Source organism: Tursiops truncatus, chromosome X, assembly GCF_011762595.2.
Source record: "Tursiops truncatus isolate mTurTru1 chromosome X, mTurTru1.mat.Y, whole genome shotgun sequence".
NCBI lineage: Eukaryota > Metazoa > Chordata > Mammalia > Artiodactyla > Delphinidae > Tursiops > Tursiops truncatus.
In genome coordinates, this window is record NC_047055.1 from 62209493 (window position 1) to 62353671 (window position 144179).

Here is a 144179-nt window from a genome sequence, read left to right on the forward strand (position 1 = left end):
CATTTCATGATAAAAAAAAAAAAAACTCTCAGTAAACTAGGACTACAAGGGAAATTCTCCAAAATGATACAGGGAATTTATTAAAAACAACAACAACACATTGTTAACATCATTCTAAATTGGTAGAGACTGAAAGCTTTCTCCCTAAGATCAGAAACAAGACAAAGACGTCTGCTTTCTCCACTGCTATTCAACAATTTACTGGAAGTTCCATCCATAGAAATTAGATAAGAAAAAGAAATAAAAGGCATCCAATTTGGAAAAGAGGAAGCAAAACTATTACTACTCACAGATAACATGATCTTATATATAGAAAATCTCAAGGAATCCACAAAGAAGCAACTAGAGCTTATATTAATTCAGCAAAGTTGCAGGGTAAAAGATTAACAGACAAAAAGGCAGTTGTGTCTCTATAAAAGAGCAATGAAAAATATGAAAAAAATTTAAGACAACAATTCCATTTACAGTAGCATCCAAAAGAATAAAATAACTAAGCATAAATGTAACCAAGGAGATGAAAGACTTATACACTTAAAACTGCCAATTACTCATGAAGGAAATTAAAGACCTGAATAAATGGAAAAACATCCTGCATTCATGGAATGGAAAACTTAATGTTAAAATGGCAGTACTGTACCCAAATCAATCTACAGATTCAATTCAACCATATCACAATTCCAACAGCCTTTTCTTGCAGCAATGGGCAAATTGATCCTCAAATTCATATGGAACTGCAAGAAGCCCCAAATAGCTGAAACAATCTTGAAAAAGAAGAACAAAGTTGGAAACTCACAATTCTCAACTTCAAAACTTACTACAAAGTTACAGTAATCAAAACAGTGTGGCAATGGCATAAGGGTAGACATATAGACCAATGTAATTGAATTGAGGGCTCAGAAATAAAACCTATATATCTATGATCAATTAATTTTTGATGATGGTACCATGACTATTCACTGGGGAAAGAACAGTCTTTTTTTTTTTTTTTACATCTTTACTGGAGTATAATTGCTTTACAATGGTGTGTTAGTTTCTGCTTTATAACAAAGTGAATCAGTTATACATATAAATATGTTCCCATATCTCTTCTCTCTTGTGTCTCTCTCCCTCCCACCCTCCCTATCCCACCCCTCTACGTGGTCACAAAGCACCAAGCTGATGTCCCTGTGCTATGCAGCTGCTTCCCACTAGCTATCTATTTTAGGTTTGGTAGTGTATATATGTCCATGCCACTCTCTCACTTTGTCACAGCTTATGCGTCCCCCTCCCCATATCCTCAAGTCCATTCTCTCGTAGGTCTGTGTCTTTATTCCTGTCTTACTCCTAGGTTCTTCATGACATTTCTTTTCTTAAATTCCATATATATGTGTTAGGATATGGTATTTGTCTTTCTCTTTCTGACTTACTTCACTCTGTATGACTCTAGGTCTGTCCACCTCATTACAAATAGCTCAATTTCGTTTCTTTTTATGGCTGAGTAATATTCTGTTGTATATATGTGCCACATCTTCTTTATCCATTCATCTGATGATGGACACTTCGGTTGTTTCCATCCCCAGATCATTGTAAATAGAGCTGCAATGAACATTTTGGTACATGATTCATTTTGAATTATGGTTTTCTCAGGGTATATGCCCAGTAGTGGGATTGCTGGGTCATATGGTAGTTCTATTTGTAGTTGTTATTTTTTTTATTTTATTTTATTTTTTTTTTTTGCGGTACACGGGCCTCTCACTGTTGTGGCCTCTCCCATTGCAGAGCACAGGCTCCGGATGTGCAGGCCCACCACCCATGGCTCACGGGCCCAGCCACTTCACGGCATGTGGGATCTTCCCGGACTGGGGCACGAACCAATGTCCCCTGCATCGGCAGGCGGACTCTCAACAACTGCTCCACTAGGGAAGCCCTATTTGTAGTTTTTTTTAAGGAACCTCCATATTGTTCTCCATAGTGGCTGTACCAATTCACATTCCCACCAGCAGTGCAAGAGTGTTCCCTTTTCTCCACACCCTCTCCAGCATTTAATGTTTCTAGATTTTTTGATGATGGCCATTCTGATTTGTGTGCCATGATATCTCATTGTAGTTTTGATTTGCATTTCTCTAATGATTAATGATGTTGAGCATTCTTTCAAGTGTTTGTTGGCAGTTTGTATATCTTCTTTGGAGAAATGTCTATTTAGGTCTTCTGCCCATTTTTGGATTGGGTTATTTGTTTTATTGTTATTGAGCAGCATGAGCTGCTTATAAATTTTGGAGATTAATCTTTTGACAGTTGCTTCATTTGCAAATATCTTCTCCCATTCTAAGGGTTGTCTTTTGGTCTTATTTATGGTTTCCTTTGCTGTGCAAAAGCTTTAAAGTTTCATTAGATCCCCTTTGTTTATTTAAGTTTTTATTTCCATTTCTCTAGGACGTGGGTCAAAAAGGATCTTGCTGTGATTTATATCATAGAGTTTTCTGCCTATGTTTTCCTCTATGAGTTTGATAGTTTCTGGCCTTACATTTAGGTCTTTAATCTATTTTGAGCTTATATTTGTGTATGGTGTTAGGGACTGATCTAATCTCATACTTTTACATGTAGCTGTCTAGTTTTCCCAGCACCACTTATTGAAGAGGCTGTCCTTTCTCCACTGTACATTCCTGCCTCCTTTATCAAAGATAAGGTGACCATATGTGCGTGGGTTTACCTCTGGGCTTTCTATCCTGTTCCATTGATCTATCTTTCTGTTTTTGTACAAGTACCATACTGTCTTGATTACTGTAGCTTTGTTGTATAGTCTGAAGTCATGGAGCCTGATTCCCCAGCTCTGTTTTTTGTTCTCAAGATTTCTTTGGCTATTTGGGGTCGTTTGTGTTTCCATACAAATTGTGAAATTTTTTGTTCTAGTTCTGTGAAAAATGCCAGTGGTAGTTTGATAGGGATTGCATTGAATGTGTAGATTGCTTTGGGTAGTAGAGTCATTTTTACAATGCTGATTTTTCCAATCCAAGGACATGGTATATCTCTCCGTCTATTTGTATCATCTTTAATTTCTTTCATCAGTGTCTTATACATTTCTGCAAACAGGTCTTTTGTCTCCTTAGGTAGGTTTATTCCTAGACATTTTATTCTTTTTGTTGCAATGGTAAATGGGAGTGTTTACTTGATTTCACTTTCAGATTTTTCATCATTAGTGTATAGGAATGCCAGAGATTTCTGTGCAGGCCAATATCACTGATAAACATAGATGCAAAAATGATCAACAGAATACTTTCAAACAGAATCCAACAACACATTAAAAGGATCATACACCATGATCAAGTGGGGTTTATTCCAGGAATGCAAGGATTCTTCAATATATGCAAATCAATCAACGTGATACATCATATTAACAAATTGTAGGAGAAAAACCATATGATCTTCTCAATAGATGCAGAGAAAGCTTTTGACAACGTTCAACACCCATTTATGATAAAAGCCCTGCAGAAAGTAGGCATAGAGGGAACTTTCCTCAACATAATAAAGGCCATATGTGACAAGCCCCCAGGAAACATCTTCCTCAATGGTGAAAAACTGAAAGCATTTCCACTAAGATCAGGAACAAGACAAGGTTGCCCACTCTCACCACTCTTATTCAACATAGTTTTGGAAGTTTTAGCCACAGTAATCAGAGCAATAAAGGAAATAAAAGGAATCCAAGTCAGAAAAGAAGAAGTAAATCTGTCACTCTTTGCAGATGACCTGATACTATACATAGAGAATCCTAAAGATGCTACCAGAAAACTACTAGGGCTAATGAATGAATTTGGTAAAGTAGCAGATACAAAATTAATGCAAATAATTGTCTTTTAAAGAAATTATGCAGGTACACCTGTCTATCTACATGGAAAATAATTAATATGGACCTCTATCTCAAACCATATACAGGTACAGAAATTAACTGAAAATGGACTAAAGACATACGTGTAAGATCAGAAACTATAAACCTCTCAGAAATAAGCATAGAGTTAGATCTTTGTGTCTTTTGATTAGGTAGTAGTTTCTTGCACCAAAACAGAAGCAACCAAACATAAAAAAATAATTGGATTTCATCAAAATTAAAAATATTTGCACCTTAAAGGAGACTATCAAGAAAGTGAAGAAACAGCATACAGAATGGGATAGAATATTTGTAAGTCTTGTATCTGGTAAGAGTGGAGTATATAGAATATATAAGGAACTCATAACTCAAAAACAAAGAGACAAACAATCCAATTAATAAATGGGCAAGGACTTGAATAGACATGTTTCCAGAGAAGATATACAAATGGCCAACACACAGGTAACGATGTTCAACATCATTAGTCATTTGGGAAATGCAATTGAAAAGCACAATAAGATACCACCCCACACCCATTAGGATGGCTATTATCAAAACAAAAAAAATCAAACAAACAGATATTAACAAGTGTTGGAGAGGATGCGGAAAAATTGGGACTCTGTGCACTGCTGGTAGAAATGCAAAATTGTGTAGCCCTGTTGGAAAACAGTTGATCAGTTCCTCAAAAATAACATAGAATTATCATATGACCCCAAACATATACTCCTAGATATATATACATGTACTCACATGTTCATTGTAGCCCTAATCATAATAGCCTAAGGTGAACACAGCCCAAATGTCCATTAACAGATGAGTAGTTAAATTGGTATATACAAACAATAGAATGTTATTCAGTCATAAAAGATTAAAGTACTGATACGTGCTATATCATGAATAAATCTCCAAAACATTATGCTAAGTGAAAGAAGCCAGACACAAAAGGTCACATATTGTACGATTCCATTTATATGAAATGTCAAGAATAGATAAATCTATAAAGACAGAATGCAGATTTTTGGTTGCCTGGTGCTTGGGGGAGTTGGAATGGGAATAAACTGCTTAATGAACAAGGAGGTTTAATTTCATAAAATAAACAAATAAGGAAACAAACAAAAAGCTGCAGCATTACCTCCTATCTGAGTTTCTAGATTGCCAATCTGCTCTACAAATTCCAGACTTTCCAGTCACCATTATCGTGTGAGTCAATTCCTTAAAATAATTAATATATATTTATAATTCAGATATAAAATAATTCCTACATATATATAGGACATATATATATATCCTAGATATGCATATATATCCTATTTGTTCTTCTGTTCTGTTCCTCTGAAGAACCCTCACTGATAGAGATTTTGGTACCTAGAGCGGTTTTACAGGAACAGAACCTTAAAGATTGAGTTTTTTCTCTTTTGTTTCTGAGGTTTCTGCAATTGTCTCTCTAAACTTATCAGATTTAAATGCATTAATGACTCTATTTTCAATGGTAAAATGGGAATCAATAGTCCAGGAATTATGTGTTAATAGAGAAATGCAAAATATTGCCATTGGAACTCCTAATAAAATACTTATAAAAGGCAAGGTTCTGGGTGACTATGTATTTGATGCCTTAGAACATTTTTGTCAAACTCACAAATATAATGAGATTGGTAGACTCTTCCTAATTGCATTAGAGAAAGTGGGGAAAGGAAAAAAATACTCTTTTGTAAAATTTATTTTCCAGTTATAAACATATATGGAGAAATTGATTACATGTATATAAATGTGTATATAGAGAGATAGGTGTAGACAGAGGTGCATACACATATAGATGTGTATTCATTTATTTATTATCATGATTTAGGATGTGTGTGTCACTGGAGATCATAACCAACAAAGTTGGAAAGCCATTATTGTAATGGGTTGAAACAGATGACCCAAACCTAAAATTAAGGCTTTTTTACATTCTTTTTTTAAAAAAATATGCATTTTTTCAGACTGTGTGTGTATGTGTGTGTGTGTGTGTGTGTGTGTGTGTGAGAGAGAGAGAGTGAGAGAGAGAGAGAGAGAGAGAGAGAGAGAAGGAGAGAGAGAGAGGCTGGCTAAAGAACATTTGGATTGTTCTGAGTCCCTTCCTTCTATGACAGGGGCGTAATAATGAGATTAGAATATATTTCAAGTTAGTTTTTAAAAAACAGAAGTATTGTGTATAACATAGCATAAGTAAGCAAGGTATATTTCAATAATCTTACCTTACTTATACAGAGATAGTCTCCTATAGCAGCTTTGACCTGATTTAATTATCTAATATGAAGTCTGTTTATTAAATCAAGTACATTATAAAGATGAGTCATTAATAATTTGTTGGAATAATTTGGGGAGATAATCGATACATCAGTCTATGAGCCTTTGTGTTAAGAAAAGATATATGGTATCTGAGATGTGGAAATATATTGTAAAGTATGAATATATACAGTTAATAATTCCTTAGGCATAAATACTTGTTCCTCTAGTGCAAAGGCTTTCAAACTATTCTTGTTAGAGTCTTAGGAGTTCCCTAGAATTATTTGATGTTTGGCAGAGTACGGGGGAGAAAGTAGAGCCAGCATGACTCATATTCCCCCAAATACAAATATAAACACACACCTATTTTAATCAGAAAAACTCCACGTGCATGTCTTCCATACCGGGCACCTACTTCATATTTACCTTGAAGAAAAAGTTGTACCGATCAGCTTTAAAAAGCACTAACTGGTGATTGCTTCGTAACCAGAAGTGATCAGTATTGGAAATAGAAATGCATGTTTTTGAAAAAAATCTTGAAGTATGCCCTTTATAATGATTTTTTTGTCACTTCACCAACTTCTTTTTCAAGATGACCCTAAGAGAGGCATAGTAGAAACATCACTGGATTGAGTAAGAAACCCTAGACTCTTGAATACGTAACTTGCAAAATATTCTTATTTTGCAAGTTACCAGCTTTGTGTCCTAGGGTAAATCAATTGAGTTTTCTGGATTTCAATTTCCTTTTTGGTAAAATGAGGTTGGTTTAGAAAAGATTAAAGTAGCAAATAGGTTTTAACTCTTGTGCCAAATCTGGTGAGTGTTATTGCCTTTCTAAAGTAATGTGTTTAGAAGGATTCTGACGCACAGTAGGAAAGAGCACTATGATCCTTTAACAATATTTTCCATGGACAATGGAATGGGTAAGGAAAACTTTTGGGCAATTTATTTAACATCCCTGGACTACACGATCTCTTAAAATCCTTTCCAATCTTAAGGAATGTAACATTTTTTTAAAAAAGTAAAAAAGTACATCAAGTAAAATGTAAAGCATATGAGTAAATGAGTAAATGCAATAAATTTCTGAGCAGATAGAAAATCAAATGACTTGAATGGGGCAGGGAGGGAGGGATGAATAGGTGGAAGAGAAGGGACTTTTAGGGCAATGAAATTATTATGTTACTGTAATGTAATGTAACATTATAACACTCTAATGGATATGACATTACACATTTGTCAAAACGCATAGAATTGTAAAATACAGAGTAAAGCCTAATGTAAGCTATGAACTTAAGTAAATAATAATTTATCAATATTGGTTCATCAATCATAACAAAATATACTCCAATAATGCAAGATGTTAATAATACTGGAAACTGGGAGATGGAGAGGAATATGTGAGAACGCTCTGTGCTTTCTGCTCAATTTTTCTTTAAACCTAAAACTGCTCTAAAAAGTAATCTATTAATTAATTTTTAAACTGAAAAAAATTACATGGACCACTCATTACAAAAGCAGACTGCCAAATAATGGCAGTAGGAAGTTTCAAAGAAGAATAAAAATATATTAAAGGGATTTCCTTGGTGGTCCAGTGGTAAAGAATCCGCCTTCCAATTCAGGGGACATGGGTTTGATCCCTGGTCCCAGAACTAATATCCCACATGCCGCCGCAGAGCAACTAAGCCCGCGCACCACAACTACTGAGCCCACATTCCTCAACTAGAGTGCCTGCGTGCAGCAAACTACACAGCCCGTGTGGTCTGGAGCCTGCACACTGCAACGAAAGATCCCACGTGCTGCAACTAAGACCCAACGCAGCCAAAACAAACAAACATATATATATAAGACTTGCCTACCTCCCTAGCTTCTTATCACAAGCACCCTCACATTTGTAATATGTGTGCTGACCACGGATAGTCTCTACCTTAGCCATGCTGATGTACTTATAGTTTCTTTAATGCTCCATGATGTCTCTCGCATCCAAGCCGGGGAACACACTGCTGCACTCCCCTTACTTTTATACCTAACTCCTTCTTAGCCTCTATGTCTTAGTTTATATATCACTTCCTATAGGAAAGTATGCCTGATCACCTCCTACATACAACACATAATGAGGTATCGCTCCTAAATCTTCTCTTAGAACCACTTACCTTTCTGTATTAGAAATGTCTAGCAATTTGTACATCATCCCACACTACACTATTAGTTTCTTAAAAGTAGAGATAATGTCTTGTTCATGGCAGTATTCTCACCCCTAAAAATGTGCCTGCTATCAATATACAGTATGTGACTAAAAATATGGGTTGAATGATTAATTATAATTACCCCTCATAGTAGCACCTTAAAATTTAGACATTATAAAATGTAGAGAAAAAGATTTTTAAAACAAAGTTCTTTGATGACCAGGAATGCATTTTTTATTTCCTCAGAGCATATCAAATCCATTGCAGCAAACAAAATATGTAGAATGGAGTTGGAAAGGCTATTTGCCATCAGCTACGTAGACTGATGTACCACTTGCTGAGGTGTCAGTCACTATACCAGGTGCTTACTTTGTGGTTTTTCCCACCTCCACTTCAAGCTAGTTATTATAAATTTAATGCACAGTCTTCTCCAATGCTTTCACTTAATATTTTACTAATACTTAGAAATAGCTAAAACCACATGTGATTTGCATATGTTTCCTCTATTGAGAGTAAAATGAAAAGAAATGGAATTATCCATAATTTATCCCAAGCTCCATCTATATGAACAAACCTGCTTGTTTTGACTGACTTAATCAATTGAAGTCAGGCCAGAAGCTGTCAATCCAATACCTTATTTGACTTTTTCACCTGAGTGAGCTGATAAAGTCAGCATAAGAATCAAAATGCTTTGTGAGTGAAGAGACAGATTTAAATTGGACAAGCAAAATCGTTGAAGTAAAATCTATACTTCCTCTTTGTTTTTCTAAATTGCTTGCATGTATTTGCCTCAGAATTCCATTTCACAGCTCAGACTTTATGCTGTCATAGCAACAGCAATATTCAGTAGGACCAGGATTTAATTTTTAAATGTAAGTAAATTTTACAAAAGTATTCAAGCCCCAGAATTTGACTTTATAGTCAATTTTTCAGAGATGTATTTATTTCATATATGGGCCCTAAGAGTAGAGATGGGCAGAAAATGAAGATTCCTTTCATGATAATTTTTAGGGTGACGAAAAACTACAGATGTTAGAGTTACTAAGACTTAGGTAACTACCATTTCCCAGCTGTGTGACCCAAGCAAGTTATAGAACTTCAGTTTTTCCATAAAAAATATGGAGATAATAATATCTACTGTATTAGTTAGGGTTCTCCAGAGAAACAGAACCAATAGAAAAAACACATACATCCATTTAAAATAATTGGTTCATGTGATTGTAGTAGTTGGCAAGTCTGAAAGTTTGAAATTTGCAAAGCAGGACAGCAAGCTGGAAATTCCAGCAACAGTTGACGTTGCAATCTTGATTCCAAAGGCAGTCAGGAGGCATAATTCCTTCTTCCTCAGGAGGTCTAGATCTTTTTCTCTTAAAGCCTTCAACTAATTTGAAAAGGTCTGCCCACAGTATGGAGTGTGACCTGTTTTACTCAGTCTGTTGATTTAAATGTTGACCACATCTAAAAAAATACTTTCACAGCAACATCTAGACTGGTGTTTGACCAAATATCTGGGAATTTTAGCCTAGCCAAATTAACACATAAATTTAACCATTACACCTACTTCTCATGACTGTTGTGAAGATTAAGTAAAATTATGTAGGCATATGACCTAGCAGAATGCCCAGAGTTGATTCACAGCCTTCACTATGCCCAGTCACAATCTAAATAATTAGGATTCAAGTGAAGAAAAAAGTGAAGAAGGAAAAGGTGCTCTATATGCTCTGTAGCTCTTTTTTCTTTACTTAAAAGTGGGAGAGTAGAAATTAAGTTGCTAAAACAAGTACCCACTTCTGTCTCTCTGTCTCTTCTCCTACATTAATTCAGCAGTAATGCAAATTAATTACTCCAGTAGTAATATGAATTAAACTCAAGGTCTTCAAGAATCTCAATGACTTGAACAATTTCTGAAATTGAGACCTTTTCTTTGTCCTTTCATTTTTAACTTTGGTCATGAGGTTAACCTTCCCACAGTATATTTTTATAAGAAACCTAGGAAGATCACCTACTTTTAAGGCTGTGTCATTTTGCTAAAACTTTGAGGAAACTTATTTTTCTCATAAATCCCATGGCATGATAGGTTGGAGGGACTGAAGGCATACTATATTTCCATGTACATTCCAAGCATGTTAGAGCCAAAGAAAACTAATGTTAAAATGTTTTAACTTGTGGAGGAAATGAGAAAATGAGATATATTTTATCATGAAAAACAATCATGCTGTGCTTTTGTAATGGTGTAGTAAGGAGTATGGCAGAAATTCCCCCATCAAAACAGCAATTTGACTGAAGAAAATTCAAAAATAACTGAAAGTTCTGGAAGTTGTCCTAAGGGCATATAGCTATACTGGAATAAGAAATGACACCAGATGTTAACTTAATTCCACAGGAAGAAATAAAGAGACCCAAAATTATAAATAAGGTTAATATGCATATAAAACCCCTCTGTATTTATACAGTCCTCTTCCTTGGGGTACTAACATTTATCCCTTTGCATATAAGACCCCTCAATTGCAGGGTTTTTAGATCCTTTTTTTTTGTCCAGAGGAATCCCCTTTATATTTCATATAGTGGTTTTAAAAAATGAAGCATAAAGGTTATGGGGTGTCATAACAAGGGTACTGAAGAGCACTTCTTCTAGTACAAGTGACAGAAGTGGGATGGGAGAAACGCTTAGTGGTCTGTCATCTTATGCTGAAAATAATCTTAATTTAAAAGGCTGCCTAGCAGAGTAAGATGCCTGCTCCCGCTCTCCAGATACTTCTTGCATGATCACCATTAGGTTCCATAATCTGGAAGCTTGAATGAGCCATTAGGAAATGAAGGCATTTCCCACACCAGCTAGAATAGTCACGTGATACAAGGAATTCCATTCAATCCTGGGGTTCCTGCCTGTCAGGAGGAAGTTAGGAATTTTTCTCCCTGCTTCCAAAAACCTCTTCCCTTATGGGCATTTCTGGAAAACCTTAGTAGAGCAAAAAGAATTTTGCAATCCTGCTTAACTCCCTAACATACCCCAAGAGTCATAGTAGATGGTGCTGTGTGAATATATATATATATATATACACATATATATACATATATATATATACACACATATACATATACATACACACACACACATCTGTATCTATATTGGTTTAATTTCATACATACAAGTAGATGGTTATATATTGTTCCCTAAATACTACTACTACTACTACTAATGAAGCTGTTTCTAAAGCTTCTTGTTTCTTGGTTCTGGAAACCAAGAGAGCTTTAACAGTGGGGAACCATGCTACTACCCTGCTTAGTGTGCTGCTTGGTAATTGGAGGGAACAGAGCAGACCAGCACACCGATGGAGGTGGAGACTTTGGGGAGTAGGTATCTCAGAAAATGAGTATACACTCCCAACCTCAGAAAGTTGAATCAAGAGCAATCTAGGAAAGCAGGGGCTCTGTTGCTCATGGAATACCAGAGACCCAAACCCCACCTTCCCGCTGCTTTGCTTTCAGGCTTGTGTACTGGTTTCACTGGCTTAGTTATTGCAGCTTCCTACTATCTCTTGGAATTTAGTGTGTCTTTAGGACAGTGCAACATCTTTAGTCCTTCTTAAAAGAGGCCTCAGGGTCTTCCCTGGTGGCGCAGTGGATAAGAATCTACCTGCCAATGCAGGGGACACAGGTTTGATCCCTGGTCCGGGAAGATCCCACATGCTGCAGAGCAACTAAGCCCACGTGCCACAACTACTGAGCCTGCGCTCTAGAGCCCATAAGCCACAACTACTGAAGCCCACACACCTAGAGCCTGTGCTCTGCAACAAGAGAAGCCACTGCAATGAGAAGCCCGTGCACCACAACAAAGAGTAGCCCCCGCTCACAACTAGAGAAAGCCCATGTGCAGCAATGAAGACCCAACACAGACAAAAAATGAATAAATAAAATAAAAATTTTAAAAAGTGGGGGGGGGGCCTCAGCATAGCCTTGAAGGCAGCTCTCTAATATTCAGAATTTCACTTGCTTTTCTTGTATCTACAGGACATATAGTATTCAGCTGACAAAAAGAAAGATTTCAATTTGGCAAGACTCAATAAAACATTTTACTTTAAATATACATATATGCTAATTGTAAGGTATAGTCTAGTAGATATACACATCTCAAAAATGTCATCTGTTTTTAAAGAATGTCTATTTTTGACAGTGTTAACTTATTTGATATTAAAGTAAAAATGCCCACATAAAATATTGCAAGTATCATCATCTGCATTTGATATAGCTCAGGAGAAAATATTGAAAAATGTTTTAGCATTTTCCAGAATTTATTACAAGATACCTTGTTTACTTTAGAGTTCTCCATAGCATATTTTTGTACACAAAAAAATGGATTAGTTGTTTGATTCTAGTGTGTATTGCAAAATTCAGAGTCCTAAATAGGAAATTTAGAAAGTTTATTCAAATTGTTTTCTTTCTATTATTTTCTCTTTTCTCCTTCCCCACCATCTAAAAAATATATTACCCTTCTAAAATTATTATTACACTATTTAGAAACTCCATGAACACGAACACAAAAATTATGTTTCTGACAGTACTGAGTTTATTTTAAAGCATTGCATCATGTTTGAATCTCAGTAAACAAAGCCATGTCTTCATTGTATATTGATTTTGGCAAAGAGCACAGACTTGCATACATCAAATGATATGATAAAGTAATTTAAAGTAAAAGGTGTTTGCTTTTAGTAATGTGAAACTAAAGTACAATATTAATGTGGAACTAAAGTACAATATATGTGTCTTCTGGGTGATTTAGGCCATAATGTTTCTTATCTTCTTAGAAGTTTTCAAAATTAACATTTTTAAATTGATCCTTTTATCTGATACTTACACTATTCACTGGAATAGAGGCATAGAAAAGATTTTCTCTGCTTAGATTAATGTACTCATACAATATATGCCTAAGCTGAAACCAAAAGATCAAATATCTGAGAGATAGTGGCATTCGTGATCACAAGTGGTTTTAAAAGGGGAAAAATGAGTTCCAACCTATTTTAAAATATTTAATTAAAAGTCTGAGCTCTGGGGCTTCCCTGGTGGCGCAGTGATTGAGAGTCCGCCTGCCGATGCAGGGAACATGGGTTCGTGCCCCGGTCTGGGAAGATCCCACATGCTGCAGAGTGGCTAGGCCCATGAGCCATGGCCACTGAGCCTGCGTGTCTGGAGCCTGTGCTCCGCAACGGGAGAGGCCACAACAGTGAGAGGCCCACGTACCACAAAAAAAAAAAAAAAAAAAAAAAAAGTCTGAACTCTTTGCAAAAGGATGCCGTTTTTACTTATTTGCCATCATACTTCCATAGCATACATATGCATATTTCACTGGGGCAAGCAACTTAGTAACATGATTGCATCATAGCTGTGTAGTTAAGCAAGAAATTTGTCAACTGAATACATCTTTATTTTGGTGGGAGGTCATCTGTTCCGATCACTGAAACATGCAATGAAAGGCTACATTTAGAAGCCTAGAAAACCTGTGGTTCAGTACATAGAAGTTTTAACTACAAAAGAATGTAAATGTTATAATTACCATCAGAAATTACAATGTCTGACATATCATAAACATTATCTGCAACTACTTTTTAATCACAATAATTTCACATCAAAAAGGTACATACTTTTGTTCACTAAAATTGAGGCAATTTGGGAACAAGAGACAGATTCTTTCTTTCTCACTCATCTTTTAAAGTTACTTAATGTAGAGTTACAGATATACTTAAGCTGCAATAATAATATCAAAAAAGGGAACAGGTGTTTGCTTTTTAAAATCACTGAAGTACATAAAATGCCTTAGCAGACAACAATACTATTCCATGACACCTCTTAAAATTTTAAGTTCATCTCCCATTCTCCTCATCATAATGTTCACATTTTAATTATGTATTCATTTTGATTGTTTGCATGTGAAAACAACAACTATCTATTATTTCAACATTAAGCCTATTTCATTTGAAGCCAAGATAATTTTGCTATTTTATAAAAAGCAGTGGAGACTCCTTTGTCAGGATGCTTAAGGCAGAATGTTTAAGGTTCATGCTTGCTGCTTTGCCTGAGCTTCTGCTTCCTGAAATGAAAAACAAACAACACAGATTTAAATATCACAAAGCAGGCATCCGTGTGTATTTTGGTTAGACTATATTACCTCAAATTGCTAAGAATATTCAAAATCAGAAAAATAGCCGCCAGAAAAGACTGCTTAAAAATTCTTAATAGAAAAATTAAAAAATAGAAACTTCTGCCTAGAAACAGATGTCATAGAGGACTGTCTATAATTCCATAAAAGCAAGTGATTTACAATTATAGTTGACATTTTATTTAAAAGTAGCTAAGTTCCATTTTGAATGATTTTTCACAAAAATTAAGTGTTCAAAAACATTGTCACCTATAGTTACAGTCACGTGAGTTTTGTTTAAGGATTAAGCTACTTAGAAAATGTGTTATTTGCCAAAGTATTGTTGCTTTTAAATTTCATGGCAGTAGGCTCGAAGAGGTAAGGTTGTCTTTCTATTCCTGTGGATGGTGAGTACTTCTAGCATAGGAACTCTGACCTATAGGTGTGCTCTGGCACTTAATATAGTACTTGACACAAAATACACGTCAAGGAAAGTTTCTGGAAATAAGGATGGGTGGCAAGAGTGACTCTGGTGAAAGAAACCTCAGACTTGAGCTGTAGAAATCATGTATGCTAGACAATGTCACTCTAAACATCTGTCACTAATTGAGTACTTGACAGTCTCAGGAGGAGTGACAGCAGCTGCATATTCCAAAATAAGCCTCTAATGCTAACCCCAGAAGAAGGGGAAAAAACAAACAAACAAAAAGATGCTATATTTTTACCAAAAAAAAAAAGAGAGAGAGGTAGAAATGATAGAAAGATGGAAACCAGAGGACAGTGTAATTCATTCTTAATACATCCTTAACAAAACATATGTAATACACTACTGACTCACCTTCCAAAACTCTTAGTCAAAAACCAAAAACAAACTTCCCTAAGCTCTTTTGAAATTTCTAACATGGTGTTTGGCTGTCTAAATGAATATATCTTAGACCCACATTATGTATTTTGTTTCATTTTATAGAACAAGCTTCCAAAAACTTCCTCACACAACACAGTGAATTTTATACTAAAACCCCTCAGTGGGGCTTTCCTGGTGGCACAGTGGTTAAGAATCCGCCTGCTAATGCAGGGGACACGGGTCCGAGTCCTGGTCCAGGAACACCCCACATGCCGTGGAGCAACTAAGCCCATGCGCAACAACTACCGAGCCTGTGCTCTAGAGCCCGCAAGCCACAACTACTGAGCCCACGTGCCACAACTACTGAAGCCCGCATGCCTAGAGCCCATGCTCCGCAATCAGAGAAGCCACCACAGTGAGAATCCTGTGCACCAAAACGAAGACCCAACACAGCTAAAAATAAATAAATAAATTAATATAAAAAATAAAAATAAATAAAACCCCTCAATAGCATAGCATATATAGGTGGGGAAGCAGTGGTATAAAAATATGAACACATGATAATGTGAAGTCCTTCTTCTTATGAGCACGTAATGCCTCTGAGTAACTAGTATTTTGGAGACAGCCTAGTTCCCTAAAGTTACACTTATCAATCTTTGTTGTAATTTGTCATAAATTCCTTAGCTCTCACTTATCCTTTTTAATGGAAGAAATTACCAGCATAAAAATCCAAAACAAAAGGCAATTCAAACTTCTTTGTAATTTGTATTTAAGAATACATCATATTTAAATTATTTACTTTTCTAATTGTGTTTTATTCATCAAATATGTAAATTGTGCTACAAGCTTTATTATTATCTAAAAGTAAGTAGTCAGTATTTATAGTATCATGAGTTATTTAATCAACCAGAGAGCTCTAGAAACAGGCATATGATGTGTTCTCACCCTCTACTCCCACTATATACATCATTCTATAAATGCATTGGTTTTGAGTTAGATAATCCCGGGTTCAAATTCCATATCTGCTACTGAATTATTATGTAGCCTTGGACAAATTACTTAAATTATCTAATCATTAGTTTCCTCCTCTGTAAAATGGTATTGAGGACACCTAGCTCATAAGGACGAAGTAAAGATAAAATGAGATGAATGTGAACAGTGTAGCTCAATGCTTAGTCCATTGCAGGTATCCAGACTTCTTTCCTAACGTTTTCCTTTCCACTTTCTGCCTAGTCACTAAGACCAACACCACAGCTAAGTGTTATTAACATACAGTTTCTCTTGGAGATGCAATAAAATGGGATGGGCTTACTGGAAATAGGAATGCTTCAAATCTCACAGCAGAAGCAGATTTTCATGGCCCCTCCCTAAAGCTAGGTGGTTTAACCAAAGCCAATAAGAACACTTCTTTAACCAGCATGTTCTATACCCTCAACCTACTAGTGAACATGGCTTTTCCAGAGGAGTGGTATTCCTCTCAACATGAATATCACTGGATTTTTATTTTTTAGTAAAAATATATCAGTTAGAGAATGGAGAGGAAGATGGCGGAAGAGTAAGACGCGGAGATCACCTTCCTCCCCACAGATACACCAGAAATACATCTACACGTGGAACAACTCCTACAGAACACCTACTGAAGGCTGGCAGAAGACCTCAGACCTCCCAAAAGGCAATAAACTCCCCACGTACCTGGGTAGGGCAAAAGAAAAAAAGAAAAAACAGAGACAAAAGAATAGGGATGGCACCTGCACCAGTGGGAGGGAGCTGTGAAGGAGGAAAAGTTTCCACACACTAGGAAGCCCCTTCGCGGGCGGAGTCTGCGGGAGGCGGAGGGGGGAGCTTCGAAGCCGCGGAGGAGTGCACAGCAACGGGTGCGGAGGGCAAAGCGGAGAGATTCCCGCACAGAGAATCGGTGCCGACCGGCACTCACCAGCCCGAGAGGCTTGTCTGCTCACCCGCTGGGGCGGGCGGGGCTGCGAGCTGAGGCTCTGAGGCTCGGGTTTCGGTTTCGGATGGAGCGCTGGGAGAGGACTGGGGTTGGCGGCTTGAACATAGCCTGAAGGGGTTAGTGCACCACGGCTAGCCGGGAGGGAGTCCGGGGAAAAGTCTGCACCTGCCAAAGAGGCAAGAGACTTTTTCTTCCCTCTTTGTTTCCTGGTGCGTGAGGAGAGGGGTTTAAGAACGCTGCTTAAAGGAACTCCAGAGACGGGCGCGAGCCGCGGCTAAAAGCACGAACCCCAGAGACGGGCGCAAGCCGTGGCTAAAAGCGCGGATCCCAGAGACGGGCGGAAGACGCTAAGGCTGCTGCTGCCGCCACCAAGGGGCCTGTGTGCGAGCACAGGTCACTCTCCACACCCCTCTTCCGCGGAGCCTGTGCAGCCCGCCACTGCCAGGTTCCCGGGATCCAGGGACAACTTCCCCGGGAGAACGCACGGCGGGCCTCAGGCTGGTGCAAAGTCACGTCGGCCTTTGCCGCCACAGGCCCGCCCCGCACTCCGTGCCCCTCCCTCCCCGCAGGCCTGAGTGCGCCAGAGCCCCCGAATCAGCGGCTCCTTTAACCCCGTCCTATCTGAGCAAAAAACAGACGCCCTCCAGCGACCTACACGCAGAGGCAGGGCCAAATCCAAAGCTGAGCCCCTGTGAGCTGTGAGAACAAAGAAGAGAAAGGGAAATCTCTCCCAGCAGCCTCAGAAGCAGCGGATTAAAGCTCCACAATCAACTTGATATACCCTGCATCTGTGGAATACCTGAATAGACAACCAATCATCCCAAATTAAGGAAGTGGACTTTAGGAGCAAGATCTATGATATTTTTTTCCCCTTTCCTCTTTTTGTGAATGTATATGTGTATGTTTCTGTGTGAGATCTTGTCTGTATAGTCTTGCTTCCACCATTTGTCCTAGGGTTCTATCCGTCCATGGTTTTTTTTAAAATTTTTTTTCTTAATAATTTTAATTTTAATAACGTTATTATATTTTACCTTCGTTCTTTCTTTCTTTCTTTCTTTCCTTCCTTCCTTCCCTCCTTTAGACAACGAATCATCCCAAATTGAGGAGGTGGTCTCTGACAGCAAGATTTATGATTTTTCCCCTTTTACCTCTTTTAGTGAGGGTGTATGTGTATGCTTCTGTGTAAGATTTTGTCTGTATAGCTTTGCTTCCAACATTTGTCCTAAGGTTCTATCCGTCCCTATTTCTTTTTCTAAATAAGAATTTTTTAATTCAATAACTTTATTATACTTTATTTTATTTTTACTGTATCTTCTTTCTTTCTTTTTTCCTTCTTTCCCTCCTTCCTTCCTTCCTCCCTCCCTCTCTCCCTCCCTTCTTTCCTTCTTTCCTTCTTTCTTTCTTTCTTCCTTCCTTCCTTCCCTCCTTTCCTTCTTTCTTTCCTCATACTTATAATAATTCTCTCTACTTTTTCTCCCTTTTATTCTGAGCTGTGTGGATGAAAGGCTCTTGGTGCTCCGGACAGGAGTCAGGGCTCTGCCTCTGAGGTAGGAGAGCCAACTTCAGGACACTGGTCAAAAAGAGACCTCCCAGCTCCACATAATATCAAACGGCAAAAATCTCCCAGAGACCTCCATCTTAACACCAGCACTCAGCTTCACTCAACGACCAGCAAGCCACAGTGCTGGACAACCTATGCCAAACAACTAGCAAAACAGGAACACAACACCCCCATTAGCAGAGAGGCTGCCTAAAATCATAATAAGGCCACAGACACCCCAAAACACACCACCAGACGTGAACCTGCCCACTAGAGAGACAAGATCCAGCCTCATCCACCACAACACAGGCACTAGTCCCCTCCACCAGGAAGCCGACACAACCCACTGAACCAACCTTAGCCATTGGAGACAGACATCAAAAACAGCGGGAACTACGAACCTGCAGTCTGCAAAAAGGAGACCCCAAACACAGTAAGATAAGCAAAATGAGAAGACAGAAAAACACACAGCAGATAAAGGAGCAAGATAAAAATGCACCAGACCTAACAAATGAAGAGGAAATAGGCAGTCTACCTGAAAAATAATTCAGAATAATGATAGTAAGGATGATCCGAATCTTGGAAATAGAATGGACAAAATGCAAGAAACAGTTAACAAGGACCTAAAAGAAATAAAGATGAAACAAGCAATGATGAACAACACAATAAATGAAATTAAAAGTCTTCTAGATGGGATCAATAGCAGAATAACTGAGGCAGAAGAACGGATAAGTGACCTTGAAGATAAAATAGTGGAAATAACTACTGCAGAGCAGAATAAAGAAAAAAGAATGAAAAGAACTGAGGACAGTCTCAGAGACCTCTGGGACAACATTAAACGCACCAACATTCGAATTATAGGGGTTCCAGAAGAAGAAGAGAAAAAGAAAGGGACTGAGAAAATATTTGAAGAGATTATAGTTGAAAACTTCCCTAATATGGGAAAGGAAATAGTTAATCAAGTCCAGGAAGCACAGAGAGTCCCATACAGGATAAATACAAGGAGAAATACGCCAAGACACATATTAATCAAACTGTCAAAAATTAAATACAAAGAAAGCATATTAAAAGCAGCAAGGGAAAAACAACAAATAACACATAAGGGAATCCCCATAATGTTAACAGCTGATCTCTCAGCAGAAACCCTACAAGCCAGAAGGGAGTGGCAAGACATACTGAGAGTGATGAAGGAGAAAAACCTGCAGCCAAGACTACTCTACCCAGCAAGGATCTCATTCAGATTTAATGGAGAAATTAAAACCTTTACAGACAAGCAAAAGCTGAGAGAGTTCAGCACCACCAAACCAGCTTTACAACAAATGCTAAAGGAACTTCTCTAGACAAGAAACACAAGAGAAGGAAAAAACCTACAATAACGAACCCAAAACAATTTAAAAAATGGGAATAGGAACACACATATCGATAATTACTTTAAATGTAAATGGACTAAATGTCCCACCAAAAGACACAGATTGGCTAAATGGATACAAAAACAAGACCCTTATATATGCTGTCTACAAGAGACCCACTTCAGACCTAGAGACACATACAGACTGAAAGTAAGGTGATGGAAAAAGATATTCCATGCAAATGGAAACCAAAAGAAAGCCGGAGTAGCAATTCTCATATCAGACAAAATAGACTTTAAAATAAGGACTATTAAAAGACACAAAGAAGGACACTACATAATGATCAAGGGATCGATCCAAGAAGAAGATATAACAATTGTAAATAATTATGCACCCAACATAGGAGCACCTCAATACATAAGGCAAATACTAACAGCCATAAAAGGGGAAATCGACAGTAACACATTCATAGTAGGGGACTTAAACACCCCACTTTCACCCATGGACAGATCATCCAAAATGAAAATAAATAAGGAAACACAAGCTTTAAATGATACATTAAACAAGATGGACTTAATTGATATTTATAGGACATTCCATCCAAAAACAACAGAATACACATTTTTCTCAAGTGCTCATGGACCATTCTCCAGGATGGATCATATCTTGGGTCACAAATCAAGCCTTGGTAAATTTAAGAAAATTGAAATTGTATCAAGTATCTTTTCTGACCACAACGCCATGAGACTAGATATCAATTACAAGAAAAGATCTGTAAAAAATACAAACACATGGAGGCTAAACAATACACTACTTAATAATGAAGTGATCACTGAAGAAATCAAAGAGGAAATCAAAAAATACCTAGAAACAAATGACAATGGAGACACAACGACCCAAAACCTATGGAATGCAGCAAAAGCAGTTCTAAGGGGGAAGTTTATAGCAATACAAGCCCACCTTAAGAAGCAGGAAACATCTCAAATAAACAACCTAACCTTGCACCTCAAGCAATTAGAGAAAGAAGAACAAAAAATCCCCAAAGCTAGCAGAAGGAAAGAAATCATAAAAATCAGATCAGAAATAAATGAAAAAGAAATGAAGGAAACAATAGCAAAGATCAATAAAACTAAAAGCTGGTTCTTTGTGAAGATAATCAAAATAGAAAAACCACTAGCCAGACTCATCAAGAAAAAAAGGGAGAAGACTCAAATCAATAGAATTAGAAATGAAAAAGGAGAGGTAACAACTGACACTGCAGAAATAAAAAAGATCATGAGAGATTACTACAAGCAACTCTATGCCAATAAAATGGACAATCTGGTTGAAATGGACAAATTCTTAACAATGCACAACCTGCCAAGACTGAATCAGGAAGAAATAGAAAATATGAACAGACCAATCACAAGCACTGAAATTGAAACTGTGATTAAAAATCTTCCAACAAACAAAAGCCCAGGACCAGATGGCTTCACAGGCGAATTCTATCAAACATTTAGAGAAGAGCTAACACCTATCCTTCTCAAACTCTTCCAAAATATAGCAGAGGGAGGAACACTCCCAAATTCCTTCTACGAGGTCACCATCACCTTGATACCAAAACCAGACAAGGACGTCACAAAGAAAGAAAACTACAGGCCAATATCACGGATGAACATAGATGCAAAAATCCTCAACAAAATACTAGCAAACAGAATCCAACAGCACATTAAAAGGATAATACACCATGATCAAGTGGGGTTTATTCCAGGAATGCAAGGATTCTTCAATATACTCAAATCTATCAATGTGATAAACCATATTAACAAATTGAAGGAGAAAAACCATATGATCATCTCAATTGATGCAGAGAAAGCTTTTGATAAAATTCAACACCCATTTATGATAAAAACCCTCCAGAAAGTAGGCATAGAGGGAACTTTCCTCAACATAATAAAGGCCATATATGACAAGCCCACAGCAAATATCATCCTCAATGGTGAAAAACTGAAAGCATTTCCACTAAGATCAGGAAAAATACAAGATTGCCCACTCTCACCACTCTTATTCAACATAGTTTTGGAAGTTTTAGCCACAGCTATCAGAGAAGAAAAGGAAATAAAAGGAATCCAAATCAGAAAAGAAGAAGTAAAGCTGTCACTGTTTGCAGATGACATGATCCTATACATAGAGAATCCTAAAGATGTTACCAGAAAACTACTAGAGCTAATCAATGAATTTGGTAAAGTGGCAGGATACAAAATTAATGCACAGAAATCTCTGGCATTCCTATATACTAATGAGGAAAAATCTGAAAGTGAAATCAAGAAAACACTCCCATTTACCATTGCAACAAAAAGAATAAAATATCTAGGAATAAACCTACCTAAGGAGACAAAAGACCTGTATGCAGAAAATTATAAGACACTGATGAAAGAAATTAAAGATGATACAAGTAGATGGAGAGATATACCATGTTCTTGGATTGGAAGAATCAACATTGTGAAAATGACTCTACTACCCAAAGCAATCTATAGATTCAATGCAATCCCTATCAAACTACCACTGGCATTTTTCACAGAACTAGAACAAATAATTTCACAATTTGTATGGAAACACAAAAGACCCCGAATAGCCAAAGCAATCTTGAGAACGAAAAAAGGAGCTGGAGGAATCAGGCTCCCTGACTTCAGGCTATACTACAAAGCTACAGTAATCAAGACAGTATGGTACTGGTACAAAAACAGAAAGATAGATCAATGGAACAGGATAGAAAACCCAGAGATAATCCCACGCACATATGGACACCTTATCTTTGATAAAGGTGGCAGGAATGTACAGTGGAGAAAGGACAGCCTCTTCAGTAACTGGTGCTGGGAAAACTGGACAGGTACATGTAAAAGTATGAGATTAGATCACTCCCTAACACCATACACAAAAATAAGCTCAAAATGGATTAAAGACCTAAATGTAAGGCCAGAAACTATCAAACTCTTAGAGGAAAACATAGACAGAACACTCTATGACATAAATCGCAGCAAGATCCTTTCTGACCCACCTCCTAGAGTAATGGAAATAAAAACAAAAATAAACAAATGGGACCTAATGAAAATTCAAAGCTTCTGCACAGCAAAGGAAACCATAAACAAGACCAAAAGACAACACTCAGAATGGGAGAAAATATTTGCAAATGAAGCAACCGACAAAGGATTAATCTCCAAAATTTACAAGCAGCTCATGCAGCTCAATAACAAAAAAACAAACAACCCAATCCAAAAATGGGCAGAAGACCTAAATAGACATTTCTCCAAAGAAGAGATACAGACTGCCAACAAACACATGAAAGAATGCTCAACATCATTAATCATTAGAGAAATGCAAATCAAAACTACAATAAGATATCATCTCACATCAGTCAGAATGGCCATCATCAAAAAATCTAGAAACAATAAATGCTGGAGAGGGTGTGGAGAAAAGGGAACACTCTTGCACTGCTGGTGGGAATGTGAATTGGTTCAGCCACTATGGAGAACAGTATGGAGGTTCCTTAAAAAACTACAAATAGAACTACCATATGACCCAGCAATCCCACTACTGGGCATATACCCTGAGAAAACCATAATTCAAAAAGACACATGCACCCCAATATTCATTGCAGCACTATTTACAATAGCTAGGTCATGGAAGCAACCTAAATGCTCATCAACAGATGAATGGATAAAGAAGATGTGGCACATATATACAATGGAATATTACTCAGCCATATAAAGAAATGAAATTGAGCTATTTGTAATGAGGTGGATAGACCTAGAGTCTGTCATACAGAGTGAAGTAAGTCAGAAAGAAAAAGACAAATACCATATGCTAACACATATATATGGAATTTAAGAAAAAAAATGTCATGAAGAACCTAGGGTTAAGTCAGGAATAAAGACGCAGACCTCCTAGAGAACGGACTGAGGTTATGGGGAGGGGTAAGGGTGAGCTGTGACAGGGCGAGAGAGAGTCATGGACATATACACACTAACAGACGTAGTAAGGTAGATAGCTAGTGGGAAGCAGCCGCATGGCACAGGGATATTGGCTCGGTGCTTTGTGACAGCCTGGAGGGGTGGTATAGGGAGGGTGGGAGGGAGGGAGACGCAAGAGGGAAGACATATGGGAACATATGTATATGTATAACTGATTCACTTTGTTATAAAGCAGAAACTAACACACCATTGTAAAGCAATTATACCCCAATAAAGATGTTAAAAAAATATATATATATATATTAGTTATTTTATTCCATATCAAAACTATCAACTATACTGCAATATAAGAAATGCTAGTGCTATGAAATTATCTTCTGTATTAATAGAAGAGTAAAGAGCAAATATTTATATACCATGTTTAACTGCATCTAATATACAAAAGAATAAAAAAAATTATTTGTCTTACAGAGGATTCCTTGCCTTATAGAAATATTTGCCATTGGGTACTTTTAAATCAAGCTTTCCAGTGCACTGGCTTTCAATAATTTTTAAATGTAAAGAGAATGTATTCTAATTATTTGGAAAATAAATAAATGGAGAAAAAAGAAAAACATTCATATTATTAGCTATGGTTCCTTTCAGTCTCCTTTTGTCCTGTACATAGATTTTAAATGTAATTATCAATAGAATGCTAATTACACAGTAAAAACAGTTCTGTAGCTCATTATAATGTATCTTTTCACAAACTCTCATTTTTTAATGAGAGCATGAGTTCACTCAGTGGATAAATCATTTCTGTTGACCCTATTTTTAGACATTTAACTTGTTTTCAAATTTTTTAAGATTAAAAATAACATTTTGATTTATTTTTTTATCCATAAAGACTTTTCCATGTATGAATTATTTCATTAGGCCTTACTACCCAGTACAATTACTGGATGAAGAAGTATAAACATTTTTGAGGTCCTTGATATATATTTGCTATTTTGGTTTTCAAACAGTAGTACCAATTTATATCATCACCAGTAATATATGAGAGAATATGTTTTAATGCACACTTCTCAGCACTGAGCATTATCACTTTGTTTTATCTTTGTTAACTTCACAGATGAATATTGTATCTCATTTTATCACATTTCTTTTTATTATGAATGCACTTTTCCAATGCGGGTTAATTAGTTGTATTTCTTATTGCGTATACTTTCTTTTCAGCCAGTTCTTTCTGGAAGACTTATTGTCCTATTAAATTAAAGGGGAAAACTCTGAAAGCTGAGCTGAAGGATAGAAAAATCATCCTTCTGATATCAAATTTATCACTTTTAATCTTGGGGAAAACCTATTAAATACTAACATTCAAAATCTCCCTATTACCAATCCACCCTTCAACTCCACTGTCAATTCCAGACCTCTTTTCTTTATCCCGATCTATCAGCTCCCTCTAGTTCAATCCTTGATAACATCTGCTGTCCTTTTACTCTATTCCTACTTCTAGGGTTAAACAAGGATGAAAAAAAAAAAAACACTGTAAACAAGCTGACTGGTTCCACTGTGGGCTCATCAACTCTAACTTCAACAGGGAATTTTATCTTGCTCAGCCATCCTTCCATTCATGATCTTCGCCTACTCTTTAGCTTATTTTCAGCAAATGCATCTTTTCAATTCTCAAATTTCCCATCACTCCTAGCAGATGATCATTCTTCTTACCTCATACTAAAGATAAGACATTTTCAAATGTGAACTTCCCTAACCTCCCCACACATTAAAATTTCTATTTTTATCCTTCTCTCTTCATTCCATCCAGTCTCAGAAGAAAACTGCATGCCCTCTCTTTTCCAAGACTAACTCCTCCCTTGGATCACTCACTTTTCTGTTTCCTCCATGACTTTTGCTTCATTTCCCTATCACCCAGGTTAGAAGCCTCAGAGATAGCTTCAATCCTTCCCAGTTCTTTCCATACATAAACATCTCATAAATTGCCAAATCCTATCACAAGTGATTTTTCTGTGTCTCCTAAATCCATCTTTTCCTTTCTGTAACTGCAGTCCCACTTTAGGCCTTCTCCATTGCTTTTCTGGACTCTTAAGGAACACTCTAATGGGTCAGCCCATCTCTAATATCTCATTTCTCCAATGTTTCACAATCCACACATCTGCCAAATTTATTTTCTTGAGACATAGATCAAATCACATCTTAAAATACAAAGATAATCACATCATTGTCTTCTCTCATTCCCTACCATGGCTTTTAGATGCCTAGAGAATAAAGCCGAAAGTATCTAGCACAGTATTCATAATCTGGCCCCACCCTACCTAGCCAATATTACCTCCTAATGCATCTCCCTTATTTAATATGTTCTATAGTAGATTCATGTTGAATTATACTCTGCTCCCTGAACATACCATTGGGTGCAGGTACATCCCAATGCAGTGGTTCCTATTGCAGCCACTGTGAAAGACGCCTAGTGTTACTTCAGTGTTTTAGAATCCGTAACAGCTCAAATGCCAATTCCTCTGTGGAACCTTCCCCAAACTCCTTAGTAGTAATTTATGATTATTTCCTTTGGATGCTTACTGTACTTTATTCATACCAACCATACAAAATTTACCATACTATATCATAATTATTTGTAGACATATTTGTTGTATAATTATTCATATACATGTTCCTCACTAGGTTATAAACACTTTGAAGGTAGAGATTATGTTGTATTCTCCGTATTTGCCCTATCATCAGTATCAAGTCAATGTTTGACACTCAGTAAATATTTATTGAATGAATAAATGAATGAATGGCTCATACTTTTCACTGAAGGAAAGAGAGTCATCAGTCACAGAAAACAGACTATCTTTCCTTTTATACTTCCTCCAATATGCACTGAAATCAATGACTTAACTTGGGTTTTACTAACTTGTTTAAATAAAAATGCCTTACCTAAGATTTCCTACAACTTAAATTATACAAAGCCTAAAATAAGACATTTTATCCATGGGAAAAGAAAGTTTGGCAAGAAAACGGAATTTCATAGTGACTCAGACAACAATGCCTCTAAACAGTCTCTAGTGAAAATACAGACAATAACACAGACTCTCAAAACTGGAGAAGGAGCTGGAGTTAGAAGAATCTGTTTAACAAAAATTAGCTTCTGAGAACAAAATGTAAAATGATAGAGCAGGGGACATACACTTTGATTAAACCAGCCTTTGTGGAGAAGAAATATGGTAAAAGGCAAACGTATATTTAAAGTCCATAGCTCTGAGACATTTTTTTAAACAGGCAACTTAATTTTTTATATTTTTCTTTGTATGATCTTCCCTGGGAACACCACCACTTGAAAAATTAATTTGTTGTTGGCAGGGGAAAAGCTCCAAATTCAGCCAGCAATTTAGTGATGAGTTTTGATACTCAAATGCTCTTAGTTAATTTGAATAGGTGACTCTAGCATTTGATGTCACACAAGGACAATAGATACTGACAAGAAGATTACTTTGAACTAAGATGCTTTCTGTCCACGTAATACCATACATGGCAACTGGAATAATGGTGTCTTTAAAATTGTTAACCACTTATTTGTGAATGGGTCAATGAGAAATTTGCTGCCTTGGGCAGCTTGATAGGGAAGTCACTCGGCCTACCTTCTATCCACATACTTTATGTATTTAATTATGCACATCTGTCTTCCCTACTAGGGATTAAGTGTATGCGGAGCAGGGACATTTCCTTTTAGCTATGTTGCACTGCCTCTGGCTGAATCTGAGTACTTAATAAAGTGCAAATCTTACTGATTAAACAAACCCAGCAGCAATAAAATGGCCTATAAAGAAGGGGAAAAATGAATCATACCTTTGAACCAGGTGGGGCTGTCAAGCCTAAAAAGGCATACACTGCATTATTTTCTCTGGCTTCAAAGAAGGCATCATAGTCCTTGATAAAAGAAGGCAACAAGAATTAGCAATATACAACCAACAAAGGAAAGAAAAGGGGAAATTAATTCAAAATTATCTGACTGGTCAATATCTTTGAAGGCAAACAGGCTAGCTAACTTCAATAATGCTAGAATTCTGGAAGGAGTAGTAAAGAGTCAAGGCTCATTGGATCTCAACTAATGTGGGTTAGAAGATATGCTGATCTGTGAGACAGAAATAGCAAAAGGACTTATTTCATACTGCATAGAACTTAAATCTGCCTCAGGGCAAGCAGCTTTCTCCATAGCCCAAAGCAGCCAACTATTTGCCAGTAAGATGTTGCTTACTTTTGGGAGGAGGCTATTGTTCCAGTTTGCCATTATTTCTCTTGCATTATTCATTAAGGTAGAGATGCCCTCAGAACCTACAGCAGACCAGATTTTAGCTATCCCATGGCCATAAGAATAGTAAATCTGTGCTGTGTTCAGAGGAAGGGTATGAGATTTTCATGAAATATGACTGGAAGAGCAAACAATCCGGGGATCCAATAAAAGCTTCACGTGACTAAATTCAGTTGGGCTTCCCATTGTCATCCTCTAAACCACCATGCATGCTCCAAAAGTAACAACCGAACTGCCTACATTTGACTATGACATATAATAAATAGCAAATATACTTAGAAAACACAGCCATTGTCTATACCTGGCCTTAGTTTGTTTGACTTAAAACACACAGAGAGGGACTTCCCTGGTGGTCCAGTGGTTAAGACTCTGCCCTTCCAATGCAGGGGGAACAGTTTCTATCCCTGGTCGGGGATCCCAAATGCCTCATGGCATGGCCAAAAAAATTTAAAAAATTAAAAAAATAATAAAGTGTTTCAAAATTTCTCTAAAAAAACGCAAAAACACAGAGATAAGCTTGGCATTTTGGCTGAGTTATTAGAGGTAAAATGAACTCATAATTTGCTGGCTCATAATTTCTGTAGAGATTGCCTCACCAACAGATCACCAATTACAAGGTTCTTTTCTAGCATATATAGTTCCTGGTACTTGGAGGATCTGGAGGTATAAAGTTTACGGCCTCTCAAGCCATTGATGACCCTAAATCTGACCCCTAACTCAAGAAACATCAGAATTTCTCTCATTTAGGGACTCTTTTAACACAGTCAGTATGGTTTAGAGCCACAGAGATCTCCTCAAGGATTGTCTCAAAGCATCTTTTTGTGTACCCTAGATGTTGACAAAGGATTAAATCATAAACAACAGGCATTTATGACCAGCCTCCTATATTCTTTAAACTCACTATTCAAAAGTGAAACTAACTGGATCTTGATACAAAATCCATACTGAGACACATGACCTATAAGTTACTCAAGGTAAACAAGCAATATACATCATATCTATACTCAGCCACTTGGAAGTAACCTCAAAATGCTAGTTAAAAGAACGTAACAGTTATACAAGAGACATTTCTTACTATAATCAAATCAATAAAAACAGTCTGTGTCAATCTTTAAACTCATGTGAAAGAAAGTAGATCTTCAAATACATTGAAATCTGATCATAAAATACTATGTAGGGTAATCTAGTTATCTCTGCTTCAGGTGTTTGGGGAATCACAGTACATTATTTGTTGGCCCTGAACTTAGCACACAGAAACAGATTTGTAGCTCTGAGAGAAAAGAATATCATCTTCTCAATTAATCAGGATTAATTAATTTATTGTACAAATATGTATTGAGCACCTACTACATGCCAATCACTGTTCCTGGTGCTAAGAATACAAGAGTAAACAAAACATAGTCTGCTTCTTCTATAGGAATTCTCTTGAGGAAAATATACTTTATTTACATATTTGGGATTCCAATAACATTAATCCAGAATGTATTCTACCATATATTTGTATCATATTAATTATTTCATGAAAATGTGCTTTAGTTCTTCATATACACAGCATAAGCTCTTTCAGAACATAGATTACCCTTAAAAATTTTGTATCGTTTATAGCAGAGCTTCATTTATGTTGGCAGGGTAATTGTTTCAGTTACATCCTAATCTGGAAATAGAACCTAAGCTATAGCTCAATGATTCTAAAAAAGGAGGTAATTTTCCCCCAGGGATGTCTCGCAAAATCTGGAAACATTTTTGTTTTTTCACAACTGGGAGGGTGCTACTAGCACTCATGGATAGAAGCCAGGGATGCTGCTAAACATTCTACAATGCACAAGGGAGCCCCCATAAACCCAACATATCAGTATTGCCAAGGTTGAGAAACCTTGGGACAGTTTAAACAAGGGAATTTAATATGAAGAACCACTTACAAAAGATTAAAGAGCTGAAAGGCAGACAGGAGACGGTGAGGCAGCCCAGAGACTAGAAATAGCAGGAAGCTGCTACCACAGCTACTGCTGAAGGGAAAAGTGGAGAAGGTAGTATTACAGAGCTGGTACCACAAAGGAGATGTAGCCACTGTCATGGACACCTCCAGAAAAAGGGGGGATACCTTGGCTTTTCCTCTCCTCCTGCCCTCCACTCATCCAACCAGTGCATCCTATTACCGGCCAAACCTAATAGGCAGCCAGTTGGCAATGGACACTGGGAAATATAATTTGCTGAGGTCAGCCTCCCACAATACAGAATGAAACAAGAAAAGAACGAAGATGGGATCTTTGAGTAAACAGGAAAATTAACAGCACAGTGGTTTAATAGAATGAGTAAGAACTTCAGAATAAGACAGATCTAAGTTTAAATTCTAGCTGCATCACTTAATAATTGTATGATTTAGGAAGTTAGTTAACCTCTTCTAGGCCTCAATATCTTCATCTATGAAACAGGAATAACAATCTCTACACCTCATGAGATTAGTATGAGAACTGATTAATATAGTACACATAAAGTATGTAGCACAATAGCTGACATATAATATGCTTTCTATGAACGGTTGCTATACACTTTTCTCCCTAACGTCTGTATAGGGCCAAATCTTAATTATTGTTATGAAACTCCTAACTCAGTGCCTGGCACACAGCAGGCACTCAATAGAGAATGGATTCCTTTTCCATTAACAAATATTTGTTTGATTTGCATCTCACCTCCTGCACCTTCCTTTTCATCTTCCCATTTCTCAGTGATACTTGCCTTTTTTTCCATAACATACTCCATTCCCTTATAGTATGGCTTCCGAGGGAGAAATAAACCAGGTAAATTTGGCTTCTCAAACATCACCTTTATAACCCAAAATGTGTTTCTTTTAAAAAGTCAAACAAATTGAAATTCCTGCTTCAAAAAGGAGAGATTAAGACAATATATGCTGGCTTAGATTGGACTGGATGACCTCTGAGGCCTGTTTCAGCCCCTGAGAGTTGACAATTTGCAGAAATTTCAAATATAGAAGCACTGAGGTTTCAGCATCTAAATGAATAGCCTAATTGTCTTTTCCTTATCTACATAATATGTCTTTACACATTGGCCCTGTTTGCAGCAGCAGAAGAAATCTTCTGGCCCCTCCTCAGAAGTGACAAATTCAATTCACAGAGAAAATATTTTATGCTAATGAACTTCTCAATTTTGCCATACCCTCCCCTAGGTGTTCTCCTTCTCACTCCCATATAAACACATGAGTTAGAAGATTTGGATTGCTGGCTCTAAAAACATTTGTTCCTCAATTATGCTAACTCTGAGGACACAGCAAAGCAAACAGTTCTTTACTGGAAATTCCTATAGCCCTTACATATGCTTTCTGTACCATGTCATCACATGGATGTGGCCTCATAACCACTCTCTCTGTTTCAGGTGTGTTTGATTCTACCCACACAACACTCCCAATCAGCTCTTTAAGAAAAGAGGTTTTGTTTTATACATACTTGTACTTGCCATGGTACCTAGAGTGGCCACAGGCTACAAATGTTACTTAAATACACAGTGAATGAACATTGAAGGGAACTACTTCATGGTGTAAATGAAGGCTAACCAAGATGACAAACTTGAAAGCACCAGTCAAAAAGTAAAAACTCTACTCCTGTTTCCCTCATCCATACATTAGTTCAATTAGCTAACTCAAAATTTTAAGAAAATTCATTAATAATACTCAAATAAAAGTTTTACTACCTTGAAGCAGAAACTGAGATATTCCTCTTTTTAAACTAATTTTAATCTAAATAATCTAAATAATCTAAATAAGTAAAACAGCTCACAGTGGCTTCTTCATGGACATACCAGAAATAATATAAATGCTCTGGTCTGTACTTATACATTCACAGATAATTTTTTGGTGAATGACTCATCCATTTGCCTTCTAGTAGAAGGCAAAATACCCTAGCTGCCTAGGATGGATGTAGAGGATGAACAGGAGAAATGACTGTATGTAGATATGGGGTGGGAGTAAAAGAAAGTGGATGGGTTTGAGGCAATCCATTTTAAAAAAAAAACAAGAATTTTAATTGGTTCCTTACCCCACGGTACTGGCTTTCATTGAAAATTTGAGGTGGCAAGGGGTACCCTGTGGCTGGTCGACTGTTTTCAGGTACATTTTCTCTCATCCACTTCCGATTCTCTTCATTGGCTGCAATATCTTTTTCTTCAAATCCTATTTTGTTAGCTTCTAAGAAACCAAGCACATCTTGCTGTTTCTTCTTAATCTAGGGCCCAAAGGACAAGAAGTTATATTGTTGAACAAACAGCTTTTATTATTTTTATCATATTCAACAAAAAATGTGTTAATGAACTAGCAGAATGAATTCAGACATGGATCAAGATTTGTGGTTTAACAGAAGATATATAGTTTTCCCTCTATTATTTTGTTGTTAATGTTGTCTCACAAGTGGATTGAAGAGCTTTCAGTTCACAGATCCTTTTATCAACCCAACTTTTCCTTTTTTTCACTGAAATGCTCACATCTAATCATGAAGAAGAAAAGATAGCTGATACATAGCAATAACCTCAAGTGCAATTAACTCAAAAGTTTGAGTAGTGGCAAGGTGTGTTTCCCGATTATCTACAAGCCTCTCTTAATTTTAGCCTTTGTTGAAAGTCATTCCAAACGACCTGAGTCTACTTCCTGTCTTAATAAGCATCATACAGTTAACAGAAATGAATATTTCCTTGAGAATGTTACAAGACTCTATGTGTCAATTTTCATCATTTGGAACAGAAACTGAACAAGTAAACAAGAGTCTTTTTCATGAAAGTGCTGAGCTACAACAACACATTTAATCAAGATGGGGCTTTGTCTTGTTTTATAATCAACCTGTCGCATTTTCTCAGCTAACACTTTATTGAAGATCAACAGAGGTTCCAACTGTGATGCACTAAAATCTAAAATGATTGTCCGAAACTGTATTTAATAGCTATTCAACAATATTTCTTTGGTGCCTCTTAAGTATGTAAGAAATTTATCAGGTTCTTTAAAATGTCTAAAGAAAAATAGCAGATTCCCTCCTAAAATTACAATCTAGAGGGAGGTATTAGACATAGATATATTAAAATTTTCAATTATAACATGGTATTTAAATATGAAGCTAAGGTGGTCAGGTGAGAGGAGTCAAGTGAATGACAAAGCCAAGAGTGCAAGGAACTTAAAAGAGAGAGCAAGTGCTTATTGCTATGAGTGATGCCACTTAGACTAAGCTTAATACTGACAGCACACATGCTGCATACTATATCCATCTATATTGCATGCAGTCTATGGTTTTAGTGAAAGCATGATATACTTAGTAAAGTTTAATATAATTGTCCAGCTGTGAAAAATGAGCTCACAAATATTACAGCATATTGAACTAGAACAATAAAGGTACAGTATTACAAAATAAACTTGGAAACTTTCTAAATGGATGCTCATAATTTCTATGACTAAATTCTTACACATAATTGAAGTCTCTAAATGAATAAACACTTGTGTGGGTGTGTATTTTGTCTTTTTAAATAGGTTATAATTTGTGACCCAGTCAACTTCTGCAAAGAGAAATTCAGATATATAAATTCCTTCCAATTGGTTCTGTTTGTTTCAAATGCTGCCACAAGAAGGGCTACACTAATTTGTAGTTAAATAATAAGACTGTCTTTGCCTAGCCAGTGCCTATCGATTTAAGAATGGGGTGAAGGAAGCATGAACAAATAGAATTTAAAGCTGCCTTTTCAGTCTTTTACTAATCTACTTACAAAATACACCCAAAAGGAAAATCAAGTCTGAATCCCCAGTTAGTCTGTTTGGCACTAGACTACTGCAGTGTTGCCACTGTGTAGTCATTTGGTAAACAAAGAGATCTGTGTGCATTTTAAATGAATACTGTCATGAGTCCTTAAGCCACTGGCTTCCTACTGCTTAATCTAATGGTATAACCACAGCAAGAAACACTTGTTTTCAGCTTGCCTGTTTTGAAATATTTTAAAAAATGCTTTGGTCACAATCAGCCATGTAAAGCTTGTAATTCACATCTCTTTACCAACAAGTCTACAACAAATCTAGGGTAAGACTATTAAGAATTTTCTTGTTGATCTCCTGTCTCTACCCCTAGCTCCCTGGAGTTCTCCTGACAGATGTTCCAAGATGTGGCAGCATAAGAGCACAATGTAAGGTTTGCTATTTTACCGCTGTCTGCCTCCCCAAATACTGTTATTACTTTCTTTTTCAGTTGCAATTCTACCACATTATGTCTAGAGAGATGTTAAGGCTCAAGTAATTTCAGTAGAGCCTTGTGTGAAAAGAGGAGTGTAGATATTTAAAGGTAGTTTCTCAAAAACAGCTATGTCTTAAGGTGGTCACAGTAAAGAAAGTACAGTCATGCCTAATTTTCTAGGTTAAAAAGGCTTTTCTTTATCAGTTCTGAAAAATCTCATCTATCCAGCCCATTCTTTTTAAATTTTATCTTTATTGGAGTATAATTGCTTTACGATGTTGTGTTAGTTTCTGCTGTACAACACAGTGAATCAGCTATATGTATACATATATCACCATATCCCATCCCTCTTAAGCCTCCCTCCCACCTTCCCTAACTCAACCCTCTAGGCCTTTGCAGAGCATCGAACTGACCTCCCTCTGCTATGCAGCAGCTTCCCACTAGCCATCCATTTTACATTTGGTAGTGTATATATGTCAATGCTACTCTCTCACTTCATACTAGCTTCCCCTTGCCCTCTGTGTCCTCAAGTCCGTTCTCTACATCTGTGTCTTTATTCCTGCCCTGTCACTAGGTTCATCAGTACCGTTTTTTTTAGATTCCATATATATGCGTTAGTGTATGGTATTTGTTTTTCTCTTTCTGACTTACTTCACTCTGTATGACAGACTCTAGGTCCATCCACCTCATTACAAATAACTCAATTTCGTTCCTTTCTATGGCTGAGTAATATTCCATTGTATATATGTGCCACATCTTCTTTATCCATTCATCTGTCAATAGACATTTACATTGCTTCCATGTCCTGTCTATTATAAATAGTGCAATGAACATCAGAGTGCATGCATCCTTTTGAAGTATGGTTTCCTCTGGATACGTGCATAGGAGTGGGATTGCTGGGTCATATGGTAGTTCTATTTTTAGTTTTTTGAGGAACCTCCATACTGTTCTCCATAGCGGCTGTATCAATTTACATTCCCACCAACAGTGCAAGAGGATTCCCTTTTCTCCACACCCTCTCCAGCATTTATTGTTTGTAGATTTTTGATGATGGCCATTCTGACTGGTGTGAGGTGATACCTCACTGTGGTTTTGATTTGCATTTCTCTGATAATTAGTGATGTTGAGTATCTTTTCATGTGTTTGTTGGCCATCTGTTTCTCTTTTTATGGAGAAATGTCTATTTAGGTCTCCTGCCCATTTTTGGATTGGGTTGTTTTTTTTGATATTGAGGTGCATGAGCTGCTTGTATATTTTGGAGATTAATCCTTTGTCAGTTGCTTCGTTTACAAATATTTTCTCCCATTCTTAGCGTTGTCTTTTCCTCATTTATGGTTTCCTTTGCTGTGCAAAAAGCTTTTAAGTTTCATTAGGTCCCATTTGTTTATTTTTGTTTTTATTTCCATTTCTCTAGGAGGTGGGTCAAAAAGGATCTTGCTGTGATTTATGTCATAGAGTGTTCTGCCTATGTTTTCTGCTAAGAGTTTTATAGTGTCTGGCCTTTCATTTAGGTCTTTAATCCATTTTGAGTTTATTTTTGTGTATGGTATTAGGGAGTGATCTAATTTCATTCTTTTACATGTAGCTGTCCAGTTTTCACAGCACCACTTATTAAAGAGGATCCAGCCCTTTCTAATCTGGAGCTTTTTCCAGAGTCAGAAGGAACTGCAGTCTCTCTCCATTTCCTTCAGACATGGCTGTATGTGTAGACCCAGGAGGCTGTGAAACAAGGAGCACTGGGAGTACCATCTACCCTAAAATTCAATTCTTCTGATGCTTGAAACTCTACCATGACCGGTTTACCAGTTTGGTCTTCATAGAAAGGGCAGTCAGTGTGCATATTTGGAGTGGAGGGAGGGATTGCCCGGAGAGAAGAAAGGCAAGGAAACAGTGACGTTTCTTTGTCTGCCTTAGAATTTTGCCAGAGTTGTCCCTATATAATTCTAATAGAGGGGTACACAAAATGTGTACCAGGAATGGCCTCCCAAGATAATCCCAAGAGGAAATTTCCAAGCCTTATTATATGTTAGTACTGGGTTAAGATTTGTACCAGATAAAGACCTTTAAGGAGAAAGGGAACTAAGACTTGTTGAGTGCTTGCTGAGTACCAAACTCTTTGTGAGGCTATGTACATATATCCCCTGAAATGCTCATAACAATTCTGAAAGGTTAGTATGATTATCCCCATTTTACAACAAAGGAAATTGAGGCTTAGATAGGTTAAGATACCTGCGCAAGAAGAATGATCTCTTAATTGCCTGTACTAAATTAAAAATATAAAGCTATCTGACTGCAAAACCCTGTTCTTTTTCAATACATGCAGTACATATTAGAATTCCCAATCTTGCTGGGGAAATAAGACGGAAATATATGGAAGAGTTCTTCTAAACTATGTGATACAAAATAGAAAGACAACAAAAGCTGAGATATCTTATGTTCTCTTCCAAATAGCCTAATTTACTGAATTTGATTTCCTAGTTATTATGGTCTCTTTCCCCTTGACCAGTCTAAACTGAGTTCCTAAGCCCACCAACTTGTGGGCTTGCTTGCACATGGGCAGCATGCACACAGAAGAACTGAATGGAATGTCATGAGGCCTCTGGTTTGTTGCTGACTACACTGAAAACAATGTAGCCCATGTCTCCCCTTTGTCAAGAGCTCGGTAACTTAATAGTTCTGAGTGGGCAAAGCTGGTATAGAGGCGTATTTCTGTACTTTAAATTTACAGAGAAACAGATGAGAAAGTGCAAGGGCATCAGACCCCTCCCATTCTTTACTTTTTTAAAATAAGCAATGTACCCATCACTTTAAAAAAAGAAAGTCCAACAACCTTTTCAAAGAGCAAAATTATCTGAACACAATGCACTACTCACTTGAAAGTAAAAACAGGGACTTCCCTGGTGGAGCAGTGGTTAAGAATCTGCTTGCCAATGCAGGGGTCATGGGTTTGAGCCCTGGTCCGGGAAGATCCCACATGGCGCGGAGCTACTAAGGCCGTGCACCACAACTACTGAGCTTGCGCTCTAGAGCCTGCGAGCCACCACTACTGAGCCTGTGTGCCACAACTACTGAAGCCTGTGCACCTAGAGCCCATGCTCCACAACAAGAGAAGCCACCACAATGAGAAGTCCGTGCACCACAATGAAGAGTAGCCCCCACTTGCCACAACTAGAAAAAGCCCGCGCACAGCAATGAAGACCCAATGCAGCCAAAATAAATAAATAAATTTTTTTTTTAAAAAAAAGAAAGTAAAAACAAGCTTTTACTGAGTCAGTAACAGCAGGACTAAAGTTCCTTCTGACTCTGGGAAACAGTATGGACAGAGAAAAGTGCCAGGCAAGAAAGGTATTCAGGAATCATTCCCAAATTCTCATTATCTTATAAAGATGAGATTATTCAGAACTGAAATTTCATTTAGTCAAGAAAAGCCCTTTTAATTCAGAAAATGAGCATGACTGTACTTTCATCTCTTGCAGGTGAATTTCATCCCCACATAGTCTTATCAAATGTACATGCCAAGTGAAGTGTTAGCAGATTAATAAATAATAGACAAATTTGACAAAAGGTTGAAAGCCACAGAATCAAAACATATACTGTAATCCTACTGCTGCTACACTGGTTCCCTGTGGCCAGTTTCAACCTCAACCCCTACTGCTTAACTTTCAAGGTTCTGCATAATGTTCTATCTTCTCTAAAAATATGCACTCCCTGGGCGCCCCACAACATATCAAGCTGCCTTTATTTTTCCCTGAGTTTGCTGTGCCCAAGACCTTAGTGCTTTTCTCTTTGTTACCTTCTACTGCAAGTTTCCCCTCTTTCCACTGATACAATTCTAACTTATTCATCCAGGTGCACTCCCTCTGTGAAACCCTTGGTGGCCACTCCAGTCTTCTCCCTCTGACCTCCTACAGTCAGTATCACCCAGTTTGGAGCTTAATCAAATAGTACCAATGATTGCTAATCTTTTCACATGTCAAAGTCTCATCTCTTCAAGTAGTTGCTAAACCACCTGAAGGTAGGGGCCATGCCTTTTGTTTAAGCTTTCCTACATAGTGCTCACCTCATAGGCTGGACACAAAGTAGTTAATACTGATTGATCTAACAACTTCATTTTAAATCCAGGACCTCCAAAATGCTTGTTTTTAGTTTTTTATTTTAATAAACTTCAATTTTGGAATAATTTTAGATTTACAGAAAATTTGCAGATATAATATAGAGAGTTCCCATATAACTGTCACTGTTTCCCCTATTGTAACACCTTACCTCACAGTGGCACATTTGTCACAGCTAAGAAACCAACACTGATACATTGGTATAGTACTATTAGCTAAACTCCAGACTATTTGGATTTCACCAGTTTTTCCACTATGGTCTGTTTCTTTGTTTCAAGATCCCTTCCAGGATACCACATTACATTTAGTCATGTCTCTTTAGTCTCCTCTGGCCTGTGACAGTTTCTCAGACTTTTCTTGTTTCCCATGATCTTGACAGTTCAGAGGAGTATTGGTCAGGTATTTTGTAAAATGCCCCTCAATTCAGGTTTGTCTGATGTTTTTTGGATGATTATATTTCCACACTCTATGTTTTGGAAGCAATTCAATAAATCAATTATACATCAATAAATCTGGAAAAAAATAACTCCAGCTATATAAAGCAAGAAAAGTGTCTCTTTTTAAAACTCTTACAGCATACTGTGAATCTGACAATACTTTCTAAGAAAGTTTCAAAAGAGTCAGGGAAGTTTGAGAAAAGTAGGTAGCTATAATCTAAAACCTATTAAACCCTATTCTAAAGTAATATACATTAGTCTTTGTGGCTGACTGGGCTGGATTTCTCAAAGATTAAGTGTTATCTGGAAATATGTCTTCAAAAGAATTCCCAGGATTAAACATTTCGTGCATCATATTAGATTGATGGGTTCTCCAAAAGGGATTGGAAAAAATGCCATTTAATGGTGGGTTTTAGTTATGTTTTAGCCACTGTTTTCAATATCAGATATTTCCTGAACCCTTGAAGTACTAATGACTGGAATGTACAATATGACAATATAAATTCCAATTACCTAGAATTTGAGTGCAGGGAAATATTGTTGGTTATTACTGTTTGCACATAGACTCTCGTTCATCCCTAACTAGCAAAGTAAGTCTTTATTCTCCAAATTACCACTTGGCAATCCAAGAACAAAGCTGATTATAAAATACAGCCTTCAGAAATCTCCAGACCCAAACAGAGCACCTCATTGCTAGCACATTCCATGGTAGGGAGATAGCAGCTGTTCTAAGCAAAGCTTAGAAGAATTAAAGCTCAAAAATTTCACAAGATTTAGAGCTTTTGGACTCAAAGAAGCTATGGGTTCATCCAGCATATGTTGGGGTATCAGAAGGTATTCAGGAATTATTCCCAAATTCACAGGAATTTTGAGTACAGACAAGACTGGGAGACAGATATTGTCTTATTATTCATACCAGTTATAGAAGGCCAATTAAGTGACAGCTGCTAAAGCAGGTGTTTTGATACATTATTTAACTTAATATTCATAATAACTCTGTAAGGTAAATATTATTACCCTCATTTTATAGATTAGAATATTGAGGCTCAAAAAGGTTAAGTAAATTTACCCAAAGTCACAAAGTTAGTCAGTGGCAGAGCTGGTATTCAAACCTAAATGTCTCTAACTCCAATGATTAAGTTTGTTCCAATATATTGCCCTGTCTAGCTTCAAGATATTTTGCATGGATATTTTTTCTTAAGAGATTTTTATATAAGGTCGACAAGCTCTTACAAAGAGTAATACCACTTTTTGATGTGTTCTTACTATATAATTTAATTCTAAATTCTACTTACCAGACCGTGATTTTGTTCCCATTATCATCCAAGTGAGTATGCACACAATCTAATCAATCTTCAAATTATTATGAGCAAAAAGTGACTGGAATACCCAATTCCAACTCTAGGATCCTCTGCTGCTAGGAAAGGATTAGTGTCAGACTCCTGCCTAGGTGATGTTAGACACTACCATTCAGTCAGGAATGCAGTTCATGGACTGACCAAGATGACAGAGTAGAAAGACTCTGAGTTCACCTCCTCCCTCAGGTACACCAAAATTACAACTATTTACAGAGCAACTGTCAATGAGCACAACCTGAAGACTAGCAGAAAAGGTCTTCAACAACTAAAGATATAAAGGAGAAACCACAGAGACAGGTAGGAGGGATAGAGATGAGGTATAGTCAAAAGACCTATACCCCGGGGTAGGTGACCCACAAATGGGAGGATAAATACAATTGCAAAGGTTCCTCCCAAAGAGTGAGGGATCCAAGATGCACAGCAGGCTCCCTAGCCCCACGGTCCTGCACCAGGAAGATGACCCTTCAGAACATTTGGCTTTGAAGGCCAGTGGGGCTTACTTTTGGAAGAACCAGAATGCTGTAGGAAACAGACACTCCACTCTTTAAAGGGGTACACAGAAGCTCACACACTCTGAGACACAGGGCAGAAGCAGTTATTCGAAAGAAGCCTGGGTCAGACCAACTTTCTGATCTTGGAGAGCCTCCTGGAGAGGCAGGAGGCAGCTAGGAATCACACTAGGACACAGACTCTGGCAGTAGCCATTTCTGTGAGCTCATTCTACTTCAAGGACAATGGTGCCAGTAAATTCTTATTTTTTGTTTCCATCTCTTAATTTTTTTTTAAATTTTGTATACAAATTTTAAAGATTATTTTCTATTTACAGTTACTACAAAATATTGGCTATATTCACCCATATTGTACTTCCCATTCACCCACCCCTGTATTGCCCTTCCCCCCACCCCACTGGTAACTAGTTTGTTCTCTATATCTGTGAGTCTGCTTCTTTTTTGTTGTTGTTATATTCACTTGTATTTTTTAGATTCCACATATAAGTGATATCATACAATATATGTTTTTCTCTTTCTGACTCATTTCACTTAGCATAACGCCCTCCAAGTCCATCCATGATGCTGCAAACGGTAAAATTTCATTCTTTTTTATGGCTGAATAGGATTCCATTGTATATATGTATATATATACCACATCTTCTTTATCTATTCATCTGTTGATGAACACTTAGGTTGCTTCCATATCTTGGCTATTGTAAATAATGCTGTTATGAACATCAGGGTGTGGTATCATTTTGAATTAGTGTTTTGGGTTTTTCTGGATATATACCCAGGAGTGGAAATGCTGGGTCATATAGTAGTTCTATTTTTAGTTTTTTGAGAAACATCCATACTGTTTTCCATAGTGGCTGCACCAATTTACATTTTCACCAACAGTGTACATGAGTTCCTTTGTACACAGAAAAAATAGAGTTTAAAACACAGAATTGGAAGATATAACAATTGTAAATATATATGCACCCAATATAGGAGCACCTAAATACATAAAGCAAATATTAACAGACATAAAGGGAGAAACTGACAGTAACACAATAATAGTAGGAGACTTCAACAGCCAACTTACATCAATGGACAGATCATTCAGACTGAAAATCAATAAGGAAACACAGGCCTTAAAGGACACAATAGACCAAACGGGCTTAATAGACATATATAGAACATTCCATCCAAAAGCAACAGAATACACATTCTTTTAAAGTGCACATGGAACATTCCCCAGGATAGATCACATGCTAGGCCACAGAACAACTCAGTAAATTTAAGAAGACTGAAATCATATCAAGCATTTCTCTGACCATAGTGCTATGAGACAAGAAATAAAATATAAGATAAACAGCTGCATTTTCTTTCTTTCTTTTCTTTTTTGTGGTACGCAGGCCTCTCACTGTTGTGGCCTCTCCTGTTCCAGAGCACAGGCCCCGGATGCGCAGGCTCAGCGGCCATGGCTCACGGGCCCAGCTGCTCTGCGGCATGTGGGATCTTCCTGGACCAGGGCATGAACCCGTGTCCCCTACAACAGCAGGTGGACTCTCAACCACTGCGCCACCAGGGAAGCCCCCTATTTTCCTTTTTTTTTTGATTAATTTTTATTGTAGTAGAGTTGCTTTACAAAGTTGTGTTAGTTTCTACTGTACAGCAAAATGAATCAGCTATACATATACATATATCCCCTCTTTTTTTGATTTCCTTGCCATTTAGGTCACCACAGTGCATAAGTAGAGTTCCCTGTGCTACACAGTATGCCCTCATCAGTTACCTATTTTATACATGGTATCAATAGTGTATATATGTCAATCCCAATTTCCCAATTCCTCCTGCCCCTCTTTCCCCAATTGGGAGATTGGGATTGACATATATACACTACCCTGTGTAAAACAGATAGCTATAGGAACCTGTTGTATATCACAGAGAGCTCAGCTCACTGCTCTGTGGTGACCTAGATAGATGGGATGTTGGGGAGGGCGGTCCAAGAGGGAGGGGATATATGCATACATATAGCTGACTCACTTCATTGTACCGCAGAAACTAACACAATATGGTCAAGAGACTATACCCCAATTTAAAAAAGAAAGCTACAAAAAATAAAAGACAAACACATGGAGGCTACACATTATGTTACTAAACAATGAATCACTGAAGAAATCAAAGAGGAAATAAAAAAATACCTGGAGACAAATAAAAACACAGTGGTCCTAAAACTATGGGATGCAGTGAAAGTTGTTTTAACAGAGAAGTTTATAGCAATACAAGCTTATCTCAGAAAACAAGAAACATTTCAAATAAAAGTCTAACCTTACATCTATAGGAACTAGAAAAAGAAGAACAAAGTTAGTAGAAGAAAATAAATAATAAAGAGCAGAGCAGAAATAAATGAAATACTGAAAAAAAAACAATAGAAAAAGAAACAATGAAACTAAGAGCTGGTTCTTTGAAAACATAAACAAAATGATAAACCTTTAGCCAGACTCATCAAGAAAAAAAATAGAGAGGGTCCAAATCAATAAATCAGAAATAAAAGGGTAAAAGTTACAACCAACACAACAGAAATGCAAAGGATCATAAGAGATTGCTATGAACTATTATACATTAATAAAATGGGGAACCTAGAAGAAATGAACAATGTCATAGAAATGTACAATCTCCTGAGACTGAATCAGGAAGAAATAAAAAATATGAACAGAAAGATCACCAGTAATGAAATTGAATTAATAATTTAAAATACTCTCAACAAACAAAAGTCCAGGACCATATGGCTTCACAGGTGAATTCTAACAAACATATAGAAGAGTTAAAACCTATCCTTCTCAAATTATTCCAAAAAACTGAAGAGGAAGGAACTTCCAAACTCATTCTATGAGGCCAGCATCACCCTGATACCAAAACCAGACAAAGATCTCACACAAAAGAAGCAAATTACAGGTCAATATCACTGATGAACATATATGCAAAAATCTTCAACAAGATATTAGCACAGCAACTCCAACAATATATTAAAAGGATTATACACCATGATCAAGTGGGATTTATCCCAGGGATGCAAGGATTTTTCAATATCAGCAAATCAATTGATGTGATCCACCACATTAACAAATGGAAGGAAAAAACCCATATGATCATCTAAATAGATGCAGAAAAAGCTTTTGATAAAATTCAACATTCAATTATGATAAAAACTCTCCAGAAAGTGGTCATAGAGGGAATACACCTCAATATAATAAAGACCATATATGACAAGCCCACAGCTAACATTATACTCAATGGTGAAAAGTTGAAATCACCTCCTCCTAGATCAGGAACAAGACAGGGATGCCCACTCTCACCACTATTATTCAACACAGTATTAGCAATCCTAGCCACAGCAATCAGACAGAAAAAAAAAAGAAATAAAAGGAGTCCACATTGGAAAGGAAGAAGTAAAACTGTCACTATTTGCAGATCACATGATACTACATATAGAAAGTCCTACAGATGCCACAATAAAACTATTAGAACTCGTCAATGAAGTTGGTAAAGTTGCAGGATACAAAATTAATATACAGGAATCTGTTATATTTCTATACGTTAAAAACAAACTATCAGAAAGAAAAATTAAGAAAACAACCCTATTTACTGTCACATCAAAAAGAATAAAATACCTAGGAATAAATCTAAGTAAGGAGATAAAAGACCTGTACTCGAAAAACTATAAGAGACTGATAAAAGAAATTGAAGATGACACAAACAGATGGAAAGATATACTGTGTTCATAGAGTAGAAGAATTAATATTGTTAAAATTAACATACTATCCAAGGTGATCTACAAATTCAACGCAATCCCTACCAAAACACCAATGGCATTTTTCACAGAACCAAAACAAATAATTATATAATTTCTATGGAAACACAGAAGACCCCAAATAGCCAAAACAATCTTGAGAAAGAGGAACAAAGCTGAAGGTATCAAAGTCCCTGATTTCAAACTCTACTAAAAAGCTACAGTAATCAAAACAGTATGGTACCAACACAAAAACAGACACAGATTACTGGGACCGAATTGATAGCCCAGAGGTGCACCCATTATATGGCCTATTAATCTATGACAAAGGAGGCAAGAATATACAGTGGGGAAAAGAAAGCCTCTTCAATAAATGGTGCTGGTATAACTGTACAGCTAAATGTAAAAGAAGCAAACCAAACTACTTTTTCACACCATATACAAAAATAAACTCAAAATGGATTAAAGATTTAAATGTAAGACCTGAAACCATAAAACTTCTAGGAGAAAGCATGTGCAGTATGCTCTTTGACATCAGTCTCAGCAATACTTTTTAGATATGTCTCTTCAGGCAATGGAAACAAAAGAAATATAAACAAATGAGTCTACATTAAACTAAAAAGCTTCTTGCACAGTGAAGGAAACTAAACAAAATGAAAAGGCTGTCTACTTAATGGGAGATTACAAACAATATATCCAATGAGGTGTTAATATCTAAAATACACAACAAACTCAAACAACTAACATCAAGAAAAACAAGCTGATTAAAAAGTGGGCAGAAGACCTGAATAGACAATTTTTCTAAAGAAGACATACAGATGGACAGGCACATGAAAAGATGCTCAACATCACTAATCATCAGGGAAATCAATACCAAAATGAGATATCACCTCATACCTGTCATAATGGCTATTATCCAAAAGACAACAAATAACCAGTGTTGGCAAGGATATGGAGAAAAGGAAAACCTCATGCAGTAACACTGCAAATATAAACTGGTGCAGCCACTATTTAAAAACAATACTGAGTTTTCCAAAAATATTAAAAATAGAACTACCATACAATCCAGCAATTCCATTCTTGTGTGTTTAGCCAAAAAAAAAATGAAAACACTAATTTGAAAAGAAACATGGTCACCTATATTCATTGCAGCATTATTTACAATAGCCAAGATATGGACGCAACCTAAGTGTCCATCAATACATGAATGGAGGGGCTTCCCTGGTGGCGCAGTGGTTGAGAGTCCACCTGCCGATGCAGGGGACACGGGTTTGTGCCCCAGTCCAGGAAGATCCCACATGCCATGGAGTGGCTGGGCCCATGAGCCATGGCCGCTGAGCCTGCACATCCAGAGCCTGTGCTCTGCGACGGGAGAGGCTGCAGCAGTGAGATGCCCACATACAGCAAAAAAAAAAATAAATAAAAATAAAAAAAATACATGAATGGATAAAGAAAATGTGATATATATACACACTGGAATATTTAATTTTTTTATGTTGTGTATTTTATTTATTTATTTTTAATTTTTGGGGGTGCATTGGGCCTTCATTGCTGCAAACGGGCTTTCTCCAGTTGTGGCGAGATGGGGCTACTCTTTGTTGTGGTGAGAGGGCTTCTCACTGTTGTGGCTTCTCTTGTTGCAGAGCACGGGCTCTACGCACTTGGGCTTCAGTAGTTGCAGCACAGGGACTTAGTAGTTGTGGCTCATGGGCTCTAGTGTGCAGGCTCAGTAGTTGTGGCACACAGGCTTAGTTACTCTGTAGCATGTGGGATCTTCCAGGACCAGGGACTGAACCCATGTGCCCTGCACTGGCAAGTGGATTCGTAACTACTGCACCACCAGGGATGTCCCTACACTCTGAAATATTACTCAGCCATTAAAAAGAATGAAATCTTGCCCCATGTGACAACATGGATGGCCCTAGAGGGTGTTATACAAATGAAATAAGTCAGACAGAAAAAGTCAAATACTATATGATATCACTTATATGTCAAATCTAAAAACAAAACAAATGAACAATCATAACAAAAGAGAAATAGAGTCGTAGATAAGGAGAACAAACAGGTAGTTGGCAGAGGGAAGGGAAAGCTGGGGAGGAGAGAAATAGGTGAGGAAGATTAAGAGGCAGAAAGTTCTAGTTACAAAATAAATGAGTTAAGGGTATGAAATGTACAGTGTGGGGAATATAGACAATTATTATGTAATATCTTTGTAAGGTGACAGAGGGTATCTAGACTTATTATGGTGATCATATTGAAACATATAGCAATATTGAATTACTGTGCTGTGTACCAGGAACTAACATAGTGTCATAGGTCAATTATACTTCAAAACTAAACAGTAAAACAAACTCATAGAAAAAGAGATTACATTTGTGGTTACCAGAGGCACAGGTTGGAGGGAGGGGAAATTCAATGAAGGTAGTCAAAAAGTACAAATTTCCAGTTATAAGATAAATGAGTGCTAGGGATGTAATGTACAACTAAGAAATATAATTAAAACAGCTATATACTATATATGAAAGTTGTTAAAGACAGTAACTCCGCTGCGCGGCCCAGAGGCTGTTGGTTCCGTCCTGCCCGCGCCTCACAACACTGCAGGGCCCAGCATCCCACTTTGGCTGGATTGTTGTTCAAAGAGACCACAAATAGGCTCCTTGGCTCCAAGAAACCAACAAAAAGCGATGTTTTGTTTGATTTTGTTTTGTTTTGTTTTTCCTCGCCATGTTTGGGAAGAAACATCATCAGCCTGAATTGGAATGGTGGAAAAGGGACTTGAACTGAGAGTCCTGAAATCTGGATTCCTGCTTACTAATTTAGATACACCAGAAATACATTTACACGTGGAACAACTCCTACAGACCACCTACTGAACGCTGGCAGAAGACCTCACACCTCCAAAAAGGCAAGAAACTCCCCACGTACCTGGGTAGGGCAAAAGAAAAAAGAATAAACAGAGACAAAAGGATAGGGACGGGACCTGCACCAGTGGGAGGGAACTGTGAAGGAGGAAAAGTTTCCACATACTAGGAAGCCCCTTCGCGGGCGGAGACTGCAGGTGGCGGAGGGGGAAAGTTTTGGAGCCAAGGAGGAGAGCACAGTAACAGGGGTGCGGAGGGCAAAGTGGAGAGATTCCCACACAGAGGATCCCTGCCGACGTGCATTCAACAGCCCGAGAGGCTTGTCTGCTCACCCGCCAGGGTGGGTGGGGATGGGATCTGAGGCTCGGGCTTCGGTGGGAGAGCAGAGAGAGGACTGGGGTTGGCGGCGTAAACACAGCCTGCAGGGGGTTAGTGCACCACGGCTAGCTGGGAGGGAGCCCAGGGAAAAGTCTGGACCTGCCAAAGAGGCAAGAGACATTTTCTTCCCTCTTTGTTTCCTGTGCGCAAGGAGAGGGGATTAAGAGCACTGCTTAAGGGAGCTCCAGAGATGGGCATGAGCTGTGGCTAAAAGCGCGGACCCCAGAGACAGGCATGAGATGTTAAGTGTGTTGCTGCCGCCACCAAGAAGCCTGTGTGCGAGCACAGGTCACTATCCACACCCCCATTCAGGAGAGCCTGTGCAGCCCGCCACTGCCAGGGTGCTGGGGTCCAGGGACAACTTGCCCGGGAGAACGCATGGCGCGCCTCAGGCTGGTGCAACGTCACGCCGGCCTCTGCCGCTGCAGGTTCTCCCCGCACTCCGTACCCTTCCCTCTCCCAGGCCTGAGTGAGCCAGAGTCCCCGAAGCAGCTGCTCCTTTAACCCCGTCCTGAGCGAAGAACAGACGCCCTCCAGCGACCTACACGCAGAGGCGGGGCCAAATCCAAAGCTGAGCCCCGGGAGCTTTGAGAACAAAGAAGAGAAAGGGAAATCCCTCCCAGCAGCCTCAGAAAGAGCGGATGAAAGTTCCACAATCAACTTGATGTACCCTGTATCTGTGGAATATGTGAATAGACAACAAATCATCCCAAATTGAGGAGGTAGTCTTTGAGAGCAAGATTTATGATTTTTTCCCCTTTTCCTCTTATTGTGAGTGTGTATGTGTACACTTCTGTGTGAAATTTTGTCTGTATAGCTTTGCTTCCACCATTTGTCCAAGGGTTTTATCCGTCCTGTTTTTTTCTCTTCTTTAAAATTTTTTTTTTCTTAATAATTATTTTTTATTTTAATAACTTTATTTTATCTTACTTTATTTTATTTTATTTTATTTTGACTTCTTTATGTCTTTCTTTCCTTCCTTCCCTCCTTCCTTCCTTCCTCCCTCCCTCCCTTTGTTTCTTTCTTTCTTTCCTTCTTTCTTTCTTTCTTTCTACTTTTTCTCCCTTTTATTCTGAGCCGTGTGGATGAAAGGCTCTTGGTGTTGCAGCCAGGAGTCAGTGCTGTGCCTCTGAGGTGGAAGAGACAACTTCAGGACACTGGTCCACAAGTGACCTCCCAGCTCCACATAATATCAAATGGCGAAAATATCCCAGAGATCTCCATCTCAACAAAAGCACCCACCTTCACTCAATGACCAGCAAGCTACAGTGCTGGGCAACCTATGCCAAGCAACTAGCAAAACAGGAACACAACCCCACCCATTAGCAGAGAGGCTGCCTAAAAGCATAATAAGTCCACAGACACCCCAAAACACACCACCAGACGTGGACCTGCCCACCAGAGAGACAAGATCCAGCCTCATGAACCAGAACACAGCCACTAGTCCCCTCCACCAGGAAGCCTACACAACCCACTGAACCAACTTTAGCCACTGGGAACAGACACCAAGAACAACGGGAACTACGAACCTGCAGCCGGAAAAAAGGAGACCCCAAACATAGTAAGATAAGCAAAATGAGAAGACAGAAAAGCACACAGCAGATGAAGGAGCAAGAAAAAACCCACCAGACCTAACAAATGAAGAGGAAATAGGCAGTCTACCTGAAAAAGAATTCAGAATAATGATAGTAAAGATGATCCAAAATCATGGAAATAGAATAGACAAAATGCAAGAAACATTTAATAAGAACCTAGAAGAACTAAAGATGAAACAAGCAACGATGAACAGCCAAACAACTGAAATTAAAAATACTCTAGATGGGATCAATAGCAGAATAACTGAGGCAGAAGAACGGATAAGTAACCTGGAAGATAAAATAGTGGAAATAACTACTGCAGAGCAGAATAAAGAAAAAAGAAATAAGAGAACTGAGGACAGTCTCAGAGACCTCTGGGACAACATTAAACGCACCAACATTCAATGTTTAGGGGTTCCAGAAGAAGAAGAGAAAAAGAAAGGGACTGAGAAAGTATTTGAAGAGATTATAGTTGAAAACTTCCCTAAGAAGGGAAAGGAAATAGTTAATCAAGTCCAGGAAGCACAGAGTCCCATACATGATAAATTCAAGGAGAAATATGCCACAACACCTATTAATCAAACTGTCAAAAATTAAATAAAAAGAAAACATATTAAAAGCAGCAAGGGAAAAACAACAAATAACACACAAGGGAATCCCCATAAGGTTAACAGCTGATCTCTCAGCAGAAACTCTGCAAGCCAGAAGGAAGTGGCAGGACATATTTAAAGTGATGAAGAAGAAAAACCTGCAACCAAGATTACTCTACCCAGCAAGGATCTCATTCAGATTTGATGGAGAAATTAAAACCTTTACAGACAAGCAAAAGCTGAGAGAGTTCAGCACCACCAAACCAGCTTTACAACAAATGCTAAAGGAACTTCTCTAGGCAAAAAACACAAGAGAAGGAAAACACCTACAATAATAAACCCAAAACAATTAAGAAAATGGGAATAGGAACAAACATTTTGATAATTACCTTAAATGTAAATGGACTAAATGCTCCCACCAAAAGACACAGATTGGCTGAATCGATACGGAAACAAGACCCATATATATGCTTTCTACAAGAGACCCACTTCAGATCTAGAGACACATACAGACTGAAAGTAAGGGGATGGAAAAAGATATTCCATGCAAATGGAAACCAAAGGAAAGCTGGAGTAGCAATTCTCATATCAGACAAAATAGACTTTAAAATAAATACTATTAGAAGAGACAAAGAAAGACACTATATAATGATAAAGGGATGGATCCAAGAAGAAGATATAACAATTGTAAATATTTATGCACGCAACATAGGAGCACCTCAATACATAAGGCAAATACAAACAGCCATAAAAGGGGAAATCAACAGTAGCACATTCATAGTAGGGGACTTTATCACCCCAATTTCACCAATGGAATGATCATCCAAAATGAAAATAAATAAGGAAACACAAGCTTTAAATGGTACATCAAACAAGATGGACTTAATTGATATTTATAGGACATTCCATCCAAAAGCAACAGAACATACTTTCTTCTCAAGTGCTCATGAAACATTCTCCAGGATAGATCATATCTTGGGTCACAAATCAAGCCTTGGTAAATTTAAGAAAATTGAAATTGTGTCAAGTATCTTTTCCGACCACAACACTGAGACTAGATATCAATCACAGGAAAAGATACATAAAAAACTCAAACACATGGAGGCTAAACAATACACCACTTAATAACAAAGTTTCCACTGAAGAAGTCAAAGAGGAAATCAAAAAGTCCCTAGAAACAAATGAAAATGGAGACACGATGACCCAAAACCTATGGAATGTAGCAAAAGCAGTTCTAAGAGGGAAGTTTATAGCAATAAAATCGTACTTAAGAAACAGGAAACATCTCTAATAAACAACCTAAACTTGTACCTAAAGCAATTAGAGACAGAAGAAGAAAACAACCCCAAAGTTAGCAGAAGGAAAGAAATCATAAAAATCAGATCAGGAATAAATGAAAAAGAAATGAAGGAAACGACAGCAAAGATTAATAAAACTAAAAGCTGGTTGTTTGAGAAGATAAACAAAATTGATAAATCATTAGCCAGACTCATCAAGAAAAAAAGGGAGAAGAATCAAATCAATAGAGTTAGAAATGATAAAGGAGAAGTAACAACTGTCACTGCAGAAATACAAAAGATCATGAGTGATTACTACCCGAAACTCTGTGCCAAGAAAATGGACAAATTGGAAGAAATGGACAAATTCTTAGAAATGACAATCTGCCAAGACTGAATCAGGAAGAAATAGAAAATATGAACAGACCAATCACAAGCACTTAAATTGAAACTGTGATTAAAAATCTTCCAACAAACAAAAGCCCAGGACCAGATGGCTTCACAGGCAAATTCTATCAAATATTTAGAGAAGAGCTAACACCTATCCTTCTCAAACTCTTAAAAATACATAGCAGGGGGAAGAACACTGCAAAGTCATTCTAGGAGGCCACGATCACCTTGATACCAAAACCAGACAAGGATGTCACCAGGAAACAAAACTACAGGCCAAAATCACTGATGAACATAGATGCAAATATCCTCAACAAAATACTAGCAAACCAAATCCAACAGCACACTAAAACGATCATACACCATGATCACGTGGGGTTTATTCCAGGAATGCATGGATTCTTCAATATATGCAAATCAATCAACGTGATAAACCATATTAACAAATTGAAGGAGAAAAACCATATGATCATCTCAAAAGGTGCAGAGAAAGCTTTTGACAAAATTCAACACCCATTTATGATAAAAACCCTCCAGAAAGTAGGCATAGAGGGAACTTTCCTCAACATAAAAAAGGCCATATATGACAAGCCCACAGCCAATATCGTCCTCAAAGGTGAAAAACTGAAAGCATTTCCACTAAGATCAGGATCAACACAAGACTGCCCACTCTCACCACTCTTATTCAACATAGTTTCAGAATTTTTAGCCACAGGAATCAGAGAAGAAAAGGAAATAAAAGGAATCCAAATCGGAAAAGAAGAAGTAAAGCTGTTACTGTTTGCAGATGACATGATACTATACGTAGAGAATCCTAAAGATGCTACCAGAAAGCTACTAGAGCTAATCAATGAATTTGGTAAAGTAGCAGGATACAAAATTAATGCACAGAAATCTGTGGCATTTCTATCCACTAATGATGAAAAATCTGAAAATGAAATCAAGAAAACACTCCCATTTACCATTGCAAAGAAAAGAATAAAATATCTAGGAATAAACCTACCTAAGGAGACAAAAGACCTGTATGCAGAAAATTATAAGAAACTGATAAAATAAATTAATGATGATACAAATAGATGGAGAGATATACCATGTTCTTGGATTGGAAGAATCAACATTGTGAAAATGACTCTACTACCCAAAGCAATCTACAGATTCAATGCAATCCCTATCAAACTACCACTGGCATTTTTCACAGAACTAGAACAAAAAAATTCACAATTTTTATGGGAACACAATAGACCCCGAATAGCCAAAGCAATCTTGAGAAAGAAAACGGACCTGGAGGAATCAGGCTCTCTGACTTCAGACTATACTACAAAGCTACAGTAATCAAGACAGTATGACACTTCTACAAAAACAGAAAGATAGATAAAGGGAACAGGATAGAAAGCCCAGAGATAAACCCACACACATATGGTCACCTTATCTTTGATAAAGGAGGCAGGAATGTACAGTGGAGAAAGGACAGCCTCTTCAATAAGTTGTGCTGGGAAAACTGGACAGCTACATGTAAAAATATGAGATTAGATCACTCCCTAACACCATACACAAAAATAAGCTCAAAATGGATTAAAGACCTAAATGCAAGGCCAGAAACTATCAAACTCTTAGAGGAAAACATAGGCAAAACACTCTATGACATAAATCACAGCAAGATCCTGTTTGACCCACCTCCTAGAGAAATGGAAACAAAAATAAAAATAAACAAATGGGACCTAATGAAACTTCAAAGCTTTTTCACAGCAAAGGGAACCATAAAGAAGAACAAAAGACAACCCTCAGAATGGGAGAAAATATTTGCAAATGAAGCAACTGACAAAGGATTAATCTCCAAAATTTACAAGCAGCTCATGCAGCTCAGTAACAAATAAACAAACAACTGAATCCAAAAATGGGCAGAAGACCTAAATAGACATTCTCCAAAGAAGAGATACAGACTGCCAACAAACACATGAAAGCATGTTCAATATCATTAATCATTAGAGAAATGCAAATCAAAACTACAATGAGATATCATTTCTCACCAGTCAGAATGGCCACCATAAAAAAATCTAAGAACAATAAATACTGGAGAGGTGTGGAGAAAATGGGACACTCTTGCACTGCTGGTGGGAATGTGAATTGGTACAGCCACTATGGAGAACAGTATGGAGGTTCCTTAAAAAACTACAAATAGAACTACCATATGACCCAGCAATCCCACTACTGGGCATATACCCTGAGAAAACCAAAATTCAAAAAGAGTCAATTACCAAAATGTTTATTGCAGCTCTATTTACAATAACCCAGAGATGGAAACAACCTAAGTGTCCATCATCAGATGAATGGATAAAGAAGATGTGGCACATATATACAATGGAATATTACTTAGCCATAAAAAGAAACGAAATTGAGCTATTTGTAATGAGGTGGATGGACCTAGATTCTGTCATACAGAGTGAAGTAAGTCAGGAAGAGAAAGACAAATACCGTATTCTAACACATATATATGGAATTTAAGAAAAAAAATGTCATGAAGAACCTAGGGGTAAGACAGGAATAAAGACACAGACCTACTAGAGAGTGGACTTGAGGATATGGGGAGGGGGAAGCGTGATCTGTGACAAAGAGAGAGAGTGGCATGGACATATATACACTAACAAACGTAAAATACATAGCTAGTGGGAAGCAGCCGCATAGCACAGGGAGATCAGCTCGGTGCTTTGTGACCACCTAGAGGGGTGGGATATGGAAACATATGTATATGTATAACTGATTCACTTTGTTATAAAGCAGAAACTAACACACCATTGTAAAGCAATTATACTCCAATAAAGATATATATAAAAAAAGGCAGTAAATCCCAAGAGTTCTCTTCACAAGGAAAATGGTTTTTTTCCTATTTAATTAATTTTGTATCCGTATGACATGATGGATATTCACTACATTTATTGTAGTAATAATTTCATGATTATGTAAATCAAACATTATGTTGTACACCTTAAACTTATACAGTGTTGTATGTCAATTATATCTCAGTAATACTGGATAAAAAATAAAGTTGCATCTTTCTGTGAAAAAAGAGTAAAAGAAAGAATGAAGTTCCTAAGTACACACTGGGCCTGAAGGCCATTGTTCTTACCTTAATATCAGTAAAAATAAAATAAGATACAGATGTTATTTATGGGTTCAAGGAATTTATAAACTATAAGATTATAAATTCCATACTAGCAGGTGATTTAAGCAATGGAATATACCCATCCCTTAATCAAAGACTGGTCTCTTTCTGCTGAAGGGAAATGTGTGGATTAGGAATGGGCTGATAAAAGGAAACAAAGGGACACAGACCCCGATTTAGGGTGTGCTAACAATGGACCGCAGAATTTTATATGTAGCAGGTCCCTCTCTGCTTTGCACCAAATTTACTCTTACTCTAAATTATAGTATAATAATATTATTGACTAAGTGTTTTTTATGGGCCAGGCACTATACTTGCTTACATTATTTAATTATCACAAAAATCTTATGAGCTGCTATTATTTTCATTCCAGATTCACAGATGAAGAAACTAATATTTAAATGGATTAGAAACTTTCTCCTAAGCACACACTTGCCCAAGATCTGTCAAAGTAAAAGGCACCACTTAAACACTAAACATAATGAATAACAAAATATTACCATACTTGTTATCTCATGCTAATTAGACTGTCTGTCAACTTAATGACATCTCCATGAGTGCAGAAATGGCTCATAATTCTTTTGTATCCTTCTTAATTCTAAAGCTTGGTCTAAAGTAAGGGCAAGAAAACCTGTTGATTTTTTTTAAAGTTTAATACACAGGATAGATTTTCCTAGATGACCCCTTCAGTCATTTCCCACTCTGAAGTACTGTGATAATGAAACAAAGAAACATGCCAAAAGCAATAAAAGCCTCCTGGAACTTTAAGACTTGGTAAGAAAAAGTTACCATGAAGAATCAATGATTCATATTAATTCCATTGCTTATACCAAAAGAAGAAAAAGTTATCTTCATTTAAAACTGTCATATGTTTGGACAAATAAAATATGAAGTTGAGAACAGTCCAATTGTTTGGACAAATAAAATATGAAGTTGAGAACAGTCCAAAGTGTTTCCACAAAAGTATCAGTGACTTGTGACCAAAGGTGCCTATAGGAAATGAGTGCTGAGGGGGAAATAGGGTAACAGGTGCTTGAGGCTGTTCTGGCAGCTTTTGGAGTGTCCTTAAAGCAAAAGCCTTCCTTGAAACAAATCACACTGTTACAATACAATCAAACATCAAAGTTAAATATTTGTGACAATTACTAGTCTAACATAGATGGATTTTATGTTCCATAAAATTTCAGATTGCTTGCACTAAGAATTTAAAAATAAACGGACCAATTCATTTCAGCTTCCACCTCCCTGCCTTAATCACTATCATTATCAACTCAGTACAGTGCGTTACTATACAGATTTCATTTCTCTTTAGGAGAATTTTGTCATAATAGAAGGAAGGGAATTTGGTATATGAAGAGATATAAAATGAAGAGGTATAAAACGCTGGTGATTTTATAGTCAGCAAAGATGTTCTCCAACTCACCACCTCTCTATGAAACAAATTCTGGCAGTGAGGAAACCTAATTACTAAAACCACAGCTTTCTCCTAAAGCCACACTTCCTGCAAATGCTACAGGGCTTCAAATTCCAGTCAGACAGATTCGCCAGGCAGCCATATAAGGGTAAGCAAAAACACACAAATCCTCCAACAGGCTGATGTAAGGTCACAGGGCAGGCACATGAGAACCAAATATGGTAGTTAAATTCTCCAGCTCACAACAGATACTTAAAAAAAAAAAAAAACCTGCAACCATGAACTCCAAGTTCTTGAATCACAAGAAAAGTAATAAGCAATTAATCTATTTTTATTAGTGCTGACTGGATGACAAATATGATCCAGTCTACCGTATATTACACCAGCTTTGCCTTTTTCATCCTTTCCTTTTCTGCGGCAGGAAAGGCTACTGTGAAATGTGCAGCCGAAGTGGGCAACAGGGTATTACATCTAAATAAACTAGTCCAATCTGCCTACAGAAAGAAATACAGATTTCCCAAGAGCTCCATGAGAATAGTGTCTGCCCCATTGTAAGGAAGGCACTGTCCTACACTATGACTAAGAAAAATATCCATATAAGTGACATCATTTGATACTAAAGATAAGGCCTGCAGGGATCCTTGTCCTCATTTAAACTCAAGAATAGAACAACATAAAGAAAAGATAATTTCCCCTACTTCTCACTACCAAAACCCCATGATTAACAGCAGGTAAGATACTGTCCTTTTTTCCAATGATCATAGAATTCTAATTAGCATTATCAATATGCCTTGGTAATTTTGAAAGCTGCTAATTCAGTCAAAGTCAAATAAAACCAAAAGCATTCTGAGAGGGTGCATCAAGAGCCATGGAAACCTTCATGTTCCTTGATCCAGTAATTTCACTTCTAGATTCCTAGTCTAAGTAAATAATCCAAAAGAGGGTAGAAATTGTGTGCCTGAAGAGGTTATGCAATGTTTTGGTGTGTTTTTCTTGTTTTCATTAATTTGTTTGTTTTTTAGTGGTGGAGAATTGAAAGTTGCCTGTATGTCCAACCATTTATACTTAGTTAAATAAACAGTGATGTGATCATTCAAAAGATTGCTATGAACACATTAAAACTGACCACTGTACAATTATGTAGCAACAAGGAAAAATAGTTATGATATAAAGAGTGAAAAAAGAAGTCTACAGAATCATGTTTTAGCTGTGATTCCAACTGTGAAAAGGAGAACTATGTATGTTTTTAAAAGACTAGACAGGAATTCAAACACAATTATCACAACCTCTTAGAACAGGAGTGAGGGCTTAGCACCTTGCTCAGACGACTAATTAAGCTGTGCTGGGATTATGAGATTATGGGAATTCCCCCTGCCAAACTTTTCCAGTGGTTTTATATAGCTTTACATAATTTTAAAAAAATATTTCAAAAAAATCAATTCATGTATATTGAACTCATAGTAGAGGCAATACAATATAATGGAAAGACCACTGACTATAGCCCCCATGATCCTCACCTCCTGGCATTTACTTCTTTATAGAATCCCTTCCCCTGGAGTGTGGGCAGGAGCTGTTACTTGCTTCCAATCAGTAGAATATGGCAAAAGTGTTGGGATGTCACTCTAGTGATGATGTTATTACACCAGGCTTTATCTTTCTAGCTGACTCACACTAGAGTCTCTCTCTCCTTTGTTGGATACAAAGAAGCAACTGCCAAGAATACAACAGCTTCAAGGAAATGAATTCTGCCAATGACCACATGAGTTTGAGATGGATTCTTTTATAGTAGAGTCTCCAGATGAGAAACCTGTCCTGGTTGACACCTTGATTACAGCATTGTAGGACCCAGCTAAGCTATACCAGGACTCCTGACCTACAGGCACTGTGATATAATAGATGTGTATTATTTTAAGCCACTAAATTTATAGTAATTTGTTAAACAGCATAGAAAACTAATACAGAACTCAAATGACTTGGGTTTGAATCTCAGATCCTTCACTTATTATCTGTGTGACAGAGCAAGTTGATTAACCTCTCTGACTCTCAAATTCCTCATTTATTAATTGAGAGTAATAATACTCGCCTCCCAGAACTGTTGTACAGAAAATTACAGACAACAGAAGCAATGTGCCTTTAAAACTGACTGCCACAAAATATGCTAGATTGTAAATTATAAGGTCTCTGAAGGCTGGAACCTCATCTATCTTGCTTATCATTCTATACAGTGTCTATAATCGTATCTGACCCATAGCAGGTGTTCTATAAATATGCACCAAATGAATAAATAAATGAGATAAGCTCTCAAGGAAATGTAGCTACTTTAAATATACATAAGGAACTGTAGTTATACATAATTGAAAGAGAACCCCTGCCTTCAAGGTATTAAAAACAATGAATTACCCCATAGTGCATCAATCACAATATAGGACAGCCTTTCTGGAGCAGTATGATAGTGAGGATATGCAGATAAGGAGCCAGACTCTGGAATCAAACATAAGAAAATTGTATCTGCACAATTCAATGTAATCTTTCGATAAACTGCTATCAATATCAATAGAAAATATACTTATATGAAGATGATAAAAGAGGTATTTAAATCAAGCAGTGTAGTCACTAGATAGTCACGATGAGTGGTTTGTAAAATGCTGGACTGATGCCTGAACATTTGTAATGTCTAATGACTTTCCTCAGTCACTTCATGGGGCTCTTGAGAAGTAAGGTGGGCTATTTAGCACATCCAGGAAATGTTTGAGGGACAACTCAGAGACTGTAAAATTCTCCATGAGAAACCTCAGAAAGATGCAACTATTTATTGCGTTACATCAAAATCCCAGCATTGTGTTCAGAAAAAGTGTCTACCAAAGTAAAAAAAATTACTCTGGTAACAATCCATTAAAAAGTACTTCTAGGGCTTCCCTGGTGGCGCAGTGGTTGAGAGTCCACCTGCCGATGCAGGGGACACGGGTTCGTGCCCTGGTCCGGGAGGATCCCACATGCCGCAGAGCGGCTAGGCCCATAAGCCATGGCTGCTGAGCCAGCATGTCCGGAGCCTGTGCTCCGCAACGAGAGAGGCCACGACAGTGAGAGGCCCACATAACGCAAAAAAAAAAAAAAAAAAAAAAAAAAAAAAAAAAAAAAAAGTACTTCTAATATAAGAGAATCTAATAGAAAATTGACTGGCAGTTAAATATTGTCTAGCAATACATTCCTTGAGACCTAGTCAATTTCCATTAAAAACATCCTGCCATATTGTAAAATTGTTCTTTTTCATAGATTGGCTTCTTTTCCTGGCATCTATTAAAAGGCTCCCAATTGATAAATAAATCTGAAGCAGTAGAAAAAATTCCAAAGTTAAGTCAACTTGAATCACAAAACTTATACCCACAATACTCAGCTAGTGTTCACTGTAAAAATCCACCAATATTTGTTTCTGTGAAAAAGGGAAGACCAAAAATATTGGTGAACAATGAGTAAGGAAGTCATTGACTCAATCTCTGAAAGTCCCCCAAATCATTTTGTGAAGAAAAACAATAATACTCACACAGACAAAGACACATGCACATTCTCAGAAACGCAATTTCTAATCACTCTAGGTTGAAAGAAAATGATTTCTCCACTTCCTTTTACTTTTTCAGAGGGAAAGGAAGCTGTATTTACATATGACTTACTGAATTTTCAACCCAAAGACATCTCTTTGCTATGACCAAATTCTCCCTCAGTACAATAAAAATATTTTAAGGCAATTACTTTTTCAAATTCAAGAGTCATATTATTGTAGCAATAGACAGAAGGGGAACAAAACATAAAGAATGTTTCAGGGAAGTCTGACATATTGCTAATGGCATCACTCAAAGTAGGCAGAGAATCTCAGTCTAACACCCACCGTGAAGCAAAGCATCAAATGCAGAAAAGAACCATAATCTTTTCACATTGATCAAATTCATGGAAATGGCACAAAATGCTCCCGTTCATCTTCCTTAAATTCAATTTATTTACCCTTAAAATTACTATTTTATCAAATCTGTAATAACAGGAGATAGTGAATCTTTGTATACGTTATCTAATGGGGCAATTTTCACAAATAGTTGTCAGATTTTAGATCACAGGGTCAGCTTTCCAAATAATTAAAACCTTATCTAACTAAATAGCATGCTTTATTACTGTCATATAGTGAGACAAATAGGTATGACTTCACTTTTTTTCATACTGAAAACAATATAGCCACCCAATTTAAAGCTACCCTCAGTTACAGTCTATTTAAGGTAAAGGACTTTAAGTGGCCTTACACAAACATATGATGATTACATGTTTTTTGCTTTTTTAATGGAATTTGTGAGAATATCCACAAAGAAATGTATATTACTAAATGTTTAACAATCTAAAAGTTTTTTATATGAATGTTTCTTCAGGGTTGTAGGCTCAGTTGGTAGATAATTCTTGGTCTGGTTACCTTCACATACACAAAAAACTGCATGTCCCTGGTCACTCTCTCTAGACCCTTCTGGGAAAATAACTGCTAACCACATCCAGCTAATGGTGGGTCCATAGCATAATCCTTACACCTAAAGGGCTGCCTGTGATTTCAGAAAACACATAAACAAACAAACAAACAAAACCCAAATACTACCATTTCACACTAACTTCGCTGTAGTACTGATTTTTTTCTTCTATAATTGGTGAGGTGATTAATATTTCATAACAAAGGAAATTAAACACTTTCCTTTCAAGGGAGCATGGCAACTCAGAGCACTCTGTATCCTTGCCCAAACAAATCCATTTGCCATAGGAGAAAAAATTAGTCTGAAGCCTGAACAGTGTGCCCCACATGAACATTCCAGAGAACAATATGAATGTACTCCCAGACTCAAGCCATAAAGCATATTCCAAACTGTCCAGCTGAGAACAATTGCCATGTATTACCTAATTAGTTAAATAAGACTAGGATCAAATGGTCCAAGAAATTAACCAACTAGCAAGCTAAGGCTGCTAAAACAAAAGAGGCCTGAGTCAGGTAGTTCTGTGGGCTCATCAGTGACTTTTTGGTGCAATTTAATTGCTACCATTGTTATTTGGACTATGACCATCGAGAACAACAGCATGTCCAGTAATAGGAACTGCTGTCAAGGATGGTGAAATGTCTGCTATTTTTACTCCACTTGCAAACTAATAAGTAAACCTGCCACAGTTTTAAGGATGGTGGCAGAAAACATGAGATTTCTGGGTCATAGCAACAGCAGTAGCCAGAGTATCAGCATTTTCTTGTACCTATTCCCTGATCCTCAATTCTTATAGGGTGACACAGGGTGCCAGGTTAGGGAACCTGGATCTTTCATAATGAGCAGTAAGCAAATCTTCCCTTTGCTTTAGAGACAGACACTATATCATTTTTTAAGGCTGTTTGCATCCTTGAAAAGATAGTACAGAACAAAAAGTCATTGCCTCTGCTTACAAGATGTACGCAAATACAAGAGATGAATGGAAAACTGTCTGCCAGCATCTACCATGTACAACCTATTTGGCTATTATAGAGTTCTCAGCTCTTGTCCTATACATTTCTGAAGGTGAAGCTAATATCAACATTAAATGCAGTTTTGGGTGATGAAATCCTGTAATTTCACCACCTGGCTGAATAGAAAATTGTAGGAGTGAAGTTGTATAGCAATTCAATTAAAAATAGAAATCATGGATTCTGTAAGACTGAACTATTCTACATCCAGGGATAACACATTCATTCAGCAGTCCCTCATAATATGGGTTGTTTATTGGTAAAATCAATTCTTGTGACCAATGTTACATCTTTAACTTCTCTCACTCTAAACCCAAATATCCATATGTGTGCCAAAAGACAGAAACTAAATCATGATCTCATTTTAAAGTCTAGACAAGCTGCAAAGCATTTATTCTCTCTGTAAACATGCTTTTACCCTAAGGATTTTGTTCCTGATTCAGGAAAAGATTTGTTGAAATAAATCTAATACTAGTCAAGTTTAAAAAAGAAAAAAACCCGGCAGTTATATTTACAGAATTCTTATTGAAAGTAAAGTATATGAAAGAAGGATTTTAATGTCTGGTGTTACTACTAAAATGCTATGTAGGATAATTGCTTTCTATTTTGTTCTGTTTTGATTTTAATCAATATTAAAAGGAAGCATAAATTGTAAGGAATATAAATTGCTGAAATTAAAATACTCATTTTACCTTATGATTTTTAAAGTGTTTCACTGCTTACAACAGATTATAGGACATTTTCCATGGGAAGCCAATAAGATATATTCTCTTCATTAAAATTTATACGCACAGGGGAATGAATTATTCCAAGGAATCACCTCATGATCTGATAGTAGATAATTTACTGACATATATCTAATTTCCCTAAGCATCTGACTCACTCATTCTATAGAAAAGAATCACAGGTATAATTAACAGAAAACAAGTATTGAATCCATGCCTATCATGGCCTTTCTAAAATTTGAATGTTACTTATTAACTCTGTGCAATCTACCAAAGCAATAAAATCTCATAATACCTGTTTGTTGATTGGCAGATATGCAGTTTCCTTAAGCATTAATGGAACTTTTAAAAGATCTACATGAGAAGTATTTGTTAATGATTCTTCATCATAGTATCCTGCAAATTTTTAACATTAGGTTTTAGACACATAAACACTTCGGTGACTAGTCTTGTAGGGTAACAGGGAAAAATCACTAAATCTACTTTTCTTAGTGTAAAAACAAGTAAAAGTGTTGAACATAGTTTAAAGAGATTTGCTGCTATACTGTACTTAATTTAAAAATAATTTTAAATATTTTTTCTATTTTCTTCAGTCCATGAAATCTCCCCCGGCCCACCCCAAAATCTTGTAGATAAGTTCTTGTTCCACAGCCTAGCTCTTCAGGGAACATAAAAGGAGAAAACACCATTCCTGTTTTAGAAAAGTTTAAAATTTAGTAGGACACTAAATTCAATTTGCTACACTTCAGTAAAATATTTGTGATAGGTAAATATTTTAAAATATTTATGTCATGTGCTAAATATTACACTAAGCACTTTACATGCATTATCTCATTTTAATAGATGAGAATACAGCTCTTAGAGCAGTTAACCTTTCCCAAGAAGACACAGTGAGATAATGGTGGAATGGAGATTCAAAGTAAGCAGCTTGACTCCAGCTGCTTGAATCCACCACATTATACAAATGGAAGTTAAGTAATTGAGGTATAAATAAGAAAATAATGCTAGTATATTTTAAATAATTAGGAAAGTTTTCATTCTAAGGATTGAAAAGGAGTAAGGTAACCAGTAGTCAATGAAAAAACCAATGGCTTTAGAAAAGTATAAGATTAAAATATAAAATTACTTTCTTTTAAGACTTACAGAAACATACTTTAAGCAGTTTTATCCATTTTAGTACATATTTTTGTCTAATACATTTTCCCAGCATTACTTTCTTTTCAAAACTAGAACTAAAATTAAAAATGGATTTAAAATGTATAAAAAGCAAGCAATAACCATACAATTTATTAGATTGCCCAACTTAGTTTCTGATAAAAAGGAGAGAGCTAGGTGTTCCCTGCTTTGGGAAAGCCCTAGGAAATTTCTTTAATTATGTAGTATTCATTTAAAACCAGCAGGCTTTTTTTTTGTGAAATATCAGAAATTTAGAGTAAGATCTATGGTATAAGTTAAAACTGTATTTCGTTTCTACTCTCCACCAGATGGTATATTATCGAATATATTTCCCTTGAGGCTGTACTGAATACATTCATTTCTAAATCAACACAGCTGCTGACCAGTTCGGAGAACAATTCTCATTACAACTTCTGATCAGTATGATCTGTGGCATTCATCTAGATGAAGGTGTGTTTAGTGAAGATCTGGAAATTCTGGTCTTTCTTATCGAAACACTGTGAAGTCGTTTGACCAAAAGTTAAGGGTGGCATATTTTTTTGTAACTACTACATGTGCAGACACAGATGGAATTTATTTGCAATGTTAAAATTTTCCATTGAAAGGACAGCTGCAATTATTTCACCCTTTTCTATCAAGATATCTGGTATATCGGAGTAATTTTCCCTCTAGCCTAGCACAGAGTAGGGCCCTCACCAAACCCTCCCTCATGGCAAGAGAACTGATTTATATGGCATGGCCTGGTCTAGAAAGGAGATACCCATAATTTCTGTTTATTCAGCGGGGGCAGCAGGACACAGAATGAAGGTCTCTAGCTCTTCCATCCAGCAGAGGGAAGGAACACATTTGCATACATTCAATACATGATTCTAATAAATCTACTCGTACAATTGAAAAAAAGATATGCTTGTTTGTGAACACCATTTAGTGAGGGGAAAAAAAGCTTAAATTAAGGTCTAAATTCTGTATTTTTAATGCACATATGGCTCCCCTTATGAAGAACCACAATTTGGCCCTGAAAATTTGTTCTTTAAAGGAAAAAAATTTAGCTGAAGTTTATAAACTTTATATAAATTAGGCTATTGTATACCAATGAATGCAAACTTTCACCAACCATACCAAAAAATTAATTTTAAAGGAGGAGGAGGAAAAAAGAGACGAGGAAGAGGAAGTACAACACCAAATTTGCATTATAGAAGGTATTATGACTTAGATTAGAATAATCACAAGTCCATAATTCTAAAGCATGGAGACCAGAATGCTGCTTAGTAGACTGAATTTTAAAAGTTAAAACCTCTACTATAGGGAATTCCCTGGCGGTCCAGTGGTTAGGACTCCATGCTCTCACTGCTGAGGGCCCAGGTTCAATCCCTGGTTGGGGAACTAAGATCCCACAAGCTACGTGGTGTGGCCAAAAAACAAAAACCTCTACTATATTAAAAATATTTTTAATTTATTTTTACTTATGCACTGTGAAATTCACTCACTTGGTATGCATTTCTATGAATTTTCACAAATGCATAGAATCATGTAACCACCACCACAATCAGAAAATTCTCTGACTCCCCCGAAAATTCCCTTGTGCTACCCCCTTGCAGCATTAGTCTTTATAATTAAAATTTCAGTTCACAGATATTCTTCTTAACTACTAGTTACTTACTGGTTTCTCAGTTTCTCTCAACCCTTTTGCTGAATTCTTATTATTAGCTTTTTCACAGAAACAAATGGATAAGGGTCTGTATGTCAGGTCAGCAAGTATTTATGAAACGTTTGTTCTGGGCCCAGCATTGCACTACATTCTCTGGGGACTACAAGAGAAGATAAAAATACTACATAAGAAGGGAGCTCATAGGCATGTGAAACTTTACAGCAGTACAAGACGTTATTTGATGGAATGCTTAGTTGTGAGATTATGAAAGGGATTCTTAACTTAGAACTTAGGGTCTGTGACTCCCCTAAAATGTATATGTGTATGTCTTTGGGAGGAAGCTCCAGAGCTTCCATCAGGTTATCAGGGTGACTACAGTGAAAGATCCATAGGTGTTTTAGAAAGGAAATAACAATGGAAGAGGCAGGATGGAAATGATTGCTGGTAAATCTTACAATCCAATAAGCAACAGAAAGACAACCTTCACATAGAACTTTAAGCTTTTACACCCATTACTTTCATTTGAACCAAGAAGCATTTGGAGAAGGTTCTTAAGCCATGAAATGAGATGAGGGAAACAGTGTTTGAGGAAAATTAGAATAGCAGTAGTATGCAGGATGGATGAGTTGATATGGATGAGTTGAAAACAGACTATGGGTAAGAAGTTATTGTTTAGGTTTAAAGGGTACAGGGTCAGTTGGAAGGTGTGAGCTGTAAAAGTGCAGAGGAGAATCTAAGAGACATTATTAAAAGAAAAATTGATAGGCTTCACTGATGGATACGTTGGGAAAGTTTAAGGAATAAGATTTATTTAATCAATCACTCATTTAACATGTATTTATTGAGCCGAGTCTATTAGGTTCCTGGCACTGGTTCTAGGCATCAGAGAAAGAGCAATAAACAAGACAGACAAGGAAGGTTTCTTCCCCCACAGAGTTTATAATCTAATGAGAGGAAACAGTTTATAATCTAATAATAGGAAAACAAATTAATAGACAAAATAATTTCAGACAGTGATTAACTGATAAATTCCATAAGTTATCAAAGTATCAGTATGAAAGATGACTTCCAGGATACAAAGGGACAAATGCAAGGGAACTAAATATGTACTAATTAATGGACTAGGCTTTTTAAGACAAATTATCTCATTTAATTAAAAGATGATACTTACAATAACATGGAACCATTGGCAAACACAGGACATTGTGAAGGCAGACCTTCGATATGTATGTGTATTGTATATGTTGGGGGGCAGTATATCTAAGAAGGGAAGAATGGTGAGGGGAGTGGCAGAGAGTAAAGACGATGAGTTAAGTTTTAAATAAATTGAGCTAGAAGACTTCTATTTTCAGGAGGAAACAACCCATGAGTATGATAACAAATGTACTATCAGAATTTTTTTAAAACTACCTTGGTACAGCAAAACAAGATGATATATTCAGTAAATGCTATCTTTACAAGTGAAGAGGTTTCAGTTTATTATAAACATATAATGGCTATTCACAGTAGAGAATGAAGAATTGGTAAATCAATTCATTGTGCTTCTCTTTTGCTTTCTACTCTCACAGTTAACTGTTGAGAAAAAGCACGCTTGCTCATCCTACTAGTCCTTGTGTGGAAAAAAAATTCTGAAAAAAATATATACACATATTAACATATAAGTCTTGTTATCCTTACTAGATTACAATCTCCTTAAGGGCAGGTTACATACCTAATTTATGTTTGTGTCCCTCAGAATACCAAACAGAATGCCTTATACATTGCTAGTACTCAATAAATACTTTTAAGTAAAGACCCCTTCAAGATCTTATTTAAAACATAATGCATCACTTTGATGGTTCTCCTGTCCTGAGAATACTAACTGGATTTATTCTATTGGCACTGTTACCACTGTAAGCAGTATTTTCATTTTTTAATCAAAGCCTGTTTTGGTCTAATTCTAAATAAGAAGTAAAGGAACTCAAGAAAAGCAGAATATACGAACTTTTAGGCCCAAGAACTAAGCCAGAAAAGAGTCAGGCAAAGGAGTGAAGTAAGTAAAAATGCTTTGCTAACATCTCTGACTACTCCTAGGATTTTATTTTCCTCTCCCCAACTCCTAAAATGTCCTCTGTTTGTGGACAGTAAAGACTCTTTCTTAAAGCTGTTAACCAAATACTTGATGTATGAGCCACTAGAAGAGCTATCTAGAATTGGTTAAAGTTCAAAGATTACTATATATACACAACTGTTTTTTGCTCTCTCCCTGTCTATTTTGAGAAGGGAAACAATTCAAAGATGAAAAATATACCTTTGAGCTACAGGCATGAAATTATGTGCTGCGTATAGTCATAATTCCTCAAGGTTCATAAAAGATGAGGCTCAGTTAAAATTTTCATGTTGATCAACACTTTAAAATTAGGTGGTGCCTTACTACTTATCTACTGTATCACAACTGATTGGCAGAGATGGCTTCATGAACATAACTCAAGTAAACATGACCTGTCCAGTTCTGTAATTTATGTGTCCTTCCACCACTCCTTTTTCTTGGCTTTTCTCACACTTTTTTTTTTCTTTTGGTCTGTTTCATAGAGTTATGCGGGTCTACATAGGAAAGGCACATATGTTAAATATAAAGATTTTAGAAGTCAGGATGGGAAACCAATCTTTGACAGACAAAAAGCACTCAATAAGAAAGAGGATCAAAATGAATTAATATATATAAAGTGCTTTAAACAATGTCTGACACATATGATTCAATTAATGTTAAGTTGTTGTTATTACTGAAGTTATTATTATATCCAGAGGTGAGAGAGGCAGTATTGGTGTATTGGCAATAATACTGGACTTTGAGTCAGAAAGCTTGTTTAAAAATTTGTCTATTCTACCTACTAGATATGTAATCATAAGCAAGTCACTTAAATTTCTGGGCCTCTGCTTCCTAATGTCCAATAGAGTAACATGGGTGCTTACACTTATAAGTTATCATGAGTATTACTGCAAATGTATGTGAAAGAACTTTGAAAATATAATCAAATAAAGATGTAATTCAATATAATCATCCAACTTTTCTTTCACTATCGTACTCCTCACTTAAGTCTATCTAATTCCCATGGTCTCAAAGTCTCCAGGCTGTGTCTGCTTTCTTACTATAGGTTCCCTGGTACTTCAAAGCCATATCAGTAATTCTTTGCACTATTATCCTATTCCCTCTCTCTCTCTCTCTCTCTCTCTTTCTCTCTCTCACACACACACACACACATACACACATACAACCACAAAACTTACTGGACGTCAGATCAGTTTCCTTCCTTTTCTCCTAAAATCCTATGTATTATATCTCGGTTGGTTCCATGGACTGAGACTAATTTCAAACACTGCCACTTCTTTCAGAAAGTCAGTATTCATTCTCCAAATTATGTAGTTTTTACCCCTTTAAAAAACAGCTGGCTTTGTCTTCCCAGGTCCTCAGCTCTGTAGTCTTATTATACATAGCTACTTGTTGCTTTTTGACACTGTCCCTGTTGCTCAAAATGCAGCTTCTTGAGTCATATTCCCATAGATTCTAATTCAATAGGTTTACAGCATCCATGAATGAAATTTTGAACAAGCATCCTGTGAGATTTCTGAAGCAGGTGATCCCCATATACACTGTGAGAAACAATGAAATGTTTATTGAACACCTGACATTGAGTCCCCTAGTCATATCTTTGCTCTTACTGTTGCCTCTCTCAGGAATGATCTTTCCCTTTCTCTAATAATGAAAATATTGCTTAGTTTTTGAGATCCAGCTCAAATGCAGCCTCCTGGTCCATTTCCCCCATACCCAGCAGATGTGCTCTTTTCTATTGAACAAGCTATGGGACATTATCAGCACTGGGGAACAAGGAAGTGATGATAGGGTCTTTAGATTTTATAAGCTGAAGTTTTACATCTGAGTCTGTGCCCTTGAGTTAAGTTTGCTATAAAGCCTGTAAATTGGGTAGACTAATAGAAAAGTAAAAAATACTCAGCATCTGATTGGTCAGGGTAGTAACTCAAACCACATAGAAACTAGAAAGGAGGGCTGTCAGCCATGTCAGGACCAACGATTGAGAATGAGAAATAAACAAATAAAAATAGCTGTCAGCTAGAAAATTGTACAAGTTCAGTAAGGATTAGTCAAGTGATAACATCTCAATGGTCTCAGGGAAAAGATGGCTAGTGCACAACTGCCTAAGTGAGTTTGTGTGGTTGGTGTAGGTTATAAAATAATAAGGGGAAAAGAAGGGAAAGAGGGAGCTAAGAGCAGAGATGGCAGGGACACTTGAGAAGGATGGAAGCCATGAGTATAGTTAATAAGTGGCAAAATAGAGATCTGAACCCAGATCAATCTGATTTCTCTGTACTAATGGATTTTCAAACCTTAATGTGACTTGGAATATAATTCAGGAGTTCTAGACATGGCCCAGGGATCTGCATTAAAAAACACCCCTCTAGGTGCAAGTGAGCAGTGTGTAAATCATGTATAAGAAACTGAACTACTGCTTCTCAGTTTGCTTGAGGCACTATTTCTCTCCTTCTCCCTATTTCCACTTCAGCCTTTCAGAGATACCCAACTACCTAGGAACCCCAAGCATTAAAAAGATAAATTCTCTGACCTCTTTCCCTCTGTCCTCTTTGCCCCATTCTTCCAAGATCTGGGTTTTTTAAATTAGAAACTCCTTTTTCTTTGCAGAAATAGAGACACAGACGTAAAGAACAGATGTACGGATACCAAGGGGGGAAGGAGGGGGTTGGGATGGATTGGGAGATTGGGATTGACATATATACACTATTGATACCATGAATAAAATATATAACTAGTGAGAGCTGACTGTACAGCACAGGGAACTCTACTCAATGCTCTGTGGTGACCTAAATGGGAAGAAACTCCTTTAAACTTCCCAAAGGATAAGGACAACTACGTTTCTGAGACAGCTTGGTAGGTGGTCTCTGACAGGCATACTAAATCCCAAATCCTTAAGCTCATAAACACGTTTACTTTGCTAAAGTTAAACATCATCATCATCCCTTACATTTTATCGTATCCACTATGCACTAGGCACAGTGTGAAGCATATCACATTTTCTCTTAATCTTCAAAAGAAATCTGTAAGGTTGATATTATTATATTTATTTGACAGATAAAGGAACAGAGTCTCTGAGCGGGAAAAGTTGAGTAACCTACTCAAGACAACTGCCAGTAAATGGTGGTTTAAACTACTACATGGGATTTGAACTTATGCAGCCTGTGGAAACACAGGTGTTTCATGACTACTTGCCAGCTCATAAATATCTTCAGTAACTACTGGCATGAGGCAAAGACACTGATGCACAAATTTTAAAGGTAGGGAAAAAGGACACAGTCTAAAGCCCAGAATTAAAATCCTTCATGATATTAAAACATACCTGGTAAACCTCTACCACCAAGTTTTACAATCATGATCAAGTATTTGTGTGCCTCAAGATCCAGAAAGGTTTAATAATTTTAGAGGGAGACAGGATGGGGGAGATACAATGATGAGTAATTCCAATTACATCTCATCTAAAAATTTTGAAATTTCCGTAAAGTCTATTACTATGTTAAAAGTCCTGTATCCTCTGACAATAGAAGAAAGTTCTTCCATGTTATAGGGGAAAAAAAACTCAATGAAGAACACTTTGCTGTAACAGAAATCTTAAAATAATGTAATCAACAATCACATCTACTGGCTATCTTTGGATGTAAAATAATCAGAACAACATTGGAAGAAAAGAATCATTGAAATCTTAAAAATAAAAGTTTCAGTGAACTATTCACAAATGCACTTTGCAAAATTAATCAAAGACAACTAAAGAGAAAGTAAGGAAAACCATTTCCTCATGAATAATGCAGAATTGATTTTATACTTCTTGCTTTATTATTTTCAGCAAGTGAGCAAGTTAAGGTATTTCTATTTTGGCGCAACCTATTTGTAATGGGAAGCTACTTCTTCATGTGCAATTTGAGGAATTTAGAGAGTCAATCACAGGACCACTGATGTTTTTATGCCCTGCTTCAGATGGCCTGTTGAAAATAGATTATTCTGGACCATAGAATGAGTCCAGGCAGTAGATTTAAACATTAATAGTAAAGTCAAAGATGAAATAATCTGTTGAATGATAGTCTAGAAACAACATAAGCTTTCTCAACAGGATATTCAAAAACATTGAGGTAATTAAGATGGGTCTGCCAAGTGAGAAAGTACAACTGCTATAATTTCTATGGCCTCCAGGCTTACCAGTTCAAATTCACACTTTCTTTACCAGCATTAACAGTAGCTGACTTCTGCCCTTCTTATTAGATTAACGATAATGTAAAATGCTGGGTATGGATACTGGCTCTGCAAATTTACTGGCTGTAAGTCCTAGGCCAAGTTATTCAAGCACTTTGAGACTCAGTTTTCCTATATGTAAAATGGGCATAATACACCTACTTCCTAGAGATGTAAGGGCTAAATGAGAAGAGGAATATAAAGTGCCTGGCTTTGAGCCTGGATCCCCAAAGGAACTCAATAAATAGAAAGTCTTTCCACACCCATCTCCTCCTTTTGTCCTACTCATTCTTCAAACTCAAGCCTTACCTTCCCTAGAATATATTTTAGGCGCACTGATTTTTCTTAGATCTGAATTCTTATAGCAGTAGTTTTTGATCTGTGGTCCAGAGATCACTGTGGGGAGGGGGAGGGAGAGGGAAGAACAGTTATTGCAAAAAGCCGACTAATCTCTAAGTACACAAAGCATTTTCTAGAGACTAAAAGAATAAGTTTTGCACTAAAACATACAACTCTTTTCTAATATGTATAGATACTGTTGTGTAAATTAAAATACAAATTCATTTCAAAGTGTTAGCAAATTTATGGTAGTTTTTTTTTTTGAAATCTTAACATCTTTATCGGAGTATAATTGCTTTACAATGGTGTGTTAGTTTCTGCTTTATAACAAAGTGAATCAGCTATACATATATCCCCATAGAAAGTGGTATAGTAGTTTTTGTTATTTATTTTCTTAGCCAAAGGATAGTAAAAATTTAACTAATATTATGGTAGATTTCCATATTTATACTCTGAAAAAGCTGACTCACACTATCACGTGTTTCTACTGTTGTATGACATTCTCCAGTTGTTTCGAGCAAGCCTGGACTAGGGTGAAGGAAGTGAGGTACTCACTTCAACTGAAAATTTGAGGGTCACAGAAAAGCTCCGTAATCAAGATAGATAACATGTTAAAGAAATTTTTAATTAAAAATTAATGCAAATATAGATAATGAACAAAATACCAAAATTTTAAATAAGACATGATCTGACAGGGCCAGGATTGTGGGGAGGTAAATGAGATGAGTCAGACAAGTGCAGGGTCAGATTCTGGTTCATAGGCATTTTGAGGATTTGACCCTGAATGTCTAAAGAAGAATCAAATACTGGGCCATTATTTTACAATACACAGTGTTCATTACAGTTTTTAGCTGGATCTCCAAAAGAGTAAGCTAATCCATGCCGAGAGTGCTTTCACAAATAAAAAGTTGCCGTTGGCACACAAAGAACACTGCAAATATGAGAGCTCTGGGGAAGGCATGAGAACAGAGAGAGAGATGGGTATACATGTTGAAAGTCTTAATTTAGTAATAGGAAAAAGAGTTCTGGGAGAGTATCAGTGAAGCAGTAAAAGTCTTACTGTTTGGAAAGGCGACAGCTAGCCTACACTTATTTTCCAGAGGGCAGGAGACATCATCTTCTTTACCATCATCATCATCATCACTACTATTTGATGAATACTTAACGGTATGCAAAACACTACATTAAGAGCTTCATCCTGTTTAGTCATCACAATGATTCTGTGATGTATATGTACTATTACCCCCATTTTATTAACTGGGTTTCAGAAGGAATTAAATGACTTGTATACAGTGTTGAACCTAGTAAAGAAGTTTAGGGACAAATATGAATATATCCAGGTATACCTAAAATAATAGCAATAATAAAAACAATAATAAAAATAAATAATAACTAATAAAATAATAATAATAATTTTAAAAATAATAAAAACAATAATATCAAATAACACTGAACAGTTACTGTTTTAAGCACTGTGCTAAACATTTTATCTCACTTAAACTTTATAGCAGCCAAGGAAGTTAGGTTTAACTATCACTGTTTTTACTCTCTGTGTGTCTGTGTGTGTGTGTGCATGCACGTGCATGCACACACACACACAGTTGACCCTTGCAGAAGGTGGGAGTTAGGGGTGTTGCGTCCCGACACAGTCAAAAATCCCCATACAGCAGGGGAAATCTCTGCCTCAAAAACAAATTGATTGATAAATGACTCACCCACCAGCAGGAAGCTGAAACAGTTTGGATAGAATCAGGATTCAAACCCTAGTTCTTGTGATTCCACATATTGTGATCTCTAATTAAACACTAACTTTTCCCAAACTTAGTTAACTTAAAGATCTGTAAAATGAAAAAAAACAGATACTATATTTATTGAAAAAATCCACCTATAAATGGGTCTGTGCAGTTCCAAAACTTGCTGTTCAAGGGTCAACTGTATAGTTGAAATAAATTTCTAGACACAAGATGGAGCTGCTCCTGCCCAGGGTGCCGTGTCAGCAAACCCAAACATAGACCATTTTCATGTCCCTGTAAATATTCCATTTGACCGAAATGCAGTATATCCAGTCAGCCAATCCCCAAACGCCAAGCCAACCCTGGGCCTTCTTACCCCAAACAAGGTTGACTATGTGGTCCCAACCAATTAAGTATTTTCTATTTTTCTCTTCCTTGTTCATTATTCTTTATCTTATAAAAGTTTCCTGCCCTCTGTCCCATTTTGCAGTTCTCTGAATAGAGGCGGCCTGCTTCATGAAGTGTTAAAGTTTGTATCTCCTAAATTGTTTTATCTAATCATTTTTAACCATATATATAGAGATAGATAGATAGATAGATACATATATATGTACACATATATATGAACATATATGTAATATATTTAGCATCTACTTTGTGGCAGATTATTATGCTAAGTACCACATACATTGTCTCATTTAATTTCATTTGCTCATGCCCAGAGAATATTGCTACTGCAGTCTTGTACCCAAAGCAGCCATTTTTACAACTGGAGTCCTTCTATCAACTTGGCATTAGTCTTTATCTGACTGAGTTCCATATAGTATAAGGCTCCAAAATGTTCTCATAGAGATATTACTGCTATAACCTACAGAAGCTAATAAGGTTATGAAACCAGAATCAAAAAAGACTCTTGGAATTTAAATGGCAAATATTCACATTCTAATCTCAAAAGAAACTGACCAACATGATTGTGTGGTTTTTCTGACAACTACATGTCATTTTTCTATACCAACAACCAATTCTCCAACACCAACTGGGTATCCATCAATACAGTTCTGACACTACCTGTAGTTAAATGAGATCCCACAAATTAGAGGGCTCAGTCCCACAAGACTGCCCTCAATTCATATGCCAACCACAAGTAGAGTTCCCAGGTGACTCACACTTCTGCCTGGCCAACTACAAATTCAAGCTCCCACAAGCCCCCTTCAGCATCGCTAATTCACTAGAACAACCCATAGAACTCAGGAAAGTGCTCTACTTCCTATTATAGTTTATTATAAAGGATACAAATAAGCAACCAGTTGAATAGGTAAATAGGGTGAGGGTTGGAAGGGTCCCATGCACAGAAGCCTCTGTCCCTGTGGAGTCAAGGTGAACCACCCCCTGGAATGTGAATATAGTATTCACAAACTTGGAAGCTCCCCAGACCCTGTTATTTAGGAGTTTTTAATGGAGGTTTCATGTAGGCATGATTGATTAAATCATTGACCATTGGTGACTGAATTCAATCTCCAGAACTTCTCCCTCCCCGGGGTTGTGGGGGGTAAATGTTCCAACCCTCTAATCTATTGGTTGGTGTCTCTGGAGACCAGCCCCCCAATCCTGGAAGCTATCTAGAGGCCCCACTCTGACAAGAGCCACCTCATCAGCATAAACTCAGGTGTGGTTGAAAGGTGCCATTATGAATAACAAAAGGCACTCCTATCTCTAAGGATACTCCAAAGGTTTTAGGAGTTCTGTGCCAGGAACCAGAGACAGACAAAAAATATATATACACACATATATATATATAATATCACAATGTTATTCAAATACTTAAATTATGAGTCATTTTGAAAACTGCTAGCACACCTTAATCTTACACATATTGGATAATCTCTTTTGAACTTAACTATACTTAACTTTTCAGCAAAAATTTGACTAGTTCTTCACAAAAATTGACAACACAATCATCATTTAACAGATAGCAATTCAGTTAAATTGATAACTACTAGCAGTTGTTAAGAGTTAGGAATCCCCCTTCTAATCAGCTATAGCAACAAGTTGACTGCTTTCTAACAGAGGAAAAATCCCATAATACAGTTTACTACTTTGTTTAGATCCTTAGGTTCAGATAGAAAAGATTATTAAAAGGAAGTGTCCAAAAATATAACCTAATTTTTCTGTTCTAAAAATGACAAACGATATATACTGATACCTTCAAAGGCTAATAATATACACAAAATGAAATTCAACTCTCCTCACTTAAAAAAAAAGACACTGTTCTTCACAGCTGTTTTAAATGACAAAAGGAGGTAGGAGTGATAAGTATTTGCTTGCCTCCGAATTTACAAATAAAACTTCATCTGCAAGTCCATCTTTTTAGATATGTCTGGTGAAATGTATTATTTTTGTTGGCAGAAAACTATTTTCATAAAAGATTAAGAGTGAACAATGCTTGTGTTCACAGGCTTCTACTAAAACAATATTTAAACCCATTTCTACTTGAAAATTTTCCAAGGGCAATTCAACATGCTTTTTCTGGTTTCTCTCCCTGAAGAGCCACAGACCACCAACTAGAGAACATATTTGACTTACTTCAACATATGAACACATTGTTCTAAAAAGCACTGACCTGGGAGTCAGGTGACCTGGAGTCTAGTCCCTGAGCTACAGTTCTTTATATATATAACAAGGAATATGAAATAGCTAATTTCTAAGGACACTTCCTACTCTGCTATGTTGTTGTCCCAAGAAGTCTTCCATTTTAACAACCAGATAATCCAGGTAGGGTAAGGGATGTGCAGTTCTCCCTGAATCTCTATCTCCTCCAGAAACTAGTTGGAAAAGTAAGCCCTTGTTTTACCTGAAAAGTGTTATGTAAAGACGTATACCTTCTAGTGGCCACTCTCGATAGAAGAATTCTCTACTCATTTTACATGAATGAAACTGTTGATGTTACAAACAGCTAAAACTCTTCAACCTAGTATGAAGTAATTAGGAACTCCAAGGAACCAATAATCTCATTTGGGGGAAAGTAATCATGGAAGACACCTAGCATACTTTTGATCTTAAGGCAAGTGAGAGAAATCTGGTTTTCATCCCATTTAGCTCTAAGTACAAATACAGGAATCCACAGGCTTTATCTTCACATGTTGAGTCACTTAAGACCACATATTAAAGGGATGAAAGAACTCAGGGATATTATGTTGATAATAGTGGTGCCACCAATGCTATCACCACTTTAAACTTACAGAAGATTTTAGAGTTCATAAAGTTTGCCATTGTACTATCAAGGCTCTATTTGTTCTATCTTCTGACTTCTACTCCATTTTTATTTCAAATTTTTCAATTTGTTCCAGCTACACCAGGGATTGTCTGTATTCCTCAAGTATGCCAAGCTCATTTCCTCCTCTTGGTCTTTGCAGTTGCTATTCCTCTGCCTGAAATATTCTTTTTCTTGCATGTCATCTACCAGGTTCTTCCTTTTTTCCTTCAGGACTAAGCTTAATTATCACCTTCACAGTGGGACCTTCCCTGACCACACTACCTAAAGTAAGTCTCTTGTTACTCTCTCATGCTAAACTCTGTCTTCTTCCTTCATGGCACTTATCACAAGTTGTAATTACATATTTATTTATGTGTTTACTAATTTTTCCATCAGAATGTAAGATTAATGAAAGTAGGAGTTATGTCAATCGTGTTCACTGCAGAATCCCTGGGGCCTAATACAGAACCAAGCACATAGAAAATGTTCAAAATATACTTGATAAATTAATATATATTCACTCATTCATTACGATAACCTAATGGAATAGGTAGAACAAGTATTAGTATATTCATTTTTTAGTTGAGGTCACCGAGGTTCACAGAAACTAGGGAAACTATAAGATAGCTATGAATGGTGGAACTAAAACTCAACCTCTGAACTTTCTACTCCAAATCCAGTATATTTTCCACTATACCACATGGCCAGAAACTCTCTAATTACTAGTAACCCCATGTAATTTAATCATTGATACCTCCTCCGTAGCCTCCTAGAAAATGAATTCTAGGCAGCTGAGATGAATATGCATCACAGACTTCCCTAAAAAAGAGTTAACCAATTATCTATGTTCTTTTCAAAAGAGGACCACCATTCCATCCAGGCCACTCAGGATTCCCAAACTTCAGTGGGGCTAATCTTAAAACCTCTAAGTTCTATATGTAACTCACAAGCTATACCTCATGTGTCACACTTCATGTCATTTTGTTGAAAAAAAGAATTTAGAGTTATATACACAAAACATATAAACAAAGTGGATTAGCTATATACTCTGGACTGTTAAAATGGACTGTTCTTGTAAACACATTAACTATCACAAAGAAATGTCTATACATATTTATGTGCAATCACTGTAATCGTATTTTCTAGAGCCCTAGTACCTAAAATTCCCTGCTTAGTGAAATATATGAGAGAACATGAACATATGAACATGGTCACAGTTTATTTTGTAATAACTTCTGTGAATTACAAGAGAGTGCAAATCCATGAAATGAGTGAAATATGTTATCATGTGGGTTAATACTCCAAGCATTATTTCACCATTCATTGTACTCAACCCACTCTTGGTTTGGGCAATTTAATAGCACGTCTAGCTTACAATAACTAAAAAACAACTGATTTTCAAAAATCCTATGATTTAAAGAATATTTGCAAGTAAAATATTATTGTTACTAAAAGCTTAAAAAGCAAATGAAATCATTGTGCCTTTTAGAAACTTATCAAGACAGCAAGTAAAAAAAACTCATTTCTAAAGCAAAAGTGAAAACATAAGACAACTGGTTTCCTTCAAACTAGGAAGCTGTCAACAGTCCCATCTGATAGTTTGTTCAGGAATTATTGTGCATTCTCCACATAGATTCAAGCCTCAAGGGTTTTGTAAGCAATGAGACAGGCTCTCTGTTCTGAAATAGATCAGCAGAGTAAGGGCATATGGCGGTGGGAAATGTACAGAAGAGAACATTTTGGTTGCTTTTAAGCAGAAAAATAAAATAGAACTCTTAAATGAGAGACTAACTGATTGCCTTAGTAATAGCTCTGGAATTTCCTTCAGATCAAAATAAAATGTGGCAGTCTAAAATCCATGAAGTATCTAAAAATTTGCACCACATTTTTAACTGGTGTTGGGGGCCTAACAACCAATTTCTCATTTGGTCTTTGGCCCTCCATTTTTCATGATGATATCTCTGTTGTAAAAGCCCAAAGCATTTATTTCAGGTACAACTTTACGAATTTCCTCACAACAGGCTTGAATGATCTGTAATATAGGCAATGTTAAATCCATTCTCTTTACCTAAGAGAAACAAAAACATTGACAGAGTTAAGTGACTTGGCCAAGAATATATGACTTATCAATGGCAGAGCTGGGAGTTCTATTAGTTCCTTATGGTCACAAAAAGAAATTACCACCAGTTTAGTAGGTTAAAACAATGCAGATTTATTCACTTACAGTTCTAGAGGTCAGAGTTTGAAATTAGTTTCATGGAACTAAAATCAAGATGGTGGCAGCGCTGGTTCCTTCTGAGGGCTCTAGGAGGGATTCTGTTTTCCTTGCCTCTTTTAGTTTCTAGAGGCCACCTGCATTTCTTGGCTTATGACCCCTTCCTTGCATCACTCTCAACCTATTTCCATCATCATATCTCCTATTTTCCCTTCTGTCATCAAATCTTCCTCTGCTACCCTCTTATAAGGACCCTTATAATTACATTTAGTGCCCACCTAGATAATCCAGAATAATCTCCCTATCTCAAGATCCTTAACTGAATCATAGCAGCAAAGTCCCTTTTTCTGGAACCTGTGAAGTTTACCCTTTTTAAGGTAATCTTCACAGGTTCCAGAAATTAGGACTTGGATATCTTCTAGAAGTTCTATTTACTAACTTAGGAGTTAATAGTAGTAGTTATTAGTATACATTAACCAGAGTTTTCTGACAATGGAGCAATCTATTTGAAGAATTACTAGAAGTATCCATGGAGAAGGTCAATATTTAAAAGGCTGTTAAAAAAACATGTTTGCATTGGGTAAAATGTTAGACAGATTGGGCTATAGGTCCAGTTCACCTAAAAAATTATATGGGTCTTGAATTAGACTTCACTGATAGATACAATTCCTTTCACATAAAATCTTACACTAATGTTGCTTATTTTATTAAGGCAATAACATCACTGAGAAAAGTAATTGAGCAACAAGCATTTACTGAACGTCTCTCTGGGCTAGGGACTGAAGACATATATGATATAGTCTCCATCCTCAGAGACTTTAATGGAGTAATCAGAACATAGCTAACAGTATGATGAGTACCCCTTATGAAACATAGAAAATGAATGCTAAAGGAGTTTAGAGGTAGAGAGAACTGCCTTACTTTAAGTAGCCAGAAAAGACTTCATTAGGGAGGAGGGGTAAAGATGGGTAAGACCAAGGCCTGTGGAATGGGAAAAGAATGATAACTCAGGTGGAGGAAACACTGGAAGCAAAGGCACAGAGGTGATGATATACCTGACACATGCAGGAAGTAGTAAACTCAGATGTCTGGACCAAACAGTGCCTCTAGTGCAGCGCTTTCCATTGATGGCACACAAGGTGATTTTTAGTACCTGATTAAAGATGTTTCTTTAATTGTATGTGTTTATGCTAATGTGTAATAGAAAAAATAGGTAATTAGCACATTAAATCCATGATTTTACTGAAATCATTGTTTGGGATAAATCAAGTGCTTTATTCACACATGCATTCATTTATACATCCACTAAGTCCATAAGCATGTATTCATTACATAGTTCTGGGGACTGGGCACTGTGCTACAGACTGAGAATACAACAGAGGTGCACAAAACAAAGACCCTGAGCCCAAGGAGTTCACAGTCTAGTGGGAAAGACAGATATAAACAGAAAATTATAATACTGGGTTGGCTGAAAAGTCCGTTCGGGTTTTCATATGAAAACCCGAACGAACTTTTTGGCCAATCCAATATGCTATGATATAAAAATATGCACAAGGTGCTACTAGATTATAAAAAGACACATAACCTAAGTTGAGGGTGTCTTCTGGAAAAGATTAAGGTATATTTAGGAAGGTTAATATGAGGATCCTGTGTGGAATGGATTGCAGAGGGAGAGACAATTGAGAGAACGATTTTTCTCCCAATAAAAGATAAAGTATCAATTTAAGTCAGCTGGCATTTTACCCTGTAGTTCTCAGAAATATATATATTATCAAATGGATGCTAAGATTCCTAATTCATGTCCTCCTATTTCTCAAGATTAATATTATCAACATAACCTCACTCATTATGGGGAAAAAAACTTTATAGGAGCAAAAGGTCAGCTAATATTTATAAATACATCGGTTTCACCAAAGAATATTCAGAAGAACATTGGGCTGAATGCAGATGCCTAAAAATGTGACAAAGGCCTAATTTTACAAAGAAACTTCATTTTTTTCCAAAGAAAAATTAAATTACTACCCATACTTAGGTTAAGGTACAGCAATCGTCTTTCTGAGGCCTTGACTTTATTTACAATATAATTGGTAGTGGCCCAAATTTTGATTAACAGTCCAACTAGGATCATTATGTTTCCTTACTCTTAATTATATAAAATTAATAGAACTGGTATTGGGGGTGGCAGAACTTTCTTCAGGCTTGAAAGCCTTGAAGAAAGGCATGGGTGTTGAGTGAAATATAGTCTCCATTTGTGCAGGGCCTTTAGGAGGATGCCAGGTTTACTTAGCTCTACATTTCACTCATCAGGTCATTATCTGATCTATTATCTTCTTCAGAAAAGACAGAAATTGAGTCAGCTTTAAGCAGCAATCTCCAAGAAGAAACTAACACCACCACCCCCTCATGGTTTCTGTAATGACTTTGTTTAAAAAAAAAACAAAACTGGGGACTTCCCTGGCAGTCCAGTGGTTAAGAATCCGTGCTTCCAATGCAGGGGGTAAAGGTTCGATCCCTGGTCAGGAAACTAAGATCTCACATGCCATGAGGTACAGCCAAAAAAATTTTCAAAAAACACAAAAAGCAAAACAAAACTGTGTTCCCAGTCCCAGAGTTGGGGAAAAAGACTGTTGACAAAAAAAAAAAAAAAAAAGGCTGAACAAAGGATGATTAGTGGTCCTTTTATTATACTATGTCAAAAAATGGAGTTTAAGACAAATGCAGTGGAATCATAAAGGAGACTCAAAATAAGCTTTTGTATAAAATTAAGTTAGTATATACAAACCATCTTAATCTCACAGATTGTGACCCCCCAAAAAGGCCTTTTAGTGTCTATTCTTGATTCACTCACAGTTTTGCTTCGAACTATGTAGTTTGGGGTTAAGCACATAACCTGTGCCTCAGCTTGTCTTCCTGGTTCATAAATTTTACTTTAAAGAAGCCATATTTGGGGTATATATAATACGGTTTCACAAAATTTGTTTAAATTTTAGGAAGGTCTTGAGACCGGAACCTATTGTAAATTTGCCTGAAATAGCTGAAAAATACCCAAAGAGAGTAGATTTTTAATATTTTACAAATAAGCATAAGAGCTACTGACATAGATTCAGAAGAAATGAAGGATAAGGAGGAAATCATCCAAAAAGAGTGATTATCAATGAAAAGAATGTGATCATTTTCAATAGCATAAAATTCTCTTTCTAGAACACAATAATATACATTTATAAGTTTTTATATGTGTCAACTCCAATTCGGAAATGTGAATGTCACAAACAGCATTATTAGCCTATTTTCTAGAGTTGAGTTGAAGGTCCTGTATAATCTTTTCTTAGTACCCTTTTCCTAGCTTAAAATGTAACTTCTTCAGGTCTCAACTTTGTTATTAAACGTCACATTCAACTAACTGCATATCACTGTGCATTCTTACAAGGGCATAGAAAAGAATCAGAGAGAGAGGGAGAGAGGAAGGGAGGAAGTGGAGGAAAGAAAAGAGAGAGAGAGAGAGAGAGGAGAGAGACAACATAAAAGTCTATAGTATTTCTCCTTAACAGTTTAGTTAATTTTCTTTTTTTTTAACATCTTTATTGGAGTATAATTGCTTTACAATGGTGTGTTAGTTTCTGCTTTACAACAAAATGAATCAGTTATATATATACATATGTTCCCATATCTCTTCCCTCTTGCGTCTCCCTCCCTCCCACCCTCCCTATCCCACCCTTCCAGGCGGTCACAAAGCACCGAGCTGATCTCCCTGTGCTATGCGGCTGCTTCCCACTAGCTATCTATCTGATGTTTGGTAGTGTATATATGTCCATGCCTCTCTCTCGCTTGTGACAAAGCGAGAGACAGGTTAGTTAATTTTCAATGGAAAAGAATGATAGGTAAAACTCTCTCATGTGCAGTATTAGGATTTCAAAAGAAAACAAGGAGTTGAGGTTCTCTTGAAGCCTAATCTTGGACTACTAAAAACAAAATGCAAAATGCCAACTTATAAAAGAAAAATAGAAAAGACCATTCTGCCTTAAGAGTTTTGCCAAAATGTTTCAGGCTGCTAAAGAAAAATCCTTTCCTTTCAAAGAAACTCAAAGTACTTGCTATTCATCACATTTTAAAAAATCTAACATTCATGGGAAGTGGAGATAAGGTCATTTCTTCTATTTTACATGGGGAAAAAAAGCATAGAGATTAATCATTATCCTAACGCCTTTACTCCCTGATCCAAGGCTCCCTTGTTGATTAGTACACTAATGATCGGAAGGATTCCAAACAAATTACTATTAAACAACATTAAAAAATCACAGCCTTCAGTTCAGAGTTCTAAAACAGCTGTGTTTTCTCTACAACAGTAAGTAGTATAATCCATAATTTTATAACAAAATATTTTTCTCAAAATTGAACCTTTTAAAGGCATCACATTAGGTCTTACGTTAGCCATGCCATATGATTTTTTTCATTAATAACACATTCAACTATTACGAATGAACAATGCCCAATACTTGGACTTAGGGGATTATTGATTTTAAAATGTTTTTTCATGATTTTTTTTTTACTCTGATGCTGATTTTGAGATTAGTATAAATTCAATAAATCACATCTCACAAAATAACCAATATATGGGAATATTCTCTTATGGCATGATCTTAGAGTGTACTAATCTACAGGCATGAACAAGGCCCAGAATGCTTCCTAAAAAAGAGAGGGGCAGAAGAGAAGAGGAAAAAAAAATCAGACCTATTTTAAGCTTTCTAAAACAAGGTAGGTTGTAAACTCTTTCAGGATGAATACCTTGTCCCCCACAGAGCTGAATATTTTTATCAGCAGGTATTCAGGAAATATGTGTTGAATTGATTACTGGTGGATCCCTATGTACTGTACAGTGCTTTACTTCCTTTGCTTCCACGGCTTCAAGAATCTAATCTTTCTCTTCACTATACAAAAAGAGGTAAAAAATAACCTTCACTGGTCACCCAGATTTCCACAATCTTAGTCCCAGAGTCTAGAACAACAAGGAATAGAAAGTAGTACTGTAGCATATTATCAAGGGAGGTTGTATATTTCCTTCTTTGGAGAGTTTTCTAAGAGAAAATTGATTACGATCTTTCTGGGACAGTTCACAGGCAGTCATTATGTGTATAGACTGGATGACCTCCTATGATTCCTTCTACCCAGATGCTTTTAATATTTTATTTTTAGCATGTTTGATGCTGAGAAAAATGGAAAAGAGTGAAAGCCATTTTTGTTTTCACAATGAAGAAGGGACTTCCAGTGTTATACTCTAGGTTTCTTAATAACAAGTGACATTAATCAAAAAATAGATTAATTTTTACCATGCCCTTTCTATCTAGATATAGTTGCTTTAGCCCACTAAAGCACTGTTATAAACATTTGAAAGCCATAATGCTATTTTTTTTTTTTGGCCACCACACGCAGTCTGTGGGATACTAGTTTTCTAACGAGGGACAGAATCCGTGTCCCCTGCAGTGAAAGTGTGGAGTCCTAACCACAGGACCGCCAGGGAATTCCCCATAATGCTATTTTAAGAACAGTCTGGTACTAGGAGAAAATTTATCCACAAGAACAATAAGGCCCAACTGGATTTCGATGCTATTAATCTTGGTAATGGATGGAACCATTTTTGATCAGGTTCAAATGCTTGTGGTGGGGAGAGTTAGAAATATGTTGGGAGGGGGAAGGAGGAGCTAAAATTTTCTTTATTTATCTAATGATTTGGTGGAAACGTAAGGAGAAATATTGATTATTTCAGCACTTAGCCTCTTTGCTATATGCTTGACCAAAGGCAAACACTGAATAGCTTCCACACTGGAAAGTCTGGCTCAAGAGATGATCCTTATCAAATTTAGCATAGCAGTGGCATGAGTTAAACCCAAAGTAAATAAAGGGCATTGATACGTAGAACCCTGAACCAAACATTAAACCATATTGTTGGTTTAATCCTATAATCCTTGGGAAAAAAAAAGAAACAGCCAAGGAAAACAGGAAGGGAGAATGAACATAAAATGGTTGGGGTGTTATAAATAAAAGAGTTAATGAATACACCTCAGATTTTTGTAAGGCATAATTGTTTACACAAAAGCTCAAGGTCAGGGTGGTCCCAAAGTGAAGGAATTATAGAGAAATCTAAAAGGCATTTTTCAGATAATGAAAAAGGGGCATAGCATGCTTTGTTCCAGAATCCCAAGGTAACTGATAGAAATAGTTAGGCAATGATACCACAAATCTTTAATTTGTCATCACTGCTACATTTGGCTTTAATCATAACTGTATAATAATCATGCCTGTGAAAAATGTTCACATATAAGAAGAAAGTGCAAATTGTGCCTAGGATCTACTTCCCACACCCTTCTCTAGTGAAATGGCAGGAAAACTAAGTAAAGCTTGAATTGAACTAATAAACTATTGTTGTTTTCAGAATAGTTATTCAAGGAGGAGATCATCATCAGGGTGACTAGAAGGGGTAGACAAAGTACTTTGAGACATTCGTTGGGAGGTAGAATGTTGATTCCTGTGAGACAGCATACCAAATTTCAGGCAAGTAGTTCCTGAGGTACTTCTGCCTTTGAGCCCCTCACATACAACTCCTTATTTGTAGACTGTATAACATAGTCCCTAAAATTGACATCTCCATACTACCTCACATCCTCTGGCTCAGGGAAGAGGCTGAGGAATCTTTATTCCTGGCTTTTTTCCCTTGAGGACCTGGGTCCAGAGTCTAGCCCAGTGGATGGCAATAAATATTTTCTCAATGAATTAATAAATTCGGGGGTGAAAGGAAGAAAATTCCCAACACAGCCTATAGGTCCAGCATTAGCAGGACCTGCCCATATAATTTATTCAAACTGTCTACCCTATGTAAGGCTCTGCACTTGAGCATCTCTGCCAAGTGTTTATATGGTATGTATGTATACATATACTATTAAGTTTGTTCAATGTTTTGACTTGGCTTTAATATCTGTTCTTTTATGTGCAGAAACCTGCATTACGTAACTTGAAAACAATTACTATAATAGAAACAATCTCTATAGCTTGAGAAAATATTTAGAAAAAAAATTAATGCTATTATATACAACAACATGCATCTGTCTTTTTTATCATATTCTTTTACATATAATAAAGGTTCACAACGAATCATATGAAATGAAAATTGCTATACATTTTTATTAAAACAAAATAGACACATAAATTAATGTCCACCATTGCAACTTCAAATATTTTCACGAAGCCTTATAAGGACATCAAATGGTGGTCCTTTTGCAAACATGGGTATAGAATTAGGTCATAATTATCTCACTCATTAGGAAATTGTCTAACTACCTTTCCTTTTAATTGCTTACTGGACAGATACATGTTTTGACAACCCAAAAGTTCAGGTTATGCAATTTTTCTTCCCACAGAATCTCTTAACATAAGCTGTTGCACAATATGGTATTTAATTCTTATAATGATAGCCCCTTTTTAGATGTTCTCTATATATTCCAAGCAATAAGACGTTTACGCACTGTGACCCTAGTTTTATACATTAACCTGAAGGTACAATTCTAATACTTCTCTATTCAACCACGTTATGCAGTGAAAAACTAAAATCCATCTCTGTAAATGAATGATTTTCAAAAAGTAATTAGATATTGATTTATAGTAAATCTACTTAGGTATCCAGACATGAATTATTTAGATAATATTGTGTTAGATGCTTTGTGTTTCAAAACATCACATGGTACATCACTTTTCATGAAATCTAGAGTCACCAAATTTCTGAAAGAATATACATGCTGTGTGGTTGGTGGGACCTCCCTCACACAGTCCCTGACATTTGGGCAGTGTAAGGATCCACTGGGATGTGTAGCTTTAGTTCAAGGTCAACTTTTCGGTAGAGTCAGACTAAATGCCAAGACAGATATATGCATACACCTCTCTTAAGCCCCCATGCAGACCCTGATCATAACCATACAATAAAAGGGATACAAATACATACTAAACAAAAATCATTCTTCAATTTGAACTTCAAAGTATAATGATAAGTCCTAATGCAACTGGACAAAGTAAATATTTAGTCACATTATCCTACAATATTTTTATATTTGCCTTTCAACAACTTCTTTTTTAAAAAATCACATAAACTCCAAGTCTGGTATAGAATTGGCCTTATTCTGGATCTTGTCACACTTCCTACTTATACCCTTTAAAACTCACCAGGTGTGGGGGCACCGTCAAGACAGTGGAGGAATAAGTGATGGAGATCACCTTCCTCCCCACAAATACATCAAAACTACATCTACATGTGGAACAATTCCTACAGAACACCAACTGAATTCTGGCAGAAGACCTCAAACTTCCCAAAAGATGCCCTCAGGCGACCTACATGCAGAGGGGGGCCAAACCCAAAGCTGAAACCCAGGAGCTATGAGAACAAAGAAGAGAAAGGGAAATTTCTCGCAGCAGCCTCAGGAGCAGCAGATTAAATCTCCACAATTAACTTGATGTATCCTGCATCTGTGGAATACCTGAATAGACAACGAATCATCCCAAAGTTGAAGTGGTAGACTCTGGGAGCAACGGTAGATTTGGGGTTTGCATTTTGCATCTAATTTGTTTCTGGTTTCATGTTTATCTTAGTTTAGCATATAGAGCTTATTATCATTGGTAGATTTCTTTATAGATATGGTTGATCTCTTTCTTTTTTATCTATCTATCTATCTATTTTTCCCTTTTTTCTCTTTTTGTGAGTGTGTATGTGTATGTTTCTTTGTGTGATTTTTGTCTGTATAGCTTTGCTTTTGCCATTTGTCCTAGGGTTCCGACTGTCCTTTTTTTTGTTCATTTTGTTTTTTTGTAGTATGTTTTTTAGCACTTGTTATCACTGGTGAGTTTGTTTTTTGATTTGGTTGCTTTCTTTTTTCTTTCTCTCTTTCTTTTTTTATTAGATCTTTTCATTTTTAATTTTAAATATTTTTTTTCTATTTTAATAATATTATTTTATTTTATCAATTTATCTCTTTCTTTCTTCCTTTCTCTTCCTTTCTTCCTTCCTTTCTTCCTTCCTTTCTTTTCTTTCTTTCTTTCTTTCTTTCTTTCTTTCTTTCTTTCTCTCTTTCTTTCTTTCTTTCTTTCTTTTCTTTCTTTATTTCTTCTTTCTTTTTCTCACTTTACTTCTGAGCCATGTGGCTGAAACAGTCTTGGTGTTCTGGCCAGGTGTCAGGTCTGACCCTCTGAGGTGGGAGAGCCGAGTTCAGGACATTGGTCCACCAGAGACCTCCTGGCCTCATGTAATATCAAAGGGCAAATGCTTTCCCAGAAATTTCCACCTCAACGCTAAGACCCAGTTCCACTCAATGACCAGCAAGCTAAAGTGCTGGACACCCTATGCCAAACAACTCACAAGACAGGAACACAACCCCACCCATTAGCAGAGAGGCTGCCTAAAATCATAAAAGGGTCACAGACACCCCAAAACAAACCACTGGACGTGGTCTTGCCCATCAGAAAGACAAGATCCAGCCTCATCCACCAGAACACAGGCACCAGTCCCCTCCACCAGAAAGCCTATGGAACCCACGGAACCAACCTTACCCACTGGGAGCAGACACCAAAAACAACGGGAACTACGAACCTGCAGCCTGCGACACGGAGAACCCAAGAACAGTAACTTAAGCAACCTGAGAAGACAGAAAAATACACAGCAGATGAAGGAGCAAGGTAAAAACTCACCAGACCAACCAAATGTAAAAGAAATAGGTAGTCTACCTGAAAAGGAATTCAGAGTAATGATAGTAAAGATGATCCAAAATAGAATGGAGAAAACACAAGAAACATTTAACAAGGACCTAAAATAACTAAAGAGTAAACAAACAATGATGAACAACATACTAAATGAAATTAAAAATTCTCTAGAAGGAATCAATAGCAGAATAACTGAGACAGAAGAATGGATAAGTGACCGGAAGGATAAAATAATGGAAATAACTACTGCAGAGCAGAAAAAAGAATGAAAAGAATTAAGGACAATCTCAAAGACTTCTAGGACAATATTAAACACACCAACATGCAAATTATAGGGGTTCCAGAAGAAGAAGAGAAAAATAAAAGGACTGAAAAAATATTTGAAGAGATTATAGTTGAAAATAGGAAACTATATGGGAAAGGAAATAGTCAATCAAGTCCAGGAAGCACAGAGAGTGCCATACAGGATAAATCCAAGGAGAAACACACCAAGACGCATATTATTCAAAGTATCAAAAATTAAATACAAAGAATAAATATTAAAAGCAGCAAGGGAAAAACAACAAATAACATACAAGGGAATCCCCATAAGGTTAACAGCTGATTCTTCAGCAGAAACTCTGCCAGCCAGAAGGGAGTGGGAGTGGCAGGACATATTTAAAGTGATGAAAGGGAAAAATCTACAACCAAGACTACTCTACCCTGGAAGGATCTCATTCAGATTTGACAGAGAAATTAAAAACTTTACAGACAAGCAAAAGCTAAAAGAATTCAGCACCACCAAACAAGCTTTACAACAAATGCTAAAGGAACTTCTCTAGGCAGAAAACAAAAGAGAAGGAAAATATCTAAAATAACAAATACAAAACAATTAAGAAAATAGTAATAGAAACATACATATTGATAATAACCTTAAATGTAAGTGGATTAAATGCTCCCAACAAAAGACATAGACTGGATGAATGGATACAAAAACAAGAAACACACTTCAGACCTAGGGACACATACAGATTGAAAGTGAGGGGATGGAAAAAAGATATTCCATGCAAATGGAAATCAAAAGAAAGATAGCGTAGCAGTTCACCTATCAGACAAAATAGACTTTAAAATAAAGACTATTACAAGAGACAAAATAGGACACTACATAATGGTCAAGGGATCAATACAAGAAGAAGATATAATAATTTTAAATATTACGCACCCAACATAGGAGCACATCAATATATAAGGCAAATGCTAACAGCCATAAAAGGGGAAATCAACAGGAACACAATCATAGTAGGGGACTTTTAACACCCCATTTTCACCAATGGACAGATCATCCAAAATGAAAATAAGTAAGGAAACACAAGCTTTAAATGATACATTGAACAAGATGAACTTAATTGATATTTATATGACATTTCAACCAGAAACAGAAGATTACACTTTCTTCTCAAGTGCTCATGGAACATTTTCCAGGACAGATCATACCTTGGGTCACAAACCAACCCTTGGTAAATGTAAGAACATTAAAACTGTATCAAGTTTCTTTTTCAACCACAATGCTCTGAGACTATGTATCAATTAGAGGAAAAAAATGTGTAAAAATACAAACACAAGGAGGCTAAACAATACACTACTAAATAACCAAGAGATCACTGAAGAACTCAAAGAGGAAATCAAAAAATTCCAAGAAACATATGACAATGAAGACGTTATGAACCAAAACTTAAGGGATGCAGCAAAAGTAGTTCTAAAAGGGATGTTTATAGCAGAACAATCCTACCTCAAGAAAAAAGAAACATCTCAAATAAACCACCTAACTTTACAGGTAAAGCAATAAGAGAAAAAAGAACAAAAAACCTGAAAGTTAGCAGAAGGAAAGAAATCATAAAGATCAGATCAGAAATAAATGAAAAATAAATGAAGGAAACAATAGCAAAAATCAATAAAACTAAATGCTGGTTCTTTGAGAAGATAAACAAAATTGATAAACCATTAGCCAGACTCATTGATTAAAACAGGGAGGAGACTCAAATCAATAGAATTAGAAATGAAAAGGAGAAGTAACAACTGACACTGCAGAAATACAAAGGATCATGAGAAATTACTACAAGAACTATATGCCAATAAAATGGACAACCTGGAAGAAATGGAAAAAATCGTAGACAAACACAACTTTCTCAGACTGAACAAGGAAGAAATAATAGAAAATATAAACAGACCAATCACAAGCACTGAAATTGAAACAGTGATTTAAAATCTTCCAACAAAAAAAGCCGAGGACAAGATGGCTTCACAGGTGAATTCTATCAACATTTAGAGAACAACTAACCCCTATCCTTCTCAAACTCTTCCAAAATATAGCAGAGGGAGGAACACTCCCAAACACATCCTACGAGGCCACTATCACCCTGACACCAAAACCAGACAAAGATGCCACAAAAAAAGAAAATTACAGGCCCATATCAATAAAGAACATGGATGCAAAAATCCTCCACTAAATACCAGCAAACAGAAACCAACAGCACATTAAAAGGATCATACACCAAGATCAAGTGGGGTTTACCCCAGGAACGCAAGGATTCTTCAATGTATGCAAATAAATCAATGTGATAAGCCATATTAAAAATTGAAGGAGAAAAACCATATGATCATCTCAATAGGTGCAGAAAAAGCTTTTGACAAAATTCAACACCCATTTATGATAAAAACCCTCCAGAAAGTAGGCATAGAGGGAACTTACCTCAACATAATAAAGGGCAAATATGACAAACCCGCAGCCAACATCATCCTCAATGATGAAAAACTGAAACCATTTCCTCTAAGATCAGGAGCAAGAAAATGTTGTCCACTCTCACTACTATTAGTCAACATAGTTTTGGAAGTTTTAGCCACAGCAATCAGAGAATAAAATGAAATAAAAGAAATCCAAATTGGAAAAGAAGAAGTAAAGCTGTCACTGTTTGCAGATGACATGATACTATACAGAGAGAATCCTAAAGATGCTACCGGAAAACTACTAGGGCTAATCAATGAATTGGGTAAAGTAGCACTATACAAAATTAATGCACAGAAAGCTCTTGCATCCCTATACACTAATGATGAAAAATCCGAAAGAGAAATTAAGGAAACACTCCCATGTACCACTGCAACAAAAAGAATATAATACCTAGGAATAAACCTACCTAAGGAGACAAATGACCTGTATGCAGAAAACTATAAGACACGAAAGAAAGAAATTAAAGATGATACAAACAGATGGGGAGATATACCATGTTCTTGGATTGGAAGAATCAACATTGTGAAAATGACTCTACTACCCAAAGCAATCTACACATTCAATGCAATCCCTATCACCAATGGAATTTTTCACAGAACCAGAACAAAATATTTCACAATTTGTATGGAAACACAAAAGACCCCGAATAGCCAAAGCAATCTTGAGAAAGAAAAACGGAATTGGAGGAATCAGGCTTCCCGATTTAAGAATATACTACAAAGTTACAGTAATCCAGACAGTATGGTACTGGCAATAAAACAGAAAGATAGATCAATGGAACAGGATAGAAATCCCAGAGATAAACCCATGAACCAATGGTCACCTTATCTTTGATAAAGGAGGCAAGAATATACAATGGAGAAAAGACAGCCTCTTCAATAAGTGGTGCTTGGAAAACTGGATAGCTACATGTAAAGGAATGATATTAGAACACTCCCTAATACCATACACAAAAATAAATTCAAATGGGTTAAAGCCCTAAATGTAAGGCCAGACGCTATCAAACACTTAGAGGAAAACATAGGCAGAACATTCCATGACATATCACAGCAAGATCCTTTTTGACCCACCTCTGAGAGAAATGGAAATAAAAACAAAAATAAACAAATGGGACCTAATCAAACTTAAAAGTTTTTCCATAGCAAAGGAAACCATAAACAAGACAAAAAGACAACCCTCAGAATGGGAGAAAATATTTGCAAATGAAGCAACTGACAAAGGAATAATGTCCAAAATTTATAAGCAGCTCATGCAGCTCAATAACAAAAAAACAAACAACCCAATCCAAAAGTGGGCAGAGGACCTAAATAGACATTTCTCCAAAGAAGGTATACAGATTACCAACAAACCCATGAAAGGATGCCCATCATCACTAATCATTATAGAAATGCAAATCAAAACTGCTATGTGGTATCACCTCACACCAGTAAGAATGGACATCATCAAAAAATCTACAAAGAATAAATGCTGGAGAGTGTATGGAGAAAAGGGAACCCTCTTGCACTTTTAGTGGGAATATAAATTGATAAAGCCACTATGGAGAACAGTATGGAGGTTCCTCAAAAAACTAAAAATAGAACTACCATACGACCCAGCAATCCCACTTCTGGGCACATACCCTGAGAAAACCATAATTCAAAAAGAGTCATGTAGGGCTTCCCTGGTAGCGCAGTGCTTGAGAATCTGCCTGCCAATGCAGGGGACACAGGTTCGAGCCCTGGTCCGGAAAGATCCCACATGCTGCAGAGCAACTGGGCCCGTGAGCCACAACTACTGAGCCTACACATCTGGAGCCTGTGCTCCACAACAAGAGAGGCCGCGACAATGAGAGGCCTGCACAATGTAATGAAGAGTGGCCCCTGCTTGTCACAACTAGAGAAAGCCCTCACACAGAAACAAAGACCCAACACAGCCAAAAATATATTAATTAATTAAACAACAACAAATAAAGAGTCATGTACCACAATGTTAATTGCAGCTCTATTTACAATAGCCAGGACATGGAAGCAACCTAAGAGTCCATCAACAGATGACTGGATAAAGAAGATGTGGCACATATATACAATGGAATATTACTCAGCCATAAAAAGAAACAAAATTGAGTTATTTGTAGTGAGGTAGATGGACCTAGAGTCTGTCATACAGAGTGAAGTAAGTCCGGAAGAGAAAAACAAATACCATATGCTAACACATATATATGGAATCTAAAAAAAAAATGGTTCTGAAGAGCCTATGGGCAGGACAGGAATAAATACGCAGACATAGAGAATGGACTTGAGGACACGGGGAGGGGGATGTGTAAGCTGGGACAAAGTGAGAGGGTGGCATGGACATATATACACTATCAAATGTAAAATAGATAGCTAGTGGGAAGCAACCACACAGCACAGGGAGATCAGCTTGGTGCTTTTTGTCCACCTAGAGGCGTGGGATAGGGAGTGTGGGAGGGAGATGCATGAGGGAGGAGATATGGGGTTGTATGTATATGTATAGCTGATTCACTTTGTTATACAGCGGAATCTAACACACTATTGTAAAGCAATTATATTCTAATTAAGATGTTAAAAAACTCACCAGGTGTTTGTCTTATTGCCTGGCCCAGTCTCTATATCACCACCACCACGCCTGAGTGCCCCCTCAATAGTGCTCTGAAGATTTAAGTTAAGACATTTATTTCTAAATTTTTTAAGTAGAAACTCATTGAAAAATCTTCACCCCAACCACTTCCGTTTTTTGAGTTCAAAATATTTAGTTGATGTGCAAGACCAATTAATTATGTTTAAATTTCTGAAAGTATGAGATCAGGTTCTACAATTTTCAGTAATAGATTCCCAATGACGATACTTGCAGAAGTTTTCTTCCATAATACTCTTAATTTTATGTCATTTATATTTCACTTGTTAGGGTAATGAGAAACAAAGGTTTAGTGATGTACTCAAATCACACAGACAACAGGACATAACGCATACCTCACCCTAAATCTACATGCTCTAGTTAAAAACTTAAATTCCCTTCCCCAACCAATGTGTCTTATCTACTTTTAGTTAGACTGTCTTACACAAGGTAATTTTCTTATATTGGGATAAAAGTACATGTTCTGCAATCTAACTAATCATATACACTAAGCTATTATGACTTTAATTTTCTGCTCTAAAGAATTTTAAGTTTTTTACATGATGTAACAGGCCACTAGAATTATTCTTGGTACTGCTATAGACCAATTAAGAAGTACTTTTCATGATTTTCCAAGTTCAGAAGAAAAGCAATTTTACAATGACTTTTAAAGTAGTTTCATAGCTACATTCATACTGGGTTATGAATAAATAACACTCAGTAGGCAGAACAGCATAAAGGTTAAGATTATGGGCTCTGGAATCAGACAGACACGAGGGGTGCTTTGCTAGCTCTCTGACATTGCTAGCTCTCTGAGCCTGTTTCCTCTTCCTAAAAATAGGAAAAATAACAGGGGATTAAGAGATGCAAACTACTATGTGTAAAATGTATAAGCTACAAGGATATATTGTACAGCACACGGCATATAGCCAATATTTTATATTAACTATAAATGGAGCACAACCTTTAAAAACTGTGAATCACTGGTTGTACACCTAAAACATATAATATTGTAAACCAACTATACCACAATAAAAAAGAAGGAAAAAAAGGAAGAAAATAATGGACATAATAGGAATACTGACTTCATTGGGTTGTCACAAGAATTAAATAACACACCTAAAGTTCTTACCACTATGCCTGGCACATTTTAAGAGCTCAAAGAATGATAGCTGTTATTATTATCAACTAAAGCTGACAAATTATTTGCATGAGAAATTAAAGTGCAATGTTTTATCATATTTTTAACATATTAAGTACTTGTCTACACTCATCTTGCTTCCAAATCACACTGGATAGAATGGTTTCTCATAAAATACAGCCATTATTAAATATATATTTACTGTTTTAATTTCAGTGTTGAGAAATATGCTGCACTAATGGTAAAACAATTGGCTGAGTAGTGGTGAAACAAACAGACAAAATTTTCCCATGTTGTAACTCTTAACTGGGATGAACTTTCTCCGGTGTCTAAAAGGTGAAGTTCTTTTTGTCTTGACTCACTGCTGGAGATCCCCTCAGCAAAACTGGCTCTGCTCTAACTCTATGATAGGGTCTTATTTCCAGAAAGGACTAAGCAAAAAGAACAGAACTCAAAGGCTAGAGTCCAGAACCAGAGTTTACAAGCCATAGATGTACTGCTTTCTTGATCAATTCAGATTTATAGAATCATAAAAAGCCACATTTTAATTATGCTGGTCTATAACCACACAAAGATAGTTTTCAGGGAAGAGAACCAAAGTCATAAAAGTTCAATATGTGTCACAAATGCTATTTAAAAATGTGCCCTTGGTTAGGCAATTTTATTTTAAAAAGAACTAAATTGTATATGAAATTGTTGCTACTAACCTATCTCCCTCACTTCCACCTAACTCTCACATGCAGATTATGGATGAAGACACATTTGCCTAGTTAGGCATCATCCAGCCTTTCTCTTTCTTTTCAGGCATCATCCAGTTATTAAATGGCAGTTATAGATTCCCAATCACATGATAAGATTTTAATGTATTATTGACACAATTTCTGTCCAATATCTCTACTCTAAAAGGGAGTGTAAATAGCACAGTGTTTAGGAGCCAGTTCTGGAGTCAGAACAACCGGGGTTCTAATCCCAGTTCTGCCATTTTTAACTGTTTGATCTTGAGCAATGTACCTAGTTTCTGGGTCTTAGAGATATCCCTTCCACTTACATGAAATGGATCTATTACTAGTACTTACCTCAAAATGTTACCACAAGTATTAAACTAATTGAAATAAAGTATGTAAAGCACTGGGTACAGTGCCTGACATACACAATGCATAAATAAATGTTAGGCTTTACTATTACTAAAGTCAAATTTTGATTAGTCACATTAATGAAAAGTAATGAAACAAAAATCTAGCATCACTAATACTGAATACTATTAAATATAATAATTTTTTAATTTGTCATGATATTTTATAGTTTATATTTAACTTTTGCCTGATGTTCTGGCAACCTAAAACAGTTCAAACAAACTAATAAAGCCAGAACGTGAGGGACTGAGCTAGAAAATAATCCCCTTGCTTAGAATTCTTCTCTATTGGCCAAGTGTGAAAAGTCAGCTTTGCTCTCATATTAATAAAAATAGTCATCATAAATGAGCTGCCCCTTCTCTCTAAACATATGTTTGTTTAATTTTGGTCTGCATCAGAAGAAGTAATTAAGTACTGGGTTTAAAAGGTTTTCTGGTGGGTTGCAAATTAGAGCTGAAAGCAAACAGATGGTCAGATAGTCATCAACAAATTGTCAACCTGTTTAATTTTATCGGTAAGAAATGAAACACAACATTCACCCTTGAAAATTCAATTAAAGCAGAAAATATTCCTGTAAAATATATATGTTTTATGGCATAATATATATTTTAGAAAAGAATTTAGAGATTAACTACAGAGAATTAGAACATTCTATCTGATTGTGTCTGGGGCTTCAATTTTTTTTTCCAGCTCAACCTAGGGGGAGGGTTGACCTTACAGTTTATTGATCAAAACCCTTTCCTCAATAGAGTAACTAGTCTTTGAGCAAAAATGAACCTATTTTATCCCTTTATCCTACCAGATTAGGAAACTTTTACTACCCTTCTGCAATATATTCTTTCTTATAACCATTCTACTTTCAAGTACCATATAATCACCATCATTGATAACTGTGTTTCCCAAGCCTCTTTAAATTGGGCCAAAGTATTCCAAAGGCTTTGCCATTGTTGCTGTGTGTTTAAGGAAATCAGTCACCAAATATAGGGCACCAATCTGAAGGCAATGATCTTGAGTTCCCGCATTTGCCATGGGAGAGCTGCCATTTTCCATTGTTCAGGGCATCCAGAAAGCATATCCAAACAGTCATCTCATGAAGAGTTTCTAAGTTTTCTCTTAGTTTATGAATAACTTTACACAGCATTCAAACAAACCTTGGCAGCTACGACAAAGACCATAGCATGCATCAAATTGATGTTCAATTTATAAATACAAAGACAGAGAAGCTACCATATATGACAAACCTACAGCTAACATCATACTAATGGTGAAAAGCTGAAAGCATTTCCTCTAAGATCGGGAACAAGACAAGGATGTCCACTCTAGTCACTTTTTTCAACATAGTTTTGGAAGTCCTAGCTATGGTAATCACAGAAGAAAAAGAAATAAAAGGAATTCGAATTGGAAAAGAAGAAAAACTGTCATTGTTTGCAGACAACATGATACTGTACACAGAAAATCCTAAAGATGCTACCAGAAAATTCCTAGAGCTCATCAATGAATTCAGTAAAGTTGCAGGATACAAAATTAATACAGACATCTGTTGCATTTATATACACTAACAATGAAAGATCAGAGAGAGAAATTAAAGAAACAATACCATTTACCATCACATCAAAAAAAAAAATAACAAACTTAGGAATATACCTACCTAAGGAGACAAAAGACCTGTACTCCGAAAACTATAAGATGCTGATGAAAGAAATCAAAGACAACACAGACAGATGGAAATATATACCATGTCCTTGGATTGTAAGAATCAGTATTGTCAAAATGACTATACTACACAAGGCAGTCTACAGACTCAGTACAATCTCTATCAAATTACCAATGGCATTCTTCATAGAACTAGAACAAAAAAATCTTAAAATTTGTATGGAGACATGAACGACCCCAAGCAACCAAAGCAATCTTTTTTGGTTTTTGTGTTTTTTTTTTTTTTTTTTTGCAGTATGTGGGCCTCTCACTGTTGTGGCCTCTCCCGTTGTGGAGCACAGGCTCCGGACGCGCAGGCTCAGTGGTCATGTCTCACGGGCCCAGCCACTCTGCGGCATGTGGGATCTTCCTGGACCAGGGCATGAACCCGTGTCCCCTGCATTGGCAGGTGGACTCCCAACCACTGCACCACCAGGGAAGCCCCAAAGCAATCTTGAGAAAGAAAAACAGAGCTGGAGGAATCAGGCTCCATGACTTCAGACTATACTACAAAGCTACAGTCATCAGAGCAGTATGGTACTGGCACAAAAACAGAATTATAGCTCAATGGAACAAGATAGACAACCCAGAAATAAACCCACACAACTATGTCAATTAATCTATGACAAAGGAGACAAGACTATAAAATGGAAGAAAGACAGTTTCTTCACTAAATGGTGCTGGGAAAACTGAACAGCTACATATAAAAAAATGAAATTAGAATATTCTTTAACACCACACACACAAAAAAACCCTCAAAATGGATTAAAGACCTAAATGTAAGACCAGACACTATAAAACTCTTAGAGGAAAACCTAGGCAGTACACTCTTTGATATAAATCACAGCAAGTTCTTTTTTGATCTATCTCCCAGAGTAATGCAAATGAAAACAAAAATAAACAAATGGGACCTAAATAAACCCCAAAGCTTTTGCACAGCAAAGGAAACCATAAACAAAATGAAAAGACAACCCACAGAATGGGAGAAAAATATTTGAAAACAAAGCAACTGACAAGGGATTAATCTCCAAAATTTACAAACAGCTCATGAAGCTCAATATCAAAAATAAAACACATAACCCAATCAAAAATATGCAGAAGACCTAGAGACATTTCTACAAAGAAGACACACAGATGGCCAAGAGGCACATGTAAAGACACTCAACATTGCTAATTATTAGAGAAATGCAAATCGAAACTGCATTGAGATATCACATCACACCAGTTAGAATGGCCATCATCAAAAAGTCTGCAAACAATAAATGCTGGAGAGGGTGTGGAGAAAAGGGAAATCTCCTACACTGTTGGTGGGAATGTAAATTAGTACAGCAAGCATGGAGAACAGTATGGAGGTTCATTAAAAACTAAAAATAGAGCTACCATATGATTCAGCAATCACACTCCTGGGCATATATCCAGAGAAAACCATGGTTGGAAAGGATACATGCACCCCAATGTTCACTGCAGCACTGTTACAATAGCCAAGACAGGGAAGCAACCTAAATGTCCATCGACAGATTAATGGATAAATAAGATGTGGTATATATATATAATGGAATAATACCCAGCCATTAAAAAGAATGAAATAATGCCATTTGCAGCAACATGGATGCACCTGGAGATTATCATACTAAGTGAAGTAAGTCAGACAGAGAAATACAAATATCATATGATATCGCTTATATGCGGAATCAAAAAAAATGATACAAATGAGCTTATTTACAAAACAGAAACAGACTCACAGACTTAGAGAATAAACTATGGTTACCAGGGGGGATGTGGGGGGGATAGATTGGGAGTTTGGGATTGACATACACACACTGTCATATTTAAAATAAAATGCCTTCCCATGAAAAAAAAAGAGACAGAGGAGCAAAATACTCTTCACCTAAATGCAATTACTTTTGAATCATATAGATGAAGAACTGTGGCTTGTTGTTCTACATCCATATTATCCCAATGAAGAAAATACTGCCTAGTGACTAATGATTTGGCAATCGCAAGTGTTCATTTTATTTGCTTGTTTCTATAACTTGTGCACAGAATAATGCCACAGAGGAAAATCACATATATTTCATTTACTATATGGACAATCCAAGCTACAACTAGTTTATGTTTTAGCAGTCATAAAAGAGATCATTTTACAAAAGTTAGACCATAAATAACACCCTCAGAAATATACAATCTATCTATCTACCACAATCTTAAAATTTCTACATCAAGTACACCTAAAATGCATAGAGACTGTGAAATGCAGATTATTATGGATCTGAGGAAAAGAAGTATGGGAAGAAAGCTCCAAACCAGTTATAATTCTCCAAGCTATCATCTCTCTAGCAATCCTGATCAAAGGCCAATGTTGATTTTTGTTAAAAGTTATTGAAATTTATTAAGTTTATTATAGGTTCTGTGCTTACTAGTCTTTTTCCATTAAATGCAAACTTACAGGACATTACAATTTCGAGGAAAAATATGGCGTATATTATTTTGTTACAATAGGTCAAAACATGCACAAACAGTTTTGAACAGGCAGAAATCACTTCCTACTGACAAACAACTTGGGAGGTGCATTCTTGCTAAATGGTTTTCATAAAAAAAAAAAAAAAGTATTAAGACCTGAATTTTCACCTTGACCTATACTAGACCAGTTCCAAATCTGCATCTTCTCTATCTTCCTGGCCTTCAGTGAATTTAGCCTACTTACTGACATTCACCTTTAGACACGCTATCCCTCCTCTACACTAGCTCCTCATTTTTCTATTCTCCTGTATGTATATGCCCAAGCAATTCCACTTACAGGACTTACTCCCTTCTGTACCTCTCATCTCATGTTCACATTTATCTCTGCATGCCTCCTAGATGTCATGCATCACTGGGACAATGTATTTCTTTAAACATATGTCATTTGGATTCAAACAGCTTGTGTTGAATTCAAGCTCTGTGGCTTACTATTTGTGTGACCTTGAGAAAGTTGTTTAACCTCTCTGAACCTGTATTTCCTTATCTTGAAAACAGAGATAATCATAGTATCTAACTCATAGGACTAGAAATTGCCAAGAAAAAATGAGATTCTACCCGACACACTTAAGTGTTCCTACTTACTAACACTATTATGGCTACTATCAAGAAATCCATTGCAAAAACTAATGTACCTTGGGCTTCCCTGGTGGCGCAGTGGTTGAGAGTCCGCCTGCCGATGCAGGGGACACGGGTTCGTGCCCCAGTCTGGGAAGATCCCACATGCTCCCGAGCGGCTGGGCCCGTGAGCCATGGCCACTGAGCCTGCGCGTCCAAAGCCTGTCTTCCGCAACGGGAGAGGCAGAAAAAAAAACAAAACAAACAAAAAAAACCAATATACCTGCTTTCATCTCTAAACTTTTTTTTTTTTTTTTTTTTTTGCGGTCCGCGGGCCTCTCACTGCTGTGGCCTCTCACTGCTGTGGCCTCTCCCATTGCGGAGCACAGGCTCCGGACGCGCAGGCTCAGCGGCCATGGCTCACGGGCCCAGCTGCTCCGCGGCATGTAGGATCTCCCCGGACAGGGGAACGAACCCGTGTCCCCTGCATCGGCAGGCGGACTTTCAACCACTGCGCCACCAGGGAAGCCCTCATTTATAAACTTTTGAGAAGCAAGTGCTATACCTCTGTATTACGGCAGAGTTGAGTACAAGTTTGAAAAGTTTTTTTTTTTTTTAAATTGGTCTATGAAGGAAAGGGAGTCTTAAGGTCACACTAAGTTGCAATCATCATAGATCCTCCCTTGCCTGATACAACATCTAGTATTGGTTATTTTTATGAAAATCACTAGCAGGAGTAAGAAAATAGTCAAAGATTCATAATCCAAAACCAAAAGCTTTCTTTTAAATGCTCTTCAGAAAACTACACTTAGTCACTTATAGAAGCATCTCACTTTGTACAATTGCTGGATTCGTGTTAGGATGTTTGCCCCAAAATTTCTAAACCGTATGTTAAAAACAACATGACCCCTTTCTTAAAGGAAAAAACCTTAGTATTGCAAGCTGAAGAGTCCCCATTTATGTTACAAAGGAGCTCTTCTGAAGTATACTCATTTTATCCTGTTTTAATATTATTTAAAAGTACTATAAGATTATAATACAATAAGAATTTATTTTGGCAATATGCAGTAGAATTTTGATATCAGGCTCATAGGAACTATAATTACTGCAACAACAAACAAATTTATAATTACCCATAAGAAAAACAATTGAAACAAAACAAAAAAAGCATAAATATTTCTTATTTGCATAGTCTTCAACAATGGAATCTAATAATGTACATAGTAGGAGACAGTAGTCATTTTTAAGGCCCTAAGAAACTTAAGTCTTAACAAAGAGAGAGGTATAGTTGTTCTTATTTGAATAGAAATTCTGAAAGGAGTTTCTTCTTGAATCTGCTTTTCAGGGAGGGGTAGAAGAGCAAGAAAGCAAAGAATAAATAGCAGTACTGAAACTGCACGTTACCCAAAGTGAAATCACCAAAACTAGCTTCCTGATCTGCCCAACCTAATTAGGGATTTAACTAAAGGTATTAAGCTGATGTTTTAAATTTTACAATTATTTTATTGGAATTGAGACTCTGGGCAGCTTTAACGTATTTTAAATATCATAATATATATGGAAAATAATAAGGCAAGAGGCTCATAAAGTGAAGTTCAAAGACAATATAAAAAGTTTTCTTTTTTCCAACCTAAACTTGCTCCAAAAGTGTAACTTTAAGTATTCTATTTCAAAACTGTCTAAACACACCCACAAGTGGTAGCCAGAGAAGACAAGTTGAAGGTTCAAACTCCTTGTGATTTCACGCAACTTTCAGTTCTATTCCAAACCCTCTTAGGGGGTAAACAAAACAAAAACAAAAACACAACAGCAACAGAAAACATGGGATAGCTGCTGCTCTGAAGCTCAGAAGAGGGAGGGGGTTCATACATTCTACATTCTGATCCCACACATCTGCTCTTGCCACTGTTGGCTTTTCTCCTGAGCTGTGAAACACAGAGACACTTTCATTTACCATGAATATACACTCTGCTTTCACTCCAGCTTAGCCTATTTCTCCCCACAACTGGTGAAAATTGTTATTCTAAATTAAGAGCACGGGGGATGAGAGAGGGTTTCCCTATCATTTGAAGAAGCCACCACTGGAATCCGCAAATACACAAGAAGGCACTTGTTAGTTCCCTTCCAGTTCTCAATGTATTTGAAGCAGTTAGAAACTGTTTGAAGTAGCATCTTTTGAAAGAAAAGAAAAGGTCAAAATAAGGGACAATATGGAAGGGAAAAACAGGTCCCTTGTTACATTGTTTAAAAAGAAAACCCACAACTTTATATCATTGTTCCCAACTTCTACTCCCATTCTGTCTAGTTCTAACAGACTCTTTAGGCTGAAGTTAAATACCCCCTCCTACACAGTGGCAAAATATAACTATTTGATTACAAGGGTCTCACTCTGTGAAATATAATCACAGTGCCTCAGTAGGCCTCCACTCAGTCATCATCAGTAACAGCATGTTTTACATCCTTTACAGATGTGCACTCCTGCCCCTGCCTCAGTACCTACAGCAAATATGTGAAATGTCCCACTCTTGAAACTTACCAGTGTGAGACTTTCTTGACTTCTTCACCTAACCCCAAAGACCCTATACCACCATCTCCCATTTACCAAAACTCGGTAGCTTTCTTTTTTCTTCAGAGAAGAAATGTGGGACTAACATCACTAGGCAAACAAAGCTAAACTCCATGGAAAAATGAAATCGATGCAACAAAGAGAAGAAAGGGAAGAAGGGGGTGGGGTGGGAAATGCGGGTGTCTAACGAAGGAGAAACTGCCAGACTAACTTCTGCAATTTAACGGTTCTGGGGCAGCAGGAGACTGATGTGTAGAAAAACAACAAAGGTGGGCTTCCCACCCTCCTTACCGCCGTGGAGCCAGAGGAAGATGCAATATACACACGGATCACCATCTTGGTTGGGAACAGCGGCTGTAGTTGTTTGAGTCCTGCAAACGCCTGGAAAGCAGCTGCAGCAAAGGCTGGAATCAAGCTAGGGGCCTTACAGAGGTTGGAAAAGAAGGGTGGGGGAAGGTGGAAGGGGAACTCGCCAGAGCCCCGCCTCCTCCCTTGGCTGCTTTCACTGGGCTCAGAGGGCGGCAGTCCCAGCCCCAAACCCCGGAAGGCACAGGCTCGTTTACATCATTTCTAAATTTTTTTTTTAATTGGGAATCTCGAATAGCACCGCGAGATCTGTTGAAACATTTATTTTTGACCATTCCTTCTCTGAGAAGAGGGAAAGGAGAAAGAAAAAGAAAGAGAGAGTGTTGAATTAAATTAGATTGCGATGAAGGATATTTTCCCACGTAGACTCAAAGTTCTGCGTGTAACTTCCTGCTCAGAAGTGTATGCAAATAAGATGTCTTCTTTAAAAGAGGAAGTTCTGCGTTGAATCCAGACACTAGTGATAAAGACCAAGTTCTCAAAGCCTTGTGCATTTTAAGACTCCTATTACGTAGTGATTGTTCTGATGTTAGCTGGTGGCAGGAATTGGACTTTGAAGCACTGAGCGCTGCCTTGGAAGGTTTAGGAAAAGTGTCAAGTTTCCCAAAGCCCAGAAACAGCAGGATTGGTTTTCTTTTTGAGTTTTGCTTTTTGTTAAATTACGGAATCCTGCTTCCGTGAGAATTTGCAGGAAACCTGATTGACTGGCAAACTCAAGAATGGAGGAAGAAACTGCAAATCAAAAAAAAAAAAAAAAAAAAAAAAAAGGAAAATACAGTGTAAGAACGTGAAAGATTTCTGTTATGTTTTGTTTGCTTTCTAACTGACTGGGGAAAGGGAGTTTGTATCATATGTTGCAGGAGATGTGGAAATGGTGAACAGAGAGAGCAAATGGTTATTTGTAGCTCTAGGGAAATGAGCAAACAATTGGTAATGCCCAGAGAGGGACTATATACTTCAAAAGTGTAATTTCACCTTCCCAAATTATGTCAAATGAACAGAAATAAGGAACTTGCAAGATGAATGAGAGTGGAGAAAGGGTGTCAGTCGCCTGCCCTACTTCTTTACCTTTACTTTGAAGTTTGTCCTCCCTCTCCATTCTAGTGATTTATCATCTTTGTCTAGGTTCAGTAATTGTAACAGCTTCCTAACTGTTCCCTGTTCACAGATTCTCCCTTCTCCAAACTCTGTGATCCATACAACAACCTCAAGAGGTGGATATTATCACATCAATTTTTCAGATGAAGAAACAAACCCAGGAAAATACTTTTCCTAAAGTTATTTAGCTAGTAAATTCCAGAGTTAAGATTGGTCTTCAAGTCCAACCAACTCCAAAGGCCACCCTCTTAAATATCATTTTAATACACTGCCTGTAACAGGGAAAGTACTCAATAATTGTTAGCTATTTTTCTTCCTAAAATATCAGTTTCATGTGTCACTAAAGACAATGTAGGCTGAAATACTTAAGATAGGTTTCCAGGGCTTCCCTGGTGGCGCAGTGGTTGAGAGTCCGCCTGCCGATGCAGGGGACACGGGTTCGTGCCCCGGTCTGGGAAGATCCCACATGCCGTGGAGCGGCTGGGCCCGTGAGCCATGGCCGCTGAGCCTGCGCATCCGGAGCCTGTGCTCCGCAACGGGAGAGGCCACAACAATGAGAGGCCCGCACACAGCAAAAAAAAAAAAAAAAAGATAGGTTTCCATTGCTAGATTATGTTTCTAAAGTGCTCCCACCGTAATCTGGCCCTACACTATCCATACAGTCTTACCCATTGCTCCCCCAAACTAACTTCCTTGAATAATCATTGGTGACTCCCCACTGCAATAACCATACTTATTACCATTTCCATGCCTTTGCTCTTCCTGTTCCTTTCTTTGCCTTTTCCCCACATCGTCATACCTTTCTGCCTTCTCCATCTGTCCAACTCTTACCTTTATTAGATGCAAATCAAAATCTTTATACAAATGATCAGACTGAAGTAAGTCAGGGTGACCTAGCCACCCTCATCATGGTCAACATCAGGGTGACTGTTATTGTGCTTCCTAGACCACAGAACAGGAAAATCTTCCTTCAGGTTGTGATTTGGCATAATGGGCATAATTTGCCATGTAATAACATAATCTAACCTACCACCTCTCAGTGGTCAATATATATTCTATTTGGACCTATAGTTTATTTTGAATTGATAAAAAAATAAAGAGAAAGAAAGGAAAACTCTTCTATGTATTCTACATACGCATATGACAAAATTAACATCTCCAGAAAACTGAGTGGCAGACAGGATTAGCAATGAGTCCAGTGGATCTTATCAGGAACTTTGAGAAATGGGAAGACAATTCCTGGTGTTTCATTTCTTTTAAATACAGATGTATTAACCTAAGTGAAAATTTTCCCCATAAATTCATATATAAACAAAATCTATTGGTCCTTATTAACAATACTTGGGATACAAGGGGCAGGGGGGCTTTACCAATGATTTTATCCTAGAAAATAACATTGTAGGTTATATTATACTTGTTCCTTACTATAGTTAACCATCTCTGGAATGTACATTTTAGAATGGTCATTTTTGCTTCATTTTAATAGTTCATAGAGCAGTCTCCAAAATCATCTGTTCATATAATTCAACTGGAAAGGTTAAGGTCTGATTAAAGAAGATGGATCAAGGGTTTTCAAACAGTATTTGTGACCAATTGCCACAGGAAATCTATTCATTTTTAATGAAATAATATTTTTCATAACTTATAAAATGATTTTATACTGTGTGCAGAAAACTTAACAAACATTGACAAGAAAAAAATCACCCACATTACTATTTAATATAGTAATACTACTATATTAAAAGTAGTATCTGGAGATAACTACTTTTAATATGGTGGCATAAGCCTTTCCAACCTAGTCAGAGATAGATAGATGAGGGTGGGTTGAGGGGTTGAGAGAAGTGGTAAAGAGGAAGAGAGAGAGAGAATGTATTTTTCCAATTTATTACAAGATACATACTATTTTTTAATTGCTCTTTGTCACTTAGAAAATATATTTTAAAACTTAGCACAGGACAGAAAATATTATCCTACATGATTTTAATGGCTTTACATGATTCCATTTTACAGATGTACCAAAATGTATTTAAACATTTCTGTATTATTGAACATATTGCTTGTTTTTAATTATTCTATGTAGTTAGGACTGCAGTATACATTTATCAATAAATCTTTGCCCACATCTCTAAAAATTTTTTCAAAGTAAATTCCTAGATGTGCAATTGCTGGCAAACTGGAGAGTTACTCCAGCCTATTGTTATAATGTTATAATTTGGACCCAGTATTGCCCTGATCTGAGAGGAAAAGAATGTTGATTTCATTGAAAAACTAGCTGATGTTTTCCCAATCACAAGAATTCGGTTGGGGAGGTTTGAGTAGAGGCTTTATGGCCATGGTTGTAGAGAATGGAATCTAAGGACAGTTCTTGGCAGGTTTTACTCTCCTCTTCTCCCTCACTGATTTTCCTGATATAAGTCCCTAACGTTTGGAACTTTGCTGAGGTGGCAGGTAAGTTCCTACATATACTTCCCTGCCCCATACCTCCTTAGATGCACCAGGCACTCATACTGGTAATGGCATTAGAATGAATACAGCACTACACAGAAACATACATTTTGGTTCTCTGTGCTGAATTTTTGGGCCAACTGCTGAGCTGGAGGGCATAGGACAGTTTCAGTGAGATGTACATACAGTGGTAGAATTGGGGTGAATGGCATGGGCACAGGTGAACAGATAGAATATGAAGGTTACAGAATTGAGGATATCTGTCACATGGAATGGTTTCACACAGGTGTCTAATAAATTCTGGTAGATATGGGTCGTGCATATGACATAGGATGTAAACTAGAAGACGTCTCACATCCAGAAATTCTACCTCAGGTTTCAATCTCCATGCTTCACTCCTCTGAAACATTTTTGCTGTATTCACTAGAGGTTCTGCTTTATGATGAGAAAACTCTCCCACATCAACATTTCTCTGAATTTTCCTTCTATCTCCTTGCCTTAACTGATACCTACTTCGTCAGGACAGCTTTTACCTTTTGCAAGTGGAGACTGCTTATGCTCTCACAACCCTCTCAGGGTTAGTTGTCTCCAGGTGGGTTATTTTCATTCCGCATGCTGAAAGAGAAGGTCTGCCTAGAAGCTTCATTATCTTGCTCAGCAAATTCCCACTCTGGGCAAAAGCAGTGCTAACTCATTACTGAGCTCTTTGAAGTTAAAATTCATCCCCTTTTCTTTTCTTTTTTTTTTTCAATTTCACCTAAGTTGTGAATTTATTGGCATAAAGTCGTTCATAATATTGTCTTATTCTCCTTTTAATATGTGTAGAATTTTTAGTGGTATCACCTCTCTCATTTCTGACATTGGAAATTTGCATCTTTATTTTTTTTTCTGATCTGTTTGGCTAGAAGATTATTGAGTTTGTTGGTCTTCTCAGGGAAACAGATTTGGATTTCACTGATTTTCTATCTTCTTTTTCAGTCATATTGATTTCTTCATTGATCTTATTTCTTTTTTTTTGCTTTAGCTTTAATATGATTTTCGTTTTCTAGTATCTTTTTTTTGAACTTTTTTTCTTTACATCTTTACATCTTTATTGGAGTATAATTGCTTTACAATGGTGTGTTGGTTTCTGCTTTATAACAAAGTGAATCAGTTATACATATACATATGTTCCCATATCTCTTCCCTCTTGCATCTCCCTCCCTCCCACCCTCCCTATCCCACCCCTCTAGGTGGTCACAAAACACTGAGCTGATCTCCCTGTACAATGCGGCTGCTTCCAACTAGCTATCTATTTTACGTTTAGTACTGTATATATGTCCATGCCACTCACTCACTTTGTCACAGCTTACCCTTCCCCATCCCCATATCCTCAAGTCCATTCTCTAGTAGGTCTGTGTCTTTATTCCTGTCTTACCCCTAGGTTCTTCATGACATTTTTTTAATTCCATATATATGTGTTAACATATGGTATTTGTCTTTCTCTTTCTGACTTACTTCACTCTGTATGACAGACTCTAGGTCCATCCACCTCATTACAAATAGCTCAATTTTGTTTCTTTTTATGGCTGAGTAATATTCCATTGTATATATGTGCCACATCTTTATCCATTCATCCGATGATGGACACTTAGGTTGTTTCCATCACTGGGCTATTGTAAATAGAGCTGCAATGAACATTTTGGTAATTTACTCTTTTTGAATTATGGTTTTCTCAGTGTACATGCCCAGTAGTGGGACTGCTGGGTCATATGGTAGTTTTATTTGTAGTTTTTGAAGGAACATCCATACTGTTCTCCATACTGGCTGTACCAATTCACATTCTCACCAGCAGTGCAAGAGTGTTCCCTTTCCTCCACACCTTCTCCAGCATTTATTGTTTATAGATTTTTTGATGTTGGCCATTCTGACTGGTGTGAGATGATATCTCATTGTAGTTTTGATTTGCATTTCTCTAATGCTTAATGATGTTGAGCATTCTTTCATGTGTTTGTTGGCAGTCTGTATCTCTTCTTTGGAGAAATGTCTATTTAGGTCTTCTGCCCATTTTTGGATTCGGTTGTTTGTTTTTTGTTATTGAGCTGCATGAGCTGCTTGTAAATTTTGGAGATTAATCCTTTGTCAGTTGCTTAATTTGCAAATATTTTCTCCCATTCTGAGGGTTGTCTTTTGGTCTGGTTTATGGTTTCCTTTGCTTTGCAAAAGCTTTGAAGTTTCATTAGGTCCCATTTGTTTATTTTTATTTTTGTTTCCATTTCTCTAGGAGGTGGGTCAAAAAGGATCTTGCTGTGATTTATGGCATAGAGTGTTCTGCCTATGTTTTCCTCTAAGAGTTTGATAGTTTCTGGCCTTATATTTAGGTCTTTAATCCATTTTGAGCTTATTTTCGTGTATGGTGTTAGGGAGTGATCTAATCTCATACTTTTACATGTACCTGTCCAATTTCCCAGCACCACTAATTGAAGAGGCTGTCCTTTCTCCACTGTATGTTCCTGTCTCCTTTATCAAATATAAGGTCACCACATGTCTGTAGGTTAACTCTGGGCTTTCTGTCCTGTTCCATTGATCTATATTTCTGCTTTTGTGCCAGTACCATACTGTCTTGATTACTGTAGCTTTGTAGTATAGTCTGAAGTCAGGGAGCCTGATTCCTCCAGCTCTGTTTTTCGTTCTCAAGATTGCTTTGACTATTCGGGGTCTTTTGTGTTTCCATACAAGTTGTGAAATGTTTTGTTCTAGTTCTGTGAAAAATGCCAGTAGTAGTTTGATAGGGATTGCATTGAATAGGTAGATTGCTTTGGGTTAGTAGAGTCATTTTCACAATGTTGATTCTTCCAATCCAAGAATATGGTATATCTCTCCATCTATTTGTGTCATCTTTAATTTCTTTCATCAGTGTCTTATAATTTTCTGCCTACAAGTGTTTTGTCTCCTTAGGTAGGTTTATTCAGAGATATTTTATTCTTTTTGTTGCAATGGTAAATGGGAGTGTTTCCTTGATTTCACTTTCAGATTTTTCATCATTAGGGTATAGGAATGCCAGAGATTTCTGTGCATTAATTTTGTATCCTTCTACTTTAATAATTCATTGATTAGCTCTAGTAGCTTTCTAGTAGCATGTTTAGGATTCTCTATGTATAGCATCATGTCATCTGCAAACAGTGACAGGTTTACTTCTTCTTTTCTGATTTGGATCCCTTTTATTTCCTTTTCTTCTCTGATTGCTGTGGCTGAAACTTCTGAAACTATGTTGAATAAGAGTGATGAGAGTGGGCAACCTTGTCTTGTTCCTGATCTTACTGTAAATGCTTTCAGTTTTTCACCATTGAGGATGATGTTGGCTGTGGGTTTGTCATATATGGCCTTTTTATGTTGAGGAAAGTTCCCTCTATGCCTACTTTCTGCAGGGTTTTTATCATAAAAGGGTGTTGAATTTTGTTGAAAGCTTTCTCTGCATCTATTGAGATGATCATATGGTTTTTCTCCTTCAATTTTTTAATATGGTGTATCACGTTCATTGATTTGTGTCTATTGAAGAATCCGTGCATTTCTGGAATAAACCCCACTTGATCATGGTCTATGATCCATTTAATGTGCTGTTGGATTCTGTTTGCTAGTATTTTGTTGAGGGTATTTGCATCTATGTTCATCAGTGATATTGGCCTGTAGTTTACTTTCTTTTGACATCCTTGTCTGGTTTTGGTATCAGGATGATGGTGACCTCGTAGAATGAGTTTGGGAGTGTTCCTCCCTCTACTATATTTTGGAAGTGTTTGAGAAGGATAGGTGTTAGCTGCTCTCTAAATGTTTGATAGAATACCCCTGTGAAGCCATCTGTTCCTGGGCTTTTGTTTGTTGGAAAATTTTTATTCACAGCTTCAATTTCAGTGCTTTTGATTGGTCTGTTCATATTTTCAACTTCCTCCTGATTCTGTCTTGGCAGGTAGTGCATTTCTAAGAATTTGTCCGTTTCTTCCAGGTTGTCCATTTTATTGGCATAGAGTTGCTTGTAGTAATCTCTCATGATCTTTTGTATTTCTGCAGTGTCAGTTGTTACTTCTTTTTCGTTTCTAATTCTATTGATTTGAGTCTTCTCTCTTTTTTTCATTATGTGCCTGGCTAATTGTTAATCAATTTTGTTTATCTTCTCAAAGAAACAGCTTTTAGTTTTATTGATCTTTGCTATTGTTTCCTTCATTTCTTTTTCATTTATTTCTGACCTGATCTTTATGATTTTTTTCCTTCTGCTAACTTTGGGATTTTTTTGTTCTTCTTTCTCTAATTGCTTTAGGTGCAATTTTAGGTTGTTTATTCGAGATGTTTCCTGTTTCTTGAGTTAGGATAGTATTGCTATAAAATTCCCTCTTAGAACTGCTTTTGCTGCATCCCATAGGTTTTGGGTCATCGTGTCTCCATTGTTGTTTCTAGATATTTTTTGATTTACTCTTTGATTTTTTCAGTGATCTCTTTGTTATTAAGTAGTGTATTGTTTAGCCTCCTTGTGTTTGTATTTTTCACAGATCTTTTCCTGTAGTTGATATAGTCTCATAGCGTTGTGGTCAGAAATGATACTTGATACAATTTCAATTTTCTTAAATTTACCAAGGCTTGATTTGTGACACAAGATATGATCTATCCTGGAGAATGTTCCATGAGAACTTGAGAAAAATGTGTATTCTGTTGCTTTTGGATGGAATCTCCTATAAATATCAATTAAGTCCATCTTGTTTAATGTATCATTTAAAGCTTGTGTTTCCTTATTTATTTTCATTTTGGATGATCTGTCCATGGGTGAAAGTGGGGTGTTTAAGTCCCCTACTATGAATGTGTTACTGTCGATTTCCCCTTTTATGGCTGTTAGCATTTGCCTTATGAATTGAAGTGCTCCTATATTGGATGCATAAATATTTACAATTGTTATATCTTCTTCTTGGATCAATCCCTTGATCATTACGTGGTGTCCTTCCTTGTCTCTTCTAATAGTCTTTATTTTAAAGGCTATTTTGTCTGATATGAGAATTGCTACTCCACCTTTCTTTTGGTTTCCATTTGCATGCAATATATTTTTCCATCTCCTTACGTTCAGTCTGTATGTCTCTCTAGGTCTGAAGTGGGTGTCTTGTAGGTAGCATATATATGGGTCTTGTTTTTGTGTCCATTCAGCCAGTCTGTGTCTTTTGGTAGGAGCATTTAATCCATGTACATTTAAGGTAATTATCGATATGTATGTTCCTATTCCCATTTTCTAAATTGTTTTGGGTTTGTTATTGTAGGTCTTTTCCTTCTCTTGTTTTTTCTTGCCTAGAGAAGTTCCTTTAACATTTATTGTAAAGCTGGTTTGGTGGTGCTGAACTCTCTCAGCTTTTGCTTGTCTGTAAAGGTTTTAATTTCTCCATCAAATCTGAATGAGATCCTTGCTGGGTAGACTAATCTTGGTTGTAGGTTTTTCTCCTTCATCACTTTAAATATGTCCTGCCAGTCCCTTCTGGCCTGCAGAGTTTCTGCAGAAAGATCAGCTGTTACCCTTATGGAGATTCTCTTGTGCATTATTTGATGTTTTTCCCTTGCTTCTTTTAATATTTTTTTTTGTATTTAATTTTTGACAGTTTGATTAATACTTGTCTTGGTGTATTTCTCTTTGGATTTATCCTGTATGGGACTCTCTGTCCTTCCTGCACTTGATTAACTATTTCCTTTCCCATATTAGGGAAGTTTTCAATGATGTCTCAGAGGTCTCTGAGACAGTTTTCAGTTCTTATCATTCTTTTTTCTTTATTCTGCTCTGCAGTAGTTATTTCCACTATTTTATCTTCCAGGTCATTTATCCACTCTTGTGCCTCAGTTATTCTGCTATTGATCCCATCTAGAGTATTTTCAATTTCATTTACTGTGTTGTGCATCATTGCTTGTTTCATCTTTACTTCTTCTAGGTCCTTGTTAAACGTTTATTGCATTTTCTCTATTCTATTTCCAAGATTTTGGATAATCTTTACTATCATTATTCTGAATTCTTTTTCAGGTAGACTGCCTAGTTCCTCTTTGTTTGTTAGGTCTGGTGGGTTTTAGCTTGCTCCTTCATCTGATGTGTGTTTTTCTGTCTTCTCATTTTGCTTATCTTACTGTGTTCGGGGTCTGCTTTTTGCAGGCTGCAGGTTTATAGTTCCCGTTTTTTTTGTTGTCTGTCCCCAGTGGCTAAAGTTGGTTCAATGGGTTGTGTAGTCTTCCTGGTGGAGGGGACTAGTACCTTTGTTCTGGTGGATGAGTCTGGATCTTGTCTTTCTGGTGGGCAAGTCCATGTACTGGTGGTGTATTTTGGGGTGTCTGTGGGTTTATTATGAATTTAGGCAGCCTCTCTGCTAATGGGTGGGGTTGTGTTCCTGTCTTCCTGGTTGTTTGGCATAGGGTGTCCAGCACTGTAGCTTGCTGGTCGTTGAGTGAAGCTGGGTGGTGGTGTTGAGATGGAGATCTCGGGGAGATTTTTGCCATTTGATATTATGTGGAGCTGGGAGGGCTCTTGTGGACCAGTGTCCTGAATTTGGCTCTCCCACCTCAGAGGTAGAGCTCTGACTCCTGGCTGCAGTACCAAGAACTTTCATCCACACAGCTCAGAATAAAAGGGAGAATAATTAGAAAGAAAGAGAGAAAGAGAGAAAGAGAGAAAGGAAGGAAGGAAGAAAGGAAGAAAGGAAGAAAGAAAGGAAGAAAGGAAGAAAGAAAGAAAGAAAGAAAGAGAAAGAAAGAAGGAAGGAAGGAAGGAAGGAAAGAAAGGAAGGAAGGAAGCATGGAAGGTAGGAAGGATGGAAGGAAGGAGATAAAATAAAATAAAGTAAGATAAAATGAAATAAAATTATTAAAATAAAGAATAATTATTAAGAAAAAAAATTTTAAAGAAAAAAAATGACGGACAGATAGAACACTAGGACACATGTTGAAAGCAAAGCTATACAGACAAAATCTCACACACAAGCATACACATAAAAACTCACAAAAAGAGGAAAATGGGAAAAAATAAAAAACCTTGCTCTCAAAGTCCACCTCCTCAATTTGGGATGATTTGTTGTCTATTCATGTATTCCACAGATGCAGGGTACATCAACTTGATTGTGGAGCTTTAATCCGCTGCTTCTGTGTCTGCTGGGAGGGATTTCCCTTTCTCTTCTTTGTTTGCACAGCTCCCAGGGGCTCAGCTTTAGATTTGGCCCTGCCTCTGTGTGTAGGTCACAGAAGGGCAACTGTTCTTTGCTCAGACAGGACAGGGTTAAAGGAACAGCTGCTTCGGGGGCTCTGGCTCACTCAGGCTGGGGGGAGGGAGGGGTGCGGATGCAGGGCGAGCCTGCGGAGGCAGAGGCCGGCGTGATGTTGCACCAGCCTGAGGTGCGCCGTGCGTTCTCCCGGGGAAATTGTCCCTGGATCCCGGGACCCTGGCAGTGGATGGCTGCATAGGCTCCCTGGAAGGGAGGTGGTGATAGTGACCTGTGCTCACACACAGGCTTCTTGGTGGCGGCAGCAGCAGACTTAGCGTCTCATGCCCGTCTCTGGGGTCCGCGCTGTTACCCGCAGCTCACGCCCATCTCTGGACCTCCTTTAAGCAGCACTCTTAATCCACTCTCCTTGCGCACCAGGAAACAAAGAGGGAAGAAAAAGTCTCTTGCCTCTTCAGTAGGTCCAGACTTTTCCCCGGACTACCTCCCGGCTAGCCGTGGTGCACGAACCCCCTGCAGGCTGTGTTCATGCCGCCAACACCAATCCTCTCCCTGAGCTCCGACTGAAGCCTGAGCCTCAGATCCCAGCCCCTCCCGCCCCAGTGGGTGAGCAGACAAACCTTTCGGGCTGGTGAGTGCCAGTTGGCACCGATTCTCTGTGCGGGAATCTCTCCACTTTGCCCTCTGCAACCCTGTTTCTGTGCTCTCCTCCACGGCTCCAAAGCTTCCCCCCTCTGCCACCCACAGTTTCCTCCTGTGTAGGGCCTTCTAGTGTATGGAAAACTTTCCTCCTTCACAGCTCCCTCCCACTTGTGCAGGTCCCATCCCTATTCTTTTGTCTCTGTTTATTCTTTTTTTTCTTTTGCCCTACCCATGTACGTGGGGAGTTTCTTGACTTTTGGGAGGTCTGAGGTCTTCTGCCAGCATTCAGTAGGTGTTCTGTAGGAGTTGTTCCACGTGTAGATGTATTTCTGGTGTATCTGTGGGGAGGAAGGAAATCTCCACGTCTTACTCTTCTGCCATCTTCCCGATTCCCTTTTCTCTCATCCCCTTTTCTTACACTGGTAATTCCTCTCTTTCTTGTCAAGGTCTTTGAAGTTTTTAAGATTTTGTTAAGTGCGTTCTAAAATTCTAAAGTTCCTTTGATAAGAGGGCTGTTCAGATTACCAAGTCCACCATTGCTAGAGCAGAAATTTCCCCTACTTTTAAACTGTGAGAAAGCTAATATATTATTTACCCTATAACACAGAAAGAAGACTATAAAACCACAATTAGGAAATATTTAATGACATATCTACAAAATATTACCATGTCAACTTCTTTAAATATTAAACTTGGTATTCATAAAAATGAATGAAATTTCATTTCATTTGAAAATAATTTGGAGTTTAGATTTTTTTCTACATCAACAGAATTCCCAAGTATATACAATAGCTGCAGAGAAATAACTGTCAAGCATAATTTAATCAATTGCATGGTGCTGAATGATTTTAAATTTAAAACAAACTATAAAATCTTAATAATAGTTTTTTAAATATTTATATCTAGGTAAGAGTGTAGGTACATTTGAATTTTTATATTTTGATACACTGTGGAGTAGTGTCTCCAAAATGAGAGTGCCTCTTTTATATATTTTTTTAACATCTTTATTGGAGTATAATTGCTTTTCAATGGTGTGTTACTTTCTGCTTTATAATAAAGTGAATCAGCTATATGTATACATATATCCCCATATCCCCTCCACCTTGAGCCTCTCTCCCACACTCCCTATCACACAGTCTAGGTAGTCACAAAGCACTGAGCTGAGCTATGCAGCTGCTTCCCACTATTTTACATTTGGTAGTGTATACATGACCATGCCACTCTCTCACGTCGTCCCAACTTACCCTTCCCAATCCCAGTGTCCTAAAGTCCATTCTCTATGTCTTTGTCTTTATTCCTGTCCTGACCCTAGGTTCTTCAGAATCTTTTTTTTTTTTTAGATTCCATATATATGTGTTAGCATACAGTATTTGATTTTCTCTTTCTGACTTACTTCACTCTGTATGACAGAATCTAGGTCTATGTACCTCATTACAAATAACTCAATTTCATTTCCTTTTATGGCTGAGTAATATTCCATTGTATATATGTGCCACATCTTCTTTATCCATTCAGCTGTCGATGGACACTTAGGTTGCTTCCATGTCCTGGCTATTGTAAATAGAGCTGCAATGAACATTGTGATACATGACTCTATTTGAATTATGGTTCTCTAAGGGTACATGCCCAGTAATGGGATTGCTGTGTCATACAGTAGTTCTATTTGTAGTTTTTTAAGGAAACTCCATACTGTTCTCCATAGTGGCTGTAGCAATTTACATTCTCACCAACAGTGCAAGAGGGTTCCCTTTTCTCTACACCCTCTCCAGCATTTACTGTTTGTAGATTTTTTGATGATGGTCATTCTGCCTGGTGTGAGGTGATACCCCATTGTAGTCTTGATTTGCATTTCTCTAATGATTAGTGATGATGAGCATCCTTTCATGGGTTTGTTGATAATCTGTATATCTTCTTTGGAGAAAAGTCTATTTAGGTCTTCTGCCAATTTTTGGATTGGGTTGTTTGTTTCTTTGATATTAAGCTGCATGAGCCGCTTGTAAATTTTGGAGATTAATCCTTTGTAGTTGCTTCATTTGCAAATACTTTCTCCCATTCTGAGGGTTGTCTTCTCATCTTGTTTATGGTTTCTTTTGCTGTGCAAAAGCATTTGAGTTTCATTAGGTCACATTTGTTTATTTTTGTTTTTATTTCCAATTCTCTAGGAGGTGGGTCAAAAAGGATCTTGCTGTGATTTATATCAGAGTGTTCTGCCTATGTTTTCTTCTAAGAGTTTTAGACTGTCTAGCCTTACATTTAGGTCCTTAATCCATTTCTTGTTTATTTTTGTGTATGATGTTTGGGAGTGTTCTAACTTCATTCTTTTACATGTAGCTGTCGAGTTCTTACAGCACCACTTATTGAAGAGGCTGTCCTTTCTCCATTGTATATTCTTGCCTCCTTTATCAAAGATAAGGTAACCATAGGTGTATGGGTTTATCTCTGTGCTTTCTATCCTGTTCCATTGATCTATATTTCTGTTTTTGTGCCAATAACATACTGTTTTGATTACTGTAACTTTGTAGTATAGTCTGAAGTCAGGGACCCTGATTCCTCCACTTCTGTTTTTCTTTCTCAAGACTGCTTTTGCTATTCAGGGTCTTTTGTGTTTCCATACAAATTGTGAAAGTTTTTGTTCTAGTTCTGTGAAAAATGTCAGTGGTAGTTTGATAGGGATTGCACTGAAGTTGTAGATAGCTTTGGGTAGTATAGACATTTTCACAATGTTGCTTCTTCCAACCCAAGAACATGGTATATCTCCCCATCTGTTTCTATCATCTTTAATTTCTTTCATCAGTGTCTTATAGTTTTCTGCATACAGGTCTTTTTTCTCCTTAGGTAGGCTTGTTCCTAGGTATTTTATTCTTTTTTTTGCAGTGGTACATGGGAGAGTTTCCTTAATTTCTCTTTCAGATTTTTCATCATTAGTGTATAGGAATGCAAGAGACTTCTGTGCATTAATTTTGTGTCCTGCTACTTTACCACATTCAAAGATTAGCTGTACTAGATTTCTGGTAGCATCTTTAAGATTCTCTATGTATAGTATCGTGTTATCTGCAAACAGTAACAGCTTTATTTCTTCTTGTCCAATTTTTATTTTTTTTTCTTTTCTGATTGCTGTGGCTAAAACTTCCAAAACTATGTTGAATAATAGTGGTGAGAGTGGATAACATTTTCTTGTTCCTGATCTTCACAGAAATGGTTTCAGTTTTTAACCATTGCGAACGATGTTGGCTGTGGGTTTGTCATATATGACCTTTGTTATGTTGAGGTAAGTTCCCTTTATGCCTACTTTCTGGAGGGTTTGCATCATAAATGGGTGTTGAATTTTGTCAAAAGCTTTTTCTGCATTTATTGAGATGATCATATGGTTTTTCTCCTTCAATTTTTTAATATGGTGTATCACGTTGATTGATTTGCATATATTGAAGAATCTTTGCATTCCTGGGATAAGCCCCACGTGATCATGGTGTATGATCCTTTTAATGTGCTGTTGGATTCTGTTTGATAGTATTTTGCTGAGTATTCTTCCATCTTTGTTTATAAGTGATATTAGCCTGTAGGTTTCTTTCTTTGTAACATGTTTGTCTTGTTTTGGTATCAGGGTGATTGTGACCTCGTAGAATGTGTTTGGGAGTGTTTGTCTCTTTGCTATATTTTGTAAGTGTTTGAAAAGGATAGGGGTTAGCTCTTTGCTACATGTTTGATAGAATTCGCCTGTGAATCCATCTGGTCCTGGGCTTTTGTTTGTTGGAAGATTTTTAATCACAGTTTCAATTTCAGTGCTTGTTACTGGTCTGTTTATATTTTCTATTTCTTCCTGGTTCAGTCTCAGAAGGTTGTGCTTTTCTCAGAATTTTTCCATTTCTTCCAGGTTGTCCATTTTATTGGCATATAGTTGCTTGCAGTAATCTCTCATGATCCTTTGCATTTCTGCAGTGTCAGGTGTTACCTCTGCTTTTTCATTTCTAATGTTATTGATTTGAGTGTTCTCTCTTTTTTTCTTGATGAGTCTGACTAATAGTTTATCAATATTGTTTACCTTCTCAAAGAATTAGCCTTTAGGTTTATTGATCTTTGCTATTGTTTCCTTCATTTCTTTTTCATGTATTTCTGATCTGATCTTTATGATTTCTTTCCTTCTGCTAACTTTGTTTTTTTTTTTTCTTCTTTCTTTAGTTGCTTTAGGTTTAAGATTAGTTGTTTATTTGAGATATTTCTTGTTTCCTGAGGTAGGACTGTAATGCTATAAACTTCCCTCTTAGAAGTGCTTTTGCTGCATCCCATAGGTTTTGGGTCATCACATATTCATTGTCATTTGTGGGTAGGTATTTTTCTTATTTACTCCTTGATTTCTTCAATGATCTCGTGGTCATTTTGTAGTGTATTGTTTAGCTGCCATGTGTTTGTAGTTTTTACAGGTTTGTCCGTGTAATTGATATCTAGTCTTATCATGTTGTGGTCTGAAAAGATACTTGATACAATTTCAATTTCTTAAATTTACCAAGGCTTGATTTGTGACCCAAGATATGATGTATCCTGGAGAATGTTCAATGAGCACTTGAGAAGAAAGTTTAATCTGCTGTTTTTGGATGGACTGTCCTATAAATATCAATTAAGTCAATCTTTTTTTAATGTATCATTTAAAACTTGTGTTTCCGTATTTATTTTCATTTTGGAGGACCTGTCCATTGATGAATGTGGGGTGTTAAAGTCCCCAACTATGATTGCATTACTGTTGATTTCCCCTTTTATGGCTGTTAGCATTTGCCTTATATATTGAGGTGTTCCTATGTTGGGTGCATAAATATTTACAATTGTTATATCTGCTTCTTGATTTGTTCCCTTGATCATTATGTACTGTCCTTCCTTGTCTCTTGCAAGAGTCTTTATTTTATAATCTATTTTGACTGATATGAGATCTGCTACTCCATCTTTCTTTTGATTTCCATTTGCATGGAATATCTTTCTCCATCCCCACTCTTTCAGTCTGTATGTGTCCCTAGGTCTGTAGAGAGCATATATTCAGGTCTTGTTTTTGTTTCCATTCAGCCAGTTTATGTCTTTTGGTTGGAGCATTTAATCCATTTACATTTAAGGTAATTATCTGTATGTATGTTCCTATTTTCTCAGTTGTTTTTGGTTTGTTATTGTAGGTCTTTTCCTGCTCTTCTGTTTCCTACCTAGGAAAGTTCCTTTAGCATTTGTTGTAAAGCTGGTTTCGTGGTGTTGAATTCTCTTAGCTTTTGATTGTCTGTATAGGTTTTAATTTCTCCATCGAATCTGAATGAGATCCTTGCTGTGTAGAGTAATCTTGGTTATAGGTTTTTCCCTTTCATTGCTTTATTATGTCCTGCCACTCCCTTCTGGCTTGCAGAGTTTCTGCTGAAAGATCAGCTGTTAACCTTATGGGGATTCCTTTGTGTGTTATTTTTTGTTTTTCCCTTGCTGCTTTTAATACTTTTTCTTTGTATTTAATTTTTGATAGTTTGATTAATATGTGTATTGGCATGTTTCTCCTTGGATTTATCCTGTATGAGAGTCTCTGCATTTCCTGGACGTGATTCACTATTTCCTTTCCCATATTAGGGAAGTTTTCAACTATAATCTCTTCAAATATTTTCTCAGTCCATTTCTTTTTCTCTTCTTCTTCTGGGATCCCTATAATTGAAATGTTGGTGCATTTAATGTTATCCCAGAGGTCTGTGAGACTGTCTTCAAGTATTTTCATTCTTTTTTCTTTATTCTGCTCTGTGGTAGTTATTACTAATATTTTATCTTCTGGGTCATTTATCTGTTCTTCTGCCTCAGTTATTCTGCTATTGATTCCCTCTAGAGAATTTTAAAATTAATTTGTTGTGTTGTTCATCATTGTTTACTTGCTCTTTTGTTCTTCTAAGTCCTTAAACTTTCTTGTGTTTTCTCCTTTCTATTTCTAAGATTTTGGATCATCTTTACTATCATTGCTCTGAATTCTTTTTCAGAAAAACTGCCTAATTCCTCTTCATTTGTTTGGTCTGATGGGTTTTTACCTTGATCCTTCATCTGCTGTGTGATTCTCTGTCTTCTCATTTTGCTTAATTTGCTGTGTTTGGGGTATCCTTTTCACAGGCTGCAGGTTCATAGTTCCCATTGTGTTTGGTGTCTGTCCCCAGTGTCTAAGGTTGGTTATGTGGGTTGTGTCAGCTTTCTGGTGGAGGGGACTGGTGCCTGTTTCCTGATAGATGAGCATGGATCTTTTTTTTTCTGTTGGGCAGGACCACATCCGGTGGTGTGATTTGTGGTGTCTGTGACCTTATTATCATTTTACGCAGCCTCTCTGCTAATGGGCTGAGTTGTGTTCCTGTCTTGCTAGTTGTTTCATGTGGGGTGTCCAGCACTATAACTTGTTGGTCATTGAGTGGAGCTGGGTCTTAGCGCTGAGGTGGAGATCTCTGGGAGAGCTTTTGCCCTTTGATATTACATGGAGCGAGGAGGTCTCTGGTTGCCCAATGTCCTGAACATGGCTCTCCCAACTCAGAGGCACAGGCCTGACATGCAGCCAGAGCATCAAGGCCCTTTCAGCCACACAGCTCAGTTGAAAAATGAGAAAAGAAAAGAAAAGAAAAGAAAAGAAAGAAGAAAGAAAGAAAGAAAGAAAGAAAGAAAGGAAGGAAGGAAGGAAGGAAGGAAGGAAGGAAGGAAAGAAGGAAAAAGAAAGAAAGAAAAGTTATTAAAGTAAAAAAAAATTAAAAATTAACAAAAATTTTAAAAAAATTAAAAAGCAATTTAAAAAAAAGAAAATAATGGACAGACAGAACCCCAGGACAAATGATAAAAACAAAGCTATACAGACAAAGTCACACAAAGAAGCATACACATGCCCACTCACAAAAAGAGAAAAAGAGAAAAAAATATATATGTATATATATATATATATATATACACACACACACACACACACATATATATATATATATATATATATATATATATATATATATATATATATATAAAGAAAGAGAGCTACCAAATCAATTAAAAAATCTACCAATGGTAGTAAACTCTAAATACTAAACTAAGATGAACATAAAACCAGAAACAAACTACATGCAGAAAGCAAGCCCCAAGTCTACAGTTGCTCGCAATGTCACCACCTCAATTTTGGAAGGATTTGTTGTCTATTCAGGTATTCCAGGGATGCAGGGTACATCAAGTTGATTATGAACGTTTAATCCACTGCTCCTGAGGCTCCTGGGAGAAATTTCCCTTTCTCTTTTGTGTTCACACAGCTCCTGTGGTTCAGCTTTGCATTTGGTCCTACCTCTGTGTGCAGGTCACCTGAGGGTGTCTCTTCTTTGCTCAGACAGGATGGGGTTAAAGTAGCAGTTGATATAGGGGCTCTGGCTCCCTCAGGCCTGGGGGAGGGAGGAATACAGAATGCGGAGAGAGCCTGAGGTGGCAGAGGCAAGCATGATGCTGCCACAGCCTGAGGTGCGCCATGTGTTCTCCCGGGAAAGTTGTCCCTGGATCACGGGACCCTGGCAGTGACGGGCTACACAGCCTCCCGGGAAGGGAGGTGTGGATAGTGACCTGTGGTTGCACACAGGCTTCTTCGTGGCTGCAGCAGCAGCCTTAGCGTCCCATGCCAGTCTCTGGTGTCCACACTGATAGCCGTGGCTCGTGCCCATCTCTGGAGCCCATTTAGGCGGTGCTCTGAATCCCGTCTCAAAGCACGCCCTGAAACAATGGTCTCTTGCCTCTTAGGCAGGTACAGACTATTTCCCGGACTCCCTCCAGGGTAGCTGTGGTGCACTAGCCCCCTTCAGTCTGTGTTCACACAGCCAACCCCAATCTTCTCCCTGGGATCTGACCTCTGAAGCCTGAGCCTCAGCTCCCAACCCCCACCCACCCCGGCAGGTGAACAGGTGAGCAGACAAGCCTCCGAGGCTGGTGAGTGCTGGTCCACAATGGTCTTCTGTGCGGGAATCTCTCCGCTTTGCCCTCCACACCCCTGTTGCTGCGCTCTCCTCCGTGGCTCCGAAGCTTTCCCCCTCTGCCACCCGCAGTCTCCGCCCACGAAGGGGCTTCCTAGTGTGTGGAAATCTTTCCTCCTTCACAGTTCCCTCCCGGAGCGGCAGGTCCCGTCCCTATTCTTTTGTCTCTGTTTTTTCTTTTTTCTTTTGCCCTGCCCGGGTACTTGGGGAGTTTCTTGCCTTTTGGGAAATCTGAGGTCTTCTTCCAGTGTTCAGTAGGTGTTCTGTACGAGTTGTTCCACATGTAGATGTATTTCTGATGTATTTGTGGAGAGGAAGTTGGTCTCTGCATCTTAGTCCTTTGCCATCTTGAAGGTCTCCCAGTGGCTGGGATCTTGATGGTATTCAAAGAGCCTTGATAGTTAGCTGGAACCACCAACAATGTTATTCAATGATTCCCTGGTCCCCACCTCTCTGACTGCTCTGGCAGATGGGAGACTAGGAATATAACATTTTTCTTCTATTAAGAGACAGCACATTATTACAGAAATATCTAAATCCAAAAACACAAAACAAAAACAAAAACCCCCTGCACTCTGAAGGACCTACTGTTGTTCTTTCCAAGTTTCAGCAGCAAGGGCAATATCTGCAGTGGAAATAGGGTAGGTCAATGACAGAGTGTTGTACTTAGGATTTCTAAGCCTGTCTCAGTCACCTGCTACATGGTGTTGTGCATCAGCAGGACACGACTTTAGGACTTGGTGCCACAAATTGTCTTGGTTGGGCCTAGAATTCTGATTTCTCCCAAGACATTATGTCCATAGTTGTGGCCGCTAGAGGGTGCCACATACTCATGGGAAAAATGTTCTGTGCTTGGAAAAGCAAGACAACATTGCTAGCTCTGTACAGAATTCCAGAAGAGAGTTAGAATGTCATTTCATCCATTGTCCCTGAACAGTAACAAGAAAATATCTCAGGGAACAATGGGACTCCAGGCAAGAGAAACAACTATTTCTGAAAACCTTTTGATACCTAGAGTAAGGGTCACTGGCCCCTTATTCTTTCATTGGTTATCACTGATTCGAGAAGAGTAGTGAGTCAACCTGTGAAGATAACTCATTTGTCTTTAGAAGAAATGTGACAAAGTTAGGGTGGAGGGTGATTTCTCAGGTATTATTTCTTCCAAAGAGTGGCCTGCTCTGAGGTCCCATTCCCTCTCTCTCTCTCTCTCTCTCTCTCTCTCTCTCACACACACACACACACACACACACACACAAACACATACACATGCAAACACACCATGATTTATGTAATTATAAATCTTAAAAGGGCCTCAGAAGTCAGTCTAAAGCCCTAGCTTCCTCCACACCCTAGTAATAATAACCTCATCAAGTAGTTGCCTGGGCAATGCTTGTGAACACCTCCAGTTACAGTGAACTCACAATTCCTGAGGCATTCCCATTCCATTTTGGCGTGAGCTCAAAACTTTAGAAAATAATTTATGAGGTTGAGCTGAGAACTATTTTCTTTTATTTTTCTTTGATACTAATAATTTCCAGTTATTAACTCATTTCTATTCTTGTGAAAGCCTTTGTAACGGAGGACTTCTCTCCTCCAAGTTTATATTTCCAGTTTTTCTAACCATTGTTCATATGCTGTGATAGATGTCTAGAGGTCTCTCCTCTGAATATGCTCTGGTTTGTCAATTTCTCTCTTCTGCAAAGGGTGATCCCCAGAACTGAATATCATGCTCCAAGCATGGTATGACTAGCATCATGTAGAGTACTATGGGGCTCTCATTCAGGACCCAGTGTTTCTCTTTTAGCTCTCCTGTTAGTGGGGAATGGTAATCTTATTGTGCATTTCCCTGTATACTAAGAAGTTGTGCACCTTTTCATACATTTATTGTCTTTTTGATATTTTATTTTGCAGTATATCTGTTCAGAACTTTTGCTCATTTTTAAGTTTGTGTGCCTTTCTTTGTCTGCATCCCAAATAGCAGCTTTGTGTCCCTTATCTGTACTGTAAATAACGTCTTCCAGCCTGACTTAATAGTTTCATTTTATAAACAATAGCTCTTAATTTTAATTTATTTAAATACATCAATCTTTTCCTTTATGGTTAATTGGCTTCATGTCAATTATTTAAGAAGTCTTTCCAGACCCTGAGGGCATGAAGATGTTCTCATATTCATTTAAAAAAGCTTTATTGTGGTGGTTTTTAAATTACTTTTAGAGCTACAATCCACCCAGAATTGATTTTCATGTAAGGTATGAGATATAGATAAAATTTAATTTTTTTCCAAATAGATATCAAATTATTCTAGCACTAGTAATTGAAAAAAACATTCTTTTTGCACCACTTTGCAATGTCACTTTTGTCAAAGATCAAGTGATCATACATGCATGTGTCTGCTCCTGGTATCTCCCTTCTATTCCACTTGTCTGTTTATCATCATTGTGTCAATACCACACTACCTTAATTACCATCAATTTTACTATGCCCACCTCTGGCGCAGACCGCAGAGACGGGCATCTTGAAAACTTGTAGAGCAAGTTCTCCTATTGTGGCCTTCTTCATTAAGTGTCTGTTTGTAGTCATTTATATTTCCTTTCAAAAAGTTAGAATGTCTGTAACTGCAATATAAAAACACAATTGGAGGAGCTTCAAGATGGCGGAAGAGTAAGACATGGAGATCACCATCCTCACAACAAATACATCAAAAATACATCTACATGTGGAAAAACTCCTACAGAACACTGAATGAACTCTGGCAGGAGACCTCAGACCTCCCAAAAGGCAAGAAACTCCCCATGTACCTGGATAGGGTAAGAGAAAAAAGAAAACACAGAGACAAAGAATAGGGACGGAACCTGCACCAGTGGGAGGGAGCTGTGAAGGAGGAAAGGTTTCCACATACTAGGAAGCCCCATCGCCGGTGGAGAATGTGGGTGGCGGAGGGGGGAAGCTTCGAAGCCACGGAGGAGAGCACAGCAACAGGGGTGCAGAGGGAAAAAGAGACAGATTCCCGCACAGAGGATCAGTGCCGGACAGCACTCACCAGCCTGAAGGGCTTGTCTGCTCACCCGCCGGGGTGGGCAGGGGCTGGGAGCTGAGGCTCGGGCTTCGGAGGTAGGACTCCAGGGAGATGACTGGGATTGGCTGCGTGAACACAGCCTGAAGGGGGCTAGTGCACCACGGCTAGCTGGGAGGGAGTCCGGGAAAAACCATGGAACTGCCGAAGAGGCAAGAGACTTTTTCTTCCCTCTTTGTTTCCTAGTGCATGAGGAGAGGGGATTAAGTGTGCTGCTTAAAGGAGCTCCAGAGACGGGTGTGAGCCGCGGCTATCAGTGCGGACCCCAGAGATGGGCAATAGAAGCTAAGGCTGCTGCTCTCACCACCAAGAAGCCTGCGTGCAAGCACAGGTCACCATCCACACCTCCCCTCCTGAGAGCCTATGCAGCTCGCCACAGCCAGGGTCCCGTGATCCAGGGACAACTTCCCCGGGAGAATACATGGTGTGCCTCAGGCTGGCGCAATGACACGCTGACCTCTGCCACAGCAGAGCATCTGTACTCCTCCCTCGCCCCCGGGCTGAGTGACCCAGAGCCCCCGAATCACCTGCTCCTTTAAAACCGTCCTGTCTGAGCGAAGAACACACACCCTCACGTGTCCTACACGCAAAGGGGGGTCCAAATCCAAAGCTGAAACCGGGAGCTGTGCAAACAAAGAAGAGAAAGGGAAGTCTCTCCTAGCATCCTCAGGAGCAGTGGATTAAATCTCCACAATCAACTTGATATACCCTGCATCTGTGGAATACCTGAATAGAAAATGAATCATCCCAAATTGAGGAGCTGGACTTTGGGAGCAATTATATATATATATATATATATATATATATATATATATATATATATATATATATATATATATATTCTTTTTCTCTTTTTGTGAGTGTGTATGTGTATGCTTCTGTGTGGGATTTTGTCTGTATAGCTTTGCTTTTACCATTTGTCCTAGGGTTCTGTCTGTCCGGTTTTTTTTTCATTTTTATTATTGTATTACCTAATTTTTTTCCTTAACAATTATTTTTTATTTTAATAACTTTATTTTATTTTATTTTATTTTTTTCTTCTCCTTTTTATTCTGAGCCGTGTGGAGGACAGGCTCCTGGTGCTCCAGACAGGTGTCAGGGCTGTGACACTGAAGTGGGAGAGCCAAGTTCAGGACACTAGTAAAAAAGAGACCTCCCAGCTGCATATAATTTCATAGGGTGAAAATATCCCAGAGATCTCCATCTCAACGCCAAGACCCAGCTCCAATCAATGACCAGCAAGCTACAGTGAAGGACACCCTATGCCAAATAACTAGCAAGAGAGGAACACAACCCCATCCATTAGCACAGAGGCTGGCTAAAATCATAATAAGGCTGCTGACACCCCAAAACACACCACCAGAAGTTGAATGGCCCACCAAAAAGACAAGATTCAGCCTCATTCACGAGAACAGAGGCACTAGTCCCCTCCACCAGGAAGCCTACACAACCCACTGAACCAACTTTAGCCACTGGGACAGACACCAAAAACAACGAGAATTACGAACTTGCAGTCGGAAAAAAGGAGACCGCAAACACAGCAAGTTAAGCAAAATGAGAAGACAGAGAAACACACAGCAGATGAAGGAGCAAGGAGAAAATCCACCAGACCTAACAAATGAAGAGGAAACAGGCAGTCTACCTGTAAAATAATTCAGAAAAATGATCCAAAATCTTGGGAATAGAATGGAGAAAATACAAGAACTGTTTAACAAGGACCTAAAAGAACTAAAGAGCAAACAAACAGTGATGAACAACACAATAACTGAAATTAAAAATTCTCTAGAGGGGGCCAGTTGCAGAATAACTGAGGCAGAAGAAAGGATAAGTGACTTGGAAGATAAACTAGTGGAAATAACTATTACAGAGCAGAATAAAGAAAAAAACAAAGAAAAGAATAGAAGACAGTCTCTGAGACCTCTGGGACAACATTAAATGCATCAACATTCGAATTATAGGGGTCCCAGAAGAAGAAGAGAAAAAGAAAGGGACTGAGAAAATATTTGAAGAGAACAGAGTTGAAAACCTCCCTAATATGGGAAAGGAAATAGTTAATCAAATCCAGGAAGCACAGAGATTCCCATACAGGATAAATCGAAGGAGAAACACGCCAAAACATATTAATCAAACTATCAAAAATTAAATACAAAGAACAAATATTAAAAGCAGCAAGGGAAAAACAGCTAATAACACATAAGGGAATTCCCATAAGTTTAACAGCTGATCTTTCTGCAGAAACCCTTCAAGCCAGAAGGGAGTGGCAGGACATACTTAAAGTGATGAAGGAGAAAAATAGAAAACCAAGATTACTCTACCTAGCAAGGATCTCATTCAGATTTGATGGAGAAATTAAAACCTTTACAGACAAGTAAAAGCAAAGAGAATTCAGCACCACCAAACCAGCTTTACAACAAATGCTAAAGGAAGTTTTCTACACAGGAAATGCAAGAGAAGGAAAAGACGTACAATAATACACCCAAAATAATTATGAAAATGGTAATAGGAACATACATATTGATAATTACCTTAAATGTAAATGGATTAAATGCTCCAACCAAAAGACATAGATTGGCTGACTGGATACAAAAATGACCCGTATATATGCCGTCTACAAGAGACCCATTTCAGACCTAGGGACACATACAGACTGAAAGTGAGGGAATGGAAAAAGATATTCCATGCAAATGGAAACCAAAAGAAAGTTGGAGTAGCAATTCTCATAACAGACAAAATAGACTTTAAAACAAAGACTATTAAAAGAGACAAAGGAGCACACTACATAATGATCAAGGGATCAATCCAAGAAGAAGATATAACAATTGTAATTATTTATGCACCCAACATAGGAACACCTCAATACATAAGGCAAATACTAACAGCCATAAAAGGGGATATTGACAGTAACATAATCATAGTAGGGGACTTCAGCACACCACTTTCACAAATGGACAGATCATCCAAAATAAAAATAAATAAGGAAACACAAGCTTTAAATGATACATTATACAAGATGGACTTAATTGACATTTATAGGACACTCCATCCAAAAACAACAGAATACACTTTCTTCTCAAGTACTCATGGAACATTCTCCAAGATAGATCATATCTTGGGTCACAAATCAAGCCTTGGAAAATTTAAGAAATTTGAAATCGTATCAAGCATCTTTCCAACCACAACGCTATGAGAATAGATATCAATTACAGGACAAAATGTGTAAGAAATACAAACTCATGGAGGCTAAACAACACACTACTTAATAACCAAGAGATCACTGAAAAAATCAAAGAGGAAATCAAAAATACGTAGAACCAAATGACAATGAAAACACGATAACTTAAACCTACGGGATTCAGCAAAGGCAGTTCAAAGAGGGAAGTTTATAGCAATACAATACTATCTTAAGAAACAAGAAACATCTCAAATAAACAACCTAACCTTACACCTAAAGAAGTTAGACAAAGAAGAACAAAAAAATACGCCAAAGTTAGCAGAAGGAAAGAAATAATAAAGATCGGATGAGAAATAAATGAAAAAGAAATGAAAGAAACGATAGCAAAGATCAATAAAACTAAAAGCTGGTTCTTTGAAAAGATAAAAAAAAAATTGATAAACCATTAGCCAGAATTATCAAGAAAAAAAGGGAGAAGACTCAAATCAATAGAATTAGAAATGAAAAAGGGAATGTACCAACTAACACTGCAGAAATATAAAGGATCCTGAGAGATTACTGTAAGCCACTCTACACCAATAACATGGACAAGCTGGAAGAAATGGACAAATTCTTAGAAATGCACAACTTCCGAGACTGAACCAGAAAGAAATAGAAAATATGAACTGACCAAACACAAGCACTGAAATTGAAACTGTGATTACAAATATTCAAACAAACAAAATCCCAGGACCAGATGGCTTTACAGGTGAATTCTAACAAACATTTAGAAAAGAGCTAACACCTATCCTTCTCAAACTCTTCCAAAATATAGCAGAGGGAGGAACACTCCCAAACTCATTCTACGAAGCCACAATCACTCTGATAACAAAACCAGACAAAGATGTCACAAAGAAAGAAAACTACAGGCCAACAACACTGCTGAACATAGAGGCAAAACTCCTCAACCAAATACTAGCAAAAAGAATCCAACAGCACATTGAAAGGATCATACACCATGATCAAGTGGGGTTTATCCCAGGAATGCAAGGATTCTTCAATATATGCTAATCAATCAACGTGATACACCATATTAACTAAATGAAGGAGAAGAACCGTATGATCATCCCAGTAGAGGCAGAGAAACCTTTCAATAAAGTTCAACACCCATTTATGATAAAAACGCTTGAGAAAGTAGGCATAGAGGGAACTTTTCTCAACATAATAAAAACTATATATGACAAACTGTACCCAACATTGTCCTCAATGGTGAAAAACTGAAACCATTTCCACTAAGATCTGGAACAAGACAAGGTTGCCCACTCTCACCACTATTATTCAACATAGTTTTGGAAGTTTTAGCCACAGCAATCAGAGAAGAAAAATAAATAAAATTAATCCAAATTGGCAAAGAAGAAGTAAAGCTGTCACTGTTTGCAGATGACATTATCCTATACATAGAGAATCCTAAAGATGCTACCAGAAAACTAGTAGAGGTAATTAATCAATGAATTTGGTTAAGTAAGAAAAAAAACATTAATGCATACAAATTGCTTGCATTTGTATACACTACTGATGAAAAATGTGAAAGTGAAATTAAGAAAACACTCCCATATACCATTGCAACAAAAAGAATAAAATATCTAGGGATAAACCTACCTAAGGAGACAAAAGACCTGTATGCAGAAAATTATAAGACACTGATGGAAGAAATTAAAGATGATACAAATAGATGGAGAGATATACCATGTTCTTGGATTGGAAGAATCAACATTGTGAAAATGACTCTACTACCCAAAGCAATCTATTGATTCAATGCAATCCCTATCAAACTACCACTGGCATTTTTCACAGAACTAGAACAAAAATTTTCACAATTTTTAGGGAAACACAAGAGACCCAGAATAGCCAAAGCAATCTTGAGAAAGAAAAATGGAATTGGAGGAATCAGGCTCCCTGACTTCAGACTATACTACAAAGCTACAGTAATCAAGGCAGTATGGTACTGGCACAAGAACCGAAATATAGATCAATGGAACAGGAGAGAAAGCCCAGAGATAAACCCACACACATATGGTCACCTTATCTTTGGTAAAGGAGGCAAGAATATACTGTGGAGAAAAGACAGCCTCTTCAATAAGTGGTGCTGTAAGAACTGGACAGCTACATGTAAAAGAATGAAATTAGAACCCTCCCTAACACCATACACAAAAATAATCTCAAAATGGATTAAAGACCTAAATGTATGGCCAGACACCATCAAACTCTTAGAGGAAAACATAGGCAGAACACTCTATGACATAAATCACAGCAAGATCCCTTTTGACCCACCTCCTAGAGAAATGGAAATAAAAACAAAAATAAACAAATGGGACCTAATGAAACTTAAAACCTTTTGCAAAGCAAAGGAAACCATAAATAAGACGAAAAGCCAACCCTCAGAATGGGGGAAAATATTTGCAAATGAAGCAACTGACAAAGGATTAATCTCCGAAATTTACAAGCATCTCATTGCAGCTCAATATTATAAAAGCAAACAATCCAATCCAAAAATGGGCAGAAGACCTAAATAGACATTTCTCCAAAGAAGATATACAGATTGCCAGCAGACACAGGAAAGAATGCTCAGCATCATTAATCATTTGAGCAATGCAAATAAAAACTACAATGAGATATCATCTCATACCAGTCAGAATGGCCATCATCAAAATATCTACAAACAATAAATGCTGAAGAGGGTGTGGAGAAAAGAGAACCCTCTTGCACTGCTGGTGGGAATATAAGTTCATACAGCCACTATGGAGAACAGTATGGACGTTTCTTAAAAAACTAAAAATAGAACTACCATACAACCCAGCAATCCCACTACTGGGCATATACCCTGAGAAAACCATAATTCAAAAAGGGTCATTTACCACAATGTTCACTGCAGCTCTATTTACAATAGCCCAGACATGGAAGCAACCGAAGTGTCCATCAACAGATGAATGGATAAAGAAGTTGTGGCACATGTATACAATGGAATATTACTCAGGCATAAAAAAGACGAAACTGAGTTATTTGTAGTGAGGTGGATGGACCTAGAGACTGTCATACAGAGTGAAGTAAGTCAGAAAGGGATAAACAAATACTGTATTCTAACATATATATATATATATATATATATATATATATATATACTCTTAAAAAAATGGTCATGAAGAACCTAGGGGCATGATGGGAGTAAAGACACAGACATACTAGAGAATGGACTTGAGGACACAGGGAGGGGGGACGGTAAACTGGGTTAAAGTGAGAGAGTGGCATGGACATATATACACTACCAAATGTAAAACTGATAGCTAGTGGGAAGCTGCCACATAGCACAGGGAGATCAGCTTGGTGCTTTGTGACCATCTAGAGGGGTGGGATAGGAAGTGTTGGAGAGAGGGAGATGGAAGAGGGAAGAGATATGGGGATATATGTATATGTATATCTGATTCACTTTGTTATAAAGCAGAAACTAACACACCATTGTTAAGCAATTATACTCCAATAAAGGTGTTAAGAAAAAAGACATAAATTATAGGAGGGAAGAAATCTAAATGTATTTTTTATAAATAATATACATGTATATAGAATATCCAAGAAGTGTATGGATAAACTACTTTAAATAATAAATGAATTTATTTAGCAAAATAGCTGGTTGCAAGATCAATACATAAATAAAATACTATTCCAACATATTAACAACAAACTTCGGAAATGAACTTTTTGAAACATCATTTAAATAATATAAAATATATCAAATACCTACATAAATCTATTTCTTGATATAGGTAGTAGTAAGACAGTTTTGTTTATTTCAATTCGTCAAGTTGTACCTATGATTTGCACACTTTTTTGGGGTATATATGTTTTACATATGTTATATACTTGAATAAAATATTTTTTTAAAATAATAAACAAAGATGTCCAAAAATATGCATGAACCTTAGAAAAATAACGTTGAATGAAAATATTAATTTCCAGAAGGTTATAGATAGCATTAAGCCTTTTTTATAAAGTTAAAACATCAAAAATTATATATATATATAACATATATAATATATAAGATATATATCTTCAGAATAAAAACAAATGCAATAAAGCTAAATAAAACAGAAAGCCAGGGAACAGTGAACACAGGATTCAGGATAGGTGTCCCAGGGGAATGGAACAGCAGTGGGAAAATATATGGTTAAAAGTCAAATTACTGTCAAGACCAAAGTTTCCTTTTGAGTGTTGGGTTTGTGCATGCTATTATATTATAAATACTGATTTACTAAATATATAACTAAAAGTACTCTATGTATGAGACCAATAAATAGAGTATGCCATTAAAAATGTTTATAATGAAGGCAATTCTGAGCATCTGTGATCCAACTTTTTTTTTTTTGGCTGCACTGGGTCTTTGTTGCTGCACGTGGGCTTTCTTTAGTTGTGGCGAGCAGGGGCTACCCTTAATTTCAGTGCACGGGCTTCTCATTGCAGTGGCTTCTCTTATTATGGAGCACAGGCTCCAGGCATGCAGGCTTCAGTAGTTGTGGCGTGTGGGCTCATTAGTTGTGGTGCACGAGCTTAGTCGCTCTGCGGCATGTGGGATCTTCCTGAGCCAGGGCTCAAACCTGTGTCCCCTGCATTGGAAGGCGGATTCTTAACCACTGCAACACCAGGAATGTCCTGTGATCCAACTTTTTAAAAAAATAAATTTTACAGACCTACCAGAGAATGGACTTGAGGATATGGGGAGGGGGAAGTGTAAGCTATGACAAAGCGAGAGAGAGGCATGGACGTATATACACTACCAAATGTAAGGTAGATAGCTAGTGGGAAGCAGCTGCATAGCACAGGGAGATCAGCTCAGTGCTTTGTGACTGGCTAGAGGGGTGGGATAGGGAGGGTGGAAGGGAGGGAGACGCAAGAAGGAAGAGATATGGGAACATATGTATATGTATTACTGATTCACTTTGTTATAAAGCAGAAACTAACACACCATTGTAAAGCAATTATACTCCAATAAAAAAAATACAGACTAAAAAAAATAAATTTTAAATTATGATGAAAAACATTTGATGTCAACTTAAAAATGTGTGAGAGGATAATGTATTTTCAAAATTCTTTCAGGGGTTATGCAAGAAAAATGTTTAAAGCTGACTCATCTAGAAGACAGGTTTTCATCTTAGATTCATAAAATTAATTTTTTCAGCCCTCTAAAAACTGAAATATGTCTGCTCATTATTCTTTCTACTACTCTAGTAACTATAAAGAAAAAAACTAGACCTATGTTTCCAAAACAATTTTATAAAATATTAGTTTGGGGGCTTCCCTCGTGGCGCAGTGGTTGAGAGTCCGCCTGCCGATGCAGGGGACACGTGTTCGTGCCCCGGTCCAGGAAGATCCCACATGCCGCGGAGTGACTGGGCCCGTGAGCTATGGCCGCTGAGCTTGAGCGTCCGGAGACTGTGCTCCACAACGGGAGAGGCCACAACAGTGAGAGGCCCGCGTACAGCAAAAAAAAAAAAAAAAGTATATATATATATATATATATATATATATAAAAAAATATAAATATATAAAAGTATATATATATATATATATATATATTAGTTTGGGTAATGTTGATAAGTAATGTGCACACACACACACACACACCCCACAAAATAGTTCTATGTTACCATTTGGGAAATACTATGTACTATGTTATGCTACTGGAAAAGTATAACACACTTTAGTGTATTAAGACACTGAAAAGTCCTACAGTAAATACATGTGAAGGCATGTTTAACTTTGCTTAATCTCATGTTTCCTAAATTTATTTGGTCATATAAAAGTTTGGTGTGTGTGTGTGTGTGTTTTTATTGTATGTTTGTTTTAGCAGCACTATTCTATTAACATTCAATGTTCTGAAGGATACCAGTTAGGTAACAGTGGTCTACTGGAGTAGCATAATATATATAATATATTCTTAGTGAAGCCATACTGACGTTTAGTGATCACCATTTCCTTTCAAAGTACCTTTTAGTACATTTAGAATCTTTCTTAGAATTCCATTGTTTCACTCAAATAAATAACATGATATCCTCCCATCATCAGTCTTATGGAACCTCTTTTATTCTTCTTAAGATTACTAATAATCATTCATCAATTCCATTCACTAAAATCCTCACTACTCTAGGAAGTTGTTCCCCCATGCCTCATAGAGCCTGAGAATTAAGATAAGCGTACCATGTGTGAATACCAAGTCTACCTGTAAGTATTTGGAATAGGGTGATATACTATAATAAAGCAGATGAATGCTAATATTATGAAAAGGTTGACTGGAGAAAAGAACACTTCTATTTTTAGGCGATAAGACTGAAAAGAAACACTTTGGGAGTGGTTATTATGTGCCAACAACTGTGTATACCACTATATGTCCATTATTTCATTTCAACCTTCATGAAAATCCTCTGAAGTAACTATTATTGTCCCTGTTTGACAGAAAACTAAGCACAGTGTTTAAATAACTTGCTCAAGTTAATGTAACTAGTAAAGAGAGAAGCAATATTTCAAAAGTAGGTTTATTTGATTTCACGTGCACTTTTTTTCACATTCTTATTTATTGATGTATAGTTGATGTACAATATTATATAAGTTACAGGAGTACAATATAGTGATTTATAATTTTTTTTTGTCAATGTGTTCTTAACCACTATGCTATAATGCCTCCTTGAGGACAAAGACCATATTTTATTTATATTGTGATACTTCAGAATACCTAGCATAGTAGTTGCTCAAAAAATATTTGCTGAATGAATGAATATATAAATAACTACATTTCAGCTAGGTCAAGGGACTTTCATGCATTCAAGTAATTTATGTGCTCTAGGATAATATCCCTATCATTCTTGGAATTTCAATTCCAATTCATTAGTGTTGTTCTATGTAATGTTGTTCTTCTATAAAGTCTGACTAAATGCCACTAATGTATTTCAAAATTAATCATTGAAATTCTGGAAATTAAACCAAAAATAGATTGTAAAAACAGCTTAATAGATTTTGCATACCCTTGAATAAAGGACTGCAGGATGTGTGAAGTCTCCATGGATAAAGGTATCAGTGTAATGAACAAAGATTTTCTCAAAGTTTAGATTCTTATTTTCCACTACCAAGACTCTATTACTTTACTGGAGAGTGCTCATCTTAGATATCACTACATATTATGATAGTATTGGTATCATTTGTTAATAGTTATGGAAAAATTATTTCTAATTTTTCAAGGTCTCTAAGTTCACCATCCTAATTGAATACCTACTATACTTCAGGGATTCACAATCTCATAAAGACAAACACATCTAAGTAAATAATTCTACTACAAGGGAGTTACAAATGCAATAAAAGAGGCAAAAGCAAGATGCTATAGGAAAAGATTCATTAAGACAAGGTGTACCTGAAAAAGTTATATTCATTCAAAAGACAATTTATTGGGCAACTATCACATGCCAGGCACTGTGCACATTATGAAACAGACAGAGATGCATTAACATAAGATTTCTACACTTAAGTTCATACCTTTGTAGGATTGACTGAAAATAAACAAAAATTATGCTGCTAACTGTGGAGTGTTATAAAAAACTGCATATAAAATAATGTGGGAGAACAGTAAAGGAAAAGACTTAATCTTGTATGATATAAAATGAAGAAGTTTTGCTGAGGAGTTAACTTTTAAAATTTTATTTATTTATATTGTTTTAAATATGTAATATACTCAAATGGTTCAAAAATATAACAATATATCAAGGTTTATATTAAGTCCCATCCCCTCCCTATCTACACCACTCTTCCCTATCCTCCAAGTAACTACTTTTATTAGCTCTTGTGTATACTTCCATTGTTTATGTAAATACAAGAAAACGAAGATATATGTCATTATCACTTCCAACCTTTATTTATTCAAAAGGATGAATTATTCCTTTTCTTACTTTTTTTTCACTTAACTATGTATCCTGGAGGTCTTCCCATATCAGTATATATAGAGAGGTTCCTTTGTTTTGTAAACAGATGCATAGTATTCCATTGTATTGGTATCCCATAATTTACTAAACTAGTGATGGACATTTGGGCTATTTCCAATCTTTTATTAATTACAAACAGTATACCAATAAATATCCTTGTATACATATGCAAGTATATATGTAGACATAAATTCTCATTAGGAGTACTGAGTCAAAGAATAAATTCATTTGTATTTTTGATAATTACCAAATTATCCATAGGAATTAACCTACCAAAATATATGAGAATGCTTGTTTCCCAAAGCTGATTGGTAAAAATTCTATTTGTATCTTAATGTATATTTCTCTTATTATGAGTGAGGTTGAGCATTTTTTATATATATGGGGAATTCATATTCCTTTTTCCCTGAACTGTGCATTTATGTCTTTTTCTCCTTTTTCTAATGGATTACTTGTCTTTTTCATATCAATTTCTAAGGCCTCTTAATAAACTAGGAAGATTAGCTCTCTTCTATCAGTTGCAAGTATTTTTCCAGCTTTTCATTACTCATTTGAAAAAAAAATTTTTTCATGGCTTTTTCCCTGTCATGCAGAAGATATTTTTTAAGTAGTCGACATAATCAATCTTTTCTTTTTTGGCTTCTGCATTTTAAGCCATAGTTAAAAAGGCCTTTCCTATCCCTCGATTATAAAAAACATTCACTGGTGTTTTCTTTTTGTCTTTTTGTAGCTTCTTTTTTTTAACATTCAGGGTTTATTCTGGGTGTTCAATGTACATTAGTATAATCCCCTTGTATCTGTTTCTTTCTTTGCCTTTTATTGGAATATCTTAAAGCAAATCCAGATATCATGTCTGTTCACTCCTAAATACTTCACTGTGCATGTCTAACTGATAGGACTTATTTTTTCATGTAACTATCATGCCATTATCATACCTAACAAAATTAACAGTAGTTCCTTAAAGCCATCTGATACCCAGGCTACATTAAATTTTTCCTGATTACCACAAAGATGACTTTCATTTATTGTTTTCTTGTCAGTATCCAGATAAGGTCCACACATCATGTTTGGTTGTTATATCTCTTAAGTTTGTTTTATTCTACATCTCCCTGCTTTTTCCCCCTGTTATGTACATACATTTAAGGAGCAGACAGAGGGGAACCAGAAGAGTGTAGTGTCACTCTTTAAAACTGGCTTTAGAGCTTCCTCAAATTTTTTGGATAAAATAATAATATTGTATTTTAAAAAGCAAATAACATTTAGCTTTGCCCAGCATGTTTAATTTTATCAAGACATGTGATTCATAAAAAGTAATTTGTTTTTGATAAATGTAAACTTTATTGCATTAATCCAGAATTCCTCAAATAGTTCCCTTGTGAGCATATTTTATCAGTTAGCATTTTATATACTTATTGTTATATTTGAAATATTTTCTAATGGGAGGGCAAAATAATTTTAGTAATGTATCATATTTGGGTACAGTATGTACAATGCCCCTGAAGCAGTGTGGCCAGAGTGTAGTAAGCAAGGGTTTGAGTGACTAGAGGTGAAGTGCAAAGAAAGAGGCAGACGCCAAACCATGCAGGGCTTTCTAGGCCCATTAATGATTTTGGCTTTTATCCTGAGAACAATGGGAAGTCATTGAATAGTTTTAATTTTTCAGTTGTACATCTTCAGCTCAGGAAAATTCTGAATATCTGTATGCTGATTAACTAGCTCACACAAAATTTATACAAGGAAATGTGAAGTTGTCTGGCTCTCATCTACCAACATGTGAGTCAAAACTGAGTAAATTATGTTGTCAAGACTGGAAACATGCCATTACATTTCTCTTCACATTTCCATCAACTCCCAAAGTTTATGCATAACCAGAACTGACCTGCTACCTGACACATAAGAATTCAGGGTTCAAAGTTTCTTTTTGAAGAGAAAATAAATTATACTTGTGAAAAAAGAAAAGTCGTACAGTCATTACCTTTTCTGATGTTACTTCACTGTCATTCATTTCCCCTCCCACTTGCCTAAGATGCATGTTTTTTCTGTGATGAAAGCTACAGTTTCATCACCATTGGTTGGTTCAGTTATAAAATCCAGTTTCCTCATAAGCAGATCTCCAAAACACATTTTGTCAGTCACTTAATATTCACCAAATGAGACTTGTTACTTGTAATACAAATTAGATGTTAAATAAAAGAAGATGTGGCACATATATACAATAGAATATTACTCAGCCATAAAAAGAAATGAAATTGAGCTATTTGTAATGAGGTGGATGGAACTAGAGTCTGTCATACAGAGTGAAGTAAGTCAGAAAGAGAAAGACAAATATGGTATGTTAACACATATATATGGAATTTAAGAAAAAGAATGTCATGAAGAACCTAGGGGTAAGACAGGAATATAGATACAGACCTACTAGAGAATGGACTTGAGGATATGGGGAGGGGGAATGGTAAGCTGTGACAAAGCGAGAGAGTGGCATGGACATATATGCACTACCAAACATAAAATAGATAGCTAGTGGGAAGCAGCCGCATAGCACAGGGAGATCAGCTCGGTGCTTTGTGACCACCTAGAGGGGTGGGATAGGGAGGGTGGGAGGGAGGGAGACGCAAGAGGGAAGAGATATGGGAACATATGTATATGTATAACTGATTCACTTTGTTATAAAGCAGAAACTAACACACTATTGTAAAGCAATTATACTCCAATAAAGATGTAAAAAAAAAAAAGCAGATTTCCCTGAGTCACAATAACAATGTGCTATTCTTGTGACAGTGCTATACATTTTTCCATGCTCATTTCAATATTTAAAATCAACCTTCTTGGAAGGCAGCATATTGTAGCAGAGGAAACATCAAGTTTGAAGTCAATCAAAACAGGATTGCAATCCCAGTTCCACCACATATTTGTAGTGTATCTGGCCAAATCACAGGCTCTCTGAGTCTGTTTTTTCATCTGCACAATGGGAATAACAGTACCTAACATGCAGAGTTGCTGTGAAGATTGAGTGAACTAGTTTATATAAAGCATATGGCACCCAGTAGATACTCAATATAATTATGTTGTTGTATTGTGATATTTAATATACTCCTAATGTTTGATTTGGAGAAGTTGAGATGTATTAGCATTTCTCAGTATACACATATTACCAGTTAACTGATAACCTCTCACTGATAATTGATACATTTCATCACTGATATATTTCATTGATAATCACTCATTTATATTGTTTGAGGGATTGTTGATTTCACTCTTTATGCCCCTAGTTCATCCACTTTTCGTTTAATAAATTAAGCCATTAACATTACTAGACAAAATTATTTTGCCTGTTTTTTCTTCATTTTTTAACATAGTTCTTTTTTCTGTTATAATTTATTTTCTTACTAGAATAGTAATATAACCATAAATGACTTTCATTTCCTGGGTCACATCATCAGATGTAAGATATAGTTATTTTAACAATCATCAAATAGTATTTCTATAAGTCTGGACTCATTTGCTTCAAATCAAAACTACAATAATATATCATCTCACAGTAGTCAGAATGGTCATCATCAAAAAATCTAGAAACAATAAATGCTGGAGAGGGTGTGGAGCAAAGGGAACACTCTTGCATTGCTGGTGGGAATGTGAATTGGTTCAACCACTATGGAGAACAGTATGGAGGTTCCTTAAAAACTACAAGTAGAACTACCATATGACCCATCAATCCCACTACTGGGCATATACCCTGAGAAAACCAAAATTCAGGAAGAGTCATGTACCAAAATGTTCATTGCAGCTCTATTTACAATAGCCCGGAGATGGAAACAACCTAAATGACCATCATCGGATGAATGAATAAAGAAGATGTGGCACATATATACAATGGAATATTTGTCAGCCATAAAAAGAAACGAAATTGAGCTATTTGTAATGAGGTGGATAGACCTAGAGTCTGTCATACAGAGTGAAGTTAAGTCAGAAAGAGAAAGACAAATACCGTATGCTAACACATATATATGGAATTTAAGAAAAAAAATGTCATGAAGAACCTAGGGGTAAGACAGGAATAAAGACACAGACCTACTGGAGAATGGACTTGAGGATATGGGGAGGGGGAAGGGTGAACTGTAACAGGGTGAGAGAGAGGCCTGGACATATATACACTAACAAACTTATGGTTGGTAGCTAGTGGAAAGCTGCCGCATGGCACAGGGCTATCTGCTCGGTGCTTTTTGACCACCTGGAGGGGTGGGATAGGGAGGGTGGGAGGGAGAGAAGCACAAGAGGGAAGAGATATGGGAACATATGTATATGTATAACTGATTCGCTTTTTTATAAAGCAGAAACTAACACACCATTGTAAAGCAATTATACCCCAATAAAGATGTTAAAAAAAAATTAGCTGTTAACCTTATGGGGATTCCCTTTTGTGTTATTTGTTGTTTTCCCCTTGCTGCTTTTAATATTTTTTCTTTGTATTAAATTTTTGATAGTTTCATTAACATGTGTCCTGGCATGTTTCTCCTTGGATTTATCCTGAATGGGACTCTCTGTGCTTCCTGGACTTAACTATTTCCTTTCCCATATTAGGGAAGTTTACAACTATAATTTCTTCAAATATTTTCTCAGTCCCTTTCTTTTTCTCTTCTTCTTCTGGGACCCCTATAATTCAAATATTGGTGTGTTTAATGTTGTTCCAGAGTTCTCTGAGACTGTCCTCACTTCTTTCCATTCTTTTTTGTTTATTCTGCTCTAGAGTAGTTATTTCCACTATTTTATCTTCCAGGTCACTTATCCTTTCCTCTTCCTCAGTTATTCTGCTATTGATCCCTTCTAGAGAATTTCTAATTTCATTTATTGTTTTGTTCATCACTGTGTGTTTGCTCTTTAGTTCTTCTAGGTCCTTGTTAAACATTTCTTGTATTTTCTCCATTCTATTCCCAAGATTTTGGATCATCTTTACTCTCATTTTTCTGAATTCTTTTTCAGGTAGACTGCCTATTTCCTCTTCATTTGTTAGGTCTCGTGGGTTTTTGCCTTGCTCCTTCATCTGCTGTGTGTTTCTTTGTCTTCTTTTTTGCGTTACTTACTGTGTTTGTGTTCTTCTTTTTGCAGCCTGCACGTTCGTAGTTCCTGTTGTTTTTGGTGTGTGCCCCCAGTGGGTAAGGTTGGTTCAATGGGTTGTGTAGGCTTCCTGGTGGAGGGGACTAGTGCCTGTGTTCTGGTGGATAAGGCTGCATCTTGTCCTTCTGGTGGGCAGTTCCACGTCTTGTGGTGTGTTTTGGGTTGTCAGTGGCCTTATTATTACTTTAGGCAGCCTCTGTACTAATGGATGGGCTTGTGTTCCTCTCTTGCTAGTTGTTTGGCGTAGTTTGTCCAGCAGTGTAGCTTGCTGGTCATTGAGTGGAGCTGGGTCTTGGCATTGTGATGGAGGTCTGTGGGAAATTTTCACCATTTGATTTTACATGGAGCTGGGAGGTCTCTTTTTTACTAGTGTCCTGAACTTGGCTCTCACACCTCAGAGGCACAGCCCTGACACCTGGCTGGGGCACCAAGAGCCTGTCTCCCACACATCTCAGAATAAAAGGGAGGAGAAAAAAGCAAGAAAGAAAGATTGAAGAAGATAAAATAATATAAAATAAAAAAATAAAATAAAGTTATTAAAATACAAAATAAAAACAACTATTATTTTTTTAAGTAATAAAAATAAGAAAGAAAAAAGAAGAGAGCAACCAAAGCAAAAAACAAATCCTCCAATGATAACAAGTGCTAAAAACTATACTAAAAAAAAAATGACAGACAGACAACCCTAGGACAAATGGTAGAAGCAAAGCTATACAGACAAAATCACAAACAGAAGCATACACATACACACTCACAAAAAGAGAAAAAGGGAAAAATATATATATATCATTGCTCCCAAAGTCCACCTCCTCAATTTGGTATGATTTGTTGTCTATTCAGGTATTGCAGAGATTCAGGGTACATCAAGTTGATTGTGGAGATTTAATCCCCTGCTTCTGCTGCTTCTGGGAGAGATTTCCCTTTCTCTTCTTTGTTTTCACAGCTCCTGAGGTTCAGCTTTGGAATTGGACTCGCTTTTTGTGTAGGTCGCCTGAGAGCATCTGTTGTCCACTCAGACAGGATGGGGTTAAATAAGCAGCTGATTCGGGGGCTCTGGCTCACTCAGGCCAGGGAGAGAGGGGGTATGGATTGCAGAGGAGCCTGT

The 144179-nt window shown here is 37.0% G+C and overlaps 1 protein-coding gene across 1 annotated transcript; it reads right to left on the reverse strand.

Annotated features, from left to right (window-relative positions):
- Window positions 1-12833: 12833 nt before the first annotated feature.
- Window positions 12834-104531, reverse strand: SH3BGRL (SH3 domain binding glutamate rich protein like). Its single transcript, XM_019932205.3, has 6 exons — window positions 104289-104531; window positions 94352-94425; window positions 88904-88949; window positions 32412-32597; window positions 27900-27980; window positions 12834-14374 (listed from the first exon to the last, which is right to left on the reverse strand). The coding sequence occupies exons 1-6, from the start codon at window positions 104331-104333 to the stop codon at window positions 14342-14344; spliced, it is 465 nt and encodes a 154-aa protein (XP_019787764.1). The 5' UTR covers window positions 104334-104531; the 3' UTR covers window positions 12834-14341.
- Between the last annotated feature and the right edge of the window lie 39648 nt (window positions 104532-144179).

What these genes read in the sequence shown, in the direction of transcription:
- SH3BGRL (XM_019932205.3), bottom strand. Translation starts at nt 104,333, where the DNA reads ATGGTGATCCGTGTGTATATTGCATCTTCCTCTGGCTCCACGGCG. An exon ending in CTTCCTCTGGCTCCACGGCG is followed by an intron (nt 94,426 to 104,288) that starts GTAAGGAGGGTG and finishes TTAAATCTTCAG; the next exon opens with AGCACTATTGAGGGGGCACT. An exon ending in ATGAAAGCCAGTACCGTGGG is followed by an intron (nt 27,981 to 32,411) that starts GTAAGGAACCAA and finishes TCTTTTATCAAG; the next exon opens with GACTATGATGCCTTCTTTGA.